This window comes from Amia ocellicauda, chromosome 2, assembly GCF_036373705.1.
Source record: "Amia ocellicauda isolate fAmiCal2 chromosome 2, fAmiCal2.hap1, whole genome shotgun sequence".
Classification (NCBI taxonomy): domain Eukaryota; kingdom Metazoa; phylum Chordata; class Actinopteri; order Amiiformes; family Amiidae; genus Amia; species Amia ocellicauda.
Genome location: NC_089851.1, coordinates 18,650,362 through 18,776,573, shown reverse-complemented (window position 1 = coordinate 18,776,573; position 126,212 = coordinate 18,650,362). Strand labels below are relative to the sequence as shown.

General features: G+C 37.7%; 3 protein-coding genes and 1 long non-coding RNA gene across 8 annotated transcripts; 1 reads left to right on the top strand and 3 right to left on the bottom strand.

Moving 5' to 3' along the window:
• Positions 1-9,794: 9,794 nt before the first annotated feature.
• On the bottom strand, positions 9,795-55,306 carry LOC136766576 (uncharacterized). Its single transcript, XR_010821755.1, has 3 exons — positions 55,139-55,306; positions 53,142-53,229; positions 9,795-10,934 (listed from the first exon to the last, which is right to left on the bottom strand). It is a non-coding gene; the product is annotated as an uncharacterized LOC136766576 (long non-coding RNA).
• Positions 55,044-88,374, top strand: nsmaf (neutral sphingomyelinase (N-SMase) activation associated factor). Of its 3 annotated transcripts, none has more exons than XM_066720112.1 (31): positions 55,049-55,202; positions 66,524-66,613; positions 67,119-67,192; positions 67,295-67,362; positions 67,456-67,492; positions 68,055-68,105; positions 68,448-68,519; positions 68,840-68,887; positions 70,571-70,623; positions 70,919-71,048; positions 72,918-72,989; positions 73,429-73,537; positions 73,900-74,076; positions 76,088-76,167; positions 76,754-76,844; positions 77,204-77,267; positions 77,870-77,921; positions 78,567-78,687; positions 79,135-79,266; positions 79,856-79,898; positions 81,198-81,364; positions 81,494-81,605; positions 82,592-82,650; positions 82,928-82,995; positions 83,411-83,478; positions 84,049-84,172; positions 84,628-84,711; positions 85,300-85,450; positions 85,669-85,771; positions 86,268-86,377; positions 86,659-88,374. In XM_066720112.1, exons 1-31 carry the CDS (start codon positions 55,115-55,117, stop codon positions 86,751-86,753), a joined length of 2,793 nt encoding a protein of 930 aa, XP_066576209.1. In that variant the 5' UTR covers positions 55,049-55,114; the 3' UTR covers positions 86,754-88,374. The 3 variants fall into 3 exon arrangements, 2 of the variants coding, with proteins under 2 accessions (XP_066576209.1, XP_066576218.1); XM_066720121.1 differs by having other exon boundaries at positions 55,089-55,202; positions 67,114-67,192; XR_010821754.1 differs by lacking the exons at positions 85,300-85,450; positions 86,659-88,374 and having other exon boundaries at positions 55,044-55,202; positions 86,268-86,368.
• Positions 88,375-89,384: 1,010 nt separating this feature from the next.
• sdcbp (syndecan binding protein (syntenin)) lies at positions 89,385-101,225 on the bottom strand. Of its 2 annotated transcripts, XM_066720088.1 has the most exons (9): positions 101,124-101,225; positions 98,686-98,747; positions 96,898-96,982; positions 96,266-96,375; positions 94,501-94,662; positions 93,784-93,959; positions 93,516-93,687; positions 91,362-91,453; positions 89,385-90,499 (listed from the first exon to the last, which is right to left on the bottom strand). In XM_066720088.1, exons 2-9 carry the CDS (start codon positions 98,734-98,736, stop codon positions 90,406-90,408), a joined length of 942 nt encoding a protein of 313 aa, XP_066576185.1. In that variant the 5' UTR covers positions 98,737-98,747; positions 101,124-101,225; the 3' UTR covers positions 89,385-90,405. The 2 variants fall into 2 exon arrangements, with proteins under 2 accessions (XP_066576185.1, XP_066576196.1); XM_066720099.1 differs by lacking the exons at positions 96,898-96,982; positions 101,124-101,225 and having other exon boundaries at positions 98,686-98,734.
• Positions 101,124-111,014, bottom strand: LOC136766539 (cytochrome P450 7A1). 2 transcript variants are annotated; one of them, XM_066720076.1, is made up of 7 exons: positions 110,679-110,753; positions 109,929-110,002; positions 109,097-109,337; positions 107,983-108,560; positions 107,246-107,376; positions 103,438-103,616; positions 101,124-102,717 (listed from the first exon to the last, which is right to left on the bottom strand). In XM_066720076.1, exons 3-7 carry the CDS (start codon positions 109,205-109,207, stop codon positions 102,409-102,411), a joined length of 1,308 nt encoding a protein of 435 aa, XP_066576173.1. In that variant the 5' UTR covers positions 109,208-109,337; positions 109,929-110,002; positions 110,679-110,753; the 3' UTR covers positions 101,124-102,408. The 2 variants fall into 2 exon arrangements, with proteins under 2 accessions (XP_066576173.1, XP_066576165.1); XM_066720068.1 differs by lacking the exon at positions 109,929-110,002 and having other exon boundaries at positions 110,679-111,014.
• Between the last annotated feature and the right edge of the window lie 15,198 nt (positions 111,015-126,212).

Genomic DNA, 126,212 nt, shown 5'->3' with positions numbered 1-126,212 from the left:
AAAAAGTTATAAATTGATTTGCATGTTAATGAGGGAAATAAGTATTTGACCCCTTCGAGTTAGTACTTGGTGGCAAAACCCTTGTTGGCAATCACAGAGGTCAGACGTGTCTTGTAGTTGGCCACCAGGTTTGCACACATCTCAGGAGGGATTTTGTCCCACTCCTCTTTGCAGATCCTATCCAAATCATTAAGGTTTCGAGGCTGACGTTTGGCAACTCGAACCTTCAGCTCCCTCCACAGATTTTCTATGGGATTAAGGTCTGGAGACTGGCTAGGCCACTCCAGGACCTTAATGTGCTTCTTCTTGAGCCACTCCTTTGTTGCCTTGGCTGTGTGTTTTGGGTCATTGTCATGCTGGAATACCATCCACGACCCATTTTCAATGCCCTGGCTGAGGGAAGGAGGTTCTCACCCAAGATTTGACGGAACATGGCCCCGTCCATCGTCCCTTTGATGCGGTGCAGTTGTCCTGTCCCCTTAGCAGAAAAACACCCCCAAAGCATAATGTTTCCACCTCCATGTTTGACGGTGGGGATGGTGTTCTTGGGGTCATTCCTCCTCCTCCAAACACGGCGAGTTGAGTTGATGCCAAAGAGCTCGATTGTGGTCTCATCTGACCACAACACTTTCACCCAGTTCTCCTCTGAATCATTCAGATGTTCAGTGGCAAACTTCAGACGGGCCTGTACATGTGCTTTCTTGAGCAGGGGGACCTTGCGGGCGCTGCAGGATTTCAGTCCTTCACGGCGTAGTGTGTTACCAATTGTTTTCTTGGTGACTATGGTCCCAGCTGCCTTGAGATCATTAACAAGATCCTCCCATGTAGCTCTGGGCTGATTCCTCACTGTTCTCATGATCATTGAAACTCCACGAGGTGAGATCTTGCATGAAGCCCCAGACCGAGGGAGACTGACAGTTAATTTGTGTTTCTTCCATTTGCGAATAATCGCACCAACTGTTGTCACCTTCTCACCAAGCTGCTTGGCGATGGTCTTGTAGCCCATTCCAGCCTTGTGTAGGTCTGCAATCTTGTCCCTGACATCCTTGGACAGCTCTTTGGTCTTGGCCATGGTGGAGAGTTTGGAATCTGATTGATTGATTGCTTCTGAGGACAGGTGTCTTTTATACAGGTAACGAGCTGAGATTAGGAGCACTCCCTTTAAGAGAGTGCTCCTAATCTCAGCTCGTTACCTGTATAAAAGACACCTGGGAGCCAGAAATCTTGCTGATTGATAGGGGATCAAATACTTATTTCCCTCATTAACATGCAAATCAATTTATAACTTTTTTGAAATGTGTTTTTCTTGATTTCTTTGTTGTTATTCTGTCTCTCACTGTTAAAATACACCTACCATTAAAATTATAGACTGATCATTTCTTTGTCAGTGGGCAAACGTACAAAATCAACAGGGGATCAAATACTTTTTTCCCTCACTGTATATGGGTTTGGCTTTAACACCCTTGATTTGCATGTAGAAAAAGCTAGCATTCTCTTAATGGGGACATATGAGCGGGACATCGCACCACCTATATAAGGAGCTGTTGGATAGCTGTATCTCAGAGTTATCGTTGAGAAGTTGAAGGGAATGGAACAGAAAGCTCATAGAACTGCACTGTGTGAAGGAAACTGCAAACAGAGCACTTCATAGAAATAGAAGCAGCAGTAACATCTGGGCTTGCAGAGAGGTTGACTATTGCTACAACTAATATGTATTGTCATTTTGGGCTACCAAGCCAGTTTTGTTTTTTTGTTTTTTAACTAATGAATAAAAGTTCCTCTTGATTGATTTTACAGGATAGTTCTCTGCCTATTTCATATTTCTGTCTCACCCCAATCCCTACTGAGCATGAAGCATCCTTAAGCATATCATTAATGATATTTAATGAATGTTTCAACATAATTTTGAGGAGTTTCATTGTTGTGGCCTAGGGTTCCGTTTCCAGATCAGGCTGCAAGTAATACATGTATAAATATACTTAAATATCTCACATTATTTACAATTTATTTTAAATTGCTGTATGTGCTACTCAAAATGTTTTGCACAGTACAGTTTAGTCTATAGATTATACAGACAGCAGATAAGGGTGCATTTGCAGAGAGAAAATCATGGGGGACAGTTCAGGCTCATTGTATCCCAATAATACAAAGAATGTGATGAATCTTTTTGATGTACATTGTGCCACTTCCAGTATTTGAGCCTTCATCTATACAAAAACCGGTGCATGTGCTGGGCTGTGAAATCAGAACGACAGTGAGTGATTAAGTTAAGTTACAACTCAATCAAAATCAGTTTATAACACTCTAGTAATGAGTTTACATATTGGACAACATTGGAAACTGACAGAATAGCCACATGATTATTAATGAATTGAAATGACTATTTATATTTTTCTGTTGTCCTATAGTAATGTTTATATCCATCTTTAAGTTAACAATGACAGATAAGGCTGAACAAAATTAGAAGTTTGGCAACAGCTAAGTGATGGATATACAGCAGTTTGTATTAAAACACAGGGATATGAGAATGTTCAAAACTAAGATAGATTCTGAAAAATGTCAAATAAAACTTTATTCTTAACTAAATAGTTCACTTTTGGTTTAATATTTGTAACATATTTGAAACCAAAGATTTATAGATAAATAGCATTATAGTCTTCAGCCTTTATCAGTCCACTGCTGAATGAAGGTCTCCCAAAACGTGTTTCCACATGTTTTGATGTATATATTTTTCAGATTATTGACCAGGTCTATCTATCTAACTATCTATAACCTGAATATTTTATGCATTTAAAATGGATATTTTCTCTTTGATTTACACAATCTACTCCACACTTTCAATGTTGGGGAAAATGGTTGGTGGGTAAAAAAAAAAATCAATAGAAAATAAAAACCTAAAAAGTCTTAATGAGAGAAGTATTCATCCCCTTTGCTGTGATACTCCTAAATAAGCTCAGGTGCAGTCAATTGCCTTCAGAATTCACAAAATAAGTTGAATCGAATCCATCTGTGTGTAATGTAAGTGGTTCACAAGATTTCAGATTAAATACACCTGTCTCTGTAAGGTCCCACAGTTGGGTAGTGCATTCAAAGCAAAGATACTGAAGTCCAAGGAGTTTTCAAAACAACTCCCGGATAAAGTTTTCAAGAATGAGAGGAAGGGTATAAAAAGAGGGCAAAATGGATGGAGCTAAATACAGACAAATCCTTGAGGAAAACCTGCTTCACCTTAAAGCAGCACAATGAGTGGCACAGCTAAAGCAACACTGGAGTGGCTTAAAAATAAAGTGAATGTCCTAGAGTGGCCCAGTCAAAGCCCGGACTTGAATCGGTTTGAGAATCTCTGGCAAGACTGCTGTCAAACCAATGCTCCCCATCCAAGTTGACAGAGCTTGAAAAATGTTGCCAAGAAGAATGGGTGAATATTGCATAATCCGGAAGTGCAAACCTGCTAGAGATTTACCCCCAAAGGTCTACCAGCTGAATGGAATGCATATTTTATGTTTTTGTATATGTACTGTAGTGACACAAACTGTATGGATTGACTAATAATTATTATTAATACGAAACTTAACAGACTAGTCATTGTCAATCTGATTTGACTGTCTAATACTTGCAAGAATTTATGTGCAAGACTGAAGCCTGTATGCAACCCCAATTCAAGAGTTTCATCATATTATTCTTTTCATCTTATCTGAAATATTTCAACACTGAAATATAAATATTTCAATACAGTGGTCTGGACCCAGGCTCATTACTTCTCTTCCGCAGTCTTCTCTTCACTTTATTGGGTTATACTGAATTTTGTATTACATCGGGAGTGGTGTTTACAACATGATTTGTGAAACATAATGCCATTAATATATGGTACTTCTGTGATACATTCAATGTTTTGAACTGAATTGGGATATGAATATTAATGTATACAATGACATTGGTCACTTAGTTTGAACAAAATACATATACTTAATTTTGTGTCTAAACTTTTATTTACATTTTATGAGTATGTTAAAAAGCCCTAAAAAAAAACATCTCCAGATTGTTAAATGTATGATTACCTGAACATGATCCTATTTGCGTGTATATTTTTAGTAAGATAAAATGCTACTACAGCAGATAGTATCTTAACATGTTTTAAGATGTGTAGCATAAACACAAACAATAGCTTTATCAAATCAGCTGCACAGTACAATAATGTAAACATAGAAAATGTGTTATTACATTAGCATTACATTTCCTTTTTGTAGTACATATATTCAATGTTTAGGGATGTAACCGCGATGGTGATTTTTATATTAACGAATTCAACTCACAATTGTACTCGTAATCTCAGTTGTGGAGGTGAGATGAATCGTCATATGGATAGAAAATTAGATTCCACCTGTCAGACATTTTTTATCCCATTTGCATTGACAAAGATCCTGTCTATTTCATGACTATATAGACCCTTGAGGCTTTTGGAACCAAAGTGGATCCAAATAATTACACATTTTTCCATTTAATCTATCATTCATACTCTCAAATAGATTGCTTATATTTAGATCACCCACCTCACTACTTAAATCGGAAACAGGTTCCTGTTGAATATAGCCCATACCATACTGTTTCCACTCACTGTGTGTAAATGAAGGTGCTGGAAAGGCGTGGGTATGTTGATTGGAATCTATACTCTCTACAATCATATCCCAGAATCAAACTGAATGTATTTAGGGCTGTCCCTTTTCCCACATCTGCATATACCTCAAAATAATGTACTTGTTGTACTATTAGCTGACACAGTGAAATGGTCACTACATTAGATATGTGTTTTTAATACTCTGTCAATTCTATCTTTTAAAGCAGGTGTCTGAGGTTAATTAAGACTGAAATCCAAACAACACCCATCCTTGTCCCATTAAATGATTATTCTAAACTGTGTCTGGTTTAGCAAGACGTAGACTGCTGACCTTCCAATAATCTACACCTGACTATCACATATCCAGTCCATTTTACGTTTACAAAGGTCTACAGCCTTACTGGAGCCAATTCCAAAACAATATCATCATTGTCTGAAATGGTTACAGCAACTTCACTTTATTTTAATAAGTGAAAGACTTTATTTTTATTCTCTCATATTCCTGACAGCTTGTACGTACTTTGCTGAGTTACTATATGTGTGTGCTAGTCTTCAACAGTAACAGAAAACTATATTAAAAACAAACAAACTTTTATTCTGTTTGGAGGGAGATTAATCCACATATTACTGAAAATGTGGAGATGATTGGGAGAATTTATGTATAATAAAGTTATCTTTCATATACAGGCATTTTTGTGCATTCACAGAGATTAGTTGCAACACTCAGAAGCTTTTTAATATGAACTACTCCTCCAAAAAAGACTCTTACTTACAGAATACATAATATTAATATGGTATAAAAATGTGTTCAGATTAAAAAAGAAGAGCAAACTTCACAGGTATGGAATTTGCTGAAATCATCAATTTACTTTTTTAGTAATTTCTGTGCATTAACATTAGAAAGGCAGTACAAGAAGCAAATACATATTTGAAACATAGAGCTGAAAAATATACATTTCAAATGGGTTGTTGGATTACAAGAGAGGCTGACAAAAAGAGAATATGATTATTCCACATAAAAACATTCCACTTGAAAATTGGAAAACTTGTTTCATGGAGTCACACTAAATTGCAAAAAAAATACCTTTTGTCTGTCAGAAGAGAACAGATGAATAATGCTTCCAGAAAACCAGACACTCTAGGAGTCAGTCTCATAGAAAAAAGGAGGAGATGGATTGTATGGAGCAGAGTATTTCACAGTTTAAACATTCAAATGTCCAGTTTTAGAAGCAGACTAATACAATAGTATTAGTTTCATAAAACGACTATATATTAATGTACGGTTAAAACCCTTACCAAAAAAATAAGGGAATAATAAAAAAATAGGCCTTCCCATAACAGATTGCAGCAACATTGCAGCAAACTCACAATTGACCATGTAAATGAGGTTGCTGCCACCTTTCTCTTGCAACCATTTGCGAAAAGGTTGCAACAAAAGGTAGGTTGCAGTAATATTGCGGCAAACATCTGTGCTGCTTTATTTATTCATTATATGGCTAATAAACTAAAAACACCATGAAAAGATCTGTAATGCATTCAATTGATTTCTGTAGATCATAAATGAAAATACACTTTACTTTCATTACACTCTCATACACCATACTGAGATGTAGACCTATTTACTGAAAAACATATACAATATTACAAGCTGATAGAAACTAAGATAATCTCAACACTGAATTTACAATTTACACTAATATATACACTTTAAAGCATACTATATCTGTTCTGAGAATACACTATACTGTACTGAACCACATATGCTGTACTAAAACTACAAGCTCATACACTGAACTGCGATATAGACCTATTACAATGAAATACTGTACTGTTTTTAAGCTCATACACTGAAACACACTCACAATCTTTCTATCGAATAAAGTACTTCTGCAGATTTAAAATCTCTATAACTTTGGATGAATACATGACAGAAGGAAACAAGCATATCAGGTAGTATAGTTTTAATGTCTTAAATAAAGTACAATTACATATATCAATGTTAAGTTAGGTTAAATGTTAAAATTATGGGAAACAAACCTGGGAGAAACAATAAACTCTGTTGGTCAAAAAGATCTGAGGCGAGTGGGTGCATGAGCTCAGTACAGTAAATATAGTGGCACGAGACAAGGGGGACACCAGTGCTTTCAGTCAAGAAAAGGTTTATGTTATAATGCCTCTTCTGTGTTTATTTATATATATATTTACTAATATTTACTACTGTACATAGCCTATCCTTATTTATTTGGATAAATAATTAGATATATTGCTGTGATTATTATTTATTTATTTATTTATTTATTTTATTTTATTTTATTAGTAGACGCCATTGTCCAGGGCAACCTATAAAATATAAGAGCAATACAAAGTGATTAGAACAAATATTAATTATTATGTGTTTCTGTATGCTAATTTATTTGAATTATGCCTTTTACTAGTCAGCCTGAAATATTTGAGATATTTGCTTTCTTGGAAAGCATAGTTTTAAAATGCAGTAAATGTGATTTTTCATGTAACAATTACATTCTTTAATTAAATTATATATAATTATTGATCAGCAATTTAGGATTAATGCTGGCACTGTCTCCCTTTAAGCCAGCTGTAGGCCAGACAGGAATATTTAAGAATGGGTCCTACTCCACCAGTGTTAGATGCCTACCCTTTTGTTTGGAATCAAGTGAAGATATTTTAACAGTAACTGGTATCAGAAATACCAGTGCCTAGAATACAACAAAAACAGCAGAGCAATACTATTGAATGTGTATGTAGAGCAGTAGCCTACATTAAAGTATACTTACATTTAAAAAATAATTAGACAAATAGTCTTCTTCTGAGCATCATAAAACTAAGAAAACATGTGAATAGAGGTGGGGAGAGAGCGAGAGAGAGCAATAGACAGATATGTATGTATGTGTGACAGTATGGGGGGTAGATCCAGCACTGCCGGGGCTCTTACACATGGTTAAGGAACACAGTGGCAGGGTTGTGCCCTTTATTTGTACAGTGAACAAACCAAAGAAAACATACAAAACTCCAGAACAAAACATAACTCTACATTGAGCTTAAACTACACATTTAAATAGGTCCCTCTGTAAACATAACCAAGAATAAACACAAACACATGACCAATCCAATCCGTAATCCAAGTCCTTAAATCCAATAAGCAGTTCTGCAAATTCTGTACTGTTAATTGTTGTTTTTCAATACTCGTCTCTACACACTCACACTGCATCCCTGTATTATGAACACAGCCATAGATTCTCTCTAGTATGAATATGCTGGGGATATTTTAGGGTGCTTGCCTGCCTGAAGTTCTTCCCACTGGTAGCAGCAGCACTGCGAGTCTCTCCCGTGTGACTGTGCTGGTGTCTTTTAAGAGTGAAACTCTTCCCAACACTGGGAGCAGCTGTGCGGTTTCTCCCCCGTGTGAATGTGCTGGTAAGATTTATGGCTCTTTGCATGACAGAAGCTCTTCTCACAATGGGGGCAGCGATGGCAGCACCGATGTGTCCTAGTTGTTTTTGAGGGAGAGAGTCATAGCTGGAAGGTCCAGGACAGTGATATTTTGAAATGTACCTATTTCTAATGAGAAAACAGGCAAATTTCTTTGTCTTTTCATTCACAAAGTCAGAAAAAAACTTTAGAAAAAATGTTAGAAGTGAGTAGTTTTTCGAGATTTACGATTATACTGTATTTACAGTATAATCGTAAATCTCGTAAAATTACTCACTTTTAAGTCTTTTGTAGTAATTTTTGTATTACTTTAATATAAATACATGTTAATTTGGATTCATATGTTGTTTTTTCTGATTTTATGTGAACGAAAAGACACAAATTCGCCCGTTTTCTCATTGGAAATAGGTAAATTTCAAAATATCACTGTCCTGGTCACAAAAGCAAAGTTTGTGGGGAATAATAGCCATTTTCTATACTTTTGAGGCATAAGCAATTAGGAAATAACACTTACTGCCCAGGAACAAAAATTGTGTTACATAGTGTAATCAGTCTAAGCGTAACTGATCAATTGTATGAACGAGACGAGGGAACTGAACCTTTTCACCCTGGAACAGAGAAGACTACATGGGGACTTGATCCAAGTCTTTAAAATCTTGAAAGGCATCGACAACATCAAACCAGAGGAGCTTTTCCAGATCAGCAGGGACTCATGAACCCGGGGACACAAATGCAAATTGGGCTTCAAGGCATTCAAGATGGAAAACAGGAGAAACTTCTTCACACAGAGTCATTACAATCTGAACAAACTCCCCAGCGATGTGGTTGAAGCCGGCAGTTTGGGAACGAACACGATGGGTCGAATGGCCTCCTCTCGTTTGTAAACTTTCTTATGTTCCTATGCTTGATATTGATATCAGTAATTCAATTATTGATATCAATAACTTAATGTATGATTGTATATTTGTGGATTTCAGCAATTTAAAGAATTTGTCACAAGACAATTCACACTTTTGCAATTTAAAAGATTGCATTTTAAATTAAAGCAAATAGCTGTGTTTAGCTATAATATTTATATATAATATTTTAACAATAGCTTACTGATCTTCAAATCTTGATTCAAAACTTGATTTAAAAATAATACAATAAATCTGTATTATAAATGGATTACAGTTTTATGAATGTCTACCCTTGTAACAAAGACAAGGGTACACCCATTTCTATTAGCATGCCTACTGTATGTAGCATATCTTTATTTATTTTGATACATTATTCAATGTTTTTGTGATTAGACCAATAGAAAAAGTTCCATTACATAAAATTTCAGGTTTGAAAACTTAAAAAAAAAAATCCATGGATGGATTTTCTGTATCTTGAACGCTATGTGACCCCCTTAAAGGATTAACTGGTTATAATACAATGCTATGCAATTCTACACATGGCATTCATTTCAGTAACCTATATGATGGGTGATTTTAATTGTAAATGTGTAAAATATAGGAATACATTGTTACAAAGGTAGACATTAATAAAACTATAATCTATTTATTATATAGATTTATTTTATTATTTTTAAATCAAGTTGTATGCAACAATTATTTTCAAAATCAGTATGCTGTTACAATTACATAAATATCATAGCTAAACATAGCTATTTGCTTTCTTTTAAAATGCATTAAATTAGTTAATTACATTGCTGAAATCAACAACTTTACAATCATGAATTGAATTGTTGATATCAAGAATTTAATTGATGATATCAATATGATATATATAATTATTTATCAGCAATATCTAAGGATTAATGCTGGCACTTGTTTCATAATGTAAACAACGCCAGGCCCATGGTCTGTTTCTGCTACTTTCCTGCTAACATATAAACTAGAATCTTCTTTGCAACCTTCCTGCTTACTTACAGCAAGGTTGCAGTTACTTAGGTAGATCCTTTCTTGCAACCTTTTGGGATGCTGCAATGTAACTGCAATTTTACCGGTATATTTCTGTAACTAAATATTTTTGTAAGGGAATCTCTTGTTCACAGAGAATAAAAACATAGATACAGGTTTGAAAACCATCAATTCCAGTTTGTGTTTTATTTAAATCTAGATACAAAGGAATATTACGAATGCTGAGGACTCGCAATTAATGGCAATTATGGTTCTAGAAAACTTCCAAACTTAATTTCAAGGAAAACATGACATGAGTAGTTTGGATGTTTAAATCTAGGTTGTAACTCCACATTCATAACTTTTCTTTCTATCTCTCGCTCTGAGATATTTTTAAATTATCTATGATTAATAGAGTGACCCCATATATACCAGAGACCCCATATATGTGGGCTGGCATTGACCAGTTGCCAGATTCTAAATCTAATTTAATATTACCACTGTGTAGTTTTCTGTTTATTTTTCTGGCAGGAAAGGTATAGCACCCTTGCCAAGTTAAACTTTCTCCCTGGTTGTTGTGCTTCAGCTAAGAAATTTAGTACCTGTTTTGGTGTAGTAGTTATTATGTAAAGAGTGTAGCCTCATAAGTGGAAAAATGAATAATGATGAATACCTTCAAAGTACCATGATACAAGTTTTGTAATTTTGACACAATTTAACTTGCTAGAAAATGTAGTGTCAGAATTACACAGAAGAACCGACAACATGGTAATTTCTATTTGACAATGTTAGTTTAGTTTTTTGGCCAAAGTTCAGAGCAATTGCCGGTCAAATTGCAAAAACTGAGGTGATCACTTATCACTATGTGAAGGCTCTCCAATGAGCGTCTCGGCTCACTCGTTCGCTGACTCGCTTCCTGGACCACTTCAAGGAGGTGTTCAATCATCTGGTAGAGGGAAGAGATGCTGTTGTGCGTGAAGACTCTGTATAGGAAGTTGAAGAAAGTATTTTGTGATTATTATATAATGTTTTATATTAATACTAGCATTAGAAGTAGTTTTGTATACAGACTGAGCAGATTCAATTTAGCAGGACAAGTAAAGGGTCAACAAGGTCGATTTGTTAGAAACTCCTGTCAGTAATGACAGATTACACAGTGCTGAAATAGCCTACAGATGTCTGCTGTGAATTTGTTTATGACTTAATCGTTTCTCCAGATAGGCAGGAATTGTTTCTGTTAAAGAGCGATTGACACTAGGTAAATGACAACCGTGGGATTGCATCTTCCTAGTGCACATCAAAGATGGACATCTGCTTTGGATCCATCACCTCTTCACGGGAGGACAGAGCATAAAACAGACCCGGACCTGTATCTTCTGATTGGATGAACGGCCATAAGATGTTATGTCATTTTCCTATAAAGTTGTACTCATGTTTGTAAACATTAAGTCCTCACTGAAGGAATTATTCCTGACGTGGAGCTTCTGAGCCGGCTTGATTAAAATTCTGTTTGCTTTATCTCCACGACATCTCCACTTATTTCTGAGACGGTTCTACATAGCGACTCCTGGTTCTCCGACAGGGCACGTCCTCAGCAGCAGATCATGTGTTGCAGTTGTGGATGGGATGATCGGGCTCTCTTCACCGTCTTCAGACAGGGATTGCACTCCAACCTGCAGTCCGAACTGGCATGTTGGGATAAGGATCTTGATTTGGAGAAACTAATTCAATTAGCGGCCTGTCTGGATCATCTACGAAAAGCCAGACGAAGGCCTCCCACCACTGACATTTCCCAGCAAGCAACCAGGTTCTTTCCACAATCCCTTCCTGTTTCCAATCTGGAACCCATGCAACTCGGTTGCACATGCTTGACCACAGAGGAAAGACAGTGGAATATGCAACAGTGCCTCTGCCTGTACTACAGTCAGGCAGTCAGGCAGGTCATTTCCATGATTCCTGTTCGGTTCATCTCAGCTCTTCCTAGGATTCCGCTGTGAGTACAGAATCATGTCCCTTACTGACAATGTCACACAGTCGCATACGAGCTCAGATCACGTGGGGTACTAAACGTCTCTTTGTATCTGCTTTGATGGATTCGGAGTCAGCGGGGATCTTCATACACAGCGTCACCGTAGAACGTCTTGGTCTCCCTCCTCTCCATATCATCGCTGTGAACCATCAACCCATTGGCACTGGTAACATCACCCGAAGAACGGTTCCCATCACCCTGCAGATTGTAATCCTTCACACAGAGGAACTCTCTCTGTTTGTCACTGACTTTCCTGGCGCTGACGTCATCCTTGGACTACCCTGACTTTCCCATCATGAGCCGACTATATCCTGGAGGGACGGTGATATTCTCTCATGGGTTTCACAGTGCTTTTTGCGATGTCTCACCCTGCCATGTCGAGCTATGTACGTAGAGAGCCCTATCCTTTCCACCACACCAGAGATCCCACTGAAATACACAGACCTGTTGGCGGTATTCAATAAAAGCCGGGCCTCCTGCCCAGGGGATTGTGTCACCAAGCTGCTCTCTGGTACATTGCCTCCCAGGGGACATGTCTAGCCCCTTTCGATTCCCGAGTCCCAGGCTATGGAGGCATACATACAGGAGGCTTTGGAGCTCAGGATCATTCGTCCATCAACTTCCCCTGCTGCTGCCAGTTTCTTTTCTCGTGACCAAAAAGGATGGAGGACTTCGGCCGTATATTGACTATCAGGGGCTGAACGAGATTACAGTCAGATACCGCTACCCTTTGCCGTTAGTGCCTGCTGCACTGGAGTAAGTTTAAGGAGCTCACTTCTTCACCAAGCTCAACCTCCGCAGAGCATACAATTTGATCCGGATCCAGGAGGGAGATGAGTGGAAAACAGTGTTCATTACCAACAGTGGTCACTACAAGTATCTGATTATGCCCTTCAGTCTGCCTAATGCCGCTTCAGTATTCCAGTCCTTTGTGAACGATGCTCTGAGAGAACATATGAATCACTTTGCTATTGTGTACATAGATAACATTTAAATTTTTTCCCCTGATCTAACCACTTACATTTCCTGCAAAGCTTGCTGACGAATGGCCTCTTTGTCAAGGTGGAGAAGTGTGAATTTAACTGGGAACGCATCAGCTACCACAGGTACATCATCAACGCAACGGGGGTCCACGTGGATCAAATCGAGGTCAAAGCGGTGACTGAATGGCCACAGCCCAGAACTATTAAGGATTTACAGCACTTTCTGGGCTTTCCAATTTATACAGGCGTATTATATGCAACTTCAGTTCCATCACCTCCCCTTTAACTGCAATGCTCAGAGGGACTGCTCGCTCTCTCTCCTGGACGGATCAAGCAGCTGACGCCTTTGCCCGGTTGAAAACACTGTTTACTCCCATTTGTAGTGGAGGTTGATGCCTCGGAGACTGGAGTTGGGGCTGTGTTATCCCAACGTCATGATCAGCCTGCCAAGCTCTTCCCGTGCCTTCATCTCCAGGAAGCTCTCCTCCGATGAACGAAATTATGACATCGGTAAGTGTGAACTGTTGGCCGTTAAATTGGCATTTGAAGAGTGGCAGCATTGGTTAGAGGATTTTTAGCATCCTTTTCTGGTTCTCACAGATCACAGAAACTTGGAATACCTCTAGGCTGCCAAGAGACTCAATCCCTGTCAGGCATGATGGGCACTGTTCTTCACGCGGTTTTGTTTCACGCTGACTTACCAGACAGGATCCAAGAATATCAAGGCAGACGCCCTGTCCTGACAGTTCAATCAACTTTCAATTCCCATCACCACTGATTCCATCCTGTCTCCCTCCTACATTGTGGCTCCCATCAGATGGGATATTATGGCACAGATTCAGGAAGCCCAAAACACCGATCCAGCTCCAACCATCTATCCTGCCCGGCGCACTTATATACCTGCTGCACACCGATCTCAACTGTTACACTGGCTCCATTCCTCTCCCGCTTCAGGATATCCAGGACCATCTCAATCATACAGAGACAGTTCTGGTGGCCTTCCATGTCTGAGGAGATCACCCGCTTTGTTGCAGCCTGCCCAGCTTGTGCAAAACGAAGACCCCACATCAACTCCCGGCAGGTTTACTGATACCACTCCCCGTCCCTCTCAGGCCATGGTCTCATGTTTCCATTGATTTTATCATGGATCTCCCCAAGTCACAGGGCAACACCACCATCCTCGTGCCAGTGGACCCATTTTCCCAGGCGTGCAAACTGATTCCCTTGAAGGGCATTCCTTCTGCCCTCAAGACTGCGGAGCTCCTTTTAATGCACGTCTTTCATGTTTATGGAATACCAGAGGATATATTGTCCGATCGAGGTCCGCAGTTTATGTCACAAGCATGGACAGCATTCATGAAAGCCCTCAACATTAACATCAGCTTCACCTCCGGTTACCACCCATAGTCAAACAGTCAGACAGAGAGGCTGAATCAGGAGATCAGCAGCACATCCCAATCTGAGTGGAGCCAGTTCCTCGCGTGGGCTGAATATGTGCAAAACTCCCTCATAAGCTCATCCACAGGTCTCACCCCCTTTCAGTGCATCCTCGGTTACCAACCTCCTCTGTTTCCCTGTTCTGACGAACGCTCCGAGGTGACAGCAGTGGACGACTGATTCAGGCACAGTGATCCATCTCCAGCAAGCCATCAGACGTCACCGGGCGCAAGCTAATCACTGCCGACGGCTGGCACCTCAGTACCTTCCTGGACAAAAGGTATGGTTGTCCACGAGGGACATCCGTCTCAGGCTTCCCTGGAGAAAGCTCAGCCCTCGCTTCATCGGACCCTTCATCATCCTCTGCCAAATCAACCCGGTTGCGTACCGCTTGCAGTTACCTTCCCAATACAGGATCTCTGGTTGATTTATGGGCAGTCAACCATTTCTTGGTTGGTTTTGAGGTATGCTTTGGATCATTGTCTTGTTGAAAGATCCATTTGCGTCCAAGTTTCAGCTTCCTCACAGGGGTGAACCAGATTGTTGGCCAAAATGTCTTGGTACTTGCTGGAGTTCATGAATCCAATGACACCAACAAGAGCCCCATGACCAGTAGATGTATAACAACCCCATAACATAAAAGATCCACCACCATATGTAACCATAGGTATGAGGTTCTTTTCAACATATACGCCCTTCAGATGCCAAACCCAGTGCTGGTGTGCATGGCCAAAAAGCTAAATTTTGGGTACACCTGACCATAATACCCGGTTCCATTCGAAGTTCCAATGCTGTTTAACAAACGCTAGGTGTTTTTTTATGTTGATGATGGACCTCAATATAGGCTTTTTCCTGGCAATCCTTCATAAAAGCCTATTGGAATGGAGATGGTGTCTAATAGTAGATCTGGAGACTTTGTGTCCCCAAAATGCAACCAAGTTATGTACTTCTCCAACTGTGGTCACTGGATTCTTCTTTGCTTCGTAAACCATCTGCCTGACTGTGCATGGGGGCAACATGCACTTGCCTCCTCTACCAGACAGTTCAAAACCACTGGACCATTTGTTTATTACTGACCTAATAGTGGAAAGTGGTATCTGTAGTTTTTTTCCTGTATTTGTGTGTTATGACATAATGACTTCCGCATGACAATGGATTTTACATGTGTGTTGCCTCATATTAATAGCCCAGTGAAACAGGAAGCCATGGGAGGCCACAATACAGTTCCCTAAATTAAAAAAGTACCATGTTAATGCAGATCAGTGGTGCAACTAGTAGGACATTTTGGGGGGTAGGCTGCACAGAAAATAATAAAAGGGAGTACTGGTACTGCTTTACAGATGTGCATGTTATACAGAGCAAAATAAAAATAATGTTATTATTAATATCATAATTATAATAATTATCCCTACTACATTAAAAATATATATGATATTATTTCTAGTACTTTTTCATTAAAATTATGTTATTACTAATTATACAAATACACACGAACAATATGCACATAATAATAATAATAATAATAATAATAATAATAATAATAGTTAGGGCTCTCAGTGGATTAAAATATTTGATTGGTTAATCAATGGGTACTAGTTGATAAATGGATAGATTAATCAGGCACAAATAAGTGTAACAGTCTTTGTGGTTACACAAAAGAGGTTGTGCCACACAGTAATACTTTAATACATAATAGGCATTGATTTTACAGTATAACAATGATGAACGGGAATGGTAAAAATAATAGAAATTATAATCATCAAACTAAATTATAATCGCTACAACAAACGGATGTTACCTTTCAAGTCGGAATGACGGCCCAAGGGGGAGTGGTTCCTGCGCACTGCCATTGGAACCTGATCGAAACGTCACTCTATCAAAGCTGCCATTGGCCCCTGTGCTCATCACTCAGAACAGGTCCCTTCCCACATCCTGTTCCATAAAACGTGACATCAGTGCAGGATTGTCCTCTTTTGCCACTTGGCCTGGACCCAAGAACGTGAGCTCTCTGTGTCTTCTCCGTGCATTAGACTTATTGTTGTTTAACAATTATTATTATTCGGTTGGTTGGCTTCACGGTTGTGCTGTCACCACCGTTTATCACTGTGTCTATCTGTATTGTTTAGTTATTAGTTCCATTTGTACTCCAGGGCTCCGGTGCGCTTCAGTTTCAGTTTCTTCTACAAATTGTACACTTTAAAAATAATACCCACGTTTATATAGTGCCTTATATATTCCGACTGCTTGCTGTGTTGGTTCCACCGGGCCCCGCCGCACTCGCCGCTGCGCTCACAGCTGGCCGCGCAGGCAGTGCGGGCAGCATATACAGCGCAACAGGTGCCGCCCCCACCACACCATGATGCTCCACCGCAGTGGAGACTGAGGGGAGTCTGTCTGCCCCATGTCAGGATGAGGGCAGTGGACGGGCTACCTGGGAGGAGGACCGCCTGTCTCTGGGTCCGCACGAGGACTCAGAGTTTGAGGCGGAGCTCATGGAGGAGGAGCAGGTTTCTCCCGCCCTTCCTCCTCCGTTGAGCGTGGACACCGCTCCTGCTCCCACAGGACAGGACAGGGAGTTCTGGGCAGTCATCCAGAGGGCTGTGGAGTCTCTCCAGCTCCCCTGGCCCTCTGACCCTGCCCCGCCGCGCTCCAGATTCGAGAGGGGGTCAGTGCTCGCAGCGCCTGACCTCCTCAAGGAACTGAGGGCCACCTGGGACCATCCGGCAACAGCCCCCGCCCTAGCCAGGAGAGGGGAGGCTTATGCCAGGACCCAGGGCACGTCAGAAGCGGGCTTGGTGGAATTTCCCAGAGTGAATTTCCCACGTAACCTGGCCTGCCCCAACAGGCAGTGTCGCGTCACGGAGACACTACTCCGGAGGACTTATGAGGCAGGAGCCCAAGCAGTTAGCCTCAGGTACACTGAGAGCCTGCTGGCCCTGTACTTGGCTCGGAGCACCATGGCGCATCACCAACCCCGCCTCCTATCTCTGAGATAGCAGTGGCGACTGACCAGCTCGTCACGGTGATGCGCCAGGGGTGACTGGATGATCCCTGGCAGCCATTGTGGTGGCGTGCCGCCAGATTTGGCTGTCCCAGGCACGGCAGGACCCTGAGACGGACAAGACTCACCTCATGGACACTCCTATTTCGCCGGGCTTCACTTTTGGCCCCTCTGTGGAGGCGATACTCACACGCACCCTCCAGGAGAGGGAGCAGTCCCTGCAGCTGGCCTGGGTTTACCACGTTGCACCTCAGGCCCAGCAGCGCAGGCAGTCTGCGGCAGCTTGCCGGCGGGGAGGCGCCCTAACTGCGGCTCCCAGGGCACAGCCCAGGTCACAGCCCTACCCACCTGCCGATCTCTGCCAACATCTCACTGGCAGGCAGGCCCCTCCCCCTAGGCTCGCCACCCTGGCCCCTGGCAGCCCACGGCAGCTCGTGGTAGGAGGGGACCTGGCCCAACCCCACCCCCTCCACGACTCGAGCCCCGTCCCTGAGTCATTCCAGCAGCCTCTGGCCCACCCTTAAACCCCCCAGCAACTCTCAATTGACAACTCAGCACCCAAGACTCTTGGGTGCTCCAAATTATATCAGTTGGCTACATCCCTACAATTTTAGACACGTCCAACCCCCTTCCAGGATGCACTTTCCCAAGCCCCATTTGAGCCATTGAACTCAGCTGAGCTGCAGCTGGTGTCACTTAAGACTGTGTTTTTGCTGGTAATCACCTGGGCAAACTGGGTGAGTGAGTTACACGCCCTCTCCATACACCCACCGTGTGTCCATTTTGCGGGAGATGGCTCCTGGGTCACACTACGGCCTAATCCTGCGTTCCTCCTGAAAGTGCTGTCTCCATTCCATGTCAACAGGCCTATTGAGTTGATGGCTTTTCATCCTCCTCCCTGCGCTTCAGAGCAAGAGAGTCGGCTTCACCTGCTCTGCCCTGTGGCCCTCAGGTGCTATTTGGAACACACTAAGGACATTTGGCGCTCAGACCAACTGTTTGTGTCTTATGGAGTGTGGACACAGGGCCAGGTGCTTTCAAAGCAGCACCTCTCGCATTGGATTGTGGACTCCATTACCATGGCCTACGAGCTCACCAGGACCCTGGTGCCTGAACACCTGGTGGCCCACTAGACTCAAGGCATTGCCACATCTTGGGCCCTTTTTCAAGGCGCCCCCTTGGCAGACATTTGTGCGGCTGCAGCTTGGGCTTTGCCACTTACATTTGCCTGGTTCTACAGGTTGGACGTGATGGGACCAGTCCATTCCATTGGGAACCCGGTGTTGGCTGCAGTCTAGCCCCAGTAGCCTACAGGCTCTGGCTCCTGCCTTTTCCTCTCACAGTCTGCCCCTGTTAAGTGCATCCTGAGGGAACTAGTGAACCATGAACCTTCCCTTCCATCAGACTATACCTTCCAGTCAAGCACCCACATGAGCTGCTCCTGGATTTACTGACAGCCCTGTTGATGTGTTCCCAGGTTCTGACATGTGGCCTACAGGCATGTTGCCTTATGAGGCCGCCCTGTATATAGTTTGTTCATTATACATTGTGTTGCGGTGGCGCATGCGTCTGGCCTGTACCCCACTTTGTATATATATATATATATATGTGTTTAACAGCAGGACTGTGGCTCCGTCTGACCTATGCAGCATGGAGCTCACTGCCGCTGTTCCCAGCTGATGGCGCTCGAGTTTCGCTGCCTCGCTGTGTATATAGTTCCTTGGTCAGAAGGTCTGTGGCCTGCTCTGGCTATGTATGCCATGGAGCAAGGGGTCCGCTGCTGTTGTCCTCCAGCGGAGGGCGCTTGAGTTTCTCCAGTGCCCCGCTGTGTACATAGTTCATTTATTCACATGGTAAGAGCTGTAGTTGCCCTGCGTTAGCTGCGCTATTCAGCAGGTGTCAACTGCTTCTGTGTTCCCCGTGATGTATATAGTTTGTTTGTCACGACATAGTCAAGCTGATAGTTCGTTGTACAAAATCTAATTGTCAGCACAATAGAGGGTTTCCACTCTGTACTATTCAGTTGAGTTGGATGCTCCTGTGCTGCGCACTGACAGCATGAAGGCTTGCTGTCACGCGATATGTACATATTGTATATTGTTGTTCAGCTCGGCTACTCTGTTGACTACCCAGCTATGTATTCTGTTGTTTTTTCATTGGGTCTGTGGCCCTGATCCTATTGGATCAGGGGCCCACTGCCATGATAATGCGCGGAGGCCGCACAAAATGCTTGATTGGCCACGCCAGATGTTGTGCAAGTAGATATGGCCTCGCTCCTAGCTGTACTAGTACTCCAGCCGGTCTTGCTATTGTGATCGGAGGGCAAAAGAGTTGACCTCTGCAGCCCCACTTTGTATATGCTGATTCTAGACAGTTCCTGGTAAGAGCGTGACTATGGTCCTCACTCCCGGGCAGCTGAGGTGCGGCCCTGTTGCGGCCACTGAGGTTACTGTCTGGAGTTGTGTGCCGAGGCCCCTAGCAGTCACCTCGGGGCAGGCTCCCTTATCAGCTCGCTGCCTCCTTCCTTACGACGGTTTTGTTATACAGTAATCCCTCCCCCTTGGGCAGTGCTTCCAACTTGAAAGATAAAGCTGAGAAAGGAAGCACTGCCCAAGGGTTGCAAGGTCGCGCAGGAGTCCTGGCTCTCAGCAAAAGAGGACGAACCTGCACTGACATCACGTTTTATAGAACAGGATGTGGGAAGGGACCTGTTCTGAGTGACGTGCGCAGAGGCCAATGGCAGCTTTGATAGAGTGACGTTTCGATCAGGTTCCTATGGCAGTGCGCAGTGTGCAGAAACCCCTCCCCCTTGGGCAGTGCTTCCTTTCTCAGATAACCGGGGTTGCATACGCAACCTATCATTTTGCTCACAAATTATACTGTAAACTACTCACACTGCCCTTGTAAGAAAAGCATTGCTTGCAAATTACACAGAAAAACATTACTTTGTCTTCAGCGTTTTCTTCCGAATCCACTTTGAATCCAAAGCTAGACTTTAGTTTTCCCATTTATAGACCCCATTAATCGATTAATCGAAGCAGCTCTAATATATATATATATATATATATATATATATATATACACACTGATCAGCCATAACATTATGACCACCTGCCTAATATTGTGTAGGTCCCCATTTTGCCGCCAAAACAGCCCTGACCCGTCGAGGCATGGACTCCACTAGACCTCTGAAGGTGTGCTGTGGTATCTGGAACCAAGACGTTAGCAGCAGATCCTTTAAGTCCTATAAGTTGCGAGGTGGGGCCTCTATGGATTGGACTTGTTTGTCCAGCACATCCCACAGATGCTCGATTGGATTGAGATCTGGAGAATTTGGGGGCCAAGTCTACACCTTGAACTCGTGATTCATCAGACCAGGCCACCTCCTTCCATTGCTTCGTGGTCCAGTTCTGATGCTCACGTGCCCATTTTAGGCGTTTCGGCAGTGGACAGGGGTCAGCATGGGCACCCTGACTGGTCTGCGGCTACGCAGCCCCATATGCAACAAACTGCGCAACAATACTACAGTGATTTTGCATTAATTTGTATCTGTTTTACTTTGATTTCAACTTTTTTTTACAGCATCTGCTATTCACCCCCCAAAAATTAAAAACATCCCTATAGCACACGCACACACATACATATACCTATCTCTATTAAAAGTACAGTACTGAATTTAAACTAGTTGAGAGTTTAATACACTGCAGTTTTATTTAAATTGCACACATGTTCAATACAATAATAATCACAAACATATTAATACTGATCTGAGAAGAAACAAATCAAATATATTCAGATTCAGCCAAAATGTTCCATCAATTCCACATGAAATCTTCAGGGTTGAAAGCTTCTAGTCCTACAGGTATTCAGTCTTTTTTTCCCTTTGAGAACCTCAAAATATAAATTTGTAGACTTTGCTACAGGTTAAATTGGCTGCCATAATAACTGAATGGGAAATAGCCAGTTTGTACATTTCTATCACTTAGTTGGATGATGCAAATTTAATTATTTTAAATGTATTTCTAAATCCATGCATCTTTGAAACTGCTTATCCTGGTGAGGGTCATGTGGAAGCCGGAGCTGATCCTGGCAGGCAAACAGCGCAAGGCAGGAATACACCCAGGATGGGATGCTAGTCCATTGCTGGGCAACACACACAGACAGACACACACAGGGCAATTTAGCAAGACCAATCAACCTAACCTGCATGTCCTTGGACAGTGGGAGGAATCTGGAGTGCCTGGAGAAACCCCACACAGACATGCAACCTCCACACAGACAGGCCCGCGAGCCGGGACTCAAACCCAGGACCCCAGAGCTGGGAGGCAGCAGCACTAACCACTGTGCCACCCTTTCTAAATCTAACCACTTTGAATTGAACCAAATCACATTGTATCAGATCAAACCTGATTGTATCGCATCAAATTGACTCAAAGCTGAATCGAATTGTATCGAATCGTACATTTTTCTAAAAGTATATTTCCTGTATTGTATCGGTGACAGTGTATCTAGATGTGTATCGAATCGTCAGAGAGGGAAAGATACACACCCCTAATATATATATATATATATATATATATATATATATATATACAGGTGACAAATTAAAGGAAAAAGTGGAGGAACATAAAGAATGCAGATACCTCCAAACAGGTGTACTGCATGATACAATTAAGCAATTAACTTCCTATCATGCTCTCTGGCATGTATAACAATGCTGAGCATTTGACCTCGATTTTGGATCAAGATGGCAAGATTATTTGGGCACAAATGGCAGGAGCTTCAGTCACAAAGATGCTCAACTGGCTAGTGTTTCAATAGGAATAATGACTAAAGTTACATCTGCATTTAGATCTATGGGAAAGACATCAGTAAATAGGGTTGGAAATTGTGGTCGAAAGCGCACATTTGATGACCGTGATGTTCGTGCATTACTGCAATATGTAAGGAAAATCAGAAGAGCAACTCTTTCCCAGATGACTGAGAATGTCAATGCAGGACGTGATCAGACTCTGTCAGCAAGAGCAGTCTGTCGAGAACGACACAGAGAGGGTTGCAGCGCAAAGTTTAAACTAAAAGTTCTTCCCAACACTGTTGCAGATGTTCCCACAAATGTGTTGCACTTGGTTGCTTTTTCTTTCACCCTTCTGTCCAGTTCATCCCATGTTTTGGGTCATTATCTTCAGTACGATGAACCCCTGACCAACTAGACGTATACCAGAGGGTATTGCATGGCGCTGCAAAATGCTGTAGTAGCCATTTTGGTTCAGGGTGCCACTCACTCTGTGCAAGTTGCCGACACTGGATCCAACATAAGAACCCCAGACCATCACCTCCTACATGTGTGACAGTTGGTTTCACACATTGAGGAAACATCCTTTTGCCTACTCGACATGGCCCAGGCAAGCCTCTTTTTCTTATTTTGCCATCTTAGCAATGGCTTTCTTACTGTCACTGGACCTGTCAAACCTGCAGCTCGAAGTCTTCTCTTCATAGCTGAAACTTGCTTACTTCGACCAGTGTTAAGCTGTGCTTGAAGCTGTTGTCCTGTGTGCCCCCTATCACGCAAGCTAGCTGTTGACTCTCAGAAACTTGTCTTCTGATTCTGTTGTGGCTTTGGGTTTGCTAGACCTCTTCCTGTCAGAGTTTTCTCCAGTTTCCAAGTGCCTTTTGATGGTGTAGGAAACTATGTAAAAACTGTGCTTAAATTTCAATAAAATCTGGAAAAATTGGGGTGTTCTAAAACTTTTGACCGGTAGTGTATATATATATATTATTCAAACCACTTTTGCAATTATAAACACATTACGTGAATGTAGTCATTTGTTTAGAAGACACACACATTTGATATTTTCTATTATCAGGTTAAGGGAAGCATCCAAAAAAGTTTGATTGGATTATAGTTGTATGTATACCTACAAAACAAATGGTGACATAAATAAATAGAATAACAATATCACTAAACTGCTCAAAATTAAGTCAAATGTTGTTTTGTCAAACATCTTGTCTTAAATGAGTTTTGGATAGTTACATTAAATGAAAATACCTTTAAATGTTTTCTAGACCAGTTACATTAAAATATTGAAGTATGTAATAAAAAATAATGCATTCTTGAGACATACAAATGTTGGCATATTAAAGGGCAACTACTTCTGAGTAAACCAGCTAAGATACATCTGCAGTGTCAGGAACTAATTTAATACTGACATTGAACCACTAAACATGCACCAAATTTGTCCACACATCCTCAGCAAGCTATTCATAATTCTAGGACTAGGAGTTTTAAAATGCAGACAAAGCAGCTCTGTAAGTGTGTTACTCTAGGTATAGTATTACTGTTTTTTCTACATGTTACCTAAAAATTACATCTCAAGGATTTTACAGGGGGTTGAAAGGATCCATTTTGTTTGTGCTTTAAGAAGAGCATAACATTCCTCCTTCGATTACAATCACTGTCATTCCTACAGAAAGGTTCAGTGTTTTTATAGTTAATATTTGTCTTAGAGTTCAGTCAGTCTGCATTCCTGAAAAAAAGGAAAATATAAACATCCCACACATTCCTTCGGGCTAAGATCTCTTTACAATTAAACAGATTCGACAGCACCTTCAAGGCATAGGTCTACAAAGCCCACTGTCTGCAGTAAAATCACAAATAGTCTTCTTTTGTCAGGAGCAGATAGTACCATTTTGTTCAAACACTACTACATTAGTCCTGAAGGTTCTACAAAATTAATTCTAAAAAGAGGTGAGGGTTCTAGATATATGGGCTTAAGATCCAAAATACACATTTTCTATAAATAGAATTCTGTGTGTAATGGCTTGCCTTTATTAGAACAGAGTATTTAAGATGGTTGTATAGGGGAAACTGAACAGTAATCAGGATTTGCCTCATGGCCCAGGGCTGTAAGGAAGCTACGAGTGGAAGAATTACTGACTAAGCTTCATGAAGCTGTGTAACACATAACCTTAATAATATATTTAATTCAGTTCAATTCAATTCAATGGTGCTTATTGGCATGACTGAATGCCAAGTATTGCAAAAGCAGTTTCAAACACAATAAATGAATATACAAGATAATTCTGCTGTTTTGTTGTGTTGGGGGGTGGGGCAGATAGTTTGGGGATCTGATTTATTTAGGGGAATCATTCTAGCTTCTGGGGGTTGAAGGTTAAGCCCAGGTGGGAACAGGGAGGCATTGCCAAGATTGTGTGAGTCAGTCAAGGAGATATATAGGGGTTTGCCAGTTCCCATCAGAGAGAAATAGTTTGGAGTGAGAGTAAGAATAGTGCTGTTGCTAAAGCACTAAAGCACTAAAGACTAAAGCACCTCTCTTATTTTTGTTGTTTTTATAAGCGGTGAATTCAGTAGCAAAAAGCCTAAAATGCTAAATTATGATGATGATGATTATTATTATTATCACGGTAAGATGTTAACAGTGTTACACCATGAGGGTCAATTGTAACGAACTTGTAGAGTTAGTACAGAGCTGCATACTAAGATTTTCAGTTCATTGCAATTGACCCTGAGAGTTTTGATGAGCTGATCAGCTTTTTATTATTTATTAACATCCCTACTGATTTGATCAGGAGAGACTGCATCTTTAGGACCCTCTTACCCAGTGCAACTTGCAGTAGCCACAAAATACACATTTCAGAGCTTTACACCAGGACAGGAAATATATTGTAATTGTTGCCAAGTAATTGCTTGGCTACCTTTCTTGACAGTTTGATAAAGATTGATGTAAGCTTAAATGTCAGTTTTAAGTTGATGGCTGAGCTGATAAAAAAGCCTGAAAGTCAGTAGGTGGTTGGTGTATAGGTGCTAGAAGAACACGTTCCACAAAGTAAAAAAAAAAAAAAAAGTGGTATTGCTGTTAGTCACCTCACAAAAATAAAACCACAGTTTGCAACTGTTTAAGTGCACAATGTGACAAGGAGCTGTTAATGCAAAGTCCAAGCAGAGTTAAAAGAATCTTACAGACAATTCCTTTGCACGATACACTTAACTTGCTGAAAATGTGTGGTCTGCATTGTTTTCTAATTAACCACCTCCAATCACTGTACTCACCACACAAAGAAATGTAACAAATATAAAGTGTTCTATTATGACAACAAATATATTCAGTTTTAAACAAACTTTTAAACATAATTGTGCTCCATATATCAGAAAGGGGGAGAAACAACAATAAGTACTGTATTATGATTAATTGGATCACACTTTAATGGCAGTGCATATTGTAGCAATCTAGGACTATTGTGTGAGATGGAGGGACTGCAGAGTGTGTGTGTCAGTCTGTTCTGTGTGTTGGGGGGTGGGCAGATAGATTGTGGATTTTTTTAATTGAGTGGGAAATTATGGAGACTTCCAAGGTCAAAGGTCATCCCCACACAGGATCAGAGGGGAGCCAATGGAGGGGGGCAAGGAGATATATAGGGGTGCCCTGGTTCCTGCAGGGTGAACTAGTTTATAGTGTTGTTACTGTAAAGCTGTGTGTCAATAAAAACTGTTTTCACCCCTGATTCACTCTCTGTATAAACAAAAGCTATAATATACAATATAGTAGATGTTGATATATTAGATCAAACCAATATTATGGGCCTCCCTCAGGTTTTAAACCTTAACCAATGTAATCGCTAAGCATGTATTTTAATGCAATCAGTTTGTTTTTAATACATTGTCTATTACCATTAGACATTACGCTAAGTAACAAGCTAGTGCATTCATGCCCAAGGCAGTCCCAAACTAGATTACATTTAATATTCTTGTCAGGTAATATATTTTTATGTAAAGATTTGGAGAGAATTACATTGACATCACTATAGCAACATCAACAAAGCTGACCTTTCAATAATTGTGAGGTTAATTTTACTATGGGAAATGTAGAGATGTATTATATGAAAAATGCTTGCACTCCACAAATAAGGAAGAAGTTGCAATACTGCTGCAACTGTAATTTTTGCAGTTTCTCTTCTTTCTGCAATAAAACAAAAATATCCGGATCTGCAAACAGGGCAGATGCATGGTTTGCAGGCATGACTTACATATTGTCTAGGTACTAAAAAAGCTGATGCAAAACAATCATAGTGATTTTTATTAAACACAATGAGGAGTGGAACCTGTGAGAAGTCTCAACCAGGATGTCTACTGAAGATATTTATTCAGATGTTTGTAATCCCTACTGATGTATTTGTACTGTTGTAACCAATGTTAGGAGAAAATCCGGTAACACTTTATAATAAGGTGCTGTAATTCCTCATGAATATGAATACCATTGGATTTAAACATCAATACCTCAAGAACATCATCTGAGTTCTGATGTTGAGAACATCAAGCTAACGCTAACACTGTTGAAGTGCATGGCATATTCATGTGTCTATCCTGTGGTATTCATATATTAATACATGATTACAGCACCTTATTATAAAGTGTTACTGTTTCTCCTAACATTGGAGAAAGAAAATCCTTTCTTCATCGTCAATGTGAAAGCACATGGTTGTTTTTGTATTTAAATATTAACATCACAATAACAATAACAATAATATAATGAAAGCCAAATTTACATTTAAAGATATCAAAAAATTATTTGCAGAGATCTTAAAATGAATTGCAGATATCTAACTATATTTAAAGATATCTCAAATACATTTCAAGATATCTTTATTTCATTTAAAGATATCTTTATTTCATTTAAAGATATCTCAAGTTCATTTAAAAATATCTGAATTACACTTTGCCATGATCAAGAGGATGCTGTGCCCACCAAAAATATGTATTGTGTTGGACTTGAACATTTTGGTAAGTGGTGTTTAACAAGATTGTAAAAGGTGAACTAAAAGGTGTACTTGTTTCAGGGTGGCAGCTGAAACTCAAGCTGATGTTAACAAATACCAGTTAACATTTACACTCCTTTCCATTATAATTGCAATAATGTTCAATAATAGAAATTCTAGCCTTTTGTTTATTATACTTTATAATTATTATTATTATTATTATTATTATTATTATTATTATTATTATTATTATTATTATTTCTTGGCAGACGCCCTTATCGAGGGCGACTTACAACATAATATATAGTTATAACTGAACATCGAAATGATAATATACATTCAAATGTACCAGATTGATGTTATGATGATCACATATAGTAACTCAACAAGGTTTCAATAGGAAGGGAGATACATGCTCTATTGTCCCATAGCAATGCAAATTCATAATGTTCTCTATCTCTAACATGTGTTATTTAATCCATATTTATTAATTCTTACTACTCATTTTGGTTAATATATCTTTTAGTTTAACAATGTATTGCCCAATTTGGAAAAGCAAAAGTTCTAAAAAAACGCAAAAGCAAAGTTCAAAATATTTACAAGGTTGATTGCCCAGTGCAAAAGGGCTACAACTCAAATACAGACTTCAGTGTCAAGTAATAAAAATGTCCATAGCTTCCCTAAATTGAATTCCTTTGTAAGGAAGTCTCAGCTACTTGGCAGTTTACCCTATACAGTATCACCGTGCTAAGATTAATGAAAAGTTAATAAAAAAATGTCTATAAAAGTATTTATTTTTCTTTTTACATTGTTAATTTCGAATGGCAAGTCTGACCTTGGGTGAGTTTTGAGCATTGGGTTTTGCAATGTTCAGGCAGTTGCTGATAAATTGCACTTTCAGTTTCAGTGCATTTTATTTGGTGTTAATGAGTTTTAAACAATATAATAATCAATGTCTTTATGTCCTTTATGAACTGGGATAATAGGTCTGGATATATATATATATTTGAAATTAAACATGTTACTCTAAGCAATATGTATTATCCCTAATGGATGCAAGAAATAAACTAACCACAGATTTGCAAGCTTGCCAGCAGTGCTGTCAGGAGCATTGATTGCTCTGTGCTCTGCTGCTGAAGAAGTGAAAACAAGAAGCTCAGTTTTCTTTCTGTCTTCTGTCCCTACTGAAACAGGACCGTGCTTTGTGCAAAAATCATATTCTTATGGTTTCTAAAGATATTATATTGTTATACGAAATGGACACATCAGAATCAGTCTATTAGTCTATTTCAATTGTCCAGAAGATTTAAACTGAAGCACTGTTCGTTGATCCATTTTCATTTGAGTCTATTTAAGTGCATCTAATCCCCTTCTGAAAGTGCATACCATTGAGGACTGTTTCAATGCTGGCAAGAAAAAATAAGGCACACATGGAATGTTCAGGATTCAGAGTAAATTTCAAGGCCAGGCGTAAGAAAACAGTATCCCAAACTGAAAAATAAGCAATCTCATACTGGTAAAGCCAAAGTGATTCTTGGCTATAACATCAAAATCAGCTCACACTTGGTTCTGAAATTCATTTGACTTTAAAGTATAGTATTTGTTTGAATTCAGAGAAATCCGCATAAAGGTATTTGAAGCATCCAAGAAAATAAGTTATAGACATAATAAAGATTATTTATTTATTAATCCACAGGCTGATTGCAGTATGTTATGTTCAATGATGAATCAATAGTAAATCAGTAGGAAATACACTGTATATTTCATTGCCTGGAGTTTGTGGAAATAAATACCCTACAAGTTTTGTGTGTGTCTGTACTTGGTACTTGTACTGTTACTAATCACACCAAACCACTTTATTCTATGGAATTAAAATACCCATTAGTAAATACCTCAGATGGCCAGCCTTATATATTTACATTTCTATAATCCAAGACATTTTGAGTTTTAGACTTTTTTTTTCACAATATATCTAAGGAGGTCTGTATTTCAATTAGATGTAGCAGGCCAAAGGGAACAAAAGTTATTAATGCAACAAGACATTTTCACAGACAATGGCAACTAAATCCCAGTTCAAATGAAGAAAATGTACTAGCACCACATTTTCAAAAGCACAATCATAAAAAACATGACTGTAAGGCAGGGGATCATGCATTATTGAGTCAGTATTAATAGGCTGTAGATATAATGGAGCCCTGACTGGGATCTTGGCATCCACAGACATTTCTTTCAATTCTCATAGCCATTATCCGAATTGATGCCAACATTACAATGTCTGTGTTGGGTACTTCAGCATGTAATGTGTCCAGACACTTTTATGTGTTCTCTTTCCCCTCCCTTTTTTAAGCTTCAGTAGGTATGAAGGTGACATTCAATTAAATTATTTGATTAAATAGAAATGAAGAAAGTTTAGATTAAACCATTGTGTAAAATCAGATGACAGTGGTGTCATGAAACAATGTACTGGTATTGTTTTACAAATTGCAGTGGCAGTTCCTTCTGGTAGGCACACATATTCAAGACAGTAATTAGAAGGCCAATATGGAGGATTCTCTGTCAAGAACAGCTAAACATGATTCCCTTGCATGTACACTCACGTCACATTTGCTTACAGGAAAGATTCGATTCACTCTTTCACATAAGTTGGAGCACAGAAGCAAACATTCAGTTAATTGATACTTAACTCCTACATCAGTATGTAAATCAGCTCATTAATTCTCAACTCCTACATCTGTATGTCAAAACATTACATATACATTTCAGTAGTATTTGTTCAATCACAGTGAAACACAGTATATCTTGGCTCAATCTTTGTGAAATTTTAGTTTTTTGGAATATTCAAAGTAATATTGTTCATTTAATCAGTTAAATTGTTTATTACATTATTAGTCTGATATTGAAAAAGCATAAAATTGGAGATTAGTTGAACAGTAATGAAAAAAATTAATCGACTTTATGTATAGTTTTGTATAGACAATGCACAATTTATTATCTTTCTGTACCTCCAAATATATAAAAGAAGAGATTTGTTTAAATAATTTATGCCTTAAAACTCACTTTGTGACTAACTTCTTATCTTGCTCATGATGAAAGTGACGCTGCTTGTTTTCATATGCATTGACCTTAAACAGTTCTAATTCAATTAAAAACGATTGTATTAATTTGCATTTGACGTATTCTCTAATAGAAATGTCACATTTTTTGCTGCTTTTGTTCTGCTGTTATTTACAGTTGCAAACTTTTGACCAGACAGTTACAGACTCTTTTATTAATAGGTAATGTATATCCATGTGGCATCTTGTTTTATACGTCAGGAAAAAATGTAATTACTCTTTTAAGTTCATAATAAAGCATCAATCTCTCTGGCTGTGAAGCCTTGGAGGTATATAGAGAACAACACAATTATGGGATAGAGAGGTGAAAGGCAATACATGTAACACATGTAATAAATGTAATAAGATGTTCACATATAAAATAATTTACAGGTTTTAAGACAATGTTTAAATGTTTTGACAATCACAACTAAAATAATTTGTTGCAATATTGTAAACAGAATATTGTAAAAGTTATATTTACCATAATTGACAGTGCAGTATTATGCCATCAATTCAAAGTAGTCATAGAACTTTACATGGTCATTTGATTTATTTTTTGTATGTATGTAAGCATTAATATAATATTTTTATTAAGCATTAATATCAAACATAGTATTTAAGTTAAAGTTTGTAAAGGATTTTCTACTTTTAATAACTGGCAGTAAAAACACTGTTTGCTAATTAGATTTTAGGCCCATAATGTAAACCTGAGTTTTAAAGGGCTCAGCTCTGAATGAATAAACCATCTATGAGAGGTGAATAATTGTACCTGCTTGCTATGTCTGTCAGGTTTCATGTTTGTCAGGTATGGCTGGAATAATCAGTTCTATCATTTCTTTCTGCTTGAATCAAATTTTGAGAATCAATTCAATTTAATAGGACACATCCCACTTAACGTTTGAACCTTTAAGTTTTAATGCACCATACTGCATGCTGTATTTAAAAATACATTTGATGGATTTACAGAGTCTGTACTAGTCTCAGATGTCTCAATCTGTCATAAATGCCTGCTTGAAAGATGAAAGGCAAATACGAATTGCAGTGCTCAGAATCATGAACATGGAGTTTTGAAAACATTATGCAAAGTTGTTAAAGGATTTATTTGATTATTTTTTACTTTATTTCAGAAGAAGTTAAATAAAGGTTGTATACCTACAGCTTCTTATTTGATAATGCATGGTTTGTTTTACATGTAAATACAAAATAAACATAACTCTGAGTTACGGTTTTCTAGATAATGGGACATGTTTTATACCAGTAGTTAACCTCTAGATTAACTAAATGTGTCAGAAGAAGTACCAAAGACTGTATTTGTTGTCTGTATGTTTTATTTAAATGGTCTTAGTAATCCATGTCTCATAAAATGATAAGCATCTTATATGTGAGATTATACTACACAGGTGTCCTTGAATTTAGAAAAATACAATTTGAATACAAAAGCTGGAAAAACATTTGAACAATGCTTTGGTTAAATATAAATAATGAGATGATCTGAGATTTGTAAATGTTAAAAAATTGTATACGTGTGTTTGTATATATATATATATATATATATACATATATATATATATATACACTCACCTAAAGGATTATTAGGAACACCTGTTCAATTTCTCATTAATGCAATTATCTAACCAACCAATCACATGGCAGTTGCTTCAATGCTTTTAGGGGTGTGGTCCTGGTCAAGACAATCTCCTGAACTCCAAACTGAATGTCTGAATGGGAAAGAAAGGTGATTTAAGCAATTTTGAGCGTGGCATGGTTGTTGGTGCCAGACGGGCCGGTCTGAGTATTTCACAATCTGCTCAGTTACTGGGATTTTCACGCACAACCATTTCTAGGGTTTACAAAGAATGGTGTGAAAAGGGAAAAACATCCAGTATGCGGCAGTCCTGTGGGCGAAAATGCCTTGTTGATGCTAGAGGTCAGAGGAGAATGGGCCGACTGATTCAAGCTGATAGAAGAGCAACTTTGACTGAAATAACCACTCGTTACAACCGAGGTATGCAGCAAAGCATTTGTGAAGCCACAACACGTACAACCTTGAGGCGGATGGGCTACAACAGCAGAAGACCCCACCGGGTACCACTCATCTCCACTACAAATAGGAAAAAGAGGCTACAATTTGCACAAGCTCACCAAAATTGGACAGTTGAAGACTGGAAAAATGTTGCCTGGTCTGATGAGTCTCGATTTCTGTTGAGACATTCAGATGGTAGAGTCAGAATTTGGCGTAAACAGAATGAGAACATGGATCCATCATGCCTTGTTACCACTGTGCAGGCTGGTGGTGGTGGTGTAATGGTGTGGGGGATGTTTTCTTGGCACACTTTAGGCCCCTTAGTGCCAATTGGGCATCGTTTAAATGCCACGGCCTACCTGAGCATTGTTTCTGACCATGTCCATCCCTTTATGACCACCATGTACCCATCCTCTGATGGCTACTTCCAGCAGGATAATGCACCATGTCACAAAGGTGGAATCATTTCAAATTGGTTTCTTGAACATGACAATGAGTTCACTGTACTAAACTGGCCCCCACAGTCACCAGATCTCAACCCAATAGAGCATCTTTGGGATGTGGTGGAACGGGAGCTTCGTGCCCTGGATGTGCATCCCACAAATCTCCATCAACTGCAAGATGCTATCCTATCAATATGGGCCAACATTTCTAAAGAATGCTTTCAGCACCTTGTTGAATCAATGCCACGTAGAATTAAGGCAGTTCTGAAGGCGAAAGGGGGTCAAACACAGTTTTAGTATGGTGTTCCTAATAATCCTTTAGGTGAGTGTATATACACACACATACATACATATATGTGGTGTTTAAAATAAGACAAAAAATGTTAAAATAATGTTACTAATATATATATATATATATATATATATATATATATATAATTTAAATATAATTAATCTATTTTAATTGTTTTATATCTGAAGAATAACACATTTCCTCAAAATAAATATAGCACAAAACATTACGTTAGTCAATAATAAGGATGGTTGTTATTGTAGGTTACATACTTATTTTGAAAACAGGAAACCTTAGGGAATTGAAGAGAGAGGTTTTTGAATTGTATTAACATCCTGGGTGTGTCTTTAATGTTATGATGAAAATACCATCTTGGGTCTTTGGGGAACAAAGTGTCAATGAGAATGGAAAGGGGTGAAATATATGATGAGATATTCTTATAATTTATATCTGCAGACTGCTGACATTCTTATATCATAATATTTAATTAACGGAAAATAGCCATTCTGTAACACTATATTAAAGTATTTGTTGAATGATGTATAGAAAGTAAAGCAGAAAATACAATTAAATTGAATCAGAAGAGCAAAATAAATAATTTATTAAGATATCAAAACATATATACAAACCAGCAAAACAGGTTCCAACCTATCTAGTAAGAAATACATGAAATGTGATATTTACTGCTCTTATCATTACTAAATCATATTAGCACAGAATCATATAAAGTGCAATCTTTATGACATGTTTTATTACTTCATTAAAATATCATAGCTATTCATTGAAATGTGTTAGTCTTAAGGCCTGTTTATACTCCATCGCACAAATGTCGCTCTACCGCCAATCCAGCCTCAGTAGAGTGATCTATTATCGCCCGATCGTCTCCCAGTTGCTGTGTAGGTTGCTGAACTATAAACGCCTGAAGTGTGACTACAGATCTATTTGATAAGAAATGGGTGAGAACTGAAATGGAAAAAGGGAAATAGAAGCACTTAATCAGATTTATTATATGTATTTTCATGCACGTTGTTGTTGCTTTAAAGTTCATATACTGTGTACATTGTACTTTCTCTGTATTTAGACCTTTACATAATTTTAACCTCTATTACTTTTATATTTACTTGTATTGTTTTTACCTTTTAGTTATTAACAAAGGGTCTATGTAAAATATTAATTATTAAGAAATTAAACTCAAAGATGGAATTTTACTTTTTTTATTAAACGACAATTGCCTATTTATTGTATATTCAAAACATAAGCTACATTAGATACTGAAGTCTGTAAGTACAACTGATTATTAACAACAAAATTATAACATTTAATTTTGTATTTACTAATATAAAATATCCACATTCAAAGTTTTTCACAATTAGGCTACTTTATAAATTCAAAATAATGTTATTATTTTAATAGCTTTAGGTTAGTTTTAACCCAAGTGGAAGATGGATGCATGTAGATTTTGCACTACTGATTTAAACTGAATACAGCTAGTGCAAATATGTGTTTTTTTATTAAATGAAGAATACTTAATAGCTTTATCTTTTTTTTCATTGTAACTCCTGAGGTTTTGTGGAATTAATGAGCCCCACTGAGAATTCACTGTTTCCTTTCATTGTCAATTTCTTCTAACATTTATAAATGGTTCTATTAATGGGGTTGACAGGCTAATTATTTAGTTGTGCAAAGCTAGCTTTAGTACTCCAGGGTTTCGACAAGGAAAACATTTTTTTTTAAGTAATTAAAATATATTCTGATGACCCCATGTAAAAAATGATTTTGTTTGGTTTGATATAGTGTTGATACTGAAGCTGAATCTCGAATGTATAGAGTAGAACAAAAAAATATTTTGAACTCTATGGTATAATTAAATGTACATTTATACACACAAACATACATATGGAGACCACATACATTAGGTATTGATTGTCTAAATTAATTGCAGATTTATTTAAGTAATGAAACAATATACACTAGAAAGTAAAATCAAATAACTTTTGAAAGAATGAACCAATATGTGTAGTTGAACTAATAAAACTCGGACTAGGGTGCATGTTGGAAATCTTATTACCATACTATTGTTTTCCCCATAGTATTATGTGTTGGTTGTAGAAGAGAATGTCCATTAGGAAACAGTAATAATAAATCATTGGACATTTCAAAAGCTGAGATTGGAAAGCAGGAAAGCAGCAAAACATAAATGCATTAATTACATTTTATGTTAAGGAAAGTAAAAACTGTTTAAAGAAAGACCAAATGCATCATTATTATAGCCATGAAATGAATACATTGTTTTTCATGTATTTAGACTGTATCAAGGGATGAACAACTTAAAATGAGTCAGGTTATAATGCTTTCTTTGTTCATTATGTAATAAATACATTCCACAAAATATATCTTCAAACTTCAAACTTCTTGTTTAACATTAGCTTTAAAAAGTTACATCCATTTTTGTCTGACAGTAACTGGGTTTTAATTATAGATTACCTCCCTTTACATTCCATTCCAGGGTTCACTGAGGTCTATGGATCTGTTTTGGATGCCTACCAAAATGCACATAAAAGCATACTGCAGCCTACTGCAAATTCATTGACATCTTTTTAGTGGGATGAAGAACAACAAGGAGCGGGTTTCTATTTGTTTCTCTGTTCTTGTTGAGAAAAGTGGACAGACGGGCATTCACTACACACCACCTATGCAGTATGGAAAGCAAAACACAAATGACCAACAATGATCCAATTAAATACACAATTTGTAAAAGCTGATCCAAACCACATGTGGTTTATATTAAAAAATGTTATATAAACTCGAAACAAACCTCCCCCAGACCACATAAGAAGTGAATCCAATCCAGGTGTCATGTGCTCAGAAGTAAGGATGTAACAATTTTTGGTTGAACATTTTTAACTTCACTATAAAACATCAGCTTTTGTCACTACAAAAATGAATTAACTACTGCTTCTTTAAAAGAGGAAAATAATAGCATTTTCCATTCTTCGTGGTTACTATAACTGGGAAGGGACAGATTTCTAATGCCTGAATGAAAGAGTTCTTTAAACCTATTACTATGTGATTTTGTATAATTTCAGTCCATAAATTGCTTTCATGTAATGTTTTATTTATTTTCCAAGGTAAAGGTCTTATTAGTTTTAAGTTTTAATGCTTCTGGGAGCCACTGTGTATTATTTCTAAGCTTTGTGTGACTTTATTGGAATTTTCACTTGGCCTCTGTTTGTTGGATCTGTCAAATATTTATAGAAATGATGTCAGTGTTTCAAACAAAGCATGTTCTGGTATTTGGTTTTCTTGCAACAGGGGAACATGTGAGCTTCCATAGACATTGCTTCTGTCAACCAAACTTTGTTTTGTACTATAAGTGGTTGTCTTTTAAGTTTGTATTTTAATTGCATGCTATGCAATGCTATCTAACTACAATATGCTAAAATAAAAAGTTGAAGCTATTTGGAAACTAATATTGTGTAAATGTATCAAAAGCCTTGGGAAACTCTAGAGATTTCATATTTAATCACTGAATAGGCTACTCTTGTATTGTCCCACTCCAGTCCTCTTCACTCTTTTTGAACTGCTCTCCTCTCTGGCACTAACTATGCTTTCTGCTTATGTAACTCTTTTCTATTCTAACATAGTTAAGCACTCCATTCTCCTGCCTTCTCCTTTTTCGCAGACTTGTGAATCTCAGACAGTTCTTGCCATGGGTCTCCTCCTATCTCTCGAACTGCTCCATTCAGATTTCTTGGTCTGCCTCCTTTTCCTTGTTTTCTCTCTACTGGTGTTCCCCAAGTATCAATGCTAGGTACCCTGCTTTTTTCTCTATACATCTGCATTTTGGGCAGTGTTGCAAGTAAGCTGGTACATCTATAGGCAGTACACTGTACCCGTAAGAAACTATATGAAGAGTTAAGAATGTATTTCTATATTGTTTAACATTATATATATATATATAACAGATAAAATATATTATGAAATTATTTAAATTATTATTAGCAAACCCTGATATACACTCACCTAAAGGATTATTAGGAACACCTGTTCAATTTCTCATTAATGCAATTATCTAATCAACCAATCACATGGCAGTTGCTTCAATGCATTTAGGGGTGTGGTCCTGGTCAAGACAATCTCCTGAACTCCAAACTGAATGTCTGAATGGGAAAGAAAGGTGATTTAAGCAATTTTGAGCGTGGCATGGTTGTTGGTGCCAGACGGGCCGGTCTGAGCATTTCACAATCTGCTCAGTTACTGGGATTTTCACGCACAACCGTTTCTAGGGTTTACAAAGAATGGTGTGAAAAGGGAAAAACATCCAGTATGCGGCACTCCTGTGGGCGAAAATGCCTTGTTGATGCTAGAGGTCAGAGGAGAATGGGCCGACTGATTCAAGCTGATAGAAGAGCAACTTTGACTGAAATAACCACTCGTTACAACCGAGGTATGCAGCAAAGCATTTGTGAAGCCACAACACGTACAACCTTGAGGCGGATGGGCTACAACAGCAGAAGACCCCACCGGGTACCACTCATCTCCACTACAAATAGGAAAAAGAGGCTACAATTTGCACAAGCTCACCAAAATTGGACAGTTGAAGACTGGAAAAATGTTGCCTGGTCTGATGAGTCTCGATTTCTGTTGAGACATTCAGATGGTAGAGTCAGAATTTGGCGTAAACAGAATGAGAGCATGGATCCATCATGCCTTGTTACCACTGTGCAGGCTGCTGGTGGTGGTGTAATGGTGTGGGGGATGTTTTCTTGGCACACTTTAGGCCCCTTAGTGCCATTTGGGCATCGTTTAAATGCCACGGCCTACCTGAGCATTGTTTCTGACCATATCCATCCCTTTATGACCACCATGTACCCATCCTCTGATGGCTACTTCCAGCAGGATAATGCACCATGTCACAAAGGTCGAATCATTTCAAATTGGTTTCTTGAACATGACAATGAGTTCACTGTACTAAACTGGTCCCCACAGTCACCAGATCTCAACCCAATAGAGCATCTTTGGGATGTGGTGGAACGGGAGCTTCGTGCCCTGGATGTGCATCCCACAAATCTCCATCAACTGCAAGATGCTATCCTATCAATATGGGCCAACATTTCTAAAGAATGCTTTCAGCACCTTGTTGAATCAATGCCACGTAGAATTAAGGCAGTTCTGAAGGCGAAAGGGGGTCAAACACAGTATTAGTATGGTGTTCCTAATAATCCTTTAGGTGAGTGTATATTGCATGCATTAAGAAATAATATGAATGTTCCCACTGATGCTCTGTAGTAGGTTAGACTGTCTAGACTCCCAATGAGGAGCTTTGTGCAGTGGTTCGCATAACTGACGCTAGATGTCTCTAGTAGAATACCAATCCAACAAAATCCCAACCAAGTTTACTGAGTGCTTGGTTCATAAGAATATTTGTTAATAATGTGAACTATATCTTGAAATAAAATGGCATCCCCTTCAATTGGCGGTATGACAATTTGTCAGCTAAAAAGGACAAACTACACAAACAAAGTGCAAAAGGCGGAAAGAACTTGTTGTAAGGTACATAATTATAGTGATGATAAAGGCATTTAATTGAACTAGCAATCTACCTAATTACATGATTACCAATAGTTTAAAAATATTTTGAATGCTGTTTTAACTTTTACATAAGAAATGTAACTTAACTCTTTACACTCAGTCCCATCGTTTTCAACCCACTGGCGGAGATACGTCTCCTTCAGTTTGTATCAAATTGTTACCCAGTTTGTTTTAAAAGTTGTATTTTGACTAGTACTTTAAGGGAAATTCTAAGAAAAATAAGTTTACATTGACATTTTGTTCATAAAATGATATCCTTAAATCATAATTATGCTAATATTTATCTTCGGAAAAATACTGGTCTAATTATGATCAACAATGCCGAAACTGATTCTGTACTGTTTATGCTTTCATTTGAGTGGTCCCACATGCTGGGGTCCTTATAATGGAGAAATAGCCATTTTGTGAGTATTTTGTGGTACACATTTTCTCTAAACGTTTCCACATAGGCTAGTTTTTTATTCAAATGCACATTATTCCTTCATTTCTTATGCTATTTTCATCCAACAACTTCTCATAATTTCAACATAAAATTTTCCAAAAAAGATTTCCCATAGACTTGAATGGAGGAAAAATTTAATGCATTTCGTTTTTGTGAAAAAAAAAAAACTTGGTAGTACTGTAATATATGTAACTATGTATAATATTATAGTACAGATTGTCTAGTTTAATTTCATAGGTGTCACATGCCAATACTCCTTATAACGTATATATTAAACACTTCGCGTCTAAGAAGTCCAACCAGGCGAAAATGGGGGCGAGTGCAAAGAGTTAAAATTGTGCTTTTTTGATCAGACAATTTCTTTAATAGTAGACCATATCATATTTTCTTATATAAGGTCTAGACAAGACTAGAAATGTACCAGCTCCAGTAAACATGTAAGGCTAGACATTCATTGTCAATCACAATTTCAATCACTGGAGTTATATATATATATATATATATATATATATATATAATGTTAGTTTAATTACAATTCCAAGAAAATATTAACCTATATACTGCTTCTAGCCCTTGCTGGCTTACTGCTTATACATCTATTTATCTACTTATAATAGATCTATATCTATACAGACAAAAACGGTATTTAAATTTGACACCTAATAATAAACATCAAGTCATGTTCACAATCACATCTGGGGAATCCCCCAAGCTGTCAAAACAAATATGACAACACAATATGCAGTAGTGTTTTTTAGGCAGCATGGTAGGTCTGTCATCAATAATTCACTGATAGATCTACATTCAGAAATATATTAACCAACCATTTCAAAATAAAAATAAAACAAAACTGAAACCTCAATTATAATGATAACTGTTGACTGCTCATAGTCTGTGATTTTAAGTGACTTATAAGGAAACTGCTGGAAGGCCTCCATAACGGACTGCCTTGTATGACTCATTGTATTGCTGTCACCCACACTCTCCACCTGTCTTTATTTCTCGCACCCCCCCCTCTGCCTGAACATCCAGGTACACAACAACAGCTGCCCCGCATTCTTAAGGCCCTGATCAATGCTAAACTTTGTCCTTAAATCTCCATTGTGTCAATGCGTTATGTATGTTTGTGACCCTTGGGACATTTTACAGCTCAATTAGCAATGTGTTTATTTTCTCTTTGGTTACATAGAAGAAAATGAGTTCTCACAAAGATATGTTAATCTGAAGCACGTTAGGACTTCCTTTGCTCATTTGACAGCTGCTGGGTACTTCTCATTGTGTACATAGCACATCCAGAATGTTTCAGTTTTTTTTTCATCGTGTTTAGCTTTGCAGATGTAGTCGTTAACTACTCTTTGCTGTTTCGTAGCCATGTCTTAATTGTGATCAATTTCAGTATTTCAAAATATTTCAAAATCACAATCTGACCACCGACCGCTAACTGGTATTTCATTGAGAATGGGACGTGCGATAATCCATTTGGCCAATGCCATGGCACAACAGTGAGCAGGCTAAACTAGATGACCACATTAACTACACACCGCTGTGGAAATGTCTTTGATTTGGTAACTTACTGTCTGGATTAAATTGCCACTGTAAACCTTTTATCAAGTATTGTGTGCTAACTTGTGTAGATTCAGGTATTTCACAAATGTATTGAAGTACTAATTTCAACCTTTTGCTTAATTAGTATTACTAATGTTGCTTGACATGGACAATTATCTGCTTGCGGGTGTGGTTTGACGAGTCATTGAGCTGATGTACCCGTCAGAATTTAAATCTACTTGCACCACTGGTTTTGGTTTCTGTTATCTCCTCTCATAGATTATTTTACCATATCTATACTGATGAGCCAAGATCTTACTCTCTTTTCCCTTCTCTGATTCTTCCATTTCCTTTTACAGAAAATACTTAATCGACACACACACACACACACACACACACACACATACAGTGAGGGAAAAAAGTATTTGATCACCTGCTGATTTTGTACGTTTGCCCACTGACAAAGAAATGATCAGTCTATAATTTTAATGGTAGGTGTATTTTAACAGTGAGAGACAGATTAACAACAAAAAAATCCAGAAAAAAACGCACTTCAAAAAAGTTATAAACTGATTTGCATGTTAATGAGGGAAATAAGTATTTGACCCCTTCGACTTGGTACTTGGTGGCAAAACGCTTGTTGGCAATCACAGAGGTCAGACGTTTCTTATAGTTGGCCACCAGGTTTGCACACATCTCAGGAGGGATTTTGTCCCACTCCTCTTTGCATATCCTCTCCAAGTCATTAAGGTTTCGAGGCTGACGATTGGCAACTCGAACCTTCAGCTCCCTCCATTTTCTATGGGATTAAGGTCTGGAGACTGGCTAGGCCACTCCAGGACCTTAATGTGCTTCTTCTTGAGCCACTCCTTTGTTGCCTGGCTGTGTGTTTTGGGTCATTGTCATGCTGGAATACCCATCCATGACCCATTTTCAATGTCCTGGCTGAGGGAAGGAGGTTCTCACCCAAGATTTGACGGTACATGGCCCCATCCATCATCCCTTTGATGCGGTGCAGTTGTCCTGTCCCCTTAGCAGAAAAACACCCCCAAAGCAAAATGTTTCCATCTACATGTTTGACGGTGGGGATGGTGTTCTTGGGGTCATTCCTCCTCCTCCAAACAAGGCGAGTTGAGTTGATCCCAAAGAACTCGCTTTTGGTCTCAACTGACTACAACACTTTCACCCAGTTCTCCTCTGAATCATTCAGATGTTCATTGGCAAACTTCAGACGGGCCTGTACATGTGCTTTCTTGAGCAGGGGGACCTTGCGGGCGCTGCAGGGTTTCAGTCCTTCACGGAGTAGTGTGTTACCAATAGTTTTCTTGGTGACTATGGTCCCAGCTGCCCAGCCCAGAACTACACGGGAGGATCTTGTTAATGATCTCAAGCATTAACAAGATCCTCCCGTGTAGTTCTGGGCTGATTCCTCACCGTTCTCATGATCATTGAAACTCCACGAGGTGAGATCTTGCATGGAGCCCCAGACCGAGGGAGACTGACAGTTATTTTGTGTTTCTTCCATTTGCAAATAATCGCACCAACTGTTGTCACCTTCTCACCAAGCTGCTTAGCGATGGTCTTGTAGCCCATTCCAGCCTTGTGTAGGTCTACAATCTTGTCCCTGACATCCTTGGACAGCTCTTTGGTCTTGGCCATGGTGGAGAGTTTGGAATCTGATTGATTGATTGCTTCTGTGGACAGGTGTCTTTTATACAGGTAACAAGCTGAGATTAGGAGCTCTCCCTTTAAGAGAGTGCTCCTAATCTCAGCTCGTTACCTGTATAAAAGACACCTGGGAGCCAGAAATCTTGCTGATTGATAGGGGATCAAATACTTATTTCCCTCATTAACATGCAAATCAATTTATAACTTTTTTGAAATGCGTTTTTCTGGATTTTTTTGTTGTTATTCTGTCTCTCACTGTTAAAATACACCTACCATTAAAATTATAGACTGATCATTTCTTTGTCAGTGGGCAAACATACAAAATCAGCAGGGGATCAAATACTTTTTTCCCTCACTGTATATGTGATGTTTATAACATACCATATTGGTATTTGTTTATTGACTTAATACATTATCAGCATGCACTTGAAAGGTGTATTGTTTGCTTATTGTTCTAAAATTTATTAGGAGGTGTTTGTGTGTACGTATGTGTGTGTATGTGTTGGGGGGGATTATCAACACATTATTTTTTATTAAAATCATATGTGGAAAACAAATGTAACACAATACTGTATTGTTATATCATCAAGCAACATAAGCTATGTAGCAAGTGGAAGGTTCAAAGTTGTGTGTTTATGCTACTGAAGGCAGGAAGGTTTGATTCCAAGTAGGGTTATGACCAGTCATTTAAAATGTTAAAGCAGGATGCAGAACCTTTCACCAACCACAAAGACTTTTCCGTTCTAGCCAACACTATGTGATCATGTACAAGATAGTTGGTGTGGTTTTCAGTGCAGCATATTTTCCCATTTTTATTATGATTTACATACAATGGCATTTTGCAGAACAAATGAAGAAAATGAAACTTAAACATGGTATAATTTTATTCAAAGACACTTTTCATAATAAGAAAAAGGAACACATTCACTTAAAAATAAGAATTTCAATATTAGATTCTCCTTTCCTGAAATGTTAATTTAAAGCTTAGAAATACTGTGTGAGTTGTGATAATATTTTTATGTCTGGGATTCATATATTTATATATGCATATTAAAGATGTATTAATGCAACTGTGCAAGTTTATCTGACTCTTGATTTACTTTATTTTTAATTAACAAAATGTGAGAACTAAAGTCATAATGATAACACCCCAAAGCTATCATGATAATGTTGAAAAGAACCAACTGACATTTTTGCCTACAATTTACATTTAATGGCATCTGAGTTGCCAAGTAGCTCAGTCTCCTGAACTACAGTCTCTTATTACTGGTCCACCAAGTTGTGCTTATGGTTTTCCATTGTCTAATCTTTGAACAGCATGGTGCTCATGTTCTCGGGCTTATGTACTATTTCCTTTTATCTTTTTTCTGAGTTATTTCTGACCTGCATGTTGACAAAATACTATCTAGAGTGAATGCTTCAAATGTGCAGAGTAGATTAATAATGTACAACAAAGACCTGTTAAATGGTTACCCTTTTTCCAGGATTTCATGATTACGATAATTGTATTAATATTATAATTGTTATATGTTTATAGTTTATTTGTTTGAGATGTATCAAATTTGTTAAAGCAAGTTATTTTACATAAATAATATATTGTACTAATATCAGTTCAGTTTGATTGACAGAAGCCTTAATCAAAGATAAATTGACATAAAAAAGAGATAAATTCAGCTGTCCTGAAACTGCATTATAATCCCTTCTGTAGTTTTTTCTATGGTGGGATTAAATTCATCTTTATTCATGTTCACTTGATATGATGTTGCAAAAGATTTAAACATTTTTGAGTGAAGGTATTAAGAGTTATGTTAACATCGAACTGTCATTCCTAAACCCAGCCAACAGAAAAAATAAAGAAATACACACCCTAACTGCTGATTTAGATTATGTGACGTATGTACTATGACACTGAAAAACATTTGCTATAAAGATCAGACACAGATTAAATGACAAATATCTTATTTTTCCTTTACAGTCTGAATCATACATTTAAAAAGATATAGATGGGTGATAACAGGTCTCACAGAAGCAAAGCAAGGTGTGTTTTGAAACAGAATTTTGATTACTAATACTTGTCACTAATTTAGTATTTAACATCATCAACTAATTTCCCTAATTTCCATGCGTAGCAGTAGATTGAAATGGGTAACTACCTTCTTATTTAACATCGTACAGAAGTGGATCATGTACTTTTTTTATTGTGTGCATAATGAACAACAGGGTAATAATTAAATTATCTCTGGAAAAAAAAAAAAAAAACACTGGTAAACCTGTTCAAGAAATGACACATTAGTTTAATATTAGCTATTATGGATCAAATTTGTATTATTATATAAAAACAGTAGGCTAGCCTGGGGTGGACAGGGTGGATGGGTAAGGAGCAAAAAATATTTGATCCAGTCAGCAATGTATACTCTACAGTCGGATATGTAGGTCCAATTGTAATATTTTTTTCAGCCACCCCCCATAAGTGAACCTGAGATAATAGCCTCCCCTCCCTGGAAGAGTGTCATGCTACACCATTGAATCAGACCTGTGTGCATCGGAGAAATATCAAATAATATGCTGAAGTCATGAAAAATGGTAACAGTACTGCACATGTAGCATATTGTTCACATATTTATGAGCCTGGAAGATTGCTGAAATGATCTCAATACAATCTTTTCTGGTAACCATTTTATTTTTCTGTCTGCATTTGAAAACATTTTTTTCCTGAATGGAACAAAAGCAAAAATTGTCACTCATGTTTTCAGTATTTGCATTGGCCTTGGATTCCAAGGAGGACACAGAGCATGATTGTTGCTTTTTCTAATTCTCCTAGGCTACAATGTTAGGAATCATATTTTAATTTTCTTAGCAAAGTGGCTATACCTGTATGTATGTGTTTAGGATTAATCCTTGCTTATATGATGAACACTTAGTGGCTTTGGCATCTTGTGTTCTTTTATTACTTTTTCCTCTGTAGCTTTATTCCTCAGAGAACAGTGATGTTTTAGGTCTCTTCCAAAGCCTTCAGCAAGCTGCAGGGAAAACCACATCATCTTTTTGTTCACTGAGGCAGTGTCAGGGTTGAGATAGTTGGCAGATAACAGCTAAATGACTTGAGAAGTGCTTGGTTGATCTAACAGATTCAGTGTTGGGGGATTGCAGAGTGAGCACTAACAATGACTTTTGGTCTCTTTGGGATAGCTCTTTATCTAGTGGCTTAAGCTCTTTCAACAAACCGTTTTTTTTTTTTCTTGAAGAGAACAAAATGAAGCTTCAGATCAATTAACTTAAGGAAATAACCATCCCATAGTATTGAAATTAAATTCTAGTATTAATTATACAAAGTAAAGATTCTTTACTATCAAATTACATTCTCTGTACATCAAGAGGAAATTTAAACTGTTTATACTTGAACGCAGAAATGTATCTTGAAATATCCTCAATATCATAATAAGACTGCCGACTGTATAATAAGATCTACAATACATGCTTAATTACCTAATAACACTGAATAACTCTTAAACAGGCATAGTCATGGCCTGGTGTTAAAAGAGTTAAGCACTATGAACATTAGTAAATTAGTTTATATGCTTTATACAAAATAGCTAAGTCCCCCCTAAATCTAATCTTCAACTCATCCACCAACCGAAAATCACAATGTCAGTGTTCGATGGCAGGTTTTCACTGAGGTAGAAGAGTAACTGAGTTTGTAATGTTGTAATCGGCAGGTCAGTCAAAGTTTATTAAGTCAATTAAATGTCAATTAAAAATCAGCTTCTCAGGAGGCATATTCAACCACTCCTCCATGCAGAACATCTTAATATTCTCAAGGTTGTGTAGCTTTTGCTTGTGGAGTGCCTATGAAGATTAACCTATTAAAGGCTACAGGGTTTGTCCAGTTGATCAAGTCAATGGAGAATTCACAAATTAATAATAAGAATACAGTTTAGCACTGAACATTTACAAATATATGTACATGTTTTTTGATAGATGTGCTATTGATACATAGTCACATTATTATTTACTGGATTTATTTGTAAAGAAACAAAGGTCATGCATGCATGTATTATCATTAACCACTGCCGAAGTATAACCTGGTGGGCACAGGGCGTAAGGCAGTGATCACCCTGAATGGGACAACAAAGATCTTAAAAGTTGCTGCATGTACCTTAGTTAGACTTCAAAATGGGTATGGATTATATACTCTATGAGCTGGTTTCACAGACCCAAATTAGCACTAGTCATGGATTATCCAATGTTTTATAGGTAGGGTAGTCCTAGACTAGTGCTAATCGAGGTCTGTGAAACCAGCCAGAAATTAGTGTATGTGTGTGTCGGAATACATTATACTGTAAGTTTATTTTTCGAGTTTATATTTGTTGAATAATGCAGATAAACAAGCTTGATATTGATTTAATAAAGGATAAAATCATCATTAGGTTTTAACGTTTTACAAACTATAAGCCTAGAGCAACCTACATATTGCATAAACAATCAAGCTGTTTTGTTTGTTTTACTCATGGGATTATAATCTCCACTACCTATAAAAAACCTGTTCAAAAATATGGGCAAAGCCCCTTTAGAAAGACCTTTAGCCACTCAAGCTATGTTACAGTATTTATATTTTTTCACAGCTTAGATTATTAAAATAGATCCCAATATTGCTCATAATAAATAGTTAACTGTGAGGGTTTATCTGACAGGCCTTACATAGTAGATATATATATGATAAAAGAAAAAGAATTAGTTGGTATAATATTGCAGAGCTTGGTATTTATAGAGAATTTACGATCTCCTTTCAGCTGGTGAAATTGTTTAATCAACTTGAGCTGAATTGAAAAGCATAAATTTTAAACACCACATTCTGCAGAGTGTGTCACTTTACTTTATATATGGAGTCATTTTCTCACACCTAGCAAAATTCAGTTAGCTGAAATTGCTTTACTGACCTTCTAAAAATATGATTTTAGAGGCAAAATTCAGGATGCTTATAAGAAATTTCTCTCAGGTAATGTAATGTTTGTTATTTACAATTATAAGGTTAACATTTGCTAAAGTCAGTATGAATCAGACCCTTGATATAAGAAAATGAATCTGTTAATTATAAAATAGAACATGTTATAAACATGCATACTAGTATAATTGAAGCCACAGTGAATCATTAGTTTGCGTATGTAACCCTGGTTATCTGAAAGAGAAACTAGCTCCCAAAGGGACCTATGGGACATTGTGCACTCAATGGGAAGTGGTGAAAACATATAACAACGCTGCCGTTAGGTGCTGTCACTCAGAAAAGCCCTTCCCATTTGTCTGCTTATCTATACAGTACACAGACACGCTTCCTCTTGCTGAAGCCCGAAGACTCACAAGCGATATCGCACATTTTCGAGACATTTTCTTTTTCCGATTACTAGCGTTTTCTTTCAAGTCCAAAATAGCTCACAAAGGGGACTATGAAATACCAAAGTGAGGAAGACCACTGGGCCTGCAAAGGTCTCACTCTAAGTAAATCTAACGAGAGGGTTTGCAACGCGACCGCCAGAAGGTTCAGCAGTCTTCCAGCAGTGTCCATGTCTCCACACTGACTCTGAAGAGGGAGAGACAGGACTGAATCACTGCAACTCTCTCAGTGGTAAGGCATGCTGACACGGCAACTGAGTCTAGCCACAGATCTAGAACTGGCACCAGCTGCATCGGTGTAAGTTAGCTTTTCTCCCAGTTGACCTGCAGGCCCAACTTGTGGAGATGGTCGAGGATGAGAATTGTGTGTGTGCTACAAGCTCAGCCAATCAGGGTCAGCCAATAATCTAGATAGTTCAAGACTATCTTGATGATTGAAACCGTAGAGGGGCCAGGATGGCGTCCAAACGCTTTCCTTTTTGAAGGCAGAGCTGAGCAGAGCAGAGACACATCCGGTGTGATGGAATTATTGGGATGTGAAAATATGCATCCTTCAGGATTCACTGTGGTGAACCAATCATGTGGTCTTACAGACTGAACAATGGAGTGTTGCGTGAGCATCGTGAACTGCAACTCCCTTAGGTAGCAGTTCAAAACCTCAGATCCAAGATGGAGCGGTATTGGGTACCAGGAAGTAATTGTATTAAAACCGTTCATTAATTGCTGAGGTCTGCGCAATGCTCTTTAAAAACGTTCACAGCACACCGCAGTGGGAGTGTGGGATGGAGAGTTAAATTGCAGGGATTAGATGATAATTTGGATCATCCAGGTGTTGTTGGTGCTGTGTTGTCGATGATAGAGTTTCAGGAGAGAGAATGGGTGGGTCAGAGACTGTTAGCTTCGGCTTTGGCGGCAGTGGGGGCTTTGGGTCACTTTGGAGTGTGTGCAGTCATATGAGGGCTAAACATACTAACATTGACTATGGAAATGGAGGCAAACTAAATAAAACAATAGTATGTCTTTACAAAGATTTATTAACTAAAAACAAACATTGTAATATTTATATTTCGACATCATGTGAATGAGTCAATTCTTGAACTGTGAAGCCAAATACTTAGCAATAGGCTAATAACATTAGACAAACATTAAAACAATATTAATAAAACACTCCAGGCTGAACATATATAGTGTGTACAGCATGACGTACAGAGAGTTCAAATATAGCAAACTTTTGCAGTTTTGAGGTGTGACAATCTATACTTATCTGGCACACTGCTGTACAACAATTCTGAGCATATACATATAATTCAGTGTATTACTATATATTTTTTTTACTTGCCTTACTCAAATACTACACATTACTGCCATCTGGTGTTTAAAAAAAGTATTACTACCTTGTCTTTATTGTATACAGAATGTGTGTGCGTCAGTGTGTGTGGAAGCAAGCAGGTGACTGAAACAACTGAACAGCAGGTGGTTGAATAACACAATTATGATTGAGTCAAAACAAAGGAAAACATGCATTTCATCCCTTATCTATTACAGTATTTTAATTGATATGTTTCATGTAGAGAATAAACAGGTACAGATCCTCTTCTGGTGTCACGACTAATCTTGACAGAGCAGAAAGGCAGGACCCAGTTTCTTTAGTTTTTCTCAGGAATTAGGATTAGGAACAAGGTTTAGTGCTGATGAAAAACATTCCAGCTGTTTAGAGAGGTGAATGGGATTTCTACTTTTTTTCATTTAGAAAGTACTTAATGGACGTATGTCTGCAGTTGCTTTTCTGAACCATTAAATGTACTGTTAAATGCCTTATTACCTTTTGGCTTACAAAGTGAACTCTGGTTGTAAAAGCACCATTATTGTTAAAAAGTGTCTGTTGCCATGGATGTATGAGATTTTCATGTGTTGCTTCTGAAAGTGTATTTCTAAAAACTGCATTCATGCAGGTGAATGATAAAAAAAATGTCAGTGGACTGGACAGAAATCATCTTAATGCTTTAACATAAACATGTTCTGGGGGAAGTTGAGATCAAGAAGCTATACCATTTTTTGGAGGGAAGGCATGTTCACTGATGTTCCAATACAGTTTTGCATAACTGCAACCATTTGTTTATAGTATATAGTCCCTACCCTAGAGAGATCAATTTATAGAACCTGGTGTGCCTGGATGGGTGGTTATCTGGAGCAGGCTTCAGCATTACAAAGCTGTTATTGATGCTTGTGGACAAAATACTCATTATTAAAAACCACTGAAGCATTGCCATTCCCTATGAGCAACACATTCCAGTCTTATAGACAGAATCAGCTTTCAGCTTCTTTATGAGGGGTGATCATCTTTTGATACTATAACATTGCACAGACATGCCTATCATGAAATGTAATGTCGTTCAACAAAAATAAATAAAATTAGTTCATACATATTTTAATTAAGATGTTTCCAGAGGCAACCTGCTTAACTTTAGTATATGTGCTGTCCCTTTGATTGCTAATAAAGAAAATGTAAAAACAAAACTACTAATATAAACTTAGTAACAATGCGAGATGACATAATCGAAAATCATTCCCGGCAATATATATATATATATATATATATATATATATATATATATATATATATATATATACTCACCTAAAGGATTATTAGGAACACCATACTAATACTGTGTTTGACCCCCTTTCGCCTTCAGAACTGCCTTAATTCTACGCATTGATTCAACAAGGTGCTGAAAGCATTCTTTAGAAATGTTGGCCCATATTGATAGGATAGCATCTTGCAGTTGATGGAGATTTGTGGGATGCACATCCAGGGCACGAAGCTCCCGTTCCACCACATCCCAAAGATGCTCTATTGGGTTGAGAACTGGTGACTGTGGGGGCCAGTTTAGTACAGTGAACTCATTGTCATGTTCAAGAAACCAATTTGAAATGATTCGACCTTTGTGACATGGTGCATTATCCTGCTGGAAGTAGCCATCAGAGGATGGGTACATGGTGGTCATAAAGGGATGGACATGGTCAGAAACAATGCTCAGGTAGGCCGTGGCATTTAAACGATGCCCAATTGGCACTAAGGGGCCTAAAGTGTGCCAAGAAAACATCCCCCACACCATTACACCACCACCACCAGCCTGCACAGTGGTAACAAGGCATGATGGATCCATGTTCTCATTCTGTTTACGCCAAATTCTGACTCTACCATCTGAATGTCTCAACAGAAATCGAGACTCATCAGACCTGGCAACATTTTTCCAGTCTTCAACTGTCCAATTTTGGTGAGCTTGTGCAAATTGTAGCCTCTTTTTCCTATTTGTAGTGGAGATGAGTGGTACCCGGTGGGGTCTTCTGCTGTTGTAGCCCATCCGCCTCAAGGTTGTACGTGTTGTGGCTTCACAAATGCTTTGCTGCATACCTCGGTTGTAACGAGTGGTTATTTCAGTCAAAGTTGCTCTTCTATCAGCTTGAATCAGTCGGCCCATTCTCCTCTGACCTCTAGCATCAACAAGGCATTTTCGCCCACAGGACTGCCGCATACTGGATGTTTTTCCCTTTTCACACCATTCTTTGTAAACCCTAGAAATGGTTGTGCGTGAAAATCCCAGTAACTGAGCAGATTGTGAAATACTCAGACCGGCCCGTCTGGCACCAACAACCATGCCACGCTCAAAATTGCTTAAATCACCTTTCTTTCCCATTCAGACATTCAGTTTGGAGTTCAGGAGATTGTCTTGACCAGGACCACACCCCTAAATGCATTGAAGCAACTGCCATGTGATTGGTTGATTAGATAATTGCATTAATGAGAAATTGAACAGGTGTTCCTAATAATCCTTTAGGTGAGTGTATATATATATATATATATATATATATATATATATATATATAGATATATATATATATACATATATATATATATATATCCAAAATAATACAGCTGCAGATAGATGTATTCACATCCTTCATTCAATGTTACTGGTGGGTTCATTTCAGATTCTGAACATTAATTCAGCCTAGAGAAACTTGTAAAAATGTCAGTTCATTGAGAGAAGGGGCGGGGCTAACATTGCACTAGAAATACAAAGTTTTCAGTCTAAACTTTGTACATCTCTCTAATCTCAGTTTAATCAATTGATTTCCTTAGTTTCCTCTAGGCTACAGCAGTGTTAAAAAACTACAAGGAGATATCAGCAACTAAAACAGTATAGTTCAATTTAAAATATGTAACTAAATAAAATCACCAAATAACTAGATTTGGAATGAAAGGCGTGAAAGCTTTCATCTGCAGCTGTGTGTATTTGTCCTGCATTCATAACTAGGGCACTCAGGGTCACATTTGATCATTTTCTTTATGAAATTATTATAATTTATCCTTGCCTTAATTACCATTTAAAATCAGGATGTGTAACCATGTTGGGCCAAAAAAAGATCAGTCTTAATTGGACATCTGTTTCCTGTAACAGCATTTTCTTTGTTCTTCAACCTGTCAATATTCTGTTGTGCACTTCTGAAAATAGGTGGTGGGGGATTAGAGTGCCTATTGAATGCAATGAACTTATAATTAACCCATCTTAAAAATGCTTTTTTTGTTGTTGTTCTGGATTTAAATATATATTTTTTATGTTTATGCCCCAACATGGTTCCACATTCTGATTTGAAATGGTAATATATTATAATTTAATTTAGCTATAGGAAACTTTCCTCTTAAAGTGTGATGCATGAATATATAAGGGGACACAGATAATATTTTATTTGATTTTATCCCAGAAACTGTCATATATGCCTTTTCGAACCCCCACATTTTACACATAAGAAAATTAAGATAGATTTTGGAAATCAGCATGCTCACATACTCAAATGCAATTATTACAATTTTTCAGCTAACTGAGTCCATATTTTCACTATTCTCTACAATATATTTGGCCAAATGTACTGCCACACAGCATGGAAATATGTGTTTTGTAATAGTCATTAAACAACAGCATAAAAAAATGTAAGAGCATTAAATTAGATATTAAAAAAAAATACAAAAATAACAGCAATAGTACTAACAGATAGCCAAGAACTCTCTCCAATAACATGCTACATCATTTCTTTGACTTTTTGGCCTCCAGTTATTATTTGTATGCAGCAGATGCTCATTTTCTCGGACGCTTGTGGTGGCTGTCAGTAACAGACACAGTACTGTTTTCAAAAGAGATTTATAATTAAGTCAATGTGCAACATATCAGTGAGTGGTGTAAACTCCTTTATAGTGCAGGAAAAATGTATCACCAAAGATCAAGGATAGGGATGGAACATTATCCAGAACTGCTAACACAAACCCATAGACTGCTCCCATACTATTAAAGTATTGCACTATTTAATTATTAAAGCACCTCCATTATATTTTAAAGTAAAACAGTTTTTCAATTAGTTATGCTATGGAGAGCTTGTGGAAATGTGTGAAAAGGATAAATGCATTGAATGACAAAAACTCACTGGTGTATGAAGTCTTCCATTTTGATTCTTCAATGTAGGGTAGAAAGCTCACTGTACAGTGCGTCAGCACACGGCGTATGCAAATCTGCTATATGTAAGCAACGAAAGGCAAATGAGACATTGTTTTTCAAAACTCATAAATACATCCCAATGTATGCTAATGAGGACACACTGTTTCAAACCGTACAGCTCCTTTACCACAGTGTAGTGCAATTAAGGTCGTTTAGAGAATAATTCAGTTAAACCACATCATTTAATTCTGTTAAAAGCATGCCATGCAATCACAGGCCGAGGATCAGGTGAATGTTACCGTTTCTACAGTAATCATCCTATAATGAGCAAAGCTGCCAACCAATGAGTTTAGAGAGCCCTACTACAAGTGAGACCAAAAATTGTTTTTTGTGGCTGCTTCAGCACATTGGCCACATTCATCTGCATTACTAATTGTTTATTAGCAGGCTGCAGCATTGGGATCTTTTTATTTTTTATTTTTTAAACAATATACATCTGAAAATGTGTTAGTACATTAGTATTGTATTACTGTGGTGTGCATGTTTGACCAGCACAAAAGTAAAGAACTTTATTTTATTTTTATTGAAGACTCGGAACTGTTTGATTTTGTAATATGTTCAGCTCCTCACAGTTTTTCTCATCTAATCTGCTGCTGCCATCTGGTGTGAACCTGCAGAGAATAACTGATTTACACATTAAGAGTACAGTACTACTTACAGTAAGAATGACTCATTCCCTTCTGTTAAAAAAATGATATGTTTGGTGAGTAATTAACAGATGTATACCATATTAGATGAGGCTGGAACTGAATTTGCTATACATATGTATTATCAGAATAGTTCCGGAAAGTATAAATAACATTATTCCTGGTGTGACTAGCCTCTTTATCATCACATGGTACAATCTTATTAAAAGCATTCTGCTAACACCAGCCTGAGCTCAGTATCTTATTTATCAGCTTAAGTGGTTGAAATATGTCCAATGTATATATGCCCACTCTTTGTGGTCACAAAGTAAACATGGGAGAGCAAATGGGTCATTCGTTGTTAAGGTAACTCACCCCCAATTTCAAAAAGTACTTTGCATAGGCACACATTGTAGTTAACAGACAATAACAAAACAAACCCTTCAATGTCTTGCTTTGGCCTTTAAATTAATTAAAAAGTGATTTATTTATTTATTTATTTAGAAGAATTACTCATTTACTATACTGATTAGAATGTCTTCTTTATGGAAGAACCAGAGCCATCATGACAATTTGCTCAGTGACCCATGTTAATGTTAGCTGAGAACAAGGTAAGCATGCTACTGATTGTAATTTTCCATTAAGCACCTTCTGGCTTTCTCATTCTCTTGATTCAGGGGTAATGTACATTAAGATCTAGTTTTAATTATGTACACAGCATTTATTTGTTATTGTTTTATAATATTTACATAATATTTAATGCCGCTATTTACATGGGAATAATATCACTAAAATATTCACTTAATGCACATAATACCTTTTGTTAAAGATAGATTTTTTTTTTCCATAAATACTGATGGTCTCATTTTATTTTCACAGGTTTATTGTTGCATTGTTTACCTGTAGCTCTTGTGATTGGGAATCTAGTCTTTACAGTGATGGAAACTGGTCCTTGCTGAAGGAGAACACTAAGTGGAGAACTAAACCATTTGAAAAGGGTCAACTTTGAACACTAACTTACACAATAACTGGCTAACCCCCAATGCATGAGAGAGACGTCAGCAACAAAGAAAACCACAAAATACCTCCTAATTCCAATTTTCAAATTATAGATCACGCTATGTATTGCTTGCATTGCCAATCTGTGCTTCTAAGATTGGCATATTGTTCATGATATTTGCAAATTTCACTTTTCTATTCATTTGTGTTGCAGAGCCAGCCGAGCTGCTGCCCTGAAGCCACTCCAGCAGGTCTCGCTGTCAGTTTCCTTGTTTACATGCACTGCACATCCTGCACTTACCTCACACATGCCGCGGCTTGTAGGCAATGGCTTTTATTAAGAAGAAAGAACGAGCCAAGGAGAGGTTTGTAATTGTTAAAGTACATGCTTACTCGATATCTATATAACCCGACGCATTGCTAGGCTGTCTGTGCAATCGCTGTGTGAAGATTAAATGGCTCTCTGACGCTGCTGGAGACAGCGGGCGCATCTTGGCAGGGCTTCCTGTTCGTGGCGCTCCGACTTCAGACGTGCATTAACTGGGCTTGCTGGATTTGATACTTTGTGTAGGCCACTCAACCTTTTGCTACGGTTGGGGGTTTTTTTTTGGAGGTTTTTACCCTGATTTCGGAAGAGATTAGTAATTTGTTTAACTCGTCCATCTGCTCATGTTTGCCAGAAACATATTGTTGGTTCACGTCACTGATGCATGTGCAACAATATAACTTTATTTGCAGCCACAGCCTGAGACAGTTCAGCCTGGCTGAGCTGAGGACCCAGTCATTATTGCATTTTATTGTGTTTATGTGTGTACCATTCATAATTGGAAACACAATTCGAGGCTTGCTTGCTAGAATTGGTTATGTTTGGTGTTTCACCGGACCTCTTGTTTTATTGTACATATCAATAAGACACTAAGTAGGCTACTACTACATGTGAGAGGATTGTTGTTTGTCACAGTTGTAAATTAAGTGCTCAGAACTGTTTATTGTGAAATATAGTAACCCATTCACCAGCTGCTCTAAGTATTGTATAGGCTTTAATAATTTAGTATTAATTGTATTATTATTATTATTATTATTATTATTATTATTATTAATGTTGTTTAGAAAGTTATTAGATACTTGTCAAAATTGTATCAGGTCTAATACATTTGACATTCTTATTTTCTTTTTTTTTCTTCTTCTTCACTTTAATTTTTGCCAGTGCTGATTTATTCTGTGTACTCTTTAAAGTGTTGTCAATCTTGCATTTTTATTCAGGGACTAAACCCTCCAGCCAAGTCTGTTTATTACTTCCACCTTCCTGTAACTTTCATTGCCATTCTAAAAATGGTCTGATACATATTTATTGAGATTTTCTGTGTTATCAGCTCAATGCATGAATAGAGGTGATTCATATTTCTAGCTTATGTTAGGATCGCTATGTCTGCAGAAATGGGAATTTGAAGTATGAAGTCTAAGCAACAAAAAATAAGCTTATTAAATTCACTGAAGAAAAGACAGGTATTGTAACAGATTAAGATATGGAAACTACCTTAGAATGATGTAGAAGTTATTATTATTATTATTATTATTATTTTTTTTTTTTCTTATTTCAACTGTTATGAATATCTACATTCCTAAATGTTTTGTTAAATAATAGATTATTTTAAATGCCACAATGCTAAATAGGCCTATTCAGTCAGGGGTTTTATACTTAATCACTATACTGTTATAGATCCAATTCTGTTTATTACCTAGATGATATTCATGCAGGTTTCAGATTTCTTTTTTAACTTTTCTGTCCAACTGACCTACAACATTTTGAAAGCATAAAAGTCAGGCTAACTTTGAAGCCAGTGCATCTATAAAAAAAGAAAAACTTTATTGCCTTTCATCGTTTGAGTAATATATGTTCATTCTGGCAGTGTGTTTATGGTCATTATTAAGCTGAAAGATAAGTTGACTTTACTGTACTACGGTTTGTTCAGCAGCAAAACTGACTTTATGACTTAACCTACATATAGCGTTGTCCAGTGACTAGATTAAAATATCAGCTTTTTCTCTCTCACACTGTTTCTCACATTAGCCCAATTACAGTTACATTTTCATCATATTTCACCTTCTTCCTTGATGGTTTACTATTGAAGTTTCTTTTGCAATCTTTTATTTAAATCACTTTTATTTTCAATAATTTAGGTTTTAAAAAACATTTAAAGTTATCTGAATCCTCTAATAAAAAGGGGCAAAACTCTAAAAAGTAATTATAGGTGCAAGAAGAATAAAATCTTTAATTTATAGAATGCATGCACTGTCTAGTAGAACATAAGAAAGTAAACAAGCGAGAGGAGGCCATTTGACCCATCGTGCTTGGTTGGTGTCCATTAATAACTAAGTGATCCAAGGATGCTATCCAGTCTATTTGTAAATGTTCCCAAATTTTCAGATTCAACCGCATCACTGTGGAGTTTGTTCCAGATTGTGACAACTCTCTTAGCGCTTTTCCACTGACATGGTGCCGGTGCTGGTGCCGGAGGACCCTGCCTGGGAACCAGCTCAACTTTTTGTGCTAACCGGCCTACTTTTCCACTGGTTTGGGGACCGAATGCTTACGTCACTGGATGTGGGCTTTCCCAAGCACAGGGTAGAAGTTGAGAAGCACACGGCAATAATAATCACCACCATGGTGGACTATGTCCTTATTTGCAAGCTGTATTACTGTCTTTGAATCCCTATTTAACCATCAAAATTAAACTCATTCAGCGTCTACACACAGCACAAATACATTGTAAAAAACAAAATAAAAAAACATGAGATCACATGTAGCCAAGCAGAAATTAAAATACAACTATTTGAATATGCAAAGATAACTCACCCTTTTATGTTTATAAGCTGACACAAAATAATACGTATTCCCCCCTCATTCCTTTATTACGAGGACGTTAAGATGCTACATTGAATTCAAATGCTAGATTCATTTCACATTAATAATCACAATCATAAAATACAGCCTATATAAAACATATTAAATTGAATACTATTTATCCTTCGCTTGTTCATAGGAAATTGTCCACAGGTGGAAACACTGTGTTTTATGCATTAAAGCTAGGGTATGCAATCCAGAGAAGCCAGCAGTTAGCAAGTTTTTTTTGAAAGCCACGCCCCCTCTATCACACATGCGCACACACAGAGCAGAGTCTCAGCGCCAGGAGGAGAGACGTGTGGGTGGAATCGTTCGCAACAGTTTCAGATTACCGCATGTCTCATTCATAGCTTAGACATTACAATAATAATAACGAATGTAAACATCTTATTTACGGTTATTATGTTTTTAAAAATAGTAGCTGCGGCTCGCCTTCCATTCTTGCGCTCGCTCTGCACAGCGTCAAGGTTCCCGCACTGATGACGTGTGATTGTCTGTGCGAACAAGTTGCGCTGCGGTAGGCAAAGATAGATTGACAGACAGGAAGGACATCCTATCATTACATTCATTTACATTTAGACCACTTCAATTATTGATTTCTATCAGGATGTGAAGAGACTTTCAACCAGTATAACAAAAAATGTTTCTGGAAAAGATTGCATACCTTACCTTTAATTGATTTACACCGATTTGCTATTTCAGACACTTTTACTGTATTCAATAAAATACAAGTTAGAGTTAACATGCATGCATCACTGCGCATACAGTTCATTATGAATATACTTTGTATGAGTGGATACATTTTCATTCATTATGTGGCGTATTTTCACTTTTATTCTTGTTTAAAAAACAATTATAGGCTAGCCTATTGATTATGAATGTGGCTTGTTTTGGGCGGCACAGTCGTGGGCAAATCAATAAACTGTCGGACGATCTCAGGTGATGTTAATGTCATCATGGTTTGATGGGAAATTCTGCTTATTGATGAAGTCTGTGATGATGGTCCCAAATCACTGTTGCATTGTCCCTGTTGCCAGACACCGCAGCAATGCTCTTATGTTTTGAAATTCGCCCTGGATAAGAGCGTCTGCTGAGAAATACATAATAATAATAATACATTGTCACCACTCTGCTGGCATGTGATCGCTCTTTCGCTGCGCAGAGCGCATCACTGTCCACAGCGCTCTGCTGCAAACAAAGCGAGTTTAGTGCTTCTGCGAGGCAGTGATTGTGTTTGTGCAATTGTTGAAATACAGCAGAAACAACACTAGACCTCTGAAGGTGTGCTGTGGTATCTGGCACCAAGACGTTAGCAGCAGATCCTTTAAGTCCTGTAAGTTGCGAGGTGGGGCCTCCATGGATCGGACTTGTTTGTCCAGCACATCCCACAGATGCTCGATTGGATTGAGATCTGGAGAATTTGGAGGCCAAGTCAACACCTTGAACTCGTGATTCATCAGACCAGGCCACCTTCCTCCATTGCTCCGTGGTCCAGTTGTGATGCTCAGGTGCCCATTGTAGGCGCTTTCGGCAGTGGACAGGGGTCAGCATGGGCACCCTGACTGGTCTGGGGCTACGCAGCCCCATACGTAACAAACTGCAATGCACTGTGTGTTCTGACACCTTTCTATCAGAACCAGCATTCACTTTTTCAGCAATTTGAGCTATAGTACAGTGGGGGAAAAAAGTATTTGATCCCCTGCTGATTTTGTATGTTTGCCCACTGACTTAATGGTAGGTGTATTTTAACAGTGAGAGACAGAATAACAACAAAAAAATCCAGAAAAATGCATTTCAAAAAAGTTATAAATTGATTTGCATGTTAATGAGGGAAATAAGTATTTGACCCCTTCGACTTAGTACTTGGTGGCAAAACCCTTGTTGGCAATCACAGAGGTCAGATGTTTCTTGTAGTTGGCCACCAGGTTTGCACACATCTCAGGAGGGATTTTGTCCCACTACTTTTTGCATATCCTCTCCAAGTCATTAAGGTTTCGAGGCTGACGTTTGGCAACTTGAACCTTCAGCTCCCTCCACAGATTTTCTATGGGATTAAGGTCTGGAGACTGGCTAGGCCACTCCAGGACCTTAATGTGCTTCTTCTTGAGTCACTCCTTTGTTGCCTGGCTGTGTGTTTTGGGTCATTGTCATGCTGGAATACCCATCCACGACCCATTTTCAATGCCCTGGCTGAGGGAAGGAGGTTCTCACCCAAGATTTGACGGTACATGGCCCCGTCCATCGTCCCTTTGATGCGGTGCAGTTGTCCTGTCCCCTTAGCAGAAAAACACCCCCAAAGCATAATGTTTCCACCTCCATGTTTGACTGTGGCGATGGTGTTCTTGGGGTCATTCCTCTTCCTCCAAACAAGGCGAGTTGAGTTGATGCCAAAGAGCTTTTGGTCTCATCTGACCACAACACTTTCACCCAGTTCTCCTCTGAATCATTCAGATGTTCATTGGCAAACTTCAGACGGGCCTGTACATGTGCTTTCTTGAGCAGGGGGGCCTTGCGGGCGCTGCAGGATTTCAGTCCTTCACGGCGTAGTGTGTTACCAATTGTTTTCTTGGTGACTATGGTCCCAGCTGCCTTGAGATCATTAACAAGATCCTCCCGTGTAGTTCTGGGCTGATTCCTCACCGTTCTCATGATCATTGAAACTCCACGAGGTGAGATCTTGCATGGAGCCCCAGACCAAGGGAGACTGACAGTTATTTTGTGTTTCTTCCATTTGCAAATAATCGCACCAACTGTTGTCACCTTCTCACCAAGCTGCTTGGCGATGGTCTTGTAGCCCATTCCAGCCTTGTGTAGGTCTACAATCTTGTCCCTGACATCCTTGGACAGCTCTTTGGTCTTGGCCATGGGGGAGAGTTTGGAATCTGATTGATTGATTGCTTCTGTGGACAGGTGTCTTTTATACAGGTAACGAGCTGAGATTAGGAGCAGTCCCTTTAAGAGAGTGCTCCTAATCTCAGCTCGTTACCTGTATAAAAGACACCTGGGAGCCAGAAATCTTGCTGATTGATAGGGGATCAAATACTTATTTCCCTCATTAACATGCAAATCAATTTATAACTATTTTGAAATGCGTTTTTCTGGATTTTTTTGTTGTTATTCTGTCTCTCACTGTTAAAATACACCTACCATTAAAATTATAGACTGATCATTTCTTTGTCAGTGGGCAAACGTACAAAATCAGCAGGGGATCAAATACTTTTTTCCCCCACTGTAGCTCGTCTGTTGGACCGGACCACACGGGCCAGCCTTCGCTCCCCACATGTATCAATGAGCCTTGGCCACCCATGACCCTGTCGCCGGTTCACCGCTTTTCCTTCCTTGGACCACTTTTGATAGGTACTGAGCACTGCAGACCGGGAACACCCCACAAGAGCTGCAGTTTTGGAGATGCTCTGACCCAGTCGTCTAGCCATCACAATTTACACGTCTTTCCTTTCACAGTAGGTGAGCTCAGTCATCTTCTCATTGCTGCCATTTGACAACTCCTAACTAGTTAGTTGACCTCGTGAGACCATATTGTTACTAAAGTGTCTCTCTATTCGACAGGCCGCTGTTTGCTTCTGATTTTGTTAATTTGTAATCAAAACTCTCCTCACTGCTTGAGTCTCTTCTGGCATTTTAAAAATGGCGGTTGAACTCCAGCAAATAACTTTTTGTGGAGACAACTTTACCCCACCTGGGTTCCTTGGTACCAGACCAGCAAGTTTTTGGTGCCTCCAAAAGTGGCTCTGTGGCGGCTGTCGATGCCTTTCATGATTTTGAAGATTTTGAAGTCCCCACATAGTCTCCTCTGTTCCAGGGTGAAAAGGTTCAGTTCCCTCAGTCTCTCAGTAGGACATTCCCTTCAGACCTGGAATATGTCTGGTTGCTCTCCTCTGAACTGCCTCTAGAGCAGCGACATCTTTCTTGAAGTGTGGAGCTCAAAATTGTACACAGAATCCCAGGTCTAACTAGTGCATTGTACAGTCTTAACTTTACTTCCCTTGTTCTAAATTCTACACTTTTGACAATATACCCTTACATTCTGTTTGCCTTTTTTTATTGCTTCCCCACATTGTTTGGATGGAGAAAGTGAGGAGTTCACGTAGACTCCTAGGTCTTTCTCATGCTTTACTTCATTGAGTTCTATTCCTCCCATAGTCTAATTATAGTAGACATTTTTGTTACCTGCGTGTAATACCTTGCACTTGTCCACATTGAATTTCATGTGCCAGGTGTCGGCCCACAACTGAATATTATCTAAGTCCCTTTGAATAACCTGTGCTGCCTATATTGTATCTGCTGAGCCACCTATTTTAGTATCATCTGCAAATTTGACAAGTTTGCTTACTATCCCAGAGTCCAGATCATTAGATTAGAAACAGCAAAGGCCCTAGTACTGATCCCTGTGGAACTCCACTAAAAACCTCACTCCAGTTAGAAGCAACTCCTTTTATTGACACCCTCTGTTTCCTGCACATCAACCAGTTCATAATCTATCTACTTACATTATTCTGAATGCCTACAGCTTCCAATTTGAGGATCAGTCTTTGGTGTGCAACCTTATCAAAAGCTTTTTGAAAATCTAAGTATATCGTATCATATGCTTTCACATGATCTACAGCTGCAGTTGCATGTTCAAAAAATTCTAATAAATTAGTAAGACATGATCTGCCTCATCTAAACCCATGTTGACTATCTCCAAGAATATGGTTTTCCTTAAGATGCTCCTCTACTTTTCTGTCTAATCATTTTTTCCAACGTTTCATCCTCCTTTATCCTGATCTCTCTTAGGGTTTGACTGGACTGATTGTTGACCTGTGGCATGTTATCTGTCTTTTCTTTTGTAAAACCCTCTACTATGAAATACTCATTTAGAACATTTGCCACATCTTGTTTGTTTTCCAAGATACTTAAATTTTTGCCCTTTATCTGTTTCACTTCCTCCTTTATTGACCTCTTGCTGTTGTAGTATTGAAAAAAGCTCTTTGCATTAGTTTTAGCTCCAAGAGCTATGTTTCTTTCTATTTCCCTCTTTGCTTTCCTGATCCCTTTCTTAAGATCTCTTTGCAGTTCAGTTGTATTTTGTTTCATCTCTATGCCTTTTGTATGCGTTATACAACATTTTCTTTCTCTTGATATTTTTTTGCATAAATCTATAAAACCATTTTGGCCAATGTTTTTTGGTCCTCCATGTGTTAAGGTTTGGTACAAATTTCTCCTGAGCCTCAAGTAGTATATTCTTAAAATATAACCATCCATTTTCAACTGAATCTGTATCCAGTGTGCTCGTCTAACTCTTCTAAGTGCCGCCTCATACCTTCAAGGTATGCTTTTCTAAAATTGTAGACCATTGTTTTAGACTTGGTCCTTGTTTTTTTAAAGTATGCCTCAAAGCTATCCATATTGTGATCACAGTTTGCCATTGGTTCAATAACTAGTGTCCCTCTGACTCTATCTTGGTCATTTGAAAAGATCAAGTCAATACAATGTAGTCTCTCTGGTTATTTCCCTGACAAATTAGAAAGCAGTCATTTACCATCTTAACCATTTCTATTTCTGCTTCTGTAGTCCCCACTGGCCTTTCCCAATCTGTGTTTGGGAAATTGAAATCCCCCATTATAACAGCCACATCCTTGCTACATGCAGTCCTGATTACACTGTACAATGCAACATCTTTCTGAATATCTGAGTTGGGTGGTTTGTAACACACTCCTACCACTAATCCTCTGGATCTTTTATTCAAAAGTTTAACCCACAAATATTCTGTTTCGTTACTAGGATCTAATTTGAGTTCTTCTGCCTCAATGTCATTTTTGACATATAATGCTACCCCACCACCTCTTTGATTTTGCCTGTCTCTCCTAAACTGTGTGTATCCTTTCAACTTTTATTGATCCCATTCATTTTCTGTAAGGCATGTTTCTGTCACTCCTACAACATCATAGTCATTCGCCAGCACTGTGGCTTCTAGGTCTAACATCTTGTTCCTTATACTCCTGGCATTGAGGTACAAGCATTTCGGGACTTTCCTACTAGCAGTTTCCCTTTCTTTTCTTTCCTTAGTGGAACATCTCCCATTGTCAGAGCTCCCTGCCCCCTGGTCCCTAGTTTAAAAGATTCTCAATTACTCTGCACATATGCTCTCCCAATGCATTATCCCCCCTTCTGTTTAGATGTAGACTGTCCGGTTTGTACAGGTCCCATCTATCCCAGAAGAAAGACCAATGCTCCATAAATTTAAAACCCTCTTCCCTACACCAAGATTTCAACCAAGTGTTAAACTTTCTAATTTCTGCCTGTCTCCCTGGCCATGCAAGTGGTACCGGAAGTATTTCGTAGAAAACTACTGTGGAGGTTCTGCTCTTTAGTTACTTACCTAATTCTTTAAATTATTCTTGCAGTGTCTCTGCCCTTCCTTTTTTTATGTCATTGGACCATGACCAGTGGATTCCACCCAGCTTGGCCAGTTGCCCGTCAACTAGTTTAGGGAGATCTGCAACCTGAACACCAGGCAGGCAAGATACCATGCGGATCTCCTTATCACTAGAACACACTGTGTGATCTACACCTCTAAGAATTGAGTCTCCTACTATAACTACCTCCCTGTTCTGGGGGGGAGTGGGCACCATGGTGCTCTGGTGCTCAGCTGCCCTCCCATCACCCTTGGAGCCATCACTGTCCAGCTCAGTGTCCAGCAGTTGGAACCTGTTGGGCATTTCTAGCTCTTCGGATGTCTCTAAGGGTTGTGCTTACCCTTTTCTACGGTTGCGACCTACTGTAACCCAACAATTCTCTATGCTGTCCTGCTCTGAGGTCTCAACTCTCCTAGGTTTTGGCATGCACAACATCTCTCTCATGGGCTGATTGACTAATTCTCCTATATCAGTAATACAGCGCAGATCAACAAGCTGAGCCTCAGGATCATGGACCTTGATCTCAAGGATTTCAACATGCTGACAGCGTTCACAAATTAAGTCTTCTTGGATGAGTTCATCCAGGAAGGCAATCATTCTGCAAACCTGACACTGTACTGGCCACATGCTTCTAAATGTTACAGTTTTTTCAGTCTCTTGGTTCCTGTTCCCTTATCTGCTTAACTTTTTGTGACCAAGATACAGCATAGCTGCTCAACAGCTGCTTTATGTAGCTTTATCTGCCACCAATTCACACCTAACTTGCCCCACCTGGCTCCACCTGGAACAGAATTCCTGCTAGTCCTTGACTGAATCACCTTTCTACAACCTATTTACTTTCACCAACTCAGCAGCTGATCTGAATTGACTTCAATTTAGGCAAACTATAGACAATGCTAACTTCAATTTAGCCAAACTTAAAACAAAATGAGCAATGCTAAGACTGGTCTGAAACTAGTCAAACAACAAGATGGCTGCCTCTCACCTGTACTGTCCTGTGTCTGTCTGTGGCAACTTGTAAATACTTCTGTTTACTTTTTGGTCTCAACAGCTGCTTTAATTAGCTTCAAATATAATTTGCAATATGTTTCATGTGGACTTATAAGGCAAGTGATAATACTATACAGTGCCTATAGGAAGTCTACACATTTTGTTGTCAGTGCCTCAGAGTTTTATGTTTCTAAATTAGAATTGTATTACACTTATCTACACACCATACTGTACACTATTAAGGGTAAACGTTTTTTATTGTGAAATAATGATATATTAAAAAGTCAAATCTGAAATATAATAATTGGATAAATCTCCACCTCCTGAGTTAATACTTGGTGTAAACACCTTTGGCAGCAATTACAGCTGTGAGTTCGTTTCACAGCAGATTTGGCAATATTTGACCATTCTGCTTTACAAAACACATTTTCATTTGGATTTAGGTCAGGGTTCTGACTGTCTGATTGGTCTGACCTTTCTGTTCCTCAGCCACTGCAGTGTATCTTTGGCTGTATTCTTCTGGTTGTTGCCATGCTGAAAGGTGAACTTCTCAGTTTCAGCTTTCCTGTAGAGGGCAGCAGGTTTTCCTCAAGGGCTTTTCTTTACTTTTCTCCATTCATTCTCCCTTCTATCCTGGCAAGTGCCCAGTCCCTGCCAATGAAAAACATCCCTAAAACATGATGCCACCACCACCATGCTTCACATTAGGGATGGTGTCACCTGGGTGATATGCTGTATTGGGTTTGTGCCAAACATAACACTTGGTATTTATGCCAAAATTTTCTATTTTAGTTTCGTCATACCACATGGCTACAGAATCGTCCAAGTGTTGTTGTTCTTTTGCATTCTTCGTATGGGATTCAAGGTGGGCTTTCTTGAGTACCATACAGGCCAGATTTGTTGGAGTGCTTGCAATATTGTTGGCACATGCACACTATGACCAGTCTTTGCCATAAAAGCCTGTAGCTCTAGCAAAGTTGCCACTGGCCTCTTGGTAGCCTCTCTGATCAGTCTCCTTCTTGCTAGGTCATCCAGTTTGTAGGGACATCCTGATCTTGGCAGGTTCTTGGTGGTGCCGAACACTTTCCACTTCTTAATAATTGTCTTGACCCTGCTCCAGATTCAAGGGCTTTGATATTTGTTATACCCATCCCCTGATCTGTGCTTTCCAATAAGTTTGAAAGGATGTGAAGAAAACAAAATATTTTTTAATGTATTTTAATTCCAGGATATAAGCCAACAAAGGGTGAATATTTTGAAAGAAGGTGTCAATTTTCTATTGGCACTGCATATGTGTCTTACTTTTTTGGATTAGAGAGTCTACTGTACAAAGAGCTGAATGGATAAATGTCTAATTTTTGTTTTTCCCTCACAGGTTTTCTCTATTACTACTTGATCTGGAGGAGTATTATTTTGAACAGCACACAGCATATCATGTTACTAGCACTAGTAAAACTGAGAAAAGGTACTGTGAACAAAAACAACAATGAATTGTATTGTATTAGATATATATATAAGCAAGCTGTTCTCTGCTGATGACCTTTGTGTCATGAAAACCAACAAGAAAATCCAATCGCTTTTAAAATGAATAAATAAGTGATGTTGTGTTAAGTAAGGAGATCACATGACAGATGGTCAGCTCAATGACATAAGGTTTTTGTTACAAAACATTGTCAGTGCAAAGCTACACTGCATAATAATATTTCTGTAAGGTTGTGCCTGCCTCAAATTCATTATAGCCTCTTTCTCCTGTGCATCCCTCCATATAATTTCATACTCCATCTTCAAATTAAATATGCAGCTGAGTGAGGAGGTGGTTATTTTTATGTATAAATGTAGCAATTTTGTTTGTTTTCACAAATCATTCTTTAAAAAAAATATTCCATATGGAGATTTATTGTACTGTACTGCTCCAGCAGATCTCTTTGCTGAAATTATACTAATATTCTACTTGTTTTCTTCTAGGAAAGTTAGAGGATCTCTCAAGATTTGTTCTAAATCTCTCATTTTTGAACCAGAACCGGTATCTGAACCCATTTTAAAGGTAAGTTACTGCCACATCCTCCAGTGTCTATATTTCAAAATATCTGTACTTTTAACTATTACATTCTTGTCCAATTCCCTTCTTTCTATACATGCATTTTAGATAGCACTGAGAGACTGTAATAGAATTGAAGAAATTGAAGAAAGACGACACAATAATCCTTTTAATGAGTAGGTACCATTCAAATGTTTTGTCTGTTCTCTTCTATTTTCCATCACTATGCAACTTTTGTCAATCCTTTCTTTTTATTTTCGGTTTTGCAGAAAAAAGTGTGCTGGACTCTTGGTTGTATGCCGACAGGTAATATATGCAAGCTTACAAATAATGCCCCATTGCTGTTTATGCTTTCTCTAACATAGGTAGGCATGAATGTAATTTGGTATCATTTGGAGTGCAAATGACAACATGGATGCATTTTAAACTTGCCTTACAGGGATGTAAACATGTTGTTCTTTTTGAATACCCACATTTGACTACGTCCAATATCTCCAGCAGGCAGAAACACCCTGAACATTATCATACTGTCCAAAACAATACTTCTTCTCATGATCTGCCTGATATTACAGCTGCTGTTTTTTTGTACATTAGAGTTGAGCAGAATCCATTTTCGTCTGTCCTCCTGGGTTCACTCACACGTGATGCAAACCATGAAGCCACAGTGGTTGGCTAATTTATTTGGTGTGTGTCTTTAGCGCTATTAAATTGTTTTAAGCTCTACCTTCAATTCCCCATGTTAGACCATTAACATTTCTTTGGTGGATTGAATTTAAATGCCTTGCTTAAAGTACTGCATTCAAATGAACAGTGTTTTTGTTTGACATTGCTGATTGTGAGTTTATTTCTGTATTCTTGTTTATTTTAGGTTTACCTCATCAAAGAAAGCAACATTGTAGCTCCTTATAGAATTGAAAGGGTATGTGTTATGTTTTTGTAATGGTAGTCTAGGTATATAATGACTAGAGTTGTAATGTTTAAATAAAATATTAACGTGAAATTAGACAGTTTATTTAAATGACATGCATAATAATTTTCTGCAATGTGGAGTTTCTTTCCCTGACATGTTCTGCTTGTATTTTAAAGGATTTCTTTGCAGTATTATATTATGCAATTGTTCATATGATTGTGCTATCTTGGAATGCAGCCGTAACTTAATTTAGAATTTACTTTAAATAATGATGGTGTGTAATTCAGATAGTTAATTTTCAATATTTTTCTTCAGAGATTAATTGAGTTTTTCCTTTTAATGTGAGTATAGGGAGGACATGACTTCTTGTTTCAACTTGAAATCTCAATTAAAACAGAAGATGTTGTCCAGACTTTGCTTCAGGTATTGCTGTCCATTTATATTTCAGATTTACCTGTAAACACTTACACATGTAATACACAATTCATATATCTCTCTGATACTAATCCTAGTATTATTGGATTCCACAAAATTCCATATAAATAGCTCAATTTCCAGAATTAGTGTGTTTGATTGCAAGTGGCTTTGAATAAATTAGATTTTAAATAATATCTTCAGGTTTAAGTTTTAACCAGTATTTTGAATTCATAAGTATGTATTTTATTTAGAAAAAATATATATATTTTAAAGTTTGTAGATGTTCCTTTACTTGTGCTGTAATGGAAACGTTCTTGCTGTTTAAGCTTCACAGAGCATCTTGTCTTGACAAGCTGGGTGATCAGACTGCTATGGTGAGTCATTGTCCTTGTACTTGTGTTATGCTGATGACTGCTGGGTATAGCACTGCTCCCAATGAGATGATGTAACTTATCCCAGTATATTAAATATTAATATTTTTATTAAAAAAAAAAAACAGATTGCGGAACCTTGTGGTTGTATCAAATTACTATGCCACTCCAGATTAAATTCAATAGAAGCATTGCTTTCTTGTACTGTATTTTTTTTTATTTTAGGACTGCATAATGTTTCAGAAAACTTAAATTGTCTCAGCTAAAACTAAAATTTTCCAGTAAAAGCTGGGATGTGGGCTTTCTATTTGGTTAGAATGTAACCAACCATTTTTCTATTTTGTATTCAAAGTAAAAAGTTTTCATATTTATGACTTTTTATAACAATGCCATCACTTTGCTTACTACTTCCAGGTTTTCATCATTTTTAATTGTAGTTACTTCCTTTAACGAACACTTGTTTCCTTACAAATCTAGATTAAATGACCACTAGGTATTCAATTGGATTAAACCAAACAAACTGATGAAGCTTAACCAGTCTTTTGTTAACCATGCCCTGCAAGCATGTCATGTGTAGCTGGAAACATTGTATTGGTTGTATTGCATTTGAGGCATGGAAGTTGGAGATGATTTATCATTGTAGTGTTGAGAAATATTTTCCAGCATATTTAGATAGGTGCTGTGATTAATTTGAATATCACACAAGGGCAGTTTACAAATCACTGACGAAGACTTGGAACTTGAGGCCAGGAATTCCAAAAGCCTTCAGCAAGAAACATTTGTGGGATAATATATCATTATGTATCATCTGCTGCAGGCTGTTCTTACTGTTGACACAATTGCTTAAGTCAGGCCAAAGCATGTATGCCTTGCCGATGCTACCATATATATATATATATATATATATATATTTTTTTTTTTTATTTTTTTTTTTCTTTTCTCTCCAGATAACCACATTTAATTTTCTGTGCTACATTCTGTGAATCCACCTTAATCACCCCAAATAATCTGTTTGATAAAATAATGAGGTTCTGATGGTTTTCTTGCCTTTCATATGTGAGCTATGATCATGTTATTTCCATTCTCTTATGGAGAGTTTTATTATTTGACCACCTTGATGTGTGATTGTATGGTATTTGGAGATTGTACCCTTTCTGGAACAGTCTGGAGTGCATCTTGTGCATTTAATCTGTTGTGTAGTTGCAACCTGAAGGAAACCCTGTGAGGAGAAAAGTGACATTTGAATTATTTCGCATTTTATTAGTTCTCTTGTTTTGGACATTTCCATGAAGTAAAGCAAAATATGATTGTCAGAAAAATATACATCAACATCATTGTTTTCCAAAATAGGACTGGAGAACAGCTTTTCATACAGTGGTTCAAATGTATGTACCAAAGGCTCTCAGTAGCAGCTAGAGAAGATTCACATCACACAAAAGAGTATCTTATTTGTATTCACAATTAAAATATCACTAAGAAAATGTCAGCTTTTGCTTTCTAAAGGTCAATTATACATATTCAGGGATAGCTGATAGCGGTGAAATGTGCATTTCTATATTTGAATAATCACAGAATGGAGGTTTGCAGGGTAGCTACTGTATATCTGTAAATATTGTTAATTAACTGTCATATTATTTCCATTCCTAATACAGAAATCTAACTATTATTAAACCTTTCCCCCCCTAGATTGCTGCCAACCTGCAGTCACGTTTGGCTAGGACATCTTTTGATAAGAACAGGTATAGTTTTAGTTTCTCTTCTTATGCAAAAGTATTCCCTTTTTCCAGTGATGACAAGGACAGGCGTTAAACAAATTAAACAAAAAGTCAGTGTTGGAGTAATGGATAGCTTGTGGTTTTCTGCAATAAGAGGATATACCCAAAACAAAATACTTGTGTCAACAAAAACCTATTAAATGAAACATAATGCTTATATAATCAGGTCTCTCTGCAGCTGAATGTAAGTTGATGTTGACATGTACCTTTTGACTTAATTTCATATGACAACAATTTCATATTTACTTTCTGTCTTTAGTTTTCACAGCGTTTCAGAGAAGCCTCACATGGAATGTGAAGCTGAAATGGTGACTCCACTGGTGACCAACCCAGGACATGTGTGCATTACTGACCAAAACCTCTACTTCCAGCCACTCAATGGATATCCAGTGAGTATATTAAAAAGCAAAATAAAACAAATTATAAACACTAAGGCACCAGACAATGGCATTTGCAAATAACGTTTGTATAATAGGTCATTCTGAGCTCTTCTATGATGTTGATTTGCCCAAATGGCAAGCATAAATGTTCAGTGATTAATATTTGGGGGGGGGGGGCATACAATTTAGTATTTAAATTGTAAAGTATTTATAGTATAGTCGTGTGAGTCATGCTGTAGAAAGTGTGTGCAGAGATGTCAGACAAAAGACGTTCTGTTAGACTGTTAGAAGTTGTTCTTCAAATCAAATCAAACAATTCAAATAAGTTTACCATGGTAGAATTGCAAGATTTGTGGTATTCATTACTGGAAATACTATTATATAGTGGTGCAAAGAATTGTAGTACAATGATGTAACTGACTTGTTCTTTAGAATTCAAAAGTAAGAGTGGCACTGTGGAGTTGTGACTGAATAAGACACACTTCTCATTTGCTCCCACAAATAATCTAAAGTGACATCATTCTAAAGGCATCGTTTTAATTTCTCAGTTTGTTTTGCTTATTTGGAACCAATCCTGTGCTATGTAGAGGCTGCGGTCCACTCAACCATACGTGTAAACCACAGAAATACAGAATTCAAGGGGAAAGAAGGAGGCCTTAGCCAGAGGCCGTAACCAAGGACCTTGATTCAGCGCTTTCTCATCTAGAGGAAACTACATTTAGTCTACCCTCTCACGGGCCCGATATTTCTTCTAACGTCTCTGTATTGGAAGCTATATCTTCTCTCCAGAGCAACGTCGTCTCTATTAGAATCGAGATTTGCTCGACATCGGAGGCCAAGACTGAAGCTGCTTCACGGTCTGTCATGGTTGAAATAGCAACCATACGAGAAGAAGCGCACTCCTCTATAGCAGCTTTGCAGGCCATCACTAATACACATGGCATGAAAATAGGGCACTTGGAGCGGGTTGCCACACAATGGTCTGATTCAACTACGGCCTTAGAGTTTCAGCTGTAATTCTATCGCTTACTGGTAAGTGTGGGGATTTGGAGGGGAGATCAAGCAGGAATAACCTTCTGGTGATCAGGATTGAAGAGGGCATTGAGGTACCTGTGTTTGATGGACTTCATGGCACAATTACTAAAGGGTATTTTATCCTTGAATGAGAAGCTACTCCAGGATCTTGCACATAGATCACTCTGTGGCGTCTACTACAGGTCAGACACCTCTTGCTTTTTATCATCGGAATGCACTATTTCCACATTTGAGAAAGAAAGTCATGGAAAACGGCAGATTGTTTTTCTGGATTTATCTGGTGCAAAAAAACAGGGCAGCTTTTGGGGAGGTGAAACGAATTTTATGCGATTAGCCCAGTGTAAAAATGTGGCTTGTTGTTTGCGGCTGGGCTAAGACTCTCTTATATTGTATCAGTGTGCTTTCTTACTGACCCTGCCGAAACACTGTCATCTGTGAAATGCCATGTCCTTCCCAGCACCTCTCCTCTTCCTGATGACTGAAGGGGATCTGGTCTTGCAGCTTGATAACATTGCTAGAGTTCAGTGTGGGACACTCTGCGCACTGCGATCAGTTTGTGTTCCTCTGACAACACTATACTCTACATTTCAATGTTCTATGTGTATATGTCTGTATGTATATATGTTCATGTGTATATTGTGTGTGCGAATATAGTAATATGCCAACAGGAGCTACTTTTCTCTTGAACTGGTCTTTTTAGGTGTGTCTGCATGCTACACTGTATGTAAGTGCTTTTTTGCAGGGGAGGGAGGAGAAAGGAGGCTCAAGGTTCCGTGTTTATTTTTTTTTATCCTGAATTTAGCTCAGAATTTAAATTTAAAAATCTCTTCTGTTCAACTTTAGGAACCAGTTTCCCAAATTATGCTGCACAATGTGAGGCGTATCTACAAAAGAAGGCATGGTCTGAGACCCCTGGTGAGGAGATTTCTGTTTCTTCATTTTGTTTCACTTTATGATATAATGGTAGCTGGAATATATGTATATGGACTTGTGTTTAAGCACATCAGTAAATAAGATATACTGAAAAGCATACTTTGTTTCTGGAAAAAACTGGGCAAGTGTACTCATGTTAAATGTATTTCTTAATAAATTGTCATGCATGTAAAGATTGGCTGTGTTATTACTGCATTATCATCCAGTTACAACAGATTATAATGTGTGGATGTTTCAATATTTACTCATTAGTATTGCTTTAGAGTCTTATAAGTTTTAGATAAACATGAGTTCAACTGCAACAGAAAATGGTCATGCACCATTAATTGTTTACATACGCAAACAGTTCATTGTTGACTTGTTTTTGCTTTCTCCTTAACATCAGTTATTATTCATAGCATGTCTTCTTTTTCTTTTTAAGGGCCTTGAAGTGTTTTGCACTGAGAATGACCTCTGTTCTGACATGTATTTGAAGTTTTACAAACCTGAAGACAGAGATGAACTCTATTACTATATTGCTACTTTCCTAGGTAAGTTCATGGCATATTAATGTATGTAAATCTGGTGTTATATTAATTTTATTAATACAGGTATGCAACAGTACTCTACCACTACAGTTGAGGAATGCAAGCTCACACAATTAAAGGAAATTGTGCACCTCATCTTGATATTTTATTGAGAGGACTTTGTTAATGCAAGACCTTCATCAGCCCATTTCTTTAAAGAGTCCAATAATCTGTCTTCCAATACTTGACAATTTTAGAAGGGTTTCACATTTATCTTTTTTTCTTACCAATAATATCTTTGTCAGCTAAGTTTCTTTATGTCAAAAATGGAGGCCTACAAGAAATTGATTAATGCTGTGTTGTACGGTTGTGTGTTGTGACAATAGAAAACCACATGGTGGAACACACAGCTGAGAGCTACATGCTGCAGTGGCAGAGAGGGCATATCAGCAATTATCAGTACCTTTTACACCTCAACAATCTGGCAGACCGGAGCTGCAATGACCTCTCCCAGTACCCTGTGTTCCCCTGGGTAATAGATGATAACAGCAGTGCTGAGCTGGGTGAGTGAAAATTCACGGCAATATGAAAAACTATTTAAAGAGGAAATGTAAATATAGATACAATAATTGAAGTGCTGTGTTATGAAATCCAGTCATACGGTTTACTGATTTACTGAACTATGAACATGCATGGAAGGTAATCCACAACAAAATGTGGTTCTCTTTATTTTCTATTTTATTAGTCACCTAATGATGCATTTCAGTTCAGAGAGTTTGTGTATCTATAGATTGTATTTAGGCAATGGGGCAGTTCGTAATCCCAATCTTGTTAAGACTTGCCTCCAACGCACTAAAAATCTGTACTCATTAGAGCGTCGCAAATTAACTCAGTGATGTTTTTTAGGTTTTCCACAAATCAGCACTAAACAAACTGAACTGTGTAAAATGTAGATGTGCCATTCTAACAATATTTCCATCTCAATCTATATTTCATGAAACCCTAGGGGGAGAATCTTTGCATAATTATGCAAATCCATCTCCATGTGAATTTAAAATAAACAGAAATCCAGACAAACTTGCATTTGGAATCTATTTAACTGCCTATGGAAAAGGTGCAATAGTATGTGAATATGTGCAAAGCGTTAATATTGCTTAATGAAATCTCATTTAAATTACAGGTATTTATAGAAAAAATATGAATGAAAGAAATTAAAAGTGTGGGCAAAGGACATGGGCAATATTAAGAAATTATTAACACCTGTTGTTTCAGTAGATTTCCATTAAATGCAAATCCCTTACAACTGAAGCAAACTTGATGGATGTAAAGGTTTTTATTTGCATGTCAGTTAAAAAACCTTGCCTAGCAGAGGTTCACAGTTTAAGTTTATTGTATTTTATATTAGTTCCATTGTTTAATGCTATCTTCCAAGGAAAAGGTTTATATTTACTATTAAAATGGATTTGATTTGAAGACATTTTACATGAATGTTTGTGGAGTACAGTAGGAGTCACACAAAGGTTGCATGATCATGTTGCATAAGATTTATTTGTAAAATGTATTGGAACATCGTCATGAAATGAAGGTCCATTCATTGACCTATAGAAGCTTAAAAGTCTTTCACTTGTTTTCTTCTTTTTTGTTAATTTAATGTAATCCCTGGATGAAAGGAGACATGGTTTGCTTTCATTCAGTCACAGGAAAGACAAGCCTTCACTGAATTAACTGGATTTGAACACTTTGTGCTTCTTCTATTGTTTATAATACCAAAATTATTACTTTGAAATTTGAATAAATAATTAGAATACAGATTAAATAGACCCCCCTTTAGATTATAATGCCTTTTGCTTCAGGGTTGATTACCAGTGCAAATCTATGATGGCACTAGATTATGTAAGCAGCTTTGATGACCTTAACATTGCAGTGATATAAGACTGGAGAGTTGCTGCTCACACCTAGTAATTTGTTTTCAATGGCAAAGGGAACACAGTTTGTTGAGCCCTGTAGGAAGGAGTCAAACACTGCAGGTGTGACATTGTAAACACATGTTTGCATTTACTGCACAATGTGATGCAGGATACTGATGTAAAGAAGAAATGCACCCAAGTGTCTTCTTGTGACCATTATATAAGCATCCAATTGGAGAATTAGTTTCTAACGTTAGGGAAACTTTAAATGCGCTGTTATCTACCACTAAAATATTAACCCTCAGAGGAATACAGGCATGACAATCGGCCTGCAGGTGTGCGGCTAGAAGATCAGACAGACGATTATCAGTAGTAAATTCTGATTGGATTGGATTGTTTTACATAGCGATAAACTGTCTTAACAAATAGCAGAGAGGTTTGTTGTTAATATTAACCAATACAACAATTTTTAAAACAAAGATTTCTTTGTATTGGTTAAAAAAATGCATTTCTTGATTCTGAACCCCTGAAAAATTTAGTTCTTACATGCATAGGTATGCGACTAATAATTTTAAATTAATTGGAAGAATTCATAAATTGGACAATACATTTATGCACTCAAAAATGCAAGTGTTTGTCAAACTACATGTACATTTTGTTTTACTAGACTTGATGAATCCAAGCACTTTTCGAGATTTGAGCAAGCCGGTTGGCGCACTGAATAAGGAAAGAATGGAACGACTTTTGGTAAGTGACTGTCAGCTGGTGCAAAACTGACAACAGCCCTCCTCTAACTGGAAACATTAGCCAGGAATGCTATGTGGGGTGGTTATATACTTAGTTCTTTCCTTTTTCAATGACTTTTTTTTTGAGGGCAGGATATTTAGAAGAATGGAAAATAATCACATTTGTATTAAGACATTGTTTACTAGGAATTAATGTGAAAGTCAGTATGCCAGACAGGATTTTTTTTTTTTTTTTTTTTTTTTTTCAATTTATAAGCACCACACCACAAAGTGAATACTAGCTGTGTACTTTCTAGAAGTGCTGAGTATCTGGAAGATCAAGAAACCTAACAATAATTTGTAACCATAACCTAACCTAAACCCCAATCCTAACAGTAACCCATGGCCTTAATCCTAACTCTACCCTAACCCTATACTGGTTAAAGGTCAGGCAAGGTTTAGGGTTACGCTTTGAGATAAGATTAATCCCTAACATAGTTGATTTTTTCCTGTAATATATCTGCACCTGGGATAAGAATACCAGATTACTATGGTAGTTTCTACTTCGGGCTGTGTATCAAATTATGAAATCCTTTTTGAACCCCTAGGATCGCTACAGAGACATGCCAGATCCAAAGTTTATATATGGGAGCCATTATTCCTCCCCAGGTTATGTGCTCTTCTACCTTGTCAGAGTGGGTATGTGAACATTTGAACTTCGAAGTCTTCTTTATCCATGTTTTCTTTCCATGTAACCCTGTGTCTCTGGCAAAACGTTTGTTTCCCCATGTGAAATGTAATTCAGATTTTACAAAATGTAAACTTTTTCCCTTTCTTTTTCTTTTTCTTATGCAATCAACATGTATCTGCTTTTTTGTAAACCTTTAGAATTTAAGCAGGACATTTTTTTGAAATTGTAACTTACTTCACAATTACTTCAGTTTTTAAGACAAAAGTACTTCTATTGTATTGACGCAGCTGTGTTTCTGGAAGTAAGAGATAAAAATGAAATTATTTTTCTGTTTTGCTAATTCAAACATTGTCATTGTTTTTCACAGCTCCAGAGTACATGCTCTGTCTACAGAATGGACGATATGACCATGCAGACAGAATGTTTAACAGGTATACTAAATTGTCCTAAATGTGTTTATCTTATTTCACATGCCTTATGTAGGTATCTTTAACACTTGCAATCTCTGGATGTCTCTGCCATGTCTGGTATAGTTATATAAGCATTCGTTCTAAAGAAGAAAAGTATGAATTCTTCATATCAGATATACGTTGATATTTCCTCTTTAGCCTATACTGCACCTGAGCAATTTATGTGTTATTGCTTGTTATGCGGTATTTTCACTATAGACCTACAAGTATTATGTAAGAGACAGGTTAGATTTGATGGGGAAATCTGATCATCTTGCACTGTTTGTAACTATAAACCAATAGCTTTTCTTGTTTCACATGATACAATCTAATACTGAGTTCTGACTGAGAGTGGTGTCCCATCTCTCCTATGTTTGTATTTATACTTTGTTTTATGCATAATCAGCTAAATGTTTGTCTTAAGTTGTATATTGGTCCTGTTGTATTGAAAGAGAAAGTTATTTTCTATAATCATATTTCCAAATTTAATTGTAGAATGTAAATAACCTTCCATGCTTTCTTGGTCACACATATTTCTATTGCATAGAATTATTAAATGGAAATTGTTAATGTTATTCTTTCAGCATATCTGAAACATGGAAAAACTGCTTAGAAGGTGCAACTGATTTCAAGGAGGTAACTCTTTCTGGATTAATTTGCTGCCAAATATGTACTGAATTAAATGCTTACATATATATTTCCTGTTCTTAATTATTTTATTTAGATTTTTATATTGATCGTGATGAACTGGTGATTTAAATTAGCTAGTTCCACTGCACTCCAGCAGATGGCAGTGTCCATCTAAAAGAGAATATGGGAAACATATCTATGTTTATTATTATTATTATTATTATTATTATTATTATTATTATTATGTACTTATTAGCAGATGCCCTTATCCAGGGCGACTTACAAAATATGATTTAGTTTCACAATTACAATCAGCATTCAGTCTTTGTTTTATGTTTCTACCTTGAAGTGTAATCTCAATGTTACCCTTGAAAATACATGTATTAATACATCTCCTGCTACAGCATGCCGAACATGCACGGCTGCAAAACAACAAAGCGAGGCTGTGCAGCAAAATGGCTCTGCATATTCCTTGAGCATTGAATGAAATACCATACATGATTAATATCTGTGTTCTCTATATCTGTCTGCAACTTGCCTGGAGGGTTGATCACACCCTTTTGTAGTTTGTTAATCTGTTTTGAAACATGTTGATTCCTCTGTTATTCTAATGCCAATGTTCTCATTAAGGCGTTTGTTATTATTTTGTAGTTGATTCCTGAATTTTATGGGAGTGATTCCAGTTTCTTGATGAACACACTGAAACTCCAGCTGGGGACGAGACAAGGAGGAAAAACTGTGGGAGATGTGCTCCTTCCACAGTGGGCAAAAGGTTATATCATTGTTACATATCATGAACTATCATGAGTGCAGGACTACTTCAGAAGTCAATACAACAATCAGTGTTTTCATCATATATTACAGCATTACTTTCAGGTGGATGTCATAAGACCTGTTTCAAAGAGTGTTGCATGGAGACAGGAAACCATCATGTCAAATAAGATTAAATCTGAAATTAGATTAGACCTGAAGTCAACAGTTAAGCAAAAATCTGTTCTACTGAACTAATATATAATGTGTTAATACTCTTATCTCTCCCAAAAAATGTCACATGGCAAACTTTGCTTTATTGATTGTTCTTCTCTTAACAATATACACCTTTCAAAAGTCCCAGCATGCATTTTCTGGAATAATTGAATTCATTCATCATTTCAGTTTCATCCTGAATGGACGTATGGTAAAGTACAAAGTGGTCAATGTGTGGAATCTGTTTTGTCAGATGCAGACGATTTCCTGGAGAAGTGTCAAAAAGCACTGGAGAGTCAGTACGTGTCAGAGCACCTTCATGAGTGGATTGATCTCATCTTCGGATACAAGCAGAGAGGAAGTGAAGCCATTGCAGCACACAATGGTATTTATAATATCACACCGAGTACTGTACACATTTCTTTGTCTTTTAATGTAGCTTTGTGATGTGATAGCAGCAATCTGTTAAGTATCTATTATGAGAAGTGAAGAAAAGGACAGAAAAAACATGCAAATACAATGGATGGATGGATGGATGGTTTGTATTTGAATTGTCTTATGAAAGGCCAACTGAGAAGTATTTCTTAAGAATATATATTATTCATAAATATACATGCTCTTTACATATTAGTATTCATATTATGTCATGTTTGTTTGGTTTATCACAATCTGGAGTTCTACTATTATGGTTTATAAATAAAACCTTTGCCTGCAAAAGTGTTACTTGCTCATCTTAGCACATTTATTGTGTTAGTCACATTCAGTTTTTAACACCATCCCCAGAAAGCAACATCCTCTATTTCTTTTTCTCTGCAGTGTATTTATTTGAAAATGTCTGTAAGTCTGCAATTTAAAATTCAAGTTCCCTAAACAACTCTAAGTTTTAATTTAATAGGCCTTGACACCCAAAGAATAGAGACGATGTTGCTGACATCTGAAAAATGAAATAATAACCTTGTTTATTTGTATTTCAGTGTTTCATCCTTTGACATATGAAGGAGGCATGGACTGTGACAGGTAAATGTATAGTAATTTCAGTGAAAATGTAGTATATTTGCATACATATGATGAGGGAATGTCTTAAAGCTTAATTGAATATTTTGTAAACTATCCACAAAACAGAACTAACACAATGACTTAATCCAATGTTCTGTAACAGGATACAGTTGCTTTTATAGACTACAATGGATTTGGGAAAACTTGAACTTTATGATCCTTGGGCTGGATACAATTGAATCTGTTTATTTTTCTTCCCTTTTGGTACAACTGATTCTGTTTTTTGTTACTTGTAATATGATCAAAGCACCTATCTATAAATATATATGTGTGTGTGTGTGTGTGTATGTGTGTAGGTGGGTATTCTATTATTATAATGTCAAAAACATAGCATAATACTTAAATGAATAAACACATCTACACAGTAAATTACACAGATATGGCCTGAATACATTACTCACACTTAATAATTAATTCAGCAGCCACTGACTAATTAATAAATAAATAAGTCCTATATTTGCAAACAGAAACACTGAAACAATTATAGACTTTCCCTGAGTTCATGTTTCATTACCGCATTGAAAAAAAAAGTATTGAACTTGCACTATTGGTAATAAATACCAAGTCTTCATTAACTATATTCCCTTTCTAATTTTGTTTTGTTTTTTTAGTTGTAACACCTTTATGGATTTGAATAATTAATCCAGTTACTAGTTTATCATAAAATAGTGTTACTTTAAGCCTGTATCTCTCTCAGGAGATCATGGGAACATGTGGGTTGCAGGAACATATGCTCTAGAACTAGAAGCTGGAGGTGGGAGGGAGGAAAGTGGTTTGCATTGCCTTTCAGTCTCTGGGCATGTTCTTCATACTGATTCTCAAACTATAAATACCCATTTTCATATCTAAACATGAGCAGCTCATTGTTATTGTTTGGTCAAGGTGGCTGGACAAAAAAGAAAACCAAAAACACAGCCAAGGCAGTTGTATTCCTTAGTCACTGCAGAAAGAAATCTGATCTATCAGACTGTTCATCATCATATACGTCTATATTATCGAAGCATTCACATACAAAACAGTGCTAAAGACTAACGTGAAGCTTCTTTTTTGCAAAAGCATTATCCCAACATGGAATACAGTAAAGCCCTTTCCTCAAAAGTAAATTCAGATAATTCGAATGAATTGGCTTTTATCAACACTACTATATTGAGAGCTAAGTAGAGTCTGTTCAGAAGCATTTAAATGTAAAGATGTCCCTCATCCCACTTAAAAAATTGAGATGGGATTAACTGTTAAACAAGTTTGTTTTTGTTTTGATAGTATTGAAGATCCTGAACAGAAGATAGCAATGCTGACCCAGATTTTGGAATTTGGTCAGACACCAAAGCAGCTGTTTACCACTCCGCACCCACAAAGGATAACACCAAAGTTTCAAAGCATGTCCAGGACTCCGAGCCAAAGCGCCTCTCTGAATGAGCTGTCCCCAGGTAACACCTCCTGGTTCAGGACAAGTGACAATACTTACTTCTGTCTGCGAACTTAACAGGACATTTTAGCGTGTGATTGACATGAAAAGACATGATTATACATATAATTACAATTCTTGACATTTTTAGTATCAACTAGTGAAGATTCCTCCTTTGAAGATTTGACAGAAGAGAGCAAAAAGCTTGCTTGGAGCAATATGTGCAAGCTGAAGATGATGTCCAGCCATAAAATCCATAAAGAGTAAGTTTGTATTCTTCACAACTAATTTCAGTATACAGTGAATTGTCTGGAAACGAATTGGCTTTAGTGTTGAGGATATTATTGTAAATATGCAGGTGAATGAAAACCAGAAATGTAATGTATTTAATATTATATTATTTAGTTCTTTTTGTATATATTTTCCCCCACATCCCCTGATCTCATGAGATTTTGTTTTGCATGGCCCACATCTCTGTTCTTTTTATATAAAGTTATTTACAAATCCTACATAATCGTACCACAATAAACATTCTTAGAGAACTGTATGAATAATATTCTAATGGTAATGGCACATTTAGGAAAGCATTTCAAAAGATTATGCTGATGTTTCTGCTAGCATAACCACCACCAGAGCCTGTCCCAGAAATGTCAGGATTATCAAATACATCAGACGAATCATCTTTTTAATTTAAGAGTCTATAACATAGGGCCAGATTAAATGAAAACTTTGACCCATCAGCTAATGTAAAATTATAAACTTGTATGTGGTTTATGTTTTTTTCAGATGCCTTTTTCTTCTACTCATGAATATAATCACTGCCAAGTTCATGTTTGAAGGTTTATGTTAGTGGTTGGGGTCTCACCATTTTGATTTAAACTGGCCCATAGTGACTCATGCATTCACTTGATTGAACATTTCTCCAATATTTAATTCTGTTTGTGTGTACTTTATTGTTTTATTGCTTCACCTCGTCTGTTTAAATTAACGAAAAAACAGTTAGTGCAGAAATATTTTTGTAGGAGTTAATTTAAATTGATTGCTCAGAGTTTCCAGATCTCTTTATAGGTCAAACCAAACAATATTCCTTCAGTTGCAAGTTATGCACAATATCTGTTTTGATGGAAAATGCCAACCTTTGGCTGAATTACAGTGTTGAGGTTTCCTGATCACACAATGTATGCTTTGTATATGTTAATGCAAGGTGTCTGTTTGCACATACCATGATCAGTGTGTTCTTACATTTTAGGGCTGTTACAGGAATAGCAGTGACTCACAATGGGTCATCGGTTTTCACAACATCACAAGGTTTGTGTTTTAATTTGTGCCTTATTGGACACCGGTATTGACACATAGTTTCACATTTATTATGATGTTTACTCAAATGACTAGTAGATGTTCAACTAAAGGAATATGGATTTTTAATTATGTGTTAAACATGTAAAATCTTGATTTAATTATTATTATTGTTATTATTGTCTGATGCCATTAGTGAAGGCAACTGTAAAAATACAGTACATACTACTAAGTTCCGTATTACAATACTAGGTACCTGTTTCTGAAATCAACCCTTCCTATTGCACAGATTCTACCCTCAAGATGTTTTCCAAAGAATCAAGTGCATTGCAAAGAAGCATGTCCTTCTCCAATATGGTCAGTGTCAGATATCTTAATGATCCTTATCGAGTCTCAGTCTCTGTTGCAACACAGATACAAAATCTATTCTTCTGTGTGACAATGATAATGCAATAATGAAATCAACAATGATTTGCGATGTTTTTAAAATGATTTTAATTGTGTGGATGATAAATACTATGTATTGTACAGCAACTGTTTTATGTGGAATCAATTTCAATTTAGGGTGGCACGGTGGTTAGCACTGCTGCCTCACAGCTCTGGGGTCCCGGGTTCGAGTCTTTTGAGATTAACCAATCACAAACTAGTATAGTACATTGTAGTTTTACAGTTAGCTTGTTGACTTAATTAATACAATGAAGACAAACAGATTTGATGGCTTTCTTTTACCATTCTCTTATATTTTCAAATGTGTTGACTATTCTTTTTATAGGCTTTATCATCTTGTTTGGTGCTCCCAGAAGATACAATGGTTGTGTGTTCATCATGGGATAACAATGTGTATGTATCAGGATCCTTAAAATGAATGTAGTGTAGTATTTTAGTTCATTGATGTGTTAAATGATACACTAGTCAAAGCCGAATATGCTGATATGGCACAGGATATGTAGAAATATACCTTTGTCAGCACTGTGAATTTGACAACTGGAACATACATATTGTATGTCCTTGTTGTATTTCATACAGTATTATTAAACTGTACATCTGAAATATGCATCAACATATATTATTTAATTAATAAACATTTTAAATCCTGCTGGTTAAACACACAACAAAAAGTCATCAAAAATGCAGTGCAAAATACAATAGACAACAGTAGTAAAAAATTAAATAGCCAGGTCACCCTACTGAAGGTTTAATTTCAATGCTAATTATTAAAAAATGAAAGGCATCGTTAAAGAGTGCACTGGAAGTAAATGAAGAAACTCAATATGAACACTGAAAGATTTAACAGCACTGTATATACCTATGAACCTTGTATTACTTCTGGCATGCAGTGAGCTGTTGAATCATTCAATTCTGCGCTCCAGCTTAGCTCTTTTTTTTTTTTTTTTTTTTTTTCCTTTATAGATATTTTTATTCAATTGCTTTTGGAAGACGACAAGACACAATCATGGGGCACGATGATGCCATAAGCAAAATATGCTGGCGGGACAATCAGCTGTACACAGCTTCCTGGGACTCCACCGTCAAGGTGTGTAGAGGATTTTGAGGATTTTCTGAGATCATCAGGACCTTGAGTGTGTGATACCTGCAGTGCATCTATTTTTATGTAATCTTTTTATGTCATACAGTTTATTGGTAATGCTCTATTTCAGATTCTTAAGTCTATTATGCTCTTTGGCCAAAGCTTTCGATTTCTTTATCAGAATACAGTGTGATTTCTGTTAGAAAGCTTGCGCTTTGTTTTATTCAGGATCAATCTCACCCTATCCCTTTTTTAATGTAATATCAAGCTGTAGACACCTTTGTTAAGAAATTCAGCTCATAATTTAAATGTACAGTGATACACCAGTTGAGATAACTGCTGCATTACCTATCATTCAGACTGTGACCATTTTATATACAAATAAAATATATGTCCTTTGTGTTGTGTTAGTGCTTCTTGTGTGTATAGAGGGGATGTAATGCATTTAAATTGTGTTTTAGGTTTGGAGATGTGTTCCTGCAGATATTGCCAGTAATAAACGGAGTCAGTTTGAGCTTCTGGCTGAGCTAGAACATGATGCAGGGGTACGTCATTTTTTATGTTGTTTTCATATAACAAAAATGTGTTTCAATAAGTTATTTTAAGGTGTTTTACAATCATAGGTATCTGAATTGATCAAACTAGATGAGCCTGATGCTTGAAACCATTACATTAAAGACAAATGTGGAAAATTACTTTTGACTGACACATTTAGTTTGGTTGTGTCATATACAAGTTTTGTAGACAAATATGTATTTTTGTTATTGCAGCAAATGATAATGAGTTTAAATAATTTAAAAACAATTCTCCACATATTTAGAGCTGGTAGAACTGATGTAAAAGAGCCACGATTTACTCAATGTATGAAGGATTTCACAAAGCTGTAGCTGTAGCCTGTAGTGAAGGATATCTGTTATACGTTGTTTACCATTGTCATAAAACCACAGACTGTGTGAAACCTTCTGCTTAAACAGGAAGGAAGTTACTGTAATTTAGACATGCAACAATAAGTGCCAGACATATCACATTGCAGGTGTAGTTTTTAATTTGTAAAACAGATGCAGTATCTATCAATGCTGCTGTATCTATATTTGATGTATCCTTAATAATACACCTTTTCTTTAATGTGTTAGGTAAATACAATCAATCTGAACCCGGCTGGTACAATGCTGGTGTCTGGCTCAAAAGAAGGAGTTGTTAGTATATGGGATGTCACCACCTTTGCACTGTTACATCAAGTGCTTTGCCACTCAGGGAGAATCAATGACATTGCTTTCAGCCCTGGTATGTTTATTCTCTTAGCCTTCATTTTTATTATACATACAAGATTTTCCAAAATGATTTCCAGTGACAGTGTAGGGGTTTAAGTTCTGAACTTGTTTTTTTTTTAGCACTTGCTTAGAGATAAGATTTTCCATTTAGGTCTCCAGATAAGACACTGTGTTTTTCATGAAAATGAAAGAGGCAGACTTACATTGTATGGTCTACGTGTTGTGTTACAGACAGCAGACATACCTTCAGTGTTGGAGAAGACGGATCATTGAAAGTCGTTGATGTGCAGACAGGCATGCTGATATCATCTGTGGCTTCAGAGGAGCCGCAGAGGTAAGTCTGATAGTAACGTATGGCCTGTGTTTCTAAATCGTAATGTTCTTACATAATTATGAATTATAGATTAATTCATTACCCACCACAACTTAGCAAAGCCCAAGATCCTAGTGACTCCCTTCAGCTGTTTTTTATTTCCAAATTTACCCTTTTACATGGTGTTTTACCAGGTGGGATTAAGTTCTCAATTTCTGGGCTTCTGTCATTACTTCTATAAACAGTTCAATTTGTAAGTGATATTGTGCCCTTCAGGACTCTGCAGTGCAGTCACTGTGAGCATAGGAGTCATAGCATTTACAAAACGTAAAGGAAACCTAAAGGATACACCCTCCTAATATTTATATCTTTCGAGATAATGTATTTATTGTTGTATTTCATCAGCCTATTATAATACATTGTCAAAGTATATATTAAATGATATCATATTATATGATATTATTATATAAGATGTGATCTGACCTGACCTGACTCTTGTATCTGGCAATCCTAACAGATGCTTCTGCTGGGATGGGAATACTGTTCTTTCTGGCAGCCAATCAGGGGAGCTGTTGATATGGGACCTTATGACTGGGAAAGTTACAAAGAAAATTCCTGGGCATTCAGGTATGAAGTTGAGCTTAACTCAGATAATACATAAACATCTGTATTGTTACTGCAAGGCTGAGAAAAGCAGGCATGGCATTTGTGCCTGTGCCAGTTATTTTGGTTGTTGTGTTACTCAAGATATACATGAGAATTGTATAGTCAATTGTTAAATTGTTTATTTTTTAAAGGTTATAAAGGTGTACTGGTGATTTTCTTACATGGCTTCTAAATATTTATTGTAGAGTGTTATAAATGTTCTTCCTTTGTAGAATGTAATAGATTTCAATTTTCTTTTCTAGGTGCTGTTACAGCTATGTGGATGAATGAACAGTGTAGTAGTATTATAACTGGAGGGGAAGACAAACAGATTGTTTTCTGGAAACCACAATATTAATGTGCTATGAAGTGCCTATGCTTCTGAAACACCCAGCTCTACAGCAGTGTCACAAAGAAAAGTGCAGTGTTTCCCAAAAATACAGAATATCCTATTTTCTTTGTCAGATCTACAAACTGACATTGCATTACATGGAATTACATACCAAAACTCAATTTTGAACAACAGTAGGATTTGTTTTCGTTTTTCCTATTTTTGTTAAATAATAAAAGGGTTTAATGCCCATTGCAGACACAATCCAAGATTTAGACAAGGAATAACTGATTTGACAACAATAATCCATAAGTATTTTGCACTAAAATGTTAATGTAAATGTTGGCATATGGATGCGATTTCTGTAGAAACTAGTTTTATTGTCTTTTGTGTTGTCAGGATATTTTTGGCAGTTTTAACTTGAAATGTGCCTTATTGCCTATCACAGAAAGCTCTAGGGCTGGATTAGTTTTAAAAATGCTTGATCATGAAGAAAAACATTTTTTGTATTATTATTTTTTCTATCTAAGCTAATTTTTTATGAAGATGCAGTGTGAGTCTGTCTTTGTTGGGAAATATTACGTTTGCTGAAACTTTTCTTAAAATGTAATAGGGAATAACATAACATCAGTCATGCTCTCACTATCGTTAAATAAAACCTATATTGATGTACAATTAGATGCATGGCAACCCACATATACACTTAGCAATCATGAGTACTGTACTAAGTAGGTGTTGATAGTTCATTAGCAGTGATTGAGTTCAACAACATCATGAGTCAAAGTCAAACTTGCCATACTATATTATGAATTGTTAATATGAAGATTGCTTTCCCTTTACCAGTTCCTAGCATCTAGAATGCATTATGTTCAAAGAAGAAAAATGCTTTCAAAAATAATTCAACATTTAACACTAGTGTATAATAGGAGATTTAGTGATTATTCAGGTTCCTATCAAAGCATGAAGGCCATTGCGAACATTCCAAACAATAAAAATCTATTCAAAATTCAATTTGTATTCTTTATCTTTTAAAAACTGTCATAGTAACTGTAAATTAGTTTAAGATTTCATGAGCATGTCACAGTATTCTATTGACAATCATAACATTTAGGAAATGTGAAGATACAATTCACTCCTTTGGCACATGTGTAGGTATGTTAAGAGCATGAATCTGTACATTCTATCATTGATCTTCATCCTGCATGTGTATTATATAACCTCTAATTTCTTAATATGAGAATATATTGAAATTAGACAAGTGTGTTGTGTTATATAAGTAAACATTAAAAAGCATTGAAAAGTATTTCAAAATTGCAATATTATCGTTTAAGTCTATGCAGATGTTTTAACCACATTGTGAATATGCCCTGCAGGTTTAGTAAAGATGCAGTAAAAACAATATAGGCATGTTAAATACTGGATTTATTCTGATGACCAACTAAGTCTTTATTCTGGAAAAGTATTTGAGTGTTATGTTTATTTGTGATGTATGCTTATGCCTACATGTGTTATGCCAAGTTTGTGAGAATTATGTTTCAAATCAGATGCTGTTTTGTTGTTTTAATACACATACAAATCTAGGGGGACTATTCCAAGTTTTCAATTTTGTCATTTTATCAACTTAATAAAGTATAACACATAAACAACATACATACATTGTTTTATTCTTTCATTTTTGTTTGAAGACTACTGAACAGATTGTGCTGTAAAATATTCTAAGGTACAGCAAAGTTTTCTACAACAGATGCATTTCTCCATGAGAGCCTGTGTGTCCTAACAGTCTGCAGTTTAACCTTATCTAGTGCATTCTTGTGTTGACCTTAGGCATGGGCTAAAGGGGCCCATGGTAAAGCATGCTCTCATCATGCATGGAGCTCATGGTATAGGGGTGTTCCACTATGACTGAATGAGAGGAGCACTATAAACTAGCAAACTGAGCAAAGGAGAACAGAAGAACAACAGGAAGAAGAGACACACCAGGCTGTCCACTGCTGACCAGACTGACCACAACTGCTCTCTGTGTGGAGCAGTGAGAGAAATCAGGTATTATCAGTTTCTTTCCTGTAACTCAACAGAGGCTTAATATTGTTTAAGAAATATAATAAAATTATATTTTTACAGTAATTCTGTCACAAGTGATTGCACACCTGTGACTTGACTGTGTCTTCCATCTTATTGAAGTAATAATAATTGGCCTATGAGTTTCAGTTAAACTTATGCTTGGTTTTCAGCCAATCTGCATATAAAAAAAAAAAATCATCTTACAGTGCCCATACCACCCAAGGAATATATATATATACACACACTGTATATATATAAACTCTGGATGTTAACTTGTAGAATATATATATATATATATATATATATAATTATATTATTCTGCAAGTTAACATCCTGAGTTTTACGTAAGCATGTATGCCATGCCAAATAGCAATTCTAACATTTGAAATAGTTTCTGAAGTCTCCTCAAAGAACATTAGGAAATGCACTACACTATGCTGAAAAGTGTATTTCAAATGTACCCATATAACACTGGTATACTTCCTCATATACTCAAGCTGATTATAGAAGCCTTTATTTTGTTCTGAAATACTTACCAAAATTAGTTCAAGATTTAAACACTGACTTAAAATATGTGGAAAGCACCAGAGAGACATACTGTTTCAAGGTGACTTTATTGAAATCGTTCACTTTTTACACTGTGATACCAACAGATAGTGTTAGTAAATGTCAACACTTGAGGTTCTGCTAGCAGAAAAATGTTATGCAAGTCAAATGCTCAAAAATACATTTTGCAGACATGCCAAATAAGAACCCTTTAAGTCATGAACAGTGTTACGTGTCGACAAGCCTCTTTAACTTTGGATTCTTCACCAATGTGGAATGAACACCAGATTGAAGCTAGGTGGCAGTCCGACCTCAGCTACACACCACAGCTAGTTTATGCCCACATTTTTGTTGCTACAGTAATGTTATTGTTGGAACATTTTTTACTTAGGAAAAAGTACACACAAATCGGAGAAAAACAAGTCACCATTTTTGGATTGCTGGTACAGCTCTAGCAAAGAAATCTGAATTATGATACAGAATTCCCATACTAAATTAGTGTAATTGTAAGGTGAATTTCACAATATATCACATATGAAATGAAATCAAGCACTTCTGAGAATAACGTAATCAGTAAATGCAAATATTTGTAGATTAAAATAGGGATGGGCTATTCTTGCTTGTCTTTTGGGTACCTTTCATTGTGCACGTTCTCCAAATTATGACTGTGACGTGTGTATGTATAATAGGTGGGATAACAGAAACCTCGAGGAGCCAAAGCCTATTAATACCAATTTTGTCAAACACCCTTTTTAGAAAATTAAGACAGAGCTATACTTGAAAACCAAAGACATACCCCCTTTGGGTCTTGAATACACGGCAAACAATCCTTCTTTTATGCAAACAGCTTTCAAGAAATTATGATTATGTAAACAGAAATAAATGAACTGCTGAAACAGTCAAGTACTGCAAGAAATATACGGATTGATACACACATAGCATAACATAACCATTTTCATGCAGTAGCTACAGAATGGTAAGTTTTACTCTTGAATATGATATGGCTTATTCAGTAGTAGTGGTTTGTGAGTTGCCTGATCAGCAAAAAGCAGGAAAGGCATTAGAAAATCCATCAGAAATCTTCTGTTCCCAATAATTCCTGCATCCCATTTAATACCTCCGGGATTGAGTGATCCATTAGACTTTTAACGATGCTTGAAGACATCCTGTAATAAAAGTCAAATTGTCAATATTGGCAGAACTTATCATTATATATGTTGAGTATGAATATTATAAACACATAGAAATCAAACAATACACACAGCTTCAAGTAATTGGATACTGCAGGCAGGGTATGGGAGTGGTGGTAATCAGCATCATTATTATTCAGCTTAATGGTCATGTTACTCTGAATAAAAACAGGCTTTTGGCAAAATGAGCAGGAATGCTGCAATGGGAATGGGAATGCTGGCACTCGACCTGCTAATGAAGTGTTTCTAATAGTCCAAGTCGTGAGAACCACATTCAGTGGAAACCTCAGGATAATTTAAATGATCAAAAACAGCAATCTTGCTTTCTAAGATAAAATCACAAAACTGCTTGTTTTATTCCCAGCTTTGAAATCCATCAGCAAGACCCCCACGTGACCAGCCTCTTGTGCTAGGAAGAACCAGTGAAGTCACTTAAAGGTTTCAAAATAGTGTTTTTGGAGGTACCATGGCCACACTGCTGGTTTGAAACTGACTAACTGGTCTGATTGTATTGCCATAAGAATGTGCTTCAGTAAGGAGTTTGAAAACCACTTCCAACACCTATGGGGGGACAGGTAGAGTTCCCATTTCCATTTTGTTTCTGCTTGTCACCTGTTCCCATTTCCATGGGCTCAATTTATTGTACATGAGAAGAGCAGCTTTCCTCCCAGTGTTTCTCTCTTTAACTTCAGGAGAATACATTTTCCAGAACACCTCTGTTTACCTTGTAGTAATGCTTCTAGTTCTTTTGTCTCTTAAAACAGTAATACTCTGGATTTTATTTTCATTCTTTTTCTGAATGCCTAAGGAATTTATCCAAATTAAGTAACATACTTACTTCTTCATCATATGCTGACAGATTAATGAAGGCATAACAGTTATTGTTATTACACTCCCAGATGAATTCAGTATATCAGTGATCTGAGTATCCTATGGAAAAATAAATCTGGATAGTTACGACATATTTACAAAATGCAGCATTGGTGAGTATTTAACAAAAACTTGCCCAGCTCTCTGTAATTACGGCAATATGAGGTGAATCCTTCTACAGTTTCAATATGATATAACAGTGATATACCATGTGCACTAAGCCATTATCTGTGGGGTTGCATCAGAAAGTCATATGATATAAAGCTATTTGGCTAATTGGTGGTGTGGAAAGCTCAGAGCACAAAGCAAATTGTATACAATATATCATTAAATATACAAAGATGGCAGATACACCTCCTTAGTTCATGAAGGAAAAGCTTGCTCAGAGTGAAATATATGCTTTATAACCTAGAGATTCGTTCAAATCTGAGTTGGAAACTCCCTGGTTGCAGAGCACATGACAGACTCATTGAGGTTATGTCAGCTTGTTGGATCCTCGGCTCAGTGCACACAAGCCAACCCTGCTACTGTGCAGGTGTCAGTAAGTGACAGTCCCTGTAAAACACAACATCCTGTGTGTGCCACAGTGCAAAATTAAGCAAGTGCATTGAGAGTTTGTCCTAATCTTTCCCTGGCTGAAGAGGAAAAATTATTCTGTAATTCGAAAGACAACTAGTGTACAAATATATATATATATATATACACTCACCTAAAGGATTATTAGGAACACCATACTAATACTGTGTTTGACCCCCTTTCGCCTTCAGAACTGCCTTAATTCTACGTGGCTGAAAGCATTCTTTAGAAATGTTGGCCCATATTGATAGGATAGCATCTTGCAGTTGATGGAGATTTGTGGGATGCACATCCAGGGCACGAAGCTCCCGTTCCACCACATCCCAAAGATGCTCTATTGGGTTGAGATCTGGTGACTGTGGGGGCCAGTTTAGTACAGTGAACTCATTGTCATGTTCAAGAAACCAATTTGAAATGATTCGACCTTTGTGACATGGTGCATTATCCTGCTGGAAGTAGCCATCAGAGGATGGATACATGGTGGTCATAAAGGGATGGATATGGTCAGAAACAATGCTCAGGTAGGCCGTGGCATTTAAACGATGCCCAATTGGCACTAAGGGGCCTAAAGTGTGCCAAGAAAACATCCCCCACACCATTACACCACCACCACCAGCCTGCACAGTGGTAACAAGGCATGATGGATCCATGCTCTCATTCTGTTTACGCCAAATTCTGACTCTACCATCTGAATGTCTCAACAGAAATCGAGACTCATCAGACCAGGCAACATTTTTCCAGTCTTCAACTGTCCAATTTTGGTGAGCTTGTGCAAATTGTAGCCTCTTTTTCCTATTTGTAGTGGAGATGAGTGGTACCCGGTGGGGTCTTCTGCTGTTGTAGCCCATCCGCCTCAAGGTTGTACGTGTTGTGGCTTCACAAATGCTTTGCTGCATACCTCGGTTGTAACGAGTGGTTATTTCAGTCAAAGTTGCTCTTCTATCAGCTTGAATCAGTCGGCCCATTCTCCTCTGACCTCTAGCATCAACAAGGCATTTTCGCCCACAGGACTGCCGCATACTGGATGTTTTTCCCTTTTCACACCATTCTTTGTAAACCCTAGAAATGGTTGTGTGTGAAAATCCCAGTAACTGAGCAGATTGTGAAATACTCAGACCGGCCCGTGTGGCACCAACAACCATGCCACGCTCAAAATTGCTTAAATCACCTTTCCTTCCCATTCAGACATTCAGTTTGGAGTTCAGGAGATTGTCTTGACCAGGACCACACCCCTAAATGCATTGAAGCAACTGCCATGTGATTGGTTGGTTAGATAATTGCATTAATGAGAAATTAAACAGGTGTTCCTAATAATCCTTTAGGTGAGTGTATATATATATATATATATATATATATATATATATATATATATAATCAGGATTAACTGTAGTGTACACAAATAAAATATTGAAAAGAAAAACAAAAAGGTTACATTAATACAAAACTTTATGTGTTATGGGTGTTTTTGGATGAAGGCCAATATATTGTAGCCCACAACCAGTACACAAAGCAGCCTTGCAATTAAGTTGAACAGCTTGCTAATTACCTTTAGTCCAATGACATTCTGGCCATTCACCTCACAAATGTGGTGATCAGTGAGAAGCCCATTTCGGGCCGCAGAGCTGTCCTTAACAATGAAGGTTATCTTTCCCTTCTTGAAAACAAAGCCCAGTTGTCCGTTGCAATCTTTGTGCATAACAACAGTACGCTCAAAAGGTCTGCCAGAGAGGTGAGAAGAAGGGTTAGAGATTATATTAATATTTAAGCAGCGTAACTTGCAGGGTCACATTAATAATTCAAACTGGGAACCTTACCTGTCCCTGACAACGACAGCAATCCTTTCCGCAGGAACGTTTTTGAGCACCGCATGGGCCTTGTCAGTGCTCCAGCCGGCACAGTTCTCCCCATTGATCTGAAGCAGCTGATCTCCGAAACGCAACCCGGCCAAGGCGGCTGGAGTGTTCGCTTGGACAAGCTGAACGAACACACCCTATGCAGCATTGAACACACACAGGAAAGTCAACATCATATTTAAGTAATTAAACATACTTATGTAGCTATTCTGCTTGGACTATCTTTTAAGTTTTAATAAAAACAGATAATGGCAACTGGTATGTTTGTATCTATTAGCCTAGCTGTTAGTAGTTATAAAGTGTAGTTCACTGAAATAAAGTTTAGAAATATATGATAGAAAAATCCACCCATGTCTTTGCTGTGGTCATTATCACTACTTTCAAATAAAATAAATAAAAACCTCCTAGGAAATAACTACAGATGAAAGAAGGATATTAAATTAAACTATATATATATATATATATATATATATATATATATATATATCAGAATAACACAACCAATGCAAGACAGACATGTATAATGTATTTAAAATGTATCAACATACAATATAAAAAGGTTAATAAATTAATTAATTTAACAGTTCATTGCTGAAGTATGGAGGTCTGTCCAATTTATTTGGGTAATTTAATAGTGTTGTATGTTTCTGTGGTGATAGAAAGACTCAGTTGACTTACATTATCCACTGATTTGAGGCGCATTCCTATCTTTCCTTCCATGTCTTTGCACAAGATCACCTCTCTGATTCCCTGTTTGATTTCTGCTCTGAGGACTCCCACATTATTCCCTGTAATTGGGGCTGTCATGTAATTTAGAGCAGATGGCTTTGGAACTATTTGCTTCAGGAAAAATAGAATACATTCATATTATTATTATTATAATAATAGATTATAGTTTTGTGCATCAATTCAATTCTTCTATAAACTTATTTTGGGGCCTAAGATGAATAGTATTACCAGGGCCAGCACTCCCATTAAGCAAGATTAGGCAGCCGCCTATTGCGGCACTTGAATCTGAGGCTGCCTTCCTCTGGCGCCCCAGCCACCAGCTCATAGTGTAGCTGCAGTTCCCACCCTCACCCGATTCCCGCTTCTCCCGTAGTTCACTCCCACTGTCCTTGGTAGCTATGGTGATGTGTGTATTTATATGGGATTATCCAACGAAGATGTGTGTGTTGATATGGGATTATAAAACAGTTGAGCTTACATTTTTCTGCGTCGGTAGAGCCTCTGTCTGGGTGGCAAGGTAACTTTTAAAGTGCCATGCTTGATGCTTAGATTCATAAGGATTTCTATGATGTAATTATTTTCAAACAGCGTTGCAAACAAGACTCTAATAAATATGTGTGTGTGTGGGGGGGGGGGCAGTATTTTTTTAGGGCATCAGAACGTCCAGGCTGGCCCTGAGTATTACTCAATTTGAATGTGCTTTGAGGCAGATGAACTAGGACAATATTTCTCAGATCTTATGTTTTCATTCCAAACTAACATTAACTGCTGCTGGTTTAACTGTTTGAATGTGTTATTTTTCCAGTCCTTGGTTTCAGAAATACTACACTGAATGTGTGTTGTTGCCAAAAACACGGAGCAATCACAATTCTTTTTAGTCTGTCCAACTTGTTAAAACTGTTCCCCGTGTAAACATGTCTAAACAACTCTTAAGAGGTTATAAATTAACAATGCAGACACATTCATTATATTGAATGAGGAGAGAGGAGTTCTGAAACCTAGGACTTGACACAGGTTTAATGCAGTGTTCAAATGGCAAATTATGTTATTAAGAGCTGAAATTAGTTTTAATAAGGGTCTTATAAAGCGAATATTTAAATTAAAGGATTGCCTTACAGAAGTCCTTCTGAAGCAAAGCTGAGAACCTTTGCATTAAATCTGGTTCAACAGTCATGTTTAAGCAAAATCCCACCCAGCCATTTCAGTTCAAGTCATATTTTCTCCATATCTGCACATAATTGTTACCATGGCTCATATCATAAATAATATATATTGGATCTTCCTTTTAAGAAGTTAAGCTTTAAGACATAAATCCCAAACTCGGTTTCTGCAGTGCCTTCTACTTTTATTTCCATTCAGTTTTATTTTGTATATAAGAAATATTTAATATCGCTATTTAAAATAATAATTTGAATCAAGGTGCACTACATATAAAATAATTTGCAGCCTTGAGAAATCAATCAAAATCTAAGTTAATCAGTTAATTAGACCAAATAAGTAACTGAAAACTGGGTTGGGAAAAAATCCAGAGGACATTGTGGCCATCCAAGAACTGAGTTTAAGACCCTTGATAACAGACCAATAAGCTTGATTGTTAAAATAGCTTTTGTATACCTAAAGTTGTGGTTACTATTCTATTTTGGGACACATTTAATTAGTATGCAGTCTGAGTGCCCACGAAGTAGCACAAGCAATCGTGAAAGTACAAACATACCCCAGAAGTTTCTTCAATGGGAACGACAGCAGAACACTGGCGTAGGGCATCGTCACTGAGATTTAGACCCATGAATTCTGAGAGTTCTGGATAAAGCTTGGGATAGAGTGCTGGTACAACATAAAACCGCAGATGTCATTTTAATAAAACTGGTGGCCATAAAAATCAAATAGATTACATAGCAAACAATATCCTAATTCTTAAATATATTCATTTTCACAGATTGTGATTAGCCAGTGTCTCAGTAGGCACTATGGAACAAATAATGTTGTGAATTCACATTGTTATATCAATTTCACTACACAATCATATGAATATAATAAAAAAAAGTAAATGGTTACTAAGGGGAAAACTGGATGAATCCGTGTTCTAATTCTGTGTGCACATGGAAATGTAGAGTATTGTCATGACAACTGCTGATAAGCCTTGTACATTTGAATCCATGTTAAATTAGAAATCTGGGATACTTTCCAATATAAACAAGCACTTTTGTTGATTGTATACTGAAAAAAAACACACAAAAAACAGCATTTTCTGACAAGGCAGTGCAAACATCATGCCATGTTGTAAAGAATACATTTGTTTAGCACTACTGACTGAGATTTATGACAAATTACTAAGATGTAGCTTACCATTGCCTGCTTCAATGGAACTCGGATTCGATGATTCTGGCAGTGCCGCAACCAACGATGAGTTTCGTGCATAAGTGCTTTGAGCCTAATATATGTAAATATTTATATATATATATATATATATATATATATATATATATATATATATACACACCCAGTGCCTTTCAAAAGTATTCAGACCCTTCCGATCGTATTTTATGAAGTTACAAAATGATGCATACACGTTTTTTTTTTTCATATTTTATTCAAAACTAAAACAAAAATTTGGCAGCAATTACATCTGTGAGTATTTTTGGGTACATCTCTACCAACTTTGCACACAGGCTAGGTATAATGTTTGCCCATTCTTCTTGGCAGATTTGCTCAGGCACTTTTTAGTTGATGGGGATTGCTTAAGGACAGCAGATTCCACAGATTCTCAATAGGATTCAAGTCAGGACTTTGACTGGGCCACTCAAAGACATCCACTTTATTTTTCTTTAGCCTCTCCAGTGTAGCTTTGGCCTTGTTCTTTGGATCATTGTCCTGCTGAACGGTGAATTTTCACTCAATATGAAGTCTTTAGCAGACTGTTACAGGTCTTCCTCAAGTTTTTGCCTGTACATTCTCCATCAATTTTTCCTTCAATCCAAACAAGCTTTCCAGTCCCTGTTTAGGAGAAGCATCCCCATAGTATGATGCTGCCACCACCAGGCTTTAGGGGGTTTACTGACATGTAGGATTTGTGCCAAATGTAACACTTGGCATTCAGGTGTCCAAAATTTTCATTCTTATCTTGTCTGACCACAACAATTTTTGCCACATATTTACAGGATCACTCAGGTGCTTTGTTGCGACTCCATGTGGGCTTTAAGATGGCTTACTTTTTGTAATGGCTTCCTTCTTGCCACCCTGGCAATACAGGCCTGTTTTGTGAAGTGCTCTGGATATTGTTGACTGATGCACATTTTTTCCCATCTCAGCCATTGAACACTGTAGCTCTTTTAAATTTGTCACAGGGCTCCCAGTGGAATCCCTCACATTTCCTCCTTGGAAAGCTGCTCAGTTTGGAGGGACAGACTGGTCTAGGCAGTGTCTGGGTGGTACAGTGCACCTTCCAAATCTTGATGATTGAGTACACTGTGCTCACTAGGATATTTAGAGACTTTGATATGTCAAATATGATATGATATTCTCCTGGCCTGTGATTTTCAATGACTTTATCCCTGACTTGATTGAGTTTTTGCATCAAATTCACTACCTGACCAAGAAGCCTCACAGAGACAGGCATTTTTATTCTGAAATCATGAGAACCACTATTATTGCACACAGACAGAGGCCATTCAACTAATCATGTGGTTTGATAAGGTCATTCTGTGCACCTGAATTAATTTAGATTTGCCACAAGAAAGGTTTGAATACTATGCAATCATGACTTTTCCATGTTAGTTTCATATTCATTCTCCATTTACTTCTTTATTTTTGTTTTGTTTTCTTTGAATGTGTGGAGTAAGATGTGTATGTACAACCTTTAAAGTAATAAAATGTGAAAGGTGTAAGAGGGTCTGACTGGTTTTGCAAGGCACTGTGTGTGTATATATGTATATACATATATAGGAGGGAGATAAAAATCTTTGAAGAATTACATCATCAAGGAAATCAGACACAAACTACACAGGTCAAAATATATCTTAAAACTTTTTACTGTGCTGTTTCTGAAACTGTATAAAGAAGCAGCACATGGTGAATATGTACATTACCAATAATTGCACAAGTTTTTATTAAAACTTCAAATAACATATGACTCACCTGCATGAACTTATCCACCTTCATGTCTTCCAATGATGGGTACAAAGACATGGCTGTTCTTTCTAAAATCAAATAATAAAATAAACATGTTTAGGCCAAATGTTAAAAAGATTAGATTAATGTTTTGTTCACACAATTCACACAATTTGTACTTCTACTGTGCCTTCTCTGCACTGGCTACTGATTAGAACAAAACATGTGCACAAGTATGCTGAACCAAATGCTCCTTTTAAACAGTTTCACTCTTAGTTTAACTAACATACTAACATATTTACAGATACTTGTGATGGCTTAATTTGATGTGCCGGTTTACTGTAGTTCGGCCATGCTATTCTGTTGTTGTCTCTGCCTATAATGTTGTACACGTGTTTGTGTCCTGCTGTTTTGTTTTTATTGTCTGCTGCTAGGTCTATGTATCTAGGTGTAGTGTCATGGTATCTCTCTATGTGATTGGTTATAACGTTTCTTGTTGTGTACTGTGTTGTTTGTCTTTTTTATTTAATCCCAATACCCATTCCCTACAGGAAACACGTTTTACCTCCTGCCAGAAGTAAGAATTTGTTCTTAATGAACTTGCCTGGTAAAATAAAGGTAGAATAAAAATGAATATATATATATATATATATATATATATATATATATATATATATATATATATATATATATATATGCTCTTCCTAAATTAATATGTAGCTGAATATTTACACTTACACTTATAGTTTGCCCCCTGTTCTTCTGGACAAAAACTTTTCTTACCCCGGCTGTGTCCAAAAGCATTTCTTGTTTTGATTTAATTCAACCACAAAACAACTTTGGTGTATTGAAGCCTATTGTTTTTGGACGTAAATACATTAATAAACTAGGAACAACTGAGAGAAATTCATAAATCCATGTTCACTATCGAAGTCTGAAACCTGCGGATGTGGTGTTCATTCTGAAAGCTGAAAACCTCATGCATTGTTATAGTTTGACAATCTTCATTGTTCCACTACCACAGGGTAGGCTAATTACTAGCCCTGTGAGACAGCTTTGTTATCTAGAAACACTTCCTTTGTTCTGCAGCTGCTTAAATGTTTAAGTGCAATATTGCTTAAAAGATCTGCTTCAAGATTTCTGTTTATCTGTTCAATATTGTAGATAGTTTATATCCACACCAAGTATGTTCTAATGTGGATCTCATCAGTGGTTTCAAGTCTTTAACATGCATTTTGTGTTTTACGTTAGGTTGATGAAATGTTGCCTTATCATATGACATGTATTGACATACTGTATAAACGTCTCCTGCAACATAGACAATTACTCACAAAATAAATAATTTAGAATTTTTATTTCACTTGTAACAATTAAAACACTGACTTGCATATTACTACGAATTACTATGACTTACTTATCATTACTTTTCTTTTCTGCAACTTTACTTGGATTGACTTATTCTATCAGGATTGCTTAAAGTAACTGGATAACTTGAATTTCTTATCAGCTATTAATTAAAATGACTTGTGGAGTGCATTGTTGTTGTTGTTTTTAAGTAGATTAATTTATTATATAAAACAATAACAAGTATTTGTTTTGTTACCTGAAAATAAGAAATACATTTACTTATTAAATGACTAGCAATTGCTACCAAATATTGTGCATTGCTATACTCTATTTATTTATTTTACTAATTGTGAGTATTGGTATGTGTTAATTTAAGAACAAACAAGTTTATTATTATTATTATTATTATTATTATTATTATTGAGTGATGGTAGTTGATCCCTTTGGAAGAGTTGGCTACAAAGCAAAGGTAAAAGAAAACTGAATAGCTTCGTGTCGTTTTCGGTGTGCTAGTAGGCCTACTAAATAAAGTATGAAGTAATGTCCTGTTAAAAATAACGAGACAGATAATATGTCTTTCGACAAATGACCCTGCAACTTACTGAGGCCTTTTAAACGTCATGGCACAAAGTAATTGTGAAGAAAAACAAATAAATATATACCATCAGTATCACCAACACATTGGAATGGTTGGTGTTTTATTTATTCCATTACATTGAATTATTTCTGAATATATGAGAGTAAACATTTCAATGTGTTGCTAAAAACAATAGCAAAAAGGTCAGCTATATATAATCTATTGGCTACTTCTTTAAAGCAGAATGAGTACAAATGCACGAATGTAATTTCACGACATGCACAAATATACCAATATCCTTTTTGCGGTCCTTTTGTTTTATGTTTGCATTTATATCCATTCCACATTTCTGTCACTCACACACACACACACACACTATATATATATATATATATATATATATATATATATATATATATATATATATATATATATATATATATATATACTGAACGCTGTTGTTAAATATTTTTAGATTATTATTTTTTTAACCGTAATCAATGGACCAATTTCTAAATAAACACATTCGCTGTGCACTCACCTTAAAATGGCTAAATATGGCTTCAATCCGTAAATATATACCTGCACGTACAGATTTTCTCTGGTGGTACCCACTCTAACACTGCTACTTGCAGCTTGTTTTTCCGGTCTGGAAAGACCAGGGGAAACATATAAATAAATAAATATATCTCAGCGCAACTGCGCACAGCCCTGCTCTCTCACACAAGCAGGGCTGCTCACAGGATCCGGTCACATTCCTCAGCAAGAGCAAAGTCTCCTTTTAATTGCACCCCAAGCATGATGTCTTGTGTTTGTTTATGGCAAATGCATTTATATGAAGGTGTAAAAGTCGCCAAAAAAATGACTTTTACAAAAAGTAAGGCATATGGGAAACTACAATAAGATAGGGGTACTCAAACTACTCATTTTAATTCATGGAGCACTGACAAAAGTGTATACAGATCTGCCAAGCTGCTGGAATCTGACAAATACATATGGTACACTTCACAATATTTATTTAAATAAATAACAGTTTCAAAAGAATTGTTTCAATATATTCAACAACTGCAACAATATATTCAACATCTTCAGTCACAATTACAACAATATTGCAGTAAGAATCAACCTTAAGTAAAATATTTAAAAAACTGAAATGTCGGAGGACCTGCCATTGCACAAATTGTTCATATCAGATTTTGAAAGAGTTGTTCTCATAGATGATGTTTATCATGGATGTTGGATAACCTACTAGTTTCTACTAAGATTTTCCAAGAAATTAAAAAAATAAAATATATCAAGGAACCCTTTCTATTATATGCTGCACATTTTTTTAGCCTAGTAGCAGAGAACAGAAGCTAATATAACCATGTGCTTAAAACATTATGTTGTTTTGGGTGCATATGAAGACAACTGACATGCATTGACATCTATATCCTGGTATATGGTTAATCTGTTTATTCATTTACTGTACATAAAAAAAAATATCATAATCTAGAGCAAGTAGATGAAGCAAATGATACCAACAGAGATGAAGTGGGTGACCGGTTGAAATATATATCTCAGAATAATTGTTGATCTAGTGGGGGAGATAGTGATGACCACATCCGTGCAATACTTTATCAAGATTAATCTGATTTAATTGCTGCACCAGAATATAAAATATTTAACCCATGTTAAATAGTGGTATAACATTCTGTACATTTAAAATAAACATTTCTGAAAATACTATACATTTTTAATAACATCCATTCATTTAATGTTCTCTTCTTCTTGTTTAAATGCTACCCTGATTTATAATACAAAATAAGGTAACTGAACTTGTACTTTCACTTTAGAAAGTCAGCTTTTAGTTTATACCTCATAACAACATCATGTATCGGTGGTAGGATTCCAAGACCAGCCCGAGAACAGTCTAGAGCAACAGGAGGGTTATAAACATCTTGTAATTCCATGTCATAATAGCAAATAACTAAAGCCAAAAACTGTTTAATTTCATTCACTGCAAAAAAGCGTCCTGGGCATTCACTAACACCAGATCCAAATGGCATGAGGAAGGTTTTCAGTTTTCTACCATTTTTGTAGAAACATGTCTTCTTTTTTCCATTGTCATCCAAAAATCTATTGAATTTAAATTCCTGAGGAGAAAGCATTAATGGAATTACTGCAAGTTAATGTATCCTCCACTACTTAGTTGTAATGGCTAATCTCAGTTTCCTGGTTGGTTCATGCATTTTGACTATGAACGTTATCTATATTTGGAAGGAATTTCAAATATTTCTCACACATTCGATTTGAACTTCACTTGAAAGCAGACAGAAAATATATTTTTACAGGCCACATGCACTGTCTGATAGTGTCCAGTGACACTAACACTTTGCTTTACTTCAAAATACTTATTCCTAGAGAGATTCTGGTCATTTACATAGTACAAGAAATTAAAATGTGCTTCAGAATGATGAAAAAGTATGGAGAGATATGGGGAGCAAACAAACAATCTCTCTCTCTCACACACACACACACACACTATTGGGGGAGCATATGGTCTTTAAAGATTAAAATAATGTGTATAGCAACAGTTGGACAAAATACATTTAAATCAATGATATTCAGCAGGTTTTGGTATTGGTTGGGACATGAAAATTATATTAAGGAAATTAAAATCTCTGGCAGAATATTAAATGTACTGTAATTCTAAAAATCAAAGCAAAAAAATAGAAACACTATAATCTAATCTATCACACCTAAAGCTACATTTGAAATATTGACTTATGGACGACTTTTTATCATTCTAACATTGTACAGGTCATTCAGAATAGTTGGTAGACTTCCTGTAGATATGGCTTATTGCGACATACCATGGGGTCTTCATAGATTTCTGGATCCATGTGCACCATCTGAGGAAACATGGCAATGCGATCTCCTTTGCGAATGGCTGCATTTTTACCAGAATCCAAGTTCAAAGTAAAGTTTTCACGTGCAACCCGGATCATCATTGATGCACTGGAAAGCCGCAAAGCTTCATCTATTATACTGCCTAAAATATGCAGAACAACAACATAATAAAAGAACATTACATTGCAAGTGTTTATTCTCAGGTGAATTTTATGCACCCAAGTGTTTTTAGGCAATGCACAGGTTTAAGAAGTTATTGTACAACATTTAGAAACCTTTACAATATGTACCTTTAATTGAACAGCAGAATTTTGAGTCAACTTTTCTATAATATACTAATGATGGGAATAATAGCTCTACTGATTAAATGTTTAATTTATGGCATTTTTTTTTAAATTCAGTATATACAACCCAGATTGTGAACTGGTGTGAGTGATTAATTGGCAGCCAGGTCTAAACCGTCAAACCCCCAAAAAGAGCCAAGCAGACTGCCAACACAGAATTTATGCGTATAGTTATCTTTCAAGTCGGAAGCACTGCCCAAGGGGAAGGGTTTCTGCGCACTTCCGTAGGAACCCGATTGAAACATCAAAGCTGCCATTGGCTCCTGTGCACATCACTCAGAACAGGTCCCTTCCCACTTCCTGTTCGATAAAACGTGACGTCAGCGCAGGTCCATCCTCTTTTGCCTCTTCGCTGGACTCGAGAATGTGAGCTCTCTGTGTCTGTGTTTGTAATAAACATTCAAACTGCGTATTTCGGCTGGCTGGCTTCACTTCATAGTGTTGTTCACCACCGTTTTCGCTACACATCGTCTCTGTCTCGTGTGTTTAGTTAGTATTGATAGATAATCCCGATTCTGTCCCATCTGCGCACCGGAGGTCCAGCTGCGCTTTCGGTTTCAATTTCATTCACAAGAAGAGCCTTTTAAAAAATAATAGTTGTGTTTATATAGTGCTACATATATTTCAGCTGCTTGCTGTGTTGGTTTTTTGTCCACAGGTCTTTTTCCTCCACAGCAGGAGCGCTAGCAGCAGCAGTAAAATCCGAGGCCTCGATGTGTCGTAAGAGATCTCGTCCGCGTGAGGTGCTCCTCCACCGGCTTGCAGGTGCGGCTGTAGGAGATCTCACTCTCTCAGTCCGCTGAGAACGAGCTCTGCTTAGCCTCCTTGTCCATGTGTACAGGCCTCAGTTTTTGAACCCGCTACAGCTGGTGGTCTACTACCCTTGGCCCCCTCAGACCCTGGACTCCGCGTCACCCGGTGTCCCTGGGAAAACCCCAGCACACACGGTGTGGTTAAGCCTACGGGCCTACGCAGCGCCTGTATCCAGCACCTGGTGCTCAGCATACACAGTGTTCTGTCTGGCAACAGCAAGGTTGCGTTTGGTTGATGTTAGTGCCCCCGTGTACATAAACGTTGCCGGGTGGAGACGCACTTACAGCGGCGGGCCCCGATAGGCGCTCCACTTGTCGCAGCGGCATTTCACTGTTCACGTGCGTGTGCGCTCGGCGATGAGCTTGTGATACAACAACTGTGGAGCCGGTCCAGGAGAGCGGACATGGATCTCTTTGCCTCAGCAGAGTCCACACACTGCTCACTATGGTTCTCCGTCCAGGACCGCTCAGGAACCCTAGGGATCAACATGCTAGCCCACACATGGCCGCGCTGTCTTCTTTACGTGTTCCCACCGGTGGTCCTGGAGAAGGTCAGGAGGGAACAAGCGACAGTTCTGCTGATAGCCCCACGGTGGCCTCACAGATTCTGGTTCGCAGACCTGATCGCCCTCCTCCACAGAGAGCCTTGGCAGCTCCCAGTGAGAGCGGACTTGTTGTCCCAGGTGCAGGGCATGCTTTGGAACCCCAGTCCGGGCCTCCTCCAGCTCTGATGGCGAGCCCCCTGAGTCTCATTTCTTCCCTGTGCAGTTGTTAAAGGGAGCTCAACGTCTGCGGCCTCCTCGCACCCCTTCACTGCCTGCATGGTGTCTTGGACGCACTTTCCCAAGCCCCATCTGAGCCACTAAACTCAGCTGAGCTGAAGCTGGTGTCACTTAATTTGAACCATGTCTTCCCTTCCACCGGACTATGCCTTCCAGTCGAGCACCCACGTGAGCTGCTCCTGTACTTGCTGACAGCCCTGTCGATGTGTTCCCAGGGTCTGTCATGCGGCCTACAGGTATGTTGCCTTACAAGGCCACCCTGTATATAGTCTGTTCATTATGCATTGTGTTGTGGTGGTGCATGCATCTGGCCTGTACCCTACTCTGTATATATATATATATATATATATATATATATATATATATATATATATATATATATATATATATATATATTATGTATTTAACAGCAGGACTGTGGCTCCGTTCTGACCTGTGTAGAATGTAGCTCACTGCCGCTGTTCCCTACTGATGGCGCTCGAATTTCACTGCCTCGCTGTGTACATAGTTCCTTGGTCAGCAGGTCTGTGGCCCGCTCTGGCTGTGTGCCACAGAGCAAGAGTCCGCTGCTACTGTCCTCAGTGGTAAGCACTTGAGCAGGATCTCATGTTCCGCTGTGTATATAGTTCATTTGTCAGCACAGTAGAGTTAATGTTGCCCTGCGTTAGCCAGTCTAACCAGCAGGCGTCAACTGCTCCTGTGTTCCATGGGTGGTGCATGAGTTCGTTCCTGCGCCCCGCGGTGTACATAGTGCTGTTGTACGAAATCTACAGTACATTGTCAGCACAGTGGAGCTCTTCCACTCTGTACTATTCAGTTGAGTTGGATGCTCCTGTGCTGCCACACAATATATATTGTTGTTCATTTGTACAACATTGTAGAGCTGGTGTGGCCTCGCTCCTAGCTGGGCTAGTGGAACAAGCGGCCAATGCTCCCATGTTATGCGGAGAGTGCATGAACGGTTTCCTGCACACCGCAATGTTATGTTTTGATTGTCATGATAGAGCCTGCTGTTGTCCTGTATTAGCTGCGCTAATAGGTGACAACTGGTGTTACGTGGTGGTGCATGATCTGCTTCCTGCACCCCCCGATGTGTATAGATGTTATGACAGCACAGTGGAGCTGGATGCTCTGTACCATTCAGTGAACGTGATTTCTCCTGTGCTGCGCTGAGGCAGCATGAATGTTCCTGCTGCCATGCTGTATACCCTGTTATATCCAGCTGTGCCTACTCAGTTGACTAGCCAGCTGCGTGTTATTCAGTGGTCTGTGGCCCCTGTAGCCCTGCTTTGTAAATGCTGATTGCAGACAGTCCCCAGTACGGTTCTCACTGCTGGACAGCCCAGTTTGGCCCCAAGGGGCCTCTGTGGCTCCTGTCTGGAGTTGTGTGACCCCTAGCGGTCACCTCGGGGCAAGCTTACCAGCTGGGATGGCTCTGCAGGGAAGGGCTGAAATCGACGATGATGGATTTGAGTGGAGGAGCCACAGCTCTGCCTATAGAAGGGTGGGTCGACAGGATTGCTGGTTCAGATTGGAGAATTAAGTTCCAGGAACTGTCAATCATCATAAATGGCAAGATGTCCATTGCAATGGATTGCAGGGGCTAGAAGCAGGTGTTCAGATTGAGAAGCATGGCATAAGAAAGGGCAAAGGTCTAGTCCAGGTAAGATGATCCACAAGATCCATGCTTGTTTGTGAGTGTAGTGCAGAAAGATATAAAGCAAGGAATTCTACGTTGGTGGTGCTATGGATTTTATTTTATTTGTATTTTTTAATCCTTATGTTGCATAAAAATGAATGCTTATGGATTGTTTTATATATATTAAAACTCACCTAAGGTTGACATACGATCCAGTTGTTCTTTAGAAAGTTTCAGTGGTTTCTTAATATCTTCTGCTGTTTGATCAGATTCCTGAAGGACTTTCTCTACTTCACTTTGGGCCGCTTCCCGGGCTTCAGCTGACCTTCAGTTTATATATAAAAAGTTATCTTTAAATGCCTCTTGTAGAACAACAGCTCTATTGAAACAGAAGAACTAAACACTATAAACAGAGTGTAAGCATAAGCAAGTTTATGGAGTTTATGTTTATGGAGAACAATATTGCTAACAAATAATACAATCATTAAATACACCATGTACCTGTAGGAACTACATGTACTTGGGTTACTGTTAACATTATAGAAGATTTGTTACATGTTGTGCTATCCATTGATGCTGGCAGTACACACTCTCTCAAAACATACCAATCCTAGCACAGTGTGCCCTACACAGAAACCAATAGCCATTGTATCAGCCCTGATCCCTGCAAAATTGCTCTAAATATGTTTTAACTACTATATCCATTCTGTCCTATGCCTCTGGTTTACTGGTGTATAATTTAAACTATTAGTTTACCTCACTACATTGCATCAAACTATTCCTATATAAATAAATATTGATGCTACCACACATAAACGATTCAATGTATGTAGCCAGAAATTACCTTATACTCTGGTCTGGTCTATTGTTTACCTATTATTTATAAGATTATGAGGACAAGATTAAGTGTAAACAACCAAATCAGTTTTACCTGAGAGTGTAATACAGGCTCCAGAATGCTGCAGGTAGGGTATTAGCTTGAGATGCCCAAAGCATAACTACATGCGTTCTTGCTTTTCCCAGCTCATCAAGAAATGCCATTTGATCAAAACAGTTCATTCTCTGCTCGATCAGAGCTGACAGACACTTGTTCTTTTTCAGATATTTGTGTTGAAGCCTTTCAGTTAGGGCTTCTCTGGCTGCATGTGCTTTCTTCAGAAGGTAGATAGGAAATCCTGCAGCTATTTCAGGGAAAGCTTCATCAAACACATTGAAATATTTTATGGCTTTGGACATTGGCTCCCCGTTATTGTCTCCTGTGGCATTTTCCTCTTTTCCAAACAATGTCCGATAGCCAGCTTCAAACATTATTCGAGATGCAAAGCTCTGAAGCCCTTCTGTTGTCCACTCTGATGGCTTACCTCTCAGCAAGACAATTTGCAAGTTCTCCATCATGCTTGAGGTCAAACCATGCAGAGCTGGCCCTTGAAGCGTCTGACGGAATAAAGAATGTACTTTGTCGTAATTTCCATTGTAAAGGGGGTCACTAAAATCAGCATGACCAAAAACCTAAAAAAGAAAAACATTGAAGCTCATGTAGTAGCTCATAAGTGTATGAGAAGAAGAATAGAACAATTTAAGTTTAAGAAACTCATATGCATATCTCTGTAAGGCACCATTTGGGTGAAGTAAGTTAAGTCTGTTCAAAAAATGTATTTGCACATTGTTAGAGGTCCATTACCGATATTTTTACAGTTGAAATTAGTCTTTATAAATACGTGACTGTACTTCATATTGGTTAAAATAACAACAAGGAAGAAAGGTTGGTATCACAGCCTACTAATGCTGAAACGAACAAGGAATCCTGTGCTGCCACTGTAACAGTGCTCTGTTGCCATGGCAAATAATTTGGTTAGAGGTGATGGGAGTTACACTAGCCTTTGTGCCGGCTGATCATTTATTTTGAAGGACATGAAAAGAACAAACATGCTGACTTTCAATGCACCATTTCACACAATCTCTGTACAAGTTCTGTATGTAGTTTTACAATTGCAGGTATGGTTGTTCAGATGTGCAATTAAACCCATTATATTTTTCCACATTACCTTCTTTGAGATGTCAATAGCAAACTTCTGAAAATCAAGGTATTTCCCTTGCCGATATACAGCACTGTATGAAAATGGGTCCATTATGAAAGTGAAGTAACTGCCAGCCATTTTGCAAGTAAAAGTGTCTCCATATTTCCTTTGTTTTCGTCTGAGGAATTCCAGGGGATTTTTTCTAAATTCAAGGGCAATTCCAAGAAAAGGAATCCATCCATTTTCAAGTGGAGGTTCATCATCTTGCCTGTAGAGAAAACGTTAGACACTGGAACCATTTCACATTACAAATCTAAAATTAAGTGTCAGTGTAAGTAAAATTACTAAGTTACTGCTTCGAACAATAACATCTGGTTATAGTTATAATCACATGCAAAGGTCTGTAGCCAGTAAGTCTACTGTAAAACTTTTTTCTTCTTAGTTCTACCACAGAAAACATTTTCTTTGTATAAGTTGGGAATTGTATAAGTTGGGAATCAGTAAGTAGCTAAATGAAAATCATGATTCTGGATATAAATTCACACAGACGATAAACTGTGAATGGGAATCTGCAATGACAATTGGTATTTTGTTTCCTGGCATGGGTAGACTTGAAGTCAGCAAAGATTTATACATCTCAATGCCTGTGTAGCTGCATTGTTGTCAATAAGTGTTGTATCAGTCCTCTCAACTGTGTTGTAGCTCTACTGTAAAAAGTGGATGGTATGACAATGCATGTCTTCATTGTCTTGCATGTCAGGTCTACATCTCTTCCTTGTGCACCTGGTTGGTAGTGATGTGCTGAGCTTGATTAGCAAATGGCAATTTCAAGAAGAAAATACAATGTATTCTTACTAACCAGAACAGAATCCATGCTTATTTTCCATCTCAAATCACACAGATCACCCTGATAGTTAAACAAGGGCAACCTTCCTTATGAATACAAAAAAAGTGGTGGTGGTGATTACACACAGACAGTTTCTATATTTCCATTCTGCAAATAACATATGATTTTCAAAGTAAACAGTCAGCAAATTACTTACACTAGAAACAAATATATATATATTAGCCAGAAGTTCTGGACTAGTGTTAAATCGAAGTCTGTGAAACCAGCCAAAGTTGTTGACCTAGAACTAGACTACTCTGCCTAAAATACCATTTGTCCATGACTAGTGCTTTGGGACTGTTTAACCAGCACTTTGTGTAGCAGATCATAACAGAGCTCATTGTAATGAGATGGTTAAGGAAAACTAAAGAAACAGCCACCCTTCATTCATCTTTCTTCTTCTCAAAACGTACGTATGTCACACCGTTGCTAAACTTGAACTTATTCGTGTGTAGTTCTCTACCTTGTGCTCATCATAAAATAATCATTACAAAATCACGTCCGTTACTGTACCCCGCTAATGTCCCCCAAATGAGCTGTTTTCTCAGAGAAGGATGCAGTATTAAGAACAGAGAAACTATAACTGCAAAAAAGTTCATCCACAGGCATCTGTCCCAAATGCTTCAATTATGCGCTGTTGTCGAACTCGGCGCTTCCATTAGACAACTGTAGCAGTGAAACAGAATAGACACTTTAAACAAAATAAATACATGCATTTCCTACCTTTTTCTGCCGCAAAACACCAACCAAACTACAATCGACAGTAAGACCGTCAGTATGCACACTGTGAAGTCAGCCATCATGTGAAATGTGGGATTTGTGTTGCAATTGAACACGGTGAGATCATCTACAGCAACTTCATGTCACACTGCGGGGGGACGAGCATATTTGTAATCATCAGCGCCTCTTTCTCCTCTGTACTTGAGCCTAGAGACAGCAGGATGTATTTATTGTTGTTGTCTACGTTTTATTTTCTTGCTATTTCGTTTATTTCGGTCCAGGATAAAACGTTGCTCTGTGTGGTTAGTTTATTAGCTGTTTAAATTCTGAGTATGTATTGTTATTTTCCTCGTACGGTTCGTATGCACTGGATCTGATACTACCAGAGTACGAGGTCTTAATCTGGCAATAAGTTATTCTGTCGAGGTTGTAAAAAAATGTAGCTAAATATTTGCTGGATTCATTTCATTTCCACATAAATAACCATGCTGCTGTACAGGTAATACATTGTTAATGCTTACAACAACAACAACAACAACAACAACAACAACAACAACAACAACAATAATAATAATAATAATAATAAGAAGAAGAAGAAGAAGAAGAAGAAGAAGAAGAATGCTGATGATGCAGTGAGCACAATATAAAAAGTGTATTGATTGATAGATCCCCACCCCTGTAATTGGGACCTATTGCATTTGTTTTAATTGCTAGTGAGTTTCACATTTAAATGAGCAGTTTAATAACATAAAGGACCAGCGGGTGTTTGTCAAAGCAACGCTGGGAAGAGGCTGGTTTTGCAGGGGACGGGAGGCTGCTGACCAGAAGGAGCTGAAAGGACAAAACTAGCGGTCAGTGATTTGAGATTGACTGACCCGGACCTCCCACTCCTCTCGACATGTATGTCAATCACATTAGGTTTCATTTATATAAGACTATATTTCTTCTTTATAGGTTGTTAGTCGCATCTTTAAGTTTCGAATGTGTTAGTAAATGATACGGGTAGAGCTACATTTTAATTTAACGTGTTTAGTATGTAGTTTTCTGTGGTTGAATAGTATGTGCTATTAGTTAATATAATACTATTTTATTGGATTTAGTATTTTCTTTTCATCAATAAAAACAATTCGATTTTTAATACTTATGATTAAAAACATTTAGAATATCAATTCTTAAAATCACTTAAAATTTTTAAAATCTTGTGATTTTTTTACAAAAACTAAAACAATTAACTTTAAAATAAACGTGCTCAAATCAAATAAACAAAACGTGATAAAAGCAAAAACTGCACACCAACAAAAGAGTCAAATACATTGAAAATAACAGAAAATGCTATTAGTTAATATAAGGGGGTGGATTTAGCAAGTCTGAGGGGCTTCTGGCCCTGGTGGTTGATCTGAAGTAGACCACCTGAGCCCCCTGATATACTTCTCTTCTGGGGGTTTGTCCTCTTGTTTGGAAAATGTAGTTGATGTTAAAAAATTGTACTGATTTTGTGTATTCTCTAGGGTTTTGTTCACAAAGGGTGGGTGTTTCTGGTTTTAATAAAGACAAATCTTAAGAATTGGGACTCCTTTCCACTTCACTCTGGTCACCTGTTTTGTATAGCACAACATCTACCAGACCTCCCTGGGTAATAATGGTGATGTCAGCTCACACGTGACTGCTGGGTTTACGTACCTGTGATTAATTCAGTGGTCTGGGGCTCAGATTGCATCAACCCCTCTACTGTTATGCTGTAACTAGTTGGGAGCACAGTTTATTCTCTTGTTAATTGAATAAACAGACCAGTTTCTGTGAGGTCAGGTAGTAAATTTCAAGCAAAGACTCAACCATGAAGACCAAGGAGCTTTCAAAGCAAGTCAGGGATAAAGTCGTTGAAGAGCACAGGTCAGGAAAAGTGTACAAAACATATCAATGACTGAATATCATAGTGAGGACAATGTCTACTCAATCATCAAGAATAGGAAGGTGCATTGTACCACAGAGATACCAAGCCGTCCCTCCAAACTGAGCAGCCGGTTAAGGAGGAAACTGGGATGCCACAGAGTTAATTTGCTGAGATGGGAGAAAATGTGTCTCAGTCAACAAAATCCAGAGCACTTCACAAAACAGGCCTATATGGCAAGGTGGTGAGAAGGAAGCCATTACTAAAAATTAGCCATCTCCAAGCACTTGAGTGATCCTGCAAAAATGTGGCAAAAGGTGTTGTGGTCGGACTAGACCAAACAAACTTTCAGGTCTCAAAGTTATGTGTTATGTTTGGCCAACACTGCACAACTCCCAGTCAATATCATCCTTACAATCAAACATGGTGGTGGCAGAATCATGCTATGGGGATGCTTCTCCTCAGCAGGGACTGAGAAGCTTGTTAGGATTGAAATTGAAAGGCAAATACTAGAGGAAAACCTGTCTGTCTGCTTAAAACTTAAAACTAATGCAAAAATTCATGTTTCAGCAGGACAATGATCCAAAGCACAAGGCCAAAGTTGCATTGGAGTTGCTAAAGAATAAGAAAGTGAATGGCCTTGAGTGGCCCAGATTAAGTCCTGACTTTATTCCTATTGATAAACTTTTGTAAAGACTGCCAAAGGTGCTTCCAACCAAATATTGATGGGTCCGAATATTTATGCAATGAACATTTAGGTTTTGCTGACATTTACTGTAACTTATGCCCTTGAAAGTCTTCTGTTTCAGCATTCAAGTTTCAAATACAATATGAATTAAAAAATAGGGGAAGCATCATTTTGAATTTTTACAAAATGGTACACCAAAGGATGGGAACTTTGAAACTTTTACAAGATACTGTGTATAATGTAAGTCTGTGTTCTGCTCTTGTTCTTACCACTCTTTCTCTACAGGGAGCCCATTATTTCTGAGGTGTTTCATCTAGTCTACTTCTTCTGGGCAGTCTGCCTCTTTTCTTTAGGCAAAAATAACTTTTGCAGGGTAGCATGGTCAGAGCAAAGAGTAAAATGCAGTCAGAAATGGACAATGCCAACAGCATGGAAAACCACTCCCACAATGTACCTAAAGTCACATGACATCCAGGATTTAATACAGGGATTAGTGGTGGTGATGGTTTAATATAGTAGGATCTCTGCTGATCTGTGCAGCTAGTGCATAATTTGTCTGTGAGGTGCCTACATGGATAAATGCCATTTGGATCAGGTAATGTTCCAGTTTCACATTCCTAATTTGAAAAGTAAATGTCACTCCCACTGGCTTGCATAGAGATCTGACCTTGATGTCAAAAAGCAGCTCTAGGAACATTGGGAGAGAGAGGTTTGTAGATTGTTTATTTTAACAAATTATACAAATCAGTTGGCAGCCTCATTAAAGGTGTATTAATTAATACATAATATATTTTTATTTTTCCAAATATAGTGTAAGAACTTTGTGTAAAGTGTAAAGTCCATTGTTCTTGGTGTTTTGACAATTTTTAAAGAGTATTTAAGACAAATACTCAAAGCAGAAAATTACTTAAACATTTTATATATGGCATAAGTAAAACTAATGTACATTAGAAATCAATAAACAGACTATATGTACAAAATATTTGTATGGCAACCTTATGACTTCCCCAGTGGGTTCTGGTAAAACAAGCAAACAAAACAAAACAAATACGGTCAAAAGGTATAGAGAAGCTTCACCAAATCACAGAAAGGATTGTTTTCCTCAGTTGGTTTAATTAGTTTTTAGAGGATGTTGTTGTTTTCATTAATTTCTTCTTTGTTATTTTGACATGAGCCACAATATGAAATAAACACAGTAAAAACTTACTGCTGAATTGTTTATATTAAAATTTAAGTCTGTTCAATTTAAAGGTCCACAACTCCTTCAAATGGTTCACCTTGCACACATGGATAAGACATTTGATACTGCATTTTGCTTGTTGCTTTTTATTTAATTGATTGAAGGAGAGGACTAGACAGCTATTCCATCTCTTATTACATATTAATGTTATATGGCTGAGAGCAGAGTCTACATGTAGCGGTAATTATTAATGGTATATCTTTCATCATGGTGAGTGTTATACCTCCAGTGATATTACAGCAAATGTAGACTGTGATCTGTTCAGTGTTTTCCAAACATCTTATTTCAGTACGTTACCAAGAAAAAACGATAAACTACATGGACTGTTCATAATAACCAGCTCTTTCCAATGCACAGTTAAACCGGAAACATTTTTCTCCATTTCACAGTGTTGCTTCTAACTGATAAAGCATGAAACCCACAGAGATTAATTTAAATTTTTCTGCAGACCAATCAAGTTACCTGCTCAGTCTCTGTGTTGTGGTTCTTTGAAGTGAACTGGTTGCTGTAATATTTACTAAGCATTCAAAAGAAAAAGCAGGTAAACAAATGTTAATCCTGTGTTAATCTGCCTTTGAAATAATTCAAATCCATGCTAAAAGAATACCAGAAACAAACCGTCCCATAATTTAAAAATGGAGCAATGGCGCCCCTCTCTGTCAGTATAATCCCACTTACCATAGTTTGTTTTGTATACTTCCCAGTGGTATACTCAGGTATCACATTTCTGTTGTACACACATTGCATTTTTACATCCTCTCCCTTTATAATAAAATAAAATAAATTATAGGATGTGCTTTAATGATATCTTGATACATTATTTTGATTCGATTTATACAGTGTCAAGCAGATGAAACATTGTAGTGTCATTGCATACAAAAACCATAAGGCATGTGGAGGATGTTCTATAAAAAACGTAAGGTTATTTATACAAAGAGTTGTAAGTTGAGAGCTTACATTCCTGTGGGAAACATATAACTCTTCTCTAGCATTACAGAAGAAACATACAAAATAAATGAATGAATTTACAATATTTAAACAAAAAAAAATTAGTGCATTTGTTTAATTATTGTAAGACTTTATTAACTTAAATGTACATACAGTGAATTATCATTCACATCAATAGACACTGTAAACACCTAATGTGCCTTAACCACTTAATACTAAGGAACTAAAACTGAAAGGAAAAGCACAAAGCTCAACTTTAAACAGAAGATGGAAGCATTGTACTTATTTTCTAAAACACTTGCCTATTATCATGCTTATAATACAAGTCATATTTTGACATAATGGTTTCATTGAATGGAACTTTTTAAATAATAAACATTTGTTTGTTAATTTCAATATGCCATAGTATAACATTTAGCTCACTTCGGGCTTGACTGAATTAATGATCAGTACAAGATGCTGAATGAAGTGCCTGTGAGTTTTGGAGTGGGGCTACAGGTGATTCACTGGCTACAAACCTTCAGATCACAGGTTCACAGGGTGTCTCACTGAGCCTTCGAAACACTTAGGCTCATTGTCTCATGGTGCTTTGCTTTTATTTTTATCATTCACAGGAGCTAGTGACTCATAGAGGCTTCAATTTCTTCTTGTGACTCAGTACTTTATTAAGATTTCATGTGATTCAAATGGTCCTTTACCAAAGCACATATACCAGGAAGGTCACACTAAAGACATTCAGGTGAAACCAGATAATTTATATTTTGATAGTTCACCACTTTATCATTTGAATTGGTGAAAAAAACACACTTAAGGAAATCATAATAATCAAGTCATAATGAGCATAACGCCTGAAGTGATTTATTATGCTCAGAACATTTTACAGTTTCAACCAATTCAGATGTCATAATACTCTACATATTATGAATTGTACAAACCTTTTATCATCATATTACCTTGAGCCTATAGGATTAAATTTACAAAATCTGCCAAACATTAAAAAAAACCCGTATAATTTATTTAATAATAACAAACAAGTAATTTAACATTGAAATATTTTAATACACCTACACTATAACATTTAAATCAAATATAAATTTGTTTGAATTACAAATGCCCATATTACAGATTTGATAATGAAATAATTTTGTAAATCAAATATTACAGGCTGTAGCAAGTTCACTACAGATGACTGTATCATCTCAGGTAATAATGGTCTATCTTACTCACATTTAATGACATCAATCTATCGAGAGATGGTACTTTGGAGCATGAAGTGATTTTGCTCAGGGAATCTTTTATCAAGCAAATGGTTCAATGGCTTTGTGCTTAAATAGAAATGTCCACTCTATCCAAAATGTATGGTTTTATACATTATTACCTGTTGTTATAGTGCATAAGTAGAATTTATACCTTCCTTCCAGATCAGTTCTATCATTTAAGCAACTTTGAGAACTTCAAAAGTCGCTGTCATGGCTGGTCTGGTGACAACGGTCACCCCAGTTGTTCCCAGAGGAGGGGACCCTCACACCACCCTTTACACTCCCCCACACAGGCTCAGATCAGGATCTCGGCACACCCACCACAAACACAGATAATTAAATAATCACCCGATCCTCTCGATTCTACATGCATCGAAGCGTTATGCAATCGAGGTGAGTGGGGGCCGCCCCTGTAGCTCCCGGAAACAAAGGCATATGCATTGGGCCTTCACGATATAGCCCCCCATTGTAGTCTTATGGAACAACTATCGCAGGTGGCATAAAAACGACTCTTTATCCTATGCTTTCCCGGTCCCCAAGAAGCCTACCCAGCGGGCACCTTGATATCAATTTGACGTCAAATATTAGTCAAGATTTGATCAAGATGCTGTATAACATCATTTTAAATTCAGTTTGGATTGCAATTTCTTCCAGTGGTAATTAGGTGAAAATAGGAAGTTAATCCCACACTGAAATTGTTTTAATGTATATGTAGGACAATATGTTTGACGTTCAATTTACATCAAATCAATGTGTGATTTTAGACGTCAAATTGATGTCATATAGACATCACATTGACATCAATGATTAGTATGTTTAATTAGGATTTATATAAATTTTTGGCATAATATGAATTTGTCTGCAGCTTGATTAAGTTTAATTAGCATTTTTTCTTAACTGAGGCCTCGAAAACGCATCCATTTGGCACATCTCCTTTTGATCTCCACATCCCCACAGCTCAGGTCTAACGACGCCACTGCAGAATAGCGCGCCCTCTCGTCTCTTTTCATTGGTTGACTGCATGTCTGATTGACAGGAACGACAGCTGAGGCTGTTAGTCTGAGCAGACAGTCAGAACGCATGTGTGCGCTCGAGCATTCAGGCCTATATTATTTTATTTCTTTTTTCGTTCTTTGAATTAGTTAATTCTATTAAATCTTTTTATTATTCATATTTTAATTTTTAAATATTGTTATAAATAGATTATAACGACGCGTTCATGAATGACCCAATCACTATTGGACAGCCTTCATTTCGTTTCTCACTTTTGGAAAGTTGTTGTGGTTCGGAGCTCAACTGTGTGTGAGGTAATTTAAACTTTAAAATAAAATGCTAGTTAGAAACAGAGTAGCTCATTTGAACGTGTACATTTTCACTGAGGTAATGTTTTGCTGGTTATATCGAGCAACATGCTAAAATGCTTAATTATGCTAGGCTAGAGAGCTATAGCTTTAGCCGCAGTTGAATATGATATGTGTATTAACGTTTTTTGAATAATCTCATGTATATTTATTCTATATATACCGACTAACTAGAACAGATTTGTGTCAGAAGAGAGACTGTTAACAGGTGGTGCTAAAATTAAACCAACTAATGCGGGGTGGGGGGAAGGTCTGTAACCCAACGTTAGCGCTGACTTTGAAACATGCATGCAATGTTGACTTTGTCCCTAGATTTAGTAATTTTATTTATTTTCAAATAATTACCAATACGACTTTTGGTCACCAGTACAGCCCCGCGAGTGTGAGGTCCTGCTTTCCCCTAGGCTAGGTTTTAGCAGCTTTCCCGCTTTTTGTCTGCAGTCTGTGCAGTGAGGGGCAGAGAGAGGAGCAGCACATTCAGTTGATGCTGTCCTTTATAATGTCTTAAAACAAGTGATACAAGTTGCTCCATCTTCATTCAGGTGCTGTACAGCAGTCAAAACCAGCATCGTCAGAGGCTGATATAAAAAAAACACATGAAGAACCATGCTCCCGACAGATATGGGGGTATGGGACGCCAAAGGGCCGGACAGCAATTGATCTGTGTTCAGATTCAGAATAGGTAGCATTCATCCATCTATCTTAATCCATCCATAGGCCTATATCATCAATATATCATCTTTTTTCCATTATAGTCCATAGCATTTTTAAACTTTCTTTTACATGCACTGTAGTCCCTTCAGGGGATACAAAATCCAGTTTATGTTTGTATTTTTTAATTTGTAGCTTGATGAATAAAACTTTTCTAACATTTTATTACTTTTGTGTCGTTATTTTGATGGTCAAGAATAGGACAGTGTGTGGATGTCAAATGGACGTCAAGTTTTGACATCAGTTTGATTTGCATATTTGACCTGTGTTTTGAAGTCAATGTTTGATGTTGATTTGATGTCTTTTCAACATCAATTGCCCACTGGGTAAATGCCCTTGTTTCAGCCTTACATCGCAGCTTCCAGGTGCCGCACACAGCATGCTTTAGCCCACGGGCTCCACACACACAGAAGCCGCTATTCCCTTGCTTTATCCTTATTCTCTCAGTTCCGTATACAGCGCTGCATTTGTCATTTGATCCCATGGAGACGCAAATGGAGAGGCTACATTTTAAACATGTGATGTCTTGAAGAAGCCTTTATTTATACGTGTGTATTTATTTCTGTATGTAGTGTATTTAAGACATCGTAATAGAATGAGGAGGTTCATGCACTCTGTATGGAAGCTATGCGATGCCTCCAGAAGCTGCAATACACCTGCTTCAGTCTTATTTCTCTCAGCTCCCAGGGGCTGCACACTGCATGTTTTATACCTCCAGCTCGGCGCCTCCAGAAGCCCATGTTGCTTTAGCCTTACTGGTTTCAGTTTCGTCTCTCACAGCCTCCATTTCTCGTATTTTATGTGATCATATTGAGGGGAAAAAATGATAGTCTGCATTTTAAACCTGTTGTGCTTTGAAGGTGCCTTTATGTAGCCTATATGTGTATATATTTATTTGAATAACTAAGACCATGCAATAACAGGGCCGTGCAGAGACTCGATGGGGGAGGGAGACTGTACTGCGGGGCTGTGGATGAATTGTCGGGCGAATCAGCAGTGGCTAGTAACGGCTCACATCCCTGTTTTCCACCCAAATTGTACCACTGATGCCCTATTGTGTCTTTCAAGAGTATATCAATAATACTGTAATTATGCCAGTCGAATATTCTGCATTGATTGACGCATCAGGCATTGTTTCCATGACAACAAGAAGTTGCTTGTCCCTGTGCACGAACCAAACAGCCCTGACCCGTCGAGGCATGGACTCCACTAGACCTCTGAAGGTGTGCTGTGGTATCTGGCACCAAGACGTTAGCAGCAGATCCTTTAAGTCCTGTAAGTTGCGAGGTGGGGCCTCCATGGATCGGACTTGATTGTCCACCACATCCCACAGATGCTCAATTGGATTGAGATCTGGGGAATTTGGAGGCCAAGTCTTCACCTTGAACTCGTGATTCATCAGATCAGGCCACCTTCTTCCATTGCTCCGTGGTCCAGTTCTGATGCTCATTGTAGGCGCTTTCGGCAGTGGACAGGGGTCAGCATGGGCACCCTGACTGGTCTGCGGCTACGTAGCCCCATACGCAACAAACTGTGATGCACTGTGTGTTCTGACACCTTTCTATCAGAACCAGCATTCACTTTTTCAGCAATTTGAGCTACAGTAGCTCGTCTGTTGGATCGGACCACACGGGCCAGCCTTCGCTGCCCAGGTGCATCAATGAGCATTGGCCACCCTTGACCCTGTCGCCGGTTCACCGCTTTTCTTTCCTTGGACCACTTTTGATAGGTACTGACCACTGCAGACCGGGAACACCCCACAAGAGCTACAGTTTTGGAGATGCTCTGACCCAGTCGTCTAGCCATCATAATTTGGCCCTTGTCAAAGTCGCTCAGATCCTTACGCTTGCCCATTTTTCCTGCTTCTAACACATCAACTTTGAGGACAAAATGTTCACTTGCTGCCTAATATATCACACCCACTGACAGGTGCCATGATAACGAGATTATCAGTGTTATTCACTTCACCTGTCAGTGCTCATAATGTCATGGCTGATTGGTGTATGTTCATTATTTTTTCGCTTCCACAAAACCAATTAGGCTAATAAGAGAATAACTTTTCAAACATAAGATACTTATTTGCTGATAACATTAACAGTACAGTGTGATAAGTTCTTGAACATTGTCCAATCTCAGAACCTCCCTACCAGTGCAGCCAATAGATTTCCTGTGTTCTCTGTAGTTATCTGTCACTATATCTATTTGACCTTTTTTTTTTTGTTTGATTTCTGCTGTTGACTTTGCCCTCATGTTTGCCCTCTTTGCCAAAAATCTTAAATTTAGCACATCAGTGGCTGCATCAAATCTGAGCTCAAAATTTGACTTTTTAAAATGGAGGAGCTATGCATACTTTATTTAGTCCGCCACTGTCAAACACACATACCACAGGTATTTAATGTTGTTAGAGCATTCAATAACATGTATAAGTGTTCAATAGTAGGCATGGTCGTCTTTGCAATATGTCAGAACTTCTGAAGGTGACATGTCCCAGAGAAGTCAGAGGTATAGAGCATGAACAGAAAAGGAGACAAAACAGTTCCCTGGGGGGCCTCAATGTTGCTCTAAACCACCCCCTACTGGGTGCCGGCGAACAAACTGTGGTCTGCCAATAAGAGAGTCTATAATCCAGGCCACCATGTAGTGGTCTACCTGCATCACTGAGAGCTTATCCGCAAGCAGTAGGGGCTGGATGGTGTTAAAGTCACTGGAGAACTCAAAACACATGATCCTCACAGCACTCACTGGACTCTGTAGATGTGAGCTCCCTGTGGAGCAGATAGATAAAGGCGTCATCCACATCAATGAGCCTGGTAAACAAACTGCAGGGTGTCCAGATGTTCGTTCACCTGGGGCCCTAGGTACTGCAGAATCAGCCTCTCAAAGTTCTTCATGATGTGCGATGACAACATCACTGGTCTATAGTTATTGAGAGCACCATAACAGCTCTTCTTGGGCACTGGAATGATGCAGGAAGTTTTCCAAAGAGTAGGAACCCTCCTCAGTCCCTAAGAGAGATTGAAGAGATGCTGGAAAACCCCTGCCAACTGGTCAGCACATCCATTGAGCACCCTGGGATTGACGCCATCAGGACCAGCAGCTTTACCTGGCTTGAGTTTCTTCAACTGCCTCCTCACCTGAGTAGTGCTAATGGACTGGTTTAAAGGAGGGAGTGGGGCAAGGCCTGCAGTGTCATCAGGGGGGTAGGGGAGAGGACTATAGGAGGTGGTTGTGGGCTAGGATGAGTGGGGGTGGCAAGTGATTGACTGGGATTGCCTGAACTAAACCTGTTAAACACCAGATTCAGCTCATCTGCTCTCTCTTGGTTCCCCTCCACCGTGAATCCTTTTGCCTTAAAGCCCACAATGGTCTTCATTCCAATCCTCACCTTTTTAGTGCTGGTATGCTGAAGTTTATCCTCCACCTTCCCCCTGTACTGTATGTGTCCTTATCCTCCTTATTCCACTTCTTCAGCTGTTTCTGGACATATTTAACTTCCTCTCTGTTTTCTGTTTTCAAAGTCCCAAAAACACAAAACATTGCCATTGTAATTTTAAGCAGAAGGGGGCTTTGTATCAGCAATATTGGTCACCTCCCGCTAGGTTGTATGCTGGTGACAAGACCAAATCTTATTTGTGTTATAGATCTGAGCTTTAGACATTGAAAAATTATATCTGGTAAAATATACTAAATCATGTAGGCTACACTTCTTCAGACATTTCTTTCTGTAGTTATGATTTATTGTGCATACAATATTACACCAATGTAAACAAAAACCATTAGGGAATTAATTACATATGATATTACCCACCATTGCTTTATTACGCCACATGTTCAATACATTTTAAACAGTAAGATAAAATAAATGAGTTTGAGTTTGAAAACATTTCATTTTAGTCCAAGGTATTTTATTTCAGAATAAAGCTTACTGGACTAAATATAATCAAGCAAGACAGTTTTAGGATATGTCAAAGTTTTAATTCAATAATGACAAACCCTGAGGAGATTAAAAAGGTTAGGCTCACAGAGTTCTACACCTATCAAAGTGAACCTGAACTGAATTTGCATTCAAGTAACATCAAACAAGGTGACTACAAGGATCCTAGTATGACAGGTCAATCTCATATTGTAGTATGCAGAGTCACTGTATTTACTTTGAATTAACAAAAGCTTCCTCATTTTCATAATATAATATAATATAACATTAACTTAATGCAAAAAGAAGAAAACATCGAAAAGAAAGCTTGAGGGGGAAAAACATGAATGTTTGTTTTTTATTTCACCTACAGTAAACTCTGTGTTACTCTGTGTTGCCCTGTGTTTACCCTTTCCACTAAAAGGGGAAATCAACCAGACACTATCTCTATCAGTCTCATATCATCAGTTTGCTATTGCAATCAATAAGGACACTGTCATTCAAAGTCCATTTCTAGTGTATTTGGATACTAGGCATCAGGGTTTCTAGTTACCATTACCAATAGTACCAACAGTCAAGTTGTTCATCCATCCATCCATCCATCCATTTTCGAAACCGCTTATCCTGGCGAGGGTTGTGGGGAAGCCGGAGCCGATCCCGGCAGGCATAGGGCACAAGTCAGGGATACACCCAGGACGGGACACCAAGCCATCGCTGGGCAAAAGTTGTTCATTTATTCATGAATTCATTAATTCATTTGTTCATTATTAAATTAATTAATCTATGGACTCTCAACACTTGTCTGTAATACTCTCAGAGGCATTTTGACAATAACCACTGTCCAACAAGAAATGTGTTACTATTCAGCAGACTATTCAATCATTCCCATTTAGCTTGTTGTATGGACATCATCTCCCTAAATGGTTGGTGGGGTCAAAGAAACATGCTATCTGAGTATGTGTTGAGGGGTTGGGCATACCCCTCTTTCCATGCTTTATTTCTCATTGATTATTTCATTTGGGGATCAATTTTGTGGTTTGTGGTTTGTTTTTCCATCATTTATTTGTTTAACTACTTTACAAATTGAGTCATACAACTGAGTTACCATCCACATAAAATCATCACCTAAAAGATTATAACAAAACTGCAATAAACTGTGTAAAATGCTTAATGTGGTTGGTTCATAGCAACCCAGCAAGTGTAAAGCCTGTATATTTGTGCTTTTGTCGTAGGTGCAGGTGTCGCCCAGTTCCACTACAGCACAGCGATAAAATCACTACACCAAAAGACCAGGTCTCCCGACATGAACAACCTGTACACTCTACTGATTTCACAAAGGGCTTACATCACTGTGACGAGCTCCTGTACACAGTGAGCCCCACTACACTTTCAAAAATACTTCAGTCTTAAGTCTTAAGGAACACATTAGCATGTATGAAGAGCCGGTTTTAATGTTTTATACAAACTGTATAATGTTTTATATTAATGTTTGAAATACTAATATGTCAACAGAGCCAACTGTATTAATTGTCAAGCAAGCAAATATTAGCAAGGCTGTTTTTACTAGTGCTGACGCTGCAGAAGTCCCTCCCAGCATTTGCTTCAAGGTTTTATGTGGTTTATCTTAAGGCTGGAGCAGTCACATCATGGTTATTGATTAACAGTTGCTATGATGACCATGGGACCGGACCTCTCCCAGTATATCCAAGGAAGCCATCTGGTTTCCGTATCCCACACCTTCCCCCAGGAAGACAACCATGAACATTAGAAGGGCCAGAGACCTGACCACGAGGTAACACTTCTTGGAAAGCATGTGACTGGACCCTACCCACAGAACCACATGTCATGCATTGTATAAAAGCTGTAAATATCTTGCTGTTCAGAGAGACTCTGCTCAGGTGGAGCACTTCCATGTCAGAGCCTCCCAGGCTGGGCATGTTAAATAAATAAATTATCCTCAGTGCTTGAAGACTTCAATTCTTTACCTGGGTTCTACAGTGTATAACTGTATTTCACTGGAACATCCCTTTGAGTTTTTGATATAGAACGTCAATATGTATTTTTGCATCATATTTTTAAATGAATCAAAACATTATTTTTGATTGTATGTATTGGAAATGTTAATGACTGCATTTTTGTGCATTTACAAATATAAAATATTAATATAAAATACAATAAGTAAAAATGTGTTTTCCCACAACAAACCCAATGCAATGAATAACTACAAATGAAGTAATACTTTGTATGTCAGTCCTAAGTGTTCAGATTACTGAGAAGGCTCAGTCTACATTTAGAATAATGAGTTTGGCAAAAGTAGGAAATCAGGAACTTAAGAGATTCATACAATACAAATTGAGTTGACACCTAAAATTAATCATATGACAAAGAAAGCAGATAACAGCAGAGCATATATTTTAACCCCAGCAAATGACGAAACTTAGGGTGATGTGGAACATTGAAGGCACTGGTCTCAGCTACTAAAACTGTATTTCTGCCTGATACTACAGAAATAACCTGAATTTACAATCAATGTCATTGATAGATCTGTTAGCTCGGAAAACTAAAATCTGCTGCTAGAAGAGATCATTATCATTTGTTTCCGATGCAATGTTTCCCCATGCCAAATATGTAAACGTTACATAGGCTGGTTTAGATTCCCAGTGAAATATAAATATACTTGTCCAGGTTGCTGTCCACCATTTTGACTCCATAGTGACCTGACCTGGAGGCCATCTTAGAAGATGTGCGTCATTAGGACACAAGGCTGGGTTATGAAAGCCAACGGGATGCATACACTTAGACAGGGATACTGTAGCTACCTGCAAGAATACCAGACTAGAACATCTCGTAAACTTAATTGTAAATGATTATTCTTTGTCTGTGTCTTGACTCCTGGTTTACACTTCTACACTGAGTACATTTGAAGGTACATTTCACAATGTTCTGTACTCTGATGTTTTATATCTTGGAACATTAATCAGCTTAACCTTGTATGGCTAGAAGTGTAACTGGCTACCACTGTCTTACGTCAGTATTATGGATTGTCATAATTGCATATCCCTCGTAAGGCAGCAGATTTAATTTAATTGAAAAGATAAAGATATTTAATATTGTATTATATTAACCTGTCTAGAGCAGAAAAGACAACCCAGCTAAAACATAATGACATATCACATACTTCCCCATCTATCTCACTTTCATTCCTAGTTGTCCAACCAAAGTTGCTCCAATCACTTTGTTCAGCTGGTTTTTGATTCAAATTGTTATGATGCCGAGTTATTTCTCATACAGCAAGCCAGGTAGACAGACCCCCAAATCAAGTGGAAAAATATGCCAAATATACATAAATTAAACATCATCCTTCCTCTGACTTCTTAATAAGATCATCTTAGGCTCTTGAAGTAATTGTATTAAATTCCAGAAAATGGAAAATGCAATGAAGATATGAACACAAGTAGAAAATGATGTATACTTTGGATAGGAAATATAATGAAAACAAGAACCAGAGTTATTTTTATTTCCCATTCTT

Coding starts and splice junctions, on each gene's coding strand:
- nsmaf (XM_066720112.1), top strand. CDS start 55,115: ATGCACTGCACATCCTGCACTTACCTCACACATGCCGCGGCTTGTAGG. Junction 68,520..68,839: donor TTGTCCAGACTTTGCTTCAG/GTATTGCTGTCC, acceptor TTGCTGTTTAAG/CTTCACAGAGCATCTTGTCT. Junction 77,268..77,869: donor GCAGACAGAATGTTTAACAG/GTATACTAAATT, acceptor TTATTCTTTCAG/CATATCTGAAACATGGAAAA.
- sdcbp (XM_066720088.1), bottom strand. CDS start 98,736: ATGTCTTTGTACCCATCATTGGAAGACATGAAGGTGGATAAGTTCATG. Junction 96,376..96,897: donor TTCCATTGAAGCAGGCAATG/GTAAGCTACATC, acceptor ATGTTGTACCAG/CACTCTATCCCAAGCTTTAT. Junction 93,960..94,500: donor GCCTCAAATCAGTGGATAAT/GTAAGTCAACTG, acceptor AATGCTGCATAG/GGTGTGTTCGTTCAGCTTGT.
- LOC136766539 (XM_066720068.1), bottom strand. CDS start 110,758: ATGATGGCTGACTTCACAGTGTGCATACTGACGGTCTTACTGTCGATT. Junction 103,617..107,245: donor GGATCGTATGTCAACCTTAG/GTGAGTTTTAAT, acceptor TGCATATTTTAG/GCAGTATAATAGATGAAGCT. Junction 102,718..103,437: donor AAATCTATGAAGACCCCATG/GTATGTCGCAAT, acceptor CTTTCTCCTCAG/GAATTTAAATTCAATAGATT.